The sequence below is a fragment of the Vipera berus genome, assembly GCF_964194415.1.
Source record: "Vipera berus genome assembly, chromosome: 3".
NCBI classification, from domain to species: domain Eukaryota; kingdom Metazoa; phylum Chordata; class Lepidosauria; order Squamata; family Viperidae; genus Vipera; species Vipera berus.
This window is the reverse complement of record NC_138204.1, coordinates 48,259,199-48,403,377: the sequence shown is the minus strand read 5'-3', so window position 1 is coordinate 48,403,377 and position 144,179 is coordinate 48,259,199. Positions and strand designations below refer to the sequence as shown.

Here is a 144,179-nt window from a genome sequence, read left to right as displayed (position 1 = left end):
TATAATTACTTTAGTTTTGTTATAAGGGAGTTAAAGGGTGGAAGGTTTGTTAACGTTGTAATAGATATTTAGCATATGTTTGCATAAGATTGCTATATGTAATACCCTGTATTCTGCTTTGGGAAGTCCAGGGGGGAGGGAAGGGGGAGGGTTGATGGGGAGGGGGGGTTATTAAAATTTTTGCAAAACTTTTCAATTAAAAAAAAAGAAATTTGCAAACCCCAGGAAACTTTGCAATTGCTTCTGTGTGCGGGGGGGTGCCCACTCTAATACTGCCCTGACCTTCTCAGGGTCCATTTCGATGCCCTCTGGAGATATGTGATATCCCAGGTAGTCGATTTTTTCCTGATGGAATTCACACTTTGATAATTTAGCATATAAGTGGGAAGCTCGCAACTTTTTCAGGACTGCTCTGACTAGTTTGATATGTTCCTCTTTGGTCTCCATGAAGATAAGAATGTCGTCCAGGTAAACCAGGACCCCCTTATATAGGTGCTTCCTTAGCACGTCATTAATTAATTGCATAAAGACTGCAGGGGCCCCTTGCAGTCCGAATGGCAATACTTTGAACTGTTAGCACCCCATTAGGCAGTTGAATGCAGTCTTCCATTCATCTCCTTCCTTAATCCTAATACAGTAATATGCTTCCCTCAGATCTAGTTTAGTAAAAATCCTTCCTTTCGATAGGTGGGATAGCATATCCTTCATTAGGGGTAGAGGGTACAGATTACATTCACTAATTGTGTTCAGATTTCTTTAATCTACACACAAACGGAAAGAACCATCTTTCTTCTCCCTGAACAGGACTGGGGCTGCCACTTTGGGTTTGGCAGGCTCAATGAACCTTCTTTCTAAGTTTTTCTTTATGAATCTTTCCATTTCTGCCATTTCCCTTGGGCTCATGGCATACATCCTGGGTTTTGGGAGTTTTGCCCCGGGTTTGAATTCTATGGTGCAGTCTATGGGGCGGTGGGGGGGAAGCTCATCTGCCCGCTCCTCACTGAAAACTTCAGCAAGGTCCCTGTATTCCTCCGGTATCTCTGGTAACCCCTTCTCTTTCCCCAGTGCTGCTGTCTCCTTCCTTTGGGTTGGGGGGGGGGTGCTTTGGGGGGTTATGTTTTCCTGCTCCCCTTTTGGGAAGTTGAGTTCTGCTGTCCTCCAGTTTATCCCGGGGTTCCATTTCTTCAGCCATTCCAGTCCTAAAAACATTGGGTATTCCATGCCTGGGGCCACTATAGACGTCATGTCTTTCTCATGAGACCCCAGGGACAGGTGAATTGGTAAGGTGGCTAGGGTAGCTGGTCCCCCCCACTATTGATCTATCTAATTGACTAAAGGAGATTGGTTGTTTTAGCCTCCTCACTGGGATGCTCAGTCTCTCCACCAGCGTTGGGCTGATGAGGCAGCGGATGCAGCCAGAGTCTATCAGAGTTTTTATTTCAAAGGCTTTAGGCATAGAGGAAGCTAATATAGTCACTGTCTTAAATATAGGTGGAAGGGGTCCACTTACCAATGGTTCTCCCTCTGAGCTGACTTCCAAGGTGTCCACCGCCCCTGCGGTGTAGGCTGGAGTCCAATCCCAGTTCCTGGCAGGAATTGTGGACTCTACAGCCCCTGTCCCCTTCATGAAAGATTCTTTTGGGTTGCCATGGGGTTTCCCTAGTTTCTTGGGGGGTGATGACTCTGTTTTACACTGGGGGGTTTTTGAGCGGCAGTCTGCGGAGCGGTGACCCTCTCTCCCGCATTTGAAACAGCCTGTTGATTTTTTAGCTGTGGGAGGTGGGTTCTCCCTCTCGCATGTTGGCTCGGTTGGCGGGCGGCCCCATGGTTTCCCCCGATGGTGTCTCTTCAGTAGGTCTATCTCTCCCTCCTCTGCCAGGACATACCAGTCGTTGAGATGGTATGGGTCTCCTCGAGGCAGGCAAGCGTCATACAGGTCATAGTTTAGCCCATCTTTGAAATGGCTAAGGAGGATGTCTTCTGGCCAGTTCAGCTTGCTGGCAATGGCTCGGAATTCTTGGGTGTATTCAGCCACCGGCTGTCTGCCCTGCCTGACTGTTTTGATTCTCTCCCAGGCTTTATGATCAGCCAAGGGATCTTCGAAACGCTGCCTCAAGGATGCCATGAACCGGTTGAAATCGTTGAGTTCTAGGGCATTGGAGTCATGTAGGTTCACCACCCAGTCTGCAGCCGGTCCGTCCAGGGCGGATTGCACAATTCGGATGCGGGTTTTGTCACTGGGGATGTCCCGTCCGTATTCTTCCATATAGCTAAGGACTTGGGTTAAGAAAAACCCCAATCGTGATGACTACCCCTTGAATTTTGTTTCCAGGGGCGGGAGTCTTTGACTGGAGCATTGTCTGTGCCACGCACGGTCTCTCTCCTCATCCTGCTCCCCATCTGTGGTTCTGGGGGGGGTGGGTACTGCTGAAGCAGTGACTCCCATTCCATTGGATGGCCCCAGGGTTTCAGGTGCTGGATCCCCTCCGTTACCTCTCCAGTTGTGGCCCCAGGCGCTGCCTCGGTTGCGGTTTTCAGCTCTCTCCTCCCTTAGTGAGCTCAGGGTTGCTTTCATCAGATCAATGGCTTTTTCCAGGATCCGCTCCTCCTCACTGGCGCGCAGGAAGCTCTCCATCTCTTGCCTCCATTCTGGTTGGTGGTTGCTCCGTCTCAGGGTCACTTCTCCTGATGCCTTTTCCCACTCACTTTTCCTTCCAATGCCCATCGGCCACCGGGGTTTTCGGTCGTGCTACTCCACTGCTTCTTCCCTGGGGAAATATGCCGCTTCAGCTTCCCATCGTCTCTGGGATTCCATTTGGGGGGAAGACTCTCTCTCCATGGGGCTTCCCTCCTCTCTTGCTTCGTCGCCAGACATTGTATTTGTTGCAAAATCCCCCGGTAAGGTTTCTCCCTTCCAGTTTGACTTTCAGTGCAAGTCCTGTCTACTGTCAGGACCCACCCCAAACCACGTCTTAGGAAGACAAAAACTCTTGGAGTCAGTTCTAGTCCAAAAGGAATCTTTACTAGGACATGCTTAGTTGTGGGAATACAAGACAGGACTTAGTATTGTTTTACAAATTGAAATTTTATAAAGGTTACCCGGTTCAACCCCCCGTTCCCTCAATCCCATTTGGTCAGCCCCCATCCTTCTACTTCGTGTCATCACTTTTGTGGGGAAAAAAAGGAACTTCAAATCTTTATGGTTATTGCCTTCTTCCTCTCCAGAATTAAAAGAAAACACAAGCCAGATACCTTCTTCTCTAACCCTCCCTTTTGATCCCCCCAGTTCAAAAGGTTTCCTTGGTCTTTGAAATAACCTAAGGCAGGCTGAATCCACATATGCTCCTCCTTCCTCGGGAGATGGCAGAATCCATATGGGGGGGTAATGTTTTAAACATACATTTATGAATGTGATATAAATGGATTCTGACATCATTCTTATATCCCAGTGAATCAGGGAAGAGCCTGCCTGTCTTGCTTTCCAGGTTTTAAATAATTTTCCAGCTTTCTTTCTTTATGTAATTGTTCTTGCATACATTTCCCTTGAAGGGGCACAGTGGCTCAGCGGCTGACACTGGGCTTGTTGGCTAGAAAGCCAGCAGCCCAGACCAACCACATGAATTGAGTGAGCTCCTGTCGCGTCGAGCGACCGATCAGGGTTCCGGCCTCAACTCTTAGAGCCCCGTAACAGGGGTGAGAATTTAGAGGGACCCTCGCAAGGGTGAACACCTTGAATATGGAAGGATTTTGCCCTTTGCCACCGACCCAGTGTGCTGGACGTTCTGACGGTCACACTTGGGAACTGCGATAGCGCAGGAACAGAATCCTAGGACAAACTGAGGCACCAACACAAGTTTGTTCAAGGTGAGAGAGCACAGAGTGCCCGGGGTGGATGGTGTTGCCCCCCGAGCAGCTTTGCACAGCACTCTTTTATTGAGCAGTTTCACCAGGGAGGGGGAAGTACACACATGAGGAAGTAACATATGGAAGGTCATAGGAAAACATAGCTCATTGCATACAACTGCTAATGAAGAGGGCAAAGGTCATCACAGGAAACAATAAAGCATAACTTATCGTATACAAATGCTAACAGAGAAGACAAGGGTTATCACAGGAAGGCATAACTTGAGGCAAGGACAATTACAGGAGACAGGAAGCCATATCTTGAGGCAAGGGCAATTACAGGAGACAAGTCTTGTTATATACAATTGTAAATGGAGGAGGCAGAGGTATCTGTTGTATACAATTGTAAATGGAGGAGGCAGAGGTTTATCACTAGAGACAGGAATGCAGAACTTTACAATTGTAAATGGAGGAGGCAGAGGTTTATCACTAGAGACAGGAATGCAGAACTTTATAATTGTAAATGGAGGAGGCAGAGGTTTATCACTAGAGACAGGAATGCAGAACTTTATAACTTTCAATATAGAAGGCAAAAAGGTCTTTGGGAGTCTAGGATAACTACAACTCCTCCTTTTCTGTTTTTTAAGGCCAATTACTGAGAAGGCCCCTCAATGTAGTCCAGAACTTTCTCTTCTAGGACACTTACGCGGGAAAAAGAGAAATCCTTCGATACCTCCTGTGCCGGCGCCAGTGTTCCTTTCAAAGAGTGTTGGTGTGAGGGTTCATCAGTCTCTGAGTCAGAGGTAAATTCTAAAAGAGGATGTTTGTATAGGCAAGACACAAGGTAAAATAATGCATCCTAATACAATCATACCAATTAAAGCTACAATAGCTTGTAAACCAGGTAATTTGGGAAACCAGGAGCCAAGTAATTCCTGAAAGTTGAAACCATTTCAAGTTTGGACAGGAACATGAGCTACAGAGTTCACATAGATGATGATGGTAGACTCGTTGTTAACAATAGGTTGTTCCTTCTGGGTCCATGCGATGGGCAAAAACAGTGTGAAAAGAGTCATTTTTGACTGGAACCAATGTCAAAGGTGTGAGCCATTGTAAAGAACGGGATGGGATAGCTGGTGAAGTGGAGGCACAATGAAATACTGCAGGCTGAGTAGACGGCAAAACTTGACATCTGGGGTAAGCTTTCAGATGGAATTGTGTTTTAGTGGCATCAGTCAGTGGTGTTAAAGCTGAAAAAAGTCACAAACCATGCTGTCGTTTTTAGCGGGTTCTGTAGTTTTTGTGGAAGCATGATATGGGCGAACATGACGACCGGGGATCCACAGCACTTTGTCTGGCAGTTGAACAGCTGCGTAGCCTCTGCCCCAGGTGATAAGGTCTGCGGGGCCATTATCTGTTTTGAGTTCTTTTGGACATCCCAGCACTGCAAAGGTCCGAATACAATGATTAATGACATGTTTGGTGGCTTCTCCCCTTTGGGGGGTAGCCATGATGAATCCTGAAAAGGTATCAATTGAAACATGCAAATACTTCCATGGGGCAAATGGTGCATATTGTGTAACATCCATTTGCCAAATTTGGCAAGGCTCCAATCCCCTTGGATTGACACCCATAGGGATTGCAGTGGCTTGTTGGCTGCAGGTTGGACACTGCTGGCGAATCGCAATAGCTTCTGCAGCGGTAATGCCAAACTGCTTTTGCAAAGCTTTGGAATTTTGATGAAAATATGAATGACTTTCCCAGGGGGTGAGGGGTTGCAAAGAACAGGCTGAAGGTCCGGAGGCAGCCTGATCTGCAACATTGTTTCCCTCTTGCAAAAAACCTGGAAAAGGCTGATGACTACGAATGTGAGCAATAAAAATAGGATGTTGGCGTTCAAAAAGCAAATTTTGCAAGGTAAAAAAAAAGTTGTAACAAATCTGGTTGAATGGATGGGGATAAATAAGATCCATAAATCACTTGAATTGTGTGATAAACATAAAAGCTATCCACAATAAGATTCAAAGGTTGAAATGAAAAAAATTGACAGGCCAAAATTGAAGCAGCCAGTTCAGCTTTTTGAGCTGACCGCTGGGGTGTTGTTTGCTTGGTTATCCAGTGACCATTTTCCAACCAGGCACAGGCGCCACACTCCTTGCTCCCATCTGCAAAAACTGTAACAGCGGAATGTAGGGGGTGAGGAGACAAGGGTGACAACCAGTCAATGGGTACAGTGCGAACAATTTGCAAACGATAATCGGGTGGTGGGTGGCAAGAAACCTTGCCATGCCAATCAGCTAAGGAAAATTGCAATTCACTGGAGGTTTGAAAAAATGATTCCCAAATTCGCAAAGACATAGGCACAAAAAGAGTGTCTATCTCCAGCCCAATCAAGGCTTTCGTTCGGTGACGAATTTTTAAAAATCAATTGAGCCAATTGTGCTTCTCTGGTTAAAACAGAAACTTTGGGCATATGGGATAAATGAATCCACTCCAAAATTTTCAATTGGTTAGCACATTGAACGATAGCAGCAGTAAATAGTCCAGGCGAACATCCGACTCCCATCATGCAACATCCACCTCTCACTTTCTTCTACTTCCCATGTTTCTCCCTTTCCATATTTCTATAGTACATTCTTGTTCCTTCAGCATTCTAAGGCTTGTGTTAAGGCATACAATTCATGTATGCAATTCACAAATCTGTGCAAACCAACTTAAAAACCACTTTTCTGTTTCTCCCTTCTATTATCCATTCATTCACTGCCCTTCTGCCACTCTGGCCTAACTTCTGTCTTTTCTGCTTCCACAGCTTCTATCAACTTTTGCATGAGCCAACTGTTTCCCTTAGCTATTAATCAATCCTCTACATTTCTCTTCTCCAAAAGTATTGAAGATTCCATAATCATATTTGGAGTCAGTGTATATGTTCCTCCTTTCCTGTATTAACAATCTCAGAGCCTGTTGTAAGGCATAAAATCCACAGGTTAGTGCTGATTAAGGGAGGGAAATTCTCCCAGATATCACCTTCCATCAATGTGTCCTGCACACAGACACAAAAACATCAAAAAGAAAAAAACAAAAACAAAAAACAACTCCACAAAAAGATCAGAGTAATTTCTTTTGGGTGATGTGTAACTAAAAACTCAAAAATTTCCAAAAACTTGTCCAACAATTAATCTCTCCTCTTACGAGTAAAAAAAATTGCAAGCTGAAACTGCAAGAGTGGGCATCAAGTTTCACATCCACCCCCCTTTCTCAGACTGGAATTCTAAGCAGAGAAAAAAAAATGGTTAAAAGGACCAGCCACCCCCCCTCTTCTGGCTGTCTCTCCCTTTCTCACTCTTAAAGTAACACAGCGGGGTTGGGGGGGGGTAAAAGAAACTTTACAAAAATCTCACCACCAAAAAAAAAATAGTTTGCTCTCCTTTACATGCATTTTCTCTCACACATCATCCATGGCTTTTACAACAATAAAATCTGCAGTTTACTGTTCCTTTCACAGCCTGGGACAGGGTGGGGGGTGGTAGGTGGGTTTGAGGGCTAACACACTCACATTTACATATCAGCAAATTAACTCATTCACTTCCATTCTGACTGCTTGCATAAACAATTTCACATACAAGAATTTCATTTCATACTTTCTCCAGACAAACCATACATTGTTAAATAAGGCCTTTTTGTTTGGTGTTATCAGAGAGGATTTTGACCCTCTTCCAAGTCTTGGAAATAACACAGAACAACACAGACAGACATATATACACAGATACTATTAAAACAACATTTATTTAGACATTTGGCTTGTCCTACAAGAGGTGAGAAAAATCATGAGGTGATTCCCACCGAACATGGTTTCTATAGGGCCCTTTAACCATCTCCTATTTTTCTCACCATTCCAAGTCCAAGCTTAATGTTCCAAATGTCCATATAAATATATATATGAAACAAAACAAAACACACATATCAATTTGGGGTTTAGGCCAAAACAATAGTCCAAAAAGCTAGATTAAAAGAAAAAGATAGAAGAAAAACTTGGTTTTATTTCTTTGATTTTTCTATACTTTAGGTTTACAACAACAACTACTTTCCTATTCTTTGATTTGGTAGAGCAGAATTGTCAATTTAGTTTGGCTCGGAGCCTGCAATGGGAAGCTAGATCTCAGACAACTCCAGGCAGTTGAAATCAACAGGCGCACCCCTGGACTTTACTGAGAACAGCTCGCCCCAAGAGGCTCTTTCAAGCCCCACATAAGCCAATTTTAACAGGAGTTCATTTCGGGCATATTCATTGTTTATTTGCCTTGTTATCGTATTTCTTCCTGCAGTCTAGCCACAAATTCTGAATAAGCCTGATTGGGATCTTGATAAACTTTTGCAAAAGACATTTTAGCTTTTCCGTGAGGATCATCTATCTTGCGGAAAGCTGCTAAAGCCCCTTCCTGTATCAAATTAAAAGCCTCCCTTGGGCTTTGAGCCTGTTGATCATTTATAACGAATTGTCCTGTGCCAAATAATTGATCCCTATTTACTCCTTGAGGTAATCCAGCAAGAATTTTTTTTTCTCTATTTCTTTTTTATGATGAATTGCAGGACCCCCTCCACCCGGGGCTAAATTTAAAGGATAAAGAGATGTTTCTTCAGGAGAATCCATCAGAAAAACAGATGAAGTAAGAAGATTTGTTAATTGGCCTCCTGGCAATAAGGTTGGAGAAGAGGAGGCTAGAAATTCAGATGACGATGAAGAATGTAAGGAAGGTTTGTCAGAAGATGTTGTAGATGGTGCGGAAGGATAGGGTGGGGGGGCTTCAGATGAAGGCGGAAGATCAGAAGAGTGATCAAGAGGTAGAAGATGTCAGATCTAAAGGAGATGGCAAAAGTTTTAATGCTGCCATCACTGCTTGCCATGCGGACAAAATGTCAGCAGGCGCCCTGGGATGATTGTGAAGATATTTACCTAGCTTTTCCCAGGTTATAACAGACAAAGTGCCTGATTCCGGATAAGCCGGACAATTTTTGTTAATATATTGTAAATGTTTTGTTAAAAGTCTCTTTCCTACAGGATGGACCATGGTGCCATTGTATTTTTGAACAAAATTAGCATTCTGCACTATATTTAAAAAGTTCGTCCCTATGACCTGACGAAACTTTGGAAAGTGGGGAGCCCATTACTCACGATTAGAAGCCTTCTCCGAGGTGCGTGGTAACAGGAGTGCAGGCAGTACACCCCTGGACAGGAGTCGTACTGTGGAGTTGAAGCCGCGATCCCGGACGAGCCCCCAGTTGTCACGTCGAGCGACCAATCAGGGTTCCGGCCTCCACTCTTAGAGCCCCGTAACAGGGGTGAGAATTTAGAGGGACCCTCGCAAGGGTGAACACCTTGAATATGGAAGGATTTTGCCCTTTGCCACCGACCCAGTGTGCCGGACGTTCCGACGGTCACACTTGGGAACTGCGATAGCGCAGGAACAGAATCCTAGGACAAACTGAGGCACCAACACAAGTTTGTTCAAGGTGAGAGAGCACAGAGTGCCCGGGGTGGATGGTGTTGCCCCCCGAGCAGCTTTGCACAGCACTCTTTTATTGAGCAGTTTCACCAGGGAGGGGGAAGTACACACATGAGGAAGTAACATATGGAAGGTCATAGGAAAACATAGCTCATTGTATACAACTGCTAATGAAGAGGGCAAAGGTCATCACAGGAAACAATAAAGCATAACTTATCGTATACAAATGCTAACAGAGAAGACAAGGGTTATCACAGGAAGGCATAACTTGAGGCAAGGACAATTACAGGAGACAGGAAGCCATATCTTGAGGCAAGGGCAATTACAGGAGACAAGTCTTGTTATATACAATTGTAAATGGAGGAGGCAGAGGTATCTGTTGTATACAATTGTAAATGGAGGAGGCAGAGGTTTATCACTAGAGACAGGAATGCAGAACTTTACAATTGTAAATGGAGGAGGCAGAGGTTTATCACTAGAGACAGGAATGCAGAACTTTATAATTGTAAATGGAGGAGGCAGAGGTTTATCACTAGAGACAGGAATGCAGAACTTTATAACTTTCAATATAGAAGGCAAAAAGGTCTTTGGGAGTCTAGGATAACTACAAGCTCCCATCCTCGTCCCAGCTCCTGCCAACCTAGCAGTTCAAAAGCATGCAAATATGAATAGATAAATAGATACCACTTCAGTGGGAAGGTAACAGCACTCCATGATGTCATGCTGACTATATGACACGGAAATGTCTTCGAAAGCATTGGTTCAATGGCCTTGAAATGGAGATGAGCACTGCCTCCATAGTCAGCAGTGACAAGTGGGATAAAATCCACAGGGGGTCCTTTTTTTTACTAATATTGCTAAAGATGTGTATCATATGCCTAAACAATTTTATGATTATACAGAGGTCATCAACTACTGTGATCGATGGCCTAAACCAGGGGTAGGCAACCTTGGCTCTTTCATGACTGATGAACAACTCCCAGAATTCCTGAGCCAGCATGAAAGAGCCAAGGTTGTCTACCCCTGGCCTAAACCATGGCTGAAATAGGTGTAAATATTTATTTTCTCCAGGATCCTCTGGAGTTGTAGCCCAATCTTACTTTTATTATGCAAGGAAGGAACCCTGCAAGATATTTGTTTAATTCACTGCAATCCCAAGTTTTTTTTTTATTTTTTGAAAAAGAAATACAATACATCTGTACAATATAAGGCCCTATCCATGGCACAAATGGACAAAGCCACCTTAACACATTGCTTCAAAAAAAGGAAGATTTATTTTTATTTTTCCCATTCTGCAAACAGGTCAAAGAAAGAAGGAATGAAGACTCAAACATTTCAGAATTATTTCATCAGTTGGGTCTTTGGACTGATTTAGCAAGGCATGGGTTGTTGTTGTTGTTTTTTAAAAAAACTTCTTTGATGTTCATTGTACAAAGACTCATTCAAAGACTCATTTGGTTAGCTGTGGCTGTAATGATAATTGAGTGTCAAAGCTTTTTAATAAAGCAGAATCCAGCTTCAAAAGGATCTCTGAAAGGAATCCTTGGTTTTATTTGATTTAAGTACGTACATGCATATAAATGCTCATATACAAATTCAATAGGAGGAATACATTAGCTGGCTAACGCTACCTCAAATACATAAAGGGAAGAAAAGAAAAAGAAAGGAAAACTACACAAAGATATTACCAACAACCAGGTTCATGGTTCAGCACTGGAGAACAGTTTCTTGTCCTCTGCAAGTACACCTAGATTGTAGATGAACATGGTCTATCTCTAAGCATCACCAATGCTGTAAGGAGAACAACAATTTAAATAAAAAAGCAGTCCTCCAAAGGAGGCTGGTTGGAATGGTCTGGCTGGGGGACGTGGTGGGTGGGTGGAGGATCAGGCATGATTGTTTTGGGCTTGCCTACACATTGAAAGAGAAGTAGCTGTTGACATTCTACAACTCAAATCATCCTCTTCTCCTACCTAGAGTGCAGCTAAATTTTAGGAAGCCCCCACCATTGTTGGATTCTATCCCAGCTTTCCTCCAATCTACCTTTCACTGTGAAAATATTTCTTCAGTCAAATATTTATTTGCTTAATTCCTTCCATTTCACTATTAACCTCATTTCTCTTCAAAGGCTCTTGACTGAGGACCAAAAAAAGCATCTATCAGCTCCCTGTAGCCAGCACATCTGCTTAATTCAGGATCCCCCCACAGATGGTTTATATATGACTATACTTCCAAGTTTCTACTGCCCTCTCTTGGGTTGTGGGGGAATGAGGGAGAGGCTTATTCTTCTAAACATATTCTTCTAGTTTTAATTGGAAACAAAAGAACAAAGGGCTGTTCCAACTAATTGCCAAACTTAATTCTCCATGGAGGCACTTTCTAACAAGGCTGAGACATGAAGAATGATGAGTAGATTTCTCCGTTCTCATTCCAGCTACAAATAGCAGTAGCCACAAGAGCTAGCAGCCAACAAGAAATGTAAGAAATTTGCCACTGATATTGGTGTAAGAGTTTCTGTCCAGTCACATTTTCCATTTCTCCTGTTGCACCTCTTTCTTAGACATTCCATCCATTTTTCGCTATCATTTCCAGTCTATACTAAATTAATGCTTTCCAGTCATTACAATACTGCACTATGTTTGCCTTAATTCAGCTATAGGTTATGTATTTCCATTTTATATACTGAAACCTAAAATTCTAAAAAAAATGTAGACTTTGGGAATAAAATCTTATACATACGTATGAGAAATGGACTAAATATTCCCTACTTACTTCCTAGTCAACTATGTTGACATCTGTAGGATGTTTTCTCCCAAACTTTTCTACCCATCCAATAAGAAATGAAGGAACTATCTGAGTTCTGTCTTTGAGGGATTGTTATCCTTAAAGACCATGAAGATGTGCCTTTTCTGATCTTGCCCATCTTCTTTAGAACAGTGATCCATCCAGGTGAGGCCAGGTCAGCACCAACCCAGTCAATATTCAGGAAAGCTGCCAAGAACAAACCTTGCTGTTTTGGAAATCTTTGGGGGAGTGCTGTCAGTAAGCAATCATTGTTATAAAAGTTTTTCATTGGTAAATTAATAGACAGGAAGACTTACTGCTGTTAATGGGTTTGGGGTTTTGTTCTGTTTTATTTGCTACCCTATTTTATTTTTGTGTTATTTCTAAGCCATTAGAAAGTGATTTGTATGATTACTAGGAGTCAAAAATTGACTTGGTGACACATAATCAATCAATCAATGCCAGATTTTCCAAAACTATAATTATTATTATTTTTTTCTCATGGGTGTTACTGTCTGATTCTTTGGTATATATTTGAAGACCACGTGCATGTGAAAGTATCTAAATGGGCAACACCCTCATTTTCAGGTTGGTCTATAGTTCTGTTAAAGCTCAGCTAAGTTAGTTCAGAATTTGCAAGAAGCTGAATCAACCAACTTCCTCTGCATTATTTTAGTGAGAAACATTTTATTTAAAAAGATCAGCCAAAGAAGCATTTTTGAAATTCATGTAGCAGGTTGAGGTGTTTTGTGTGTGTCTAAGAACAGGAATCTGATCTAAGCAAGAATTAATGAAGTAGGTTTTATAACTTATCAGAAAGACAATTTGTTTGCAAAAATGCATGATAGCAAGGAGAATCAAAGAGCATCTTGGAAAGAAAGACTTGGCCTCAGACTAGCATCTCTTAAACAGAACAAGTAGAATGAAAAAGGAAAAGGGAACAGGGAGTAAATCTTTTACTCTGTACCTACACCCTATTGTCTTCTTCTGGCCAGCAGTTCATGAGAAGCTGAAGAGTTAGTGCCATTGAATTAGTGACGGGGTGAGGACTCGGAGACCTTCTCAGTGTAAGGTCCTATATTTTGGAGTAGCTGATCCATTCATGTTTGCTCAGCCTTCTCCCAGTTCTGTATAAACAGCCTTGTTTGGAAGAGTGTTTGAGCCTTTTTGTTTGCTTTGCTGGATCTGGGATTTTGATTTTAACTTATATGTTTTAGGTTAACTGGGTGGTGAAATTTTATTGCAAAGATGTAAATATAAATGTGATGTTCTAATATTTTTATTGTTTTTTATCACTGTGACCCACTTGCGGTCTTGGACAAAAACTGCATAAATATATGAAGTAACCTTGGAATGTCAGTATACGTTCCATTTTTGCACTGCTGAAAATAAATATAAGCTTGAAATATCCGTTCTCATATCAACAATTTCTGTTCAAGCTGCCTCCCCCCTCAGCTTGCACTGAATTATTTTCTTCAGTAGGTTGAAATATACTATACCTTATATCCAATAATGTTTGACGCTACAAGGAGTCCTCAATGTTATGCTTTAATGTTTTGTTGTTGTTGTTGTTAGTTGCGAAGTCGTGTCCGACCCATCGCGACCCTATGGACAATGTTCCTCCAGGCTTTCATATCCTCTACCATCTTCTGGAGTCCATTTAAGCTCACGCCTACTGCTTCAGTGACTCCATCCAGCCACCTCATTCTCTGTCGTCCCCTTCTTCTATTGCCCTCAATCTTTCCCAGCATTAGGCTCTTCTCCAGTGAGTCCTTCCTCCTCATTAGGTGGCCAAAGTATTTGAGTTTTAGCTTCAGGATCTGGCCTTCTAAAGAGCAGTCAGGGTTGATCTCCTCTAGGACTGACCGGTTTGATCGCCTTGCAGTCCAAGGGACTCGCAGGAGTCTTCTCCAGCACCAGAGTTCAAAGGCCTCAATTCTTTTGCGCTCAGCCTTTCTTATGGTCCAACTTTCACTGCCATACATTGCAACTGGGAAGACCATAGCCTTGACTATACGCACTTTTGTTGACAGGGTGATGTCTCTGCTTTTTAGTGTGCTGTCTAGATTTGCCATGGCTTTCCTCCCGAGGAGCAAGCATCTTTTAATTTCTTGACTACAGTCCCCATCTGCAGTGATCTTGGAGCCCAGGAAAATAAAATCTGTCACTACCTCCATTTCTTCCCCATCTATTTGCCAGGAATTGAGAGGGCCGGATGCCACGATCTTGGTTTTCTTAATGTTTAGTTTCAACCCAACTTTTGCACTCTCCTTCTTCACTCGCAACAAGAGACTCTTCAGTTCCTCTTCACTTTCTGCCATTAGAGTGGTATCATCTGCATATCTTAGGTTGTTGATATTTCTTCCAGCAATCTTAATTCCAACTTTTGACTCCTCTAGCCCTGCCTTTCTCATGATGTGCTCTGCATATAAGTTAAATAGGCAAGGCGACAGTATACAGCCTTGCCGGACACCTTTCCCAATTTGGAACCAATCAGTGGTTCCGTGTCCAGTTCTCACTGTTGCTTCTTGGCCCGCATATAGGTTTCTCAAGAGACAAATAAGATGTTCTGGTACTCCCATCTCTTTAAGAACTTGCCACAGTTTGTTATGATCCACACAATCAAAGGCTTTAGCATAGTCAATGAAGCAGAAGTAGATGTTTTTCTGGAACTCTCTAGCTTTCTCCATGATCCAGCGTATGTTGGCTATTTGATCTCTAGTTCCTCTGCCTCTTCGAAATCCTGCCTGTACTTCTGGTAGTTCTCGATCCACATACTGCTGGAGTCTAGCTTGTAGGATTTTAAGCATAACTTTACTAGCATGAGAAATGAGTGCAATGGTGCGATAGTTTGAACATTCTTTGGCACTGCCTTTCTTTGGAATTGGAATGTAAACTGATCTTTTCCAATCCTGTGGCCACTGTTGAGTTTTCCAAATTTGCTGGCAAATTGAGTGTAGCACTTTTACTGCATCATCTTTTAAGATTTTGAATAGCTCAGCTGGAATACTGTCACCTCCACTAGCTTTGTTGTTGCTCAGCTTTTCTAAGGCCCACTTCACTTCACATTCTAGGATGTCTGGCTCGAGGTCAGTGACCACCTCATTGTGATTATCAGGGACGTTAAGCTCATTCTTGTATAGTTCTTCTGTGTAATTTTGCCATCTCTTCTTAATCTCTTCTGCCTCTGTTAGGTCCCTGCCATTTTGGTCCTTTATCATGCCCATTTTTGCATTAAACGTTCCCTTCATCTCTCCAATTTTCTTGAAAAGATCTCTGGTCCTCCCTATTCTATTGTTTTCTTCTATTTCTTTGCACTGTTCATTTAAGAAGGCATTCTTATCTCTTCTAGCTATTCTCTGGAATTCTGCATTCTATTGGGCGTATCTTTCTTTTTCTCCCTTGCCTTTTGCTTCCCTCCTTTCCTCAGCTATTTGCAAAGCTTCCTCAGACAGCCATTTTGCTTTCTTGCATTTCTTTTTCTTTGGGATGGTTTTGGTTGCTACCTCTTGTACAATGTTGCGAACCTCTGTCCATAGTTCTTCAGGCACCCTGTCTATCAGATCTAATTCCTTAAATCTATTTGTCACCTCTACTGTATATTCAACGGGGATATGATTTAATTCATACCTGACTGGCCTGGTGCTTTTCCCTACTTTCTTCAGTTTAAGCCTAAACTTTGCAACAAGAAGCTCATGGTCTGAGCCACAGTCAGCTCCTGGTCTTGTTTTTACTGATTGTATAGAGCTTCTCCATCTTTGGCTGCAGAGCATATAGTCAATCTGATTTCTGTGTTGACCGTCTGGTGATGTCCATGTGTAGAGCCGTCTCTTGGGTTGTTGGAAAAGAGTGTTTGCTATGACCATCGTATTCTCTTGACAAAATTCTATCAGCCTGTGCCCTGCTTCATTTTGTACTCCAAGGCCAAACTTGCCTGTTATTCCGGTTATCTTTTGGCTTCCTACTTTAGCATTCCAATCCCCCATGATGATAAGGACATCATTTTTTGGTGTTAGTTCTATAAGGTGCTGTAGGGCTTCATAGAACCGGTCAATTTCATCCTCTTCAGCACCGGTGGTTGGGGCATAGACTTGGACTACTGTGATATTGAATGGTTTGCCTTGGATTCGAACTGAGATCATTCTGTCATTTTGAGGATTGTATCCCAGTATTGCTTTTCCTACTCTTTTATTGACTATGAAGGCTACTCCATTTCTTCTGAGGGATTCTTGCCCGCAGTAGTATACCTGATGGTCATCTGAATTAAATTCACCCATTCCTGTCCATTTTAGTTCGCTGATACCTAAGATGTCGATGTTCAGTCTTGTCATCTCTTGTTTGACCACGTCCAGCTTTCCTTGATTCATGGATCTTACATTCCAGGTTCCTATGGAGAAAAAATCTTTACAGCATCGGACTTTCCTTTCACCACCAGACATATCCACAGCTGAGCGTCCTTTCGGCTTTGGCCCAGTCGCTTCATTCTTTCTGGCGCTACTAGTACTAGCCCTCTGCTCTTCCCCAGTAGCATACTGGACGCCTTCTGACCTGAGGGGCTCATCTTCCAGCGTCATATCGTTTTGCCTTTTGGTACTGTCCATAGGGTTTTCATGGCAAAGATACTGGAGTGGGTTGCCATTTCCTTCTCCAGTGGATCACGTTTTGTCAGAACTCTCGGCTATGACCTGTCCGTCTTGGGTGGCCCTGCACGGCATAGCTCATAGCTTCATTGAATTACGCAAGCCCCTTCGCCACGACAAGGCAGTAATCCATGAAGGGGTTAATGTTTATATTAAGTTATATAAATACTTGTAATTTCAGTGTATGTGCAGTGGAGACAAAAACTTGTTTCCATGTTTAGTTCCTGTATATGTTTAATCCAGAAAAAAAATAAAAATTCTAATCACTCATGCTTATTTTTATTTTTTTTTATTTTTTTTTAAAAAAAGGAGATCTTCCTCCAAAGGAAAGTATGGATTTGGCAGGGATAAATAATAACAAATATATAACATATATAATTATATTTATAATTACCTTCTGTTCTGTTTGTGTAAATGGGGCAGTCTTACTGAGAATTTTCAAGAGACAGACTTGCCACATGCACAACATCATTACCAAGAAGAAGAAAAAAGAAATGGAAAATAAAAATAAATGTTAAAAAGTGACAAGTTACATAAACATGTGCATGTGCTGGTATATACACTTTCATGGATCATGAAAATTAAGCAGAGCTGAATCAGGTTAATCCTTGAAGAGGAAAATGCCAAGGCTGTCAGGCTAGAATGTTGGGAGCTGGAGAAGACAAAGATAAATAATTTCTGTATTATTTCCCCCACCCCCCAAAAAATAATAATGTATGTATCCTTGAATGTACATGAATGTATCCCTATAGTCACTAGGAGCTAAACTTGACTCATGAGAAGCTTTACTCTGTGGATAGATGGATGGATGTCGGCCTCTGATACACTGCATCATTGGTGTTGGAAAGGGCTTGGATTGGAACAGCTGCAAATAATCTCCTGAAGCCAATACAATTTTCCTAGTTAAAGGATGGGGGGGTGTTGTTTTCATGCATGTAGTGCAGAATGCTGGTCCAATTTTGGGATGAAATGTCTTACTTTGCTTACATGGGAAATGTGTAAAAAAATGTTGCTTTGTAGCCAGCAGCTGGATTATATAACATTCCATAAACATGAGAATTTGGGAGTGGGGCAAATATTGTCCTTTTTCCAATTAGGCAGAGAGGGAAACCCGGCAAATGCAGTTTTGGCATCCATTTCCTCAACAACATTCTTACTATAATGCAGATTTTCTTGTGTTGATGTCTTCCAGATATGATGAACTACATTTCCCAGGACTTCCCCACCGTCTTCAGGCCATGCCTGTTGGTAATGCTGTGAAAGGTTGTTGAAAAGTTCACAGCAGTTTGTGTGTGTGTGTGTGTGTGTGTGTGTGTGCATGTGTGTAAACAAAATTGATATACAGCTATTCAGTATTCCCTTCCTTTAAAAAGTAAAGGTAAAGGTTCCCCCACACATGCGTGCTAGTCGTTTCCGACTCTAGGGGCCGGTGGTCATCTCCGTTTCAAAGCCGAAGAGCCAGCGCTTGTCCGAGGACGTCTCCGTGGTCATGTGGTCGGCATGACTAGACGCCAAAGGCGCACGGAACGCTGTTACCTTCCCACCGGAGTGGTCAGAGTGGGCGTGCCCCTTTGCTCCAGGTGTTTCGTATGTGACTTTGGGCATTCAATTTAATGCATATTATTTATCACCTGGATAACACATAGACTTGTTTTATTTCATTTTCATTTCTTTTTTTTACAGATTTGGATTAACAGTGTGATAACAAAAGCTTAGTGTGCACTTGCCCATTATTTTGAGATAAAAAAAAACATGAAAACTGTGTAAAGCTCTAAAATACCTTTTACACTTAAAAAAGAAGCTCCATAATGTTCTCTCACAAAACTGATGGGGGGGGAGAGAGAAGGAATGGAAAATCCAATTGCTCTCCTTGTGAATGATGTAACCATACTCCTTATGCACAATTGCCCTACCTACCACAGCCTTTGCCTCCAGAGAGTTATTTCTGTGTGAGAGCCAGTTTAGCTTAGTGGTTAAGGTCCCAGGCTAGGTCCCAGGAGATTGTGAGCTCTGCCTTAAGCACAAAGCCAGCTACGTGACCTTGGGCCAGTCATTCTGTCTCAGTCCTAGAAAGCAGGCAGTGGCAAACCACTTCGGAATTTTTGCCAAGAAAACTGGAGGGACTTGTTCAGGCATTCACTAGGAGTCAACACTGATTCAAAGATGCACAGACACACAAAAGGCAGGCAGAGATCTAGAATTCTACATTAGGTGTAGAGACAGCAAGAAAGAGACAATGTTGAAAAATATTGCTGTAGATTTTCTAGGGCATCCTGCTAGAATAAAGTTGGACAATATGTGGCCATTGAGATGTTATTGAAATGCAAATCCTATCTGTCCTAGCTTTCATAATCAAAGATGAACAATGGGAGGAACAATAAATTGTGTGATTAAGATTTAGAGAAGAAATCTTTTATTGTCATTTTTTACTGTGAGCACATTGGCACACATTAAAAGTAAATTTCTGTTGCCTGCTCCCAAAACAAAGTACCTATCTATCCATACACATACATAACACTCATATACACATATACATACACATACTTATACATACACACACATACACGTGTGTGTGTGTGTGTGTGTGTGTGTGTGTGTAGAGAGAGAGAGCTCAGTGGGTTAGGACGCTGAGCTTGTCGATCAGAAGGTCAGCAGTTTGGCAGGTTGAATCCCAAGTGCCGCATAACAGAGTGAGCGCCTGTTACTCGTCCCAGCTTCTGCTAACCTAGCAGTTCAAAAGCACATAAAAATGCAAGTAGAAAAATAGGGACCACTACAGTGGGAAGGTAACAGCGTTCCGTGCGCCTTTGGCGTCTAGTCATGCTGGCCACATGACCACGGAAATGTCCTCGGACAAGCGCTGGCTCTTTGGCTTTGAAATGGAGATGAGCCCCGGCCCCTAGAGTTGGAAATGACTAGCACACATGTGCAGGGGAACCTTTACTTTTTACCTTATAAATATATAAATCACTGTCCATTTTGAATAGATAGTGGAAAGAAGAAACTTGAGAGTTCACAAGGTTGATACTATATGGAACAAAACTGTGACTGAATCTAGAAGTTCTGCTTTGGATACCACGAAGCCTTCTCCCACAAGGTAAGAAGGAAAACAGGTCATGAAGAGGATGTGTAGCATCCCAGACAATGTGGTGGAGCCTGCTCAAGCATCACTTATATGTCCTGGATAGAAGGAAGTAAAAACTACCAATAATCTTTTCTGCCATCCTTACCACTCTCTGCACTGCCTTCCTGACCGAAGCATAATGATTCCAAATTAGACAGTAATGCCATATGACAGGATTCTCTGGATTGTCTCTCTATAGAAAGTGGTAAAGACAGGGGAAGGAAGATGTACTTTTCTCATGAGACCCAGTAAATGTAGATGCTGCTGTGCCTGCTTCACCAGTGACTCAATGTTGAGCAACCAAGCTAGCCTATTCATTAACTGCACATAAATGTCTTAGGTAAGGAAATTAAAGGGGAACTCATCAAATTTGCAGATTACACCAACTGACAGGAGTAGCCAACACCCCAGAAGACAAGCTCAGGATCCAAAAAGATCTTGACAAACTTGAACAATGGGCCCTGTCCAACAAAATGAGTTTCACTGTGGAGAAAAGCAAAGTCTTATATCTAGGCAGGAAAAACCAAAGGTACAAATACAGACTGGGCGAGATCTGGCTTAAAAACAGCAATTGTGAGAGGGACCTTGGAGTCCTGGTGGACGATCACTTGACTGAGCCAGCACTGTGCAGCAGCAATCAAAAAAGCTAGTACAATCCTGGGTTGCATAAACAGAGGCATAGGGTCAAGATCACACAAAGTATTAGTACCGCTTTATAAAACCCTAGTAAGACCAGACCTGGAATACTGCAGCCAATTTTAGTCAGCATATAAAAAAAAGATGTTGAGAGTTTGGAAAAAATTCAGAGAACTGCTACTAAGATGATCAAAAGCGTGGAGACTAAAACATATGAAGAATGGCTGCAGGACTTAGGTTTGGCTAGTCTAAAGAAAATAAGAAATAGGGGAGACATGATAGCAGTATTCCAGTATCTGAAGGGCTGCCACAAGGTAGAGGGGGACAGGTTGTTCACCAAAGCACCAGAGGGAAGGATGAGAAACAATGGTTGGAAACTGATCAAAGAGAGAAGCAATCTGAAATTAAGGAGAATCTTCCTCACCGTGAGGACAATCGACCAGTGGAACAGCTTATCCCCAGAAATCATGGGTGGTCCCTCACTGGAGATTTTCAAGAAGTGACTGGACATTCACCTGTCTGGGATGGTATAGGTTCTCCTGCTTGAGCAGGGGGCTAGACTAGAAGACCTCCAAGATACCTTCCAGCTCTACTCTATTGTAATATTCTAATTCTAATTAATATACAGAGTTGCCTGCCTTTTCTAAAATCGACAATGATCTCTTTAGTTTTTCCTATGTTTAAAATGAGGCTGTTCACCAAACCCTCCTTGCAGTAAGCACCCTCATTGTCATCCTGAATAAGGCCCACTGCTGTTGTTTCATCCACATACTTCACAATATGATTGGTGGCAAACCTTGCAGAACAATCGTAGGTCAACAGGGTAAAGAACAGAGATGAACTGAACTTTTGCAATTTTGAAAAGAAGAAAACATTCTAAAGTCTAATTTTTGCTCTTAATCTATATATTTTAATGACAACTTATATTTGATGATGTAAGTTTTCCACTACAGGAGATAACTGGATAGAATAAAGACCTATTTATTTGAACAAGCCGGCCTGGCCTGATGGGGGATGTGTTGGGGTTTTTTATTGTGGTTTTTTTTTACATTATTATTTATTGTTTTAGCTTGGGCTCTGTATTTAATTCTCTTTTTAACTTTTGTACCTTGTATTTTATATGTGCCCTGTTCACCGCCCTGAGTCCTTCGGGAGAAGGGCGGTATACAAATATAATAAACTAAACTAAACTATAGTGACTGAAGTCCAATAGCTGCAGCCCTTCTAATACTAACTATTAAAGAATAAATCCCTAAATATGAAGTCAAGTAAAATCTCAGATTGTGAGATTTGTAAAGGAAAAAATTGTGTACATTTCCAGAGTTAAGCAGCTCACATAGAAAAATAGTTCCATAAATTAAATATAAATGTAGAAAGGTGTGTCACTGATGCTATGGCATCTGGTCAATGATATACCCCAGTTAAGAAGCCTGGCATATTAAAGTAAAAGAGTAAAAGATAAATTCTTAATGGAACCAAATCTGAATCCAGAAGCATTACTATGGTTCTTCATTATCACCAACATCCTCATCTTGTTTTCTTCAGCTATGGTCTATGAAGGGCAAATTCTCCAGTTCCATCTTCAGCTTTAGCAAAAATAAGATTTCTTCATTGATCAATATTACCAGGGGCATTTAGTGTAATTTTTTCCCCTTTGAAAAAGATTAATGTTGAAGTCTGGGATTTTTGCTCCTTCGATATTTACGGTAACAGCTTTTGACTCATCAAATTATTTAGCCGCAAAATATAACACTGAGGTCATTCACTTGAAAACTGTAGTAGATTTTATCGTTCCCTTGAATCAAATTATTTGTGAAAGCTTTTTTAAAAAAGCAGTTTTGTATGTGTAGATATAAAAATGATAATAATTCTAGGCAGGTCAGAGAATTGGGGCAGCAACTCCATTCGCATGTTACTGTTAGGTTGCTAGAAACAAGGGGGATGTCTGGCACTGATCCAAGGAAGTTTTTTTAAAATAACATACATGCACAGGAATGTTCAAAAGCACATGCTACAGGCCTTGGGCTAAGGTCTGAAGGGTTTGCAAACCTTCATCCCAAACAATTGAAAGAGAATTGGTTTCTTGTGACTGATACATATAAATACAGGCACCTAACAGAATAATAGAACTGCTAAATCAAAGAGTTGGAAAAGACCTTAAAAGTTCTTCTAGCCCAACCCCGTGCTCAAGCAGGAAATCCTATATGATTTCAAACAAATCTGAGCTTGTTTACTCTAGCTTCTCTTGTGATAGAGGCAAATTTCACTAAAATCTCCTAAATAAATATAGCAATGCATCTAAATGAAAACACTGCAGGAGCACAACCAGGCAGCTTCTATCAATTTTCCAAAATATACCTAAAAGGTAAAGGTTCCCCTGCACGTGCGTGCTAGTCGTTTCCGACTCTAGGGGCCGGTGCTCATCTCCGTTTCAAAGCCGAAGAGCCAGCGCTTGTCCAAGGACGTCTCCGTGGTCATGTGGCTGGCATGACTAGATGCCAAAGGCGCACGGAACACTGTTACCTTCCCACCGTAGTGGTCCCTATTTTTCTACTTGCATTTTTACATGCTTTCGAACTGCTAGGTTGGCAGAAGCTGGGACGAGTAACAGGTGCTCACTCTGTTACGCAGCACTAGGGATTTGACCCGCCAAACTGCTGACCTTCTGATTGACAAGCTCAGCATCCTAACCCACTGAGCCCCGCGTCCCTCATCGCCTTAGTATCCATAGTTAAAATAATATTGTGCAGAGGGTGCATAAGAGTTCTGTTTTCTTAGGAAATCCATAGTGTCTCTTATGTAGTTAGGAATCCTCTTGGCATAAGGATTGAATCCGAGTCCATGAAACTTGATATTCCAATTGAGATAGTTCTAGTGCTCAAGACAATAGGACTGCCTAGGTATATTTTTTAAGGGACGCGGTGGCTCAGTGGGTTAGGACGGTGAGCTTGTCGATCTGGGTGCTACCCAGATAAACGCAAACAAGAAAACCTGGCCCACAATTTTCCTTGTTAAACATTCGAACTTCTGGCAATTAGCTCACTCTGAGGTAAGCTCAGAGTTGCACAGGAGTGGTCCCGTTTTCATGTATTTTCCTCTCAGTGACTGATTTATCCACTTCCACCCACTTAATACCTTTGCACTAATGTGGCAAAATGATATATTACGGACTCAGCAGGGACGACTTTTATGACAGGAAACTTATTGGGATGGCAGCAGCAAAGAAAGTGGCTCTTTTCACAGTCCAGCCTTCCATAATATTGATGGAAGTGTTCATACTTATGTTGGAGCCTGGCTCAAGCATGTAATACTGCACCATATTGTTGACATTGGTTCAGCTCATAACATGTTTGTGCACATGCACACCATTCTCCTAAAAAAGTGTAAGATATGCACTTTTCCTTGTCTACTTCTATTGCAGCTGGAGGGATCTTCCAAATTCTTCATTCTTTGATTATAGTGATGCTAAATTCCTCTCTGCTAGGACATGTTTCCTTACACACATTCTGTTTGTGTGTGTGTGTGTGTGTGTGTGTGTGTGTGTGTGTCGGTGTGACTGTGTGTCTCTGTGTGTGTTCATTCACAATAATGTGCCATAGATGCAATTAGTGTATGCATGTCAATACATACATTGAACAAAGAGCAAAAGGATTGGTTAAAGTATAACAACTGAATTACTCAAAGCCAGATTTTATTCAGATCAAATCAGAATGGTAAATAATTCTTGATGCAATCAAGAAATCAATTTAGAAAATTATGTAAATCTAGAATTTGTGGTGATTTTCTACTGTTTCTGACAATAAGGGACTTGCCTGCAGACACTTTTTCTCTCTTTTTATTATTTGGGTAGAAGGATGGCACTACTTTACTTACTTGAGTCCAAGACCATCTACATCCTATTCTGCGTGTTGCTAGTCACAAGGACAGAACTGGAATTGCTGCCAACTCTGTATTCCTTGGCAGTTCCAGTTAAGCAACCCACTCATTTCTCATCACCTCCTACTGCTTCACCCCTCATTCATTCTCTAAATTTGACATCTGTCAATTGGACCGGTTCTGAATATGGGCAACATTCTTTAGAGTGCTAAACTTGTGTTCAGGGATAGTCCAACTAATAGGTCAAAGACTTGAAGTACCTATATGCCTACAACCTGTAGGTTAGGCAGCTTGCCAAATGCCTAAACACACCATTCCAAGGGTCCACCAACCCTCCTCCTAACCCACCGACCCCACTCCACTCCATATTAGTCAGAGAGCTTACGATGCTTTCCTACCAGCAGGCAATTCTTGGCGCAGTTGAGGGAATCTATTAACTGTGTTGTCTAATTTGTCATGCATTACAACAGTAACGGCAGCATCAGCTACAGCAATTGAAGCAATAGTTTTTATGGTGACATACTTTCCTACCCCTCCATGGAACAGCATTTAACATACGGTAGTTCTCTGGCTATGCCCTGTAAACTGAGAAACGGACTTCAGGGTTACCTGTAGTAGCTCTTTAGAGGTACAGAATGTCATCTTTTATTCCTTTTGGAGTTTACAGTGCTTTACATGCAAAAGAAATATTCTGTAAATGACCTCCAACCCTCTTTCAATGAATAAAACACTTTATTTAAGTACTGATTGATTGACTGATTGATTTTAAAAGTGCCAACTCCAGAATAACATTTAGTGAAGAAAATATGGACAGTGTCCTGGGAAATCTCTGAAGCCAGAAAGGAGCTGATTGTGATATCTAGTTTCCAGAATGTATTATTGTTTAATCCAATCTTTTAATAGGAGAATTGGAATAAAGTGTGCATCCTCAGGAAACCTGGGCACTTTTGCTTACATTGTATATATTTTATACACACTATTTGAGCATTTCTTGGTAATTTCCAAAAGCAGTCATAGCTACAACAGATGGGTTTTTCAGGGGTTTAAAGTTAACCAGACACATTCCTTTAAAATGCTCTTTCTTGGAATCCAGGTAATTGAGCAATTACAAAACTATGTCAAGTATGTTTATTTCACAGCTGAAGTTTTCATTCACTGCCGGGTAAAGATGTATAGGCAGAGAATTGTAGGCCCTGGGTTGTGTGCATTTCTTGAAATTTCTGTGGGCAAAATCTAGAGTCTTTCTAAAAATGGGTATCAGCTTCTGATTTTTAATGGACACAAAAGGAAAATTGCTCCTTATAGTAATCATATAACTGTAATCATATGAATTATAATTAACTAATTTGGAATGATGATGATATGCACACATACCCATACACATCATGCTACTCTTTTGGAATGAGCAAACTGTTATGTCCGGAATGACGAGCGGAGACAGCGATGTCGCACAAGGAACGTTTATTGGAACTCACATGGGTCAACTGGCTAGCAGCCGTTGAACCCTGCCTTAAATACTAACTCCATTCAAACATAACCAATCCCCGGCTTAGAATCTCCCGCCGGGAAGTAGCAGCCAATGATTGCACTCAGGTTTCCCGCCGAAGGGAAACCACTCCCATAACTATGTACACAACACCCCTTCCCCCCTGGATGAAATTACTATTTGACATAGTCCTTCAGGTAGCTTGGGGGTTTATGTTGCCTGACTGGATATCTGCTGGCCATACTAACTGCTGGGGTTCCTTCGGTTCCACCGGTGACTACCTCCTCTGACCCTGTTGTGTGTGTGGACGGCCCAGGTGGTGTTTCCTTATTGGGCTGTTGTTGTGATTGCTGTTGTTGGGGTACATTGGGTTGACTGGATGCCCCTGGTGTGCTGTCAGGGGGCGCTATTTCTATCCTTGCGTTACAATTCTGGGGGTTTGCTTCAATTGCCCTGAAATGTATTCTCCTCCCTTTCCCCCCTGGTGCTTGGTTACCCTTGACTGGGGAAGGTTTAGAGTTCGTTGTAGAGTTGTCCCTCTCTTTGTTGGCTTGTACACCTTCAGGGGCCCTTTTCCTTAACTGATTGATGTGTCTCCTAATCAGCTGATTCCCTTCCCCCTCAATTAAATAAGATAAGGGACCGGTTTTCTCTATCACGACCCCTTGTGCCCATTTGTCCCCTTGTGCCCATTTGTCTGTAATTTCTAGCCCACACCATGTCCCCAATGTTCAGAGACCTGGTTGGGGTAACCGGGTCGTGTTCAGCAGGTAGTCTGTCAGGGTGTAGTCTGTCCAATTTTGTTATCAATCGCCTGCCCCACCTCATTTCACGGTGTGGTGTGTTGGGCCAGCAGGAACTGAGCCAGTCTCTGATGCCAGCCATTAGAGGAAGGGTGGAAGGGTGCTGAAGTCGTGTGTCTAATCCAGTTGGCCTTGAGGAAGTCCTGAAATTCATTAGATGTGAATTGTGGCCCATTGTCAGAGACAATTACGTCAGGTAACCCATGAGTGGCAAAGAGTCCCCTTAAGACCTGTATGGTTTTTGCTGATGTCATGGACTTAACGGGCACGACCTCCAACCACCGGGAGTAGCTATCCACTACTACAAGGAATGTGAGGCCCTGGAAAGGGCCTGCGAAGTCAATATGGATCCTAGACCACGGGTTCCTGGCCTCTTCCCACTTGTGTACCGTTGTGTGTGCTTGCTCCGGTCTAGAACGCTGACACTGGTAGCACCCTGCAACTTTATCCTCTATGGCTGTGTCTAACCCTGGCCACCATACGTGACTTCTAGCTAGGGCCTTCATACGCACAATTCCAGGGTGCCCATCATGTAATTCCCCAATTACTGTGTTTCTATGCCTCTCTGGCATGACAACCCTGTTGCCCCACAATAGACATCCAACATGTGATGATAGTTCGTCCTTCCTTCTAACATATGGTGTGAACTTGGGGTCAGGGCTTTTGCTAGGCCACCCACCTTGTATCCATGCTGCTATTCTGCTGAGTATGGGGTCCTTCCTGGTGGCAGCTGCAATGTCCCTGGCAGTTAGGGGACACTCAGAGAGTTCTTGTAGGGACATGATTTGTCCCACAGGTGCGGGGTCTGTACCTGTATCCTCTAGGGGTAACCTGCTGAGGGCGTCAGCGTGCCCCATCTCCTTGCCCGGCCTGTGTTTGATTGAAAATGTGTAAGCAGAAAGGAAAATTGACCATCTTAGCATCCTGGGAGACATTATTTGTGGAGTCTGTCTATCGGTAGTAAATAGCCCTAGCAGGGGTTTGTGGTCAGTGTAAATAGTAAAGTCCCTACCATACAGATAATCGTGGAACTTTTTCACGCCTGCCACTATGGCCAATGCTTCCCTGTCAATCTGTGCATAATTCCGTTCCGCCTTTGTTAAGGTCCTGGAATAGTATGCTATAGGCCTCTGTTGCCCTTGCTCATCCATGTGGCTAATAACTGCTCCCACTCCATAAGGGGAAGCATCACAAGCTAAGAATATGGGTTTGTTCTCTATAAAGTGAGTAACTGTAGAATTGCTAGACAGGATGTCCTTTAAAGTTTGGAAGCTGGTCCTGTGTTTTTGTTGCCACTGCCAGGGGGTCTTCCTATCTAAAAGTCTATGGAGGGGTTCAGCAATAGCTGCTTTGTGAGGCAGGAATGTGTGATAAAAATTAATTAAGCCAAGGAAAGCTTGTAGTTCCGCCTTATTCTGGGGTTCTGGAGCTAACTTTATGGCCCTAATTTTTCCTTCTGTAGGGTGGATGCCTGATGCATCAATTCTAAACCCCAAGAATTCAGTTGATTTTACCCCTATGCAACACTTATCCTTTTTTAATTTCAATCCTGCCTCCCTGAATTTCCCCAGTACCTGTTCTAGCCTTTCAGCTAGGATGTCCTCAGTTTTTCCAGCGATGAGGACATCGTCAAAGTAAGGGCATACACCTGGAATGCCCTTCAAGGTTCTCTCCATCACCTCCTGAAAGATGCCTGGAGCTGCAGCTATCCCGAACTGAAGTCTGTGAACGCGGAACGCCCCCTTGTGGGTAACTATTGTTTGAGCCTCGGCGGCTTCCTTAGACACGGTAAGTTGCAAATACGCCTGCGCCAAGTCGAGCTTGGCGAAAATGGCGCCGTCCTGGATCGTCGCGAGGACCTGCTTCACCGTCGGGACCGGGTAAGCATGTTTTTTCATTGCGAGGTTCAGGGTAGCTTTATAGTCGGCACAGATCCTCACATCCCCGTTCGGTTTCAGGGGTGTGACGATCGGTGTCTCCCACAGGCCCCCTTCTACCGGTTCTAAGACGCCCTGGCCTACTAGCTTATCTAGTTCGGCCTCGATTTTTTGTTTGAGGGCGAAAGGCACCCTCCGGGCCTTAAGCCTGATGGGCCTAACCTCGGGGTCTAAGTTAAAATTAATGGGGGGTCCCTTGTACCTCCCTAATGACCCGTTGAATACGTCTGCGAAATTATCGCAGACGGATTTTAGGGTTTTATTCTGAATGGTGTTAATTCCCCCCACCCAAATGCCTAGGGCCGAGAACCAATTAAGGCCTACAAGGCTAGTTCTCTGGCCCTCGGTGACTAAAATAGTTAATACTCCACTGAACCCCTTATATTTAACGTTGATGGTAGCCTCTCCCACTAGTTCTATGGGTGATTTCTGGAAGTCGGCTAATTGTAATTTGGTGGGTTTAAGGGGAATTTTCTGGCCGCTTCTGGTTTCGATGTATTTAAGGGTGTCCCTAGAAATTATAGATACTGAGGCCCCGGAGTCCACTTCCATTTTGCAAGGGACACTTTGCAATTGGACTTCGATTCTTAATTTAGGCCTCAAAATGTGGTTGACTCTAGGGGTGTATTTTTGTCTAGGGATCCCCACGTGGTTGACCCCCACCCCAGTCCCCGGGTTGGAAGTGCGTGCCTTGGGCCTAGGGGTCTCTCTGCCACTCCGTTCGGGGGTTACCTCACCTGAGGCCCAAGCGTCGAGCTCGTGGAGGCGGTTGTCGCGCGGTCGGCTTCTGCAGATGGCCTGGATGTGGCCCGTTTTTCCGCACCCTCGGCATTTGGCGTTTCGGAATTAGCAAGTCGATCGTTGGTGATTTCCGCCGCAGCTTCCGCACCGGGTCTCTGGGTCTCGAGGTCTGGCGGGGTTGTCCCTCTGGGGTCGTTGCGGCGCTGGTGGTGGTTGCCTTCTGTTCTGATCTGGGCCTTCGGCTCGTAGTGGTCTCGGCGCCATCTTCCCGAACCTTCTGGCTACTTCGGCAATCTCTGCTTCCCACTGGTAGTCCACCTCCCCACCGTCCACATGGCTCTCCAGGTTAATTTCGGCTGATGCTGCCATGCTGTTGTAGGGGGGTTCGCGTCTGCCTGTAGACTCGTACGTGAGTAGCTCGTCTAAGACTTCTTGGAGGTTGCCGGTGGGCTTAGAGATGATTCGGTTTTGCAAGTGTTCGTCTCGCAGCCCCAAAACCACTGGGTCCCTGATGCGAATCTCGAGATTGTCATATTTACAGCGCAAGGCTGCTTCTCGGACTGCCGCCACAAATTGTTGTATTGATTCACCCGGCCGCTGGTTCCTCTTCTCAAATATCCTCCGCCAGAACAGTTCTGACTGTTTAGGGGTGAAGTGGACCCTCAGTTTCGCCAACAGGTCGGCGTACGATACGCTGGAGACCGGCAGGGGTTGGCACAGGCTGACGGCCACCCGGTAAACCGGAATGCCGCTGATAGTTAGTAGCGCTGCCTCCTTCTTCCTGTCCTCTGTGATCCCATTGACCAGCATGTACCCCTCAACTTGTCCGACATATTCTTCCCAGTCTTCAGGGTAGTTAGGGTCAAACTCCTTCAGAGATCCGACTTGCGCCATTCTGTTGTTTTAATTTGCTTGCTGCTCGGTTGACTGTGGTTCAAATTTCCCGCTTTTCACTCTGTCGGCTTTCCGCGGTTCTCTCGCTGTTCTGCCGTCAATCCCACCTTCGTCGCCACTGTTACGTCCGGAATGACGAGCAGAGACAGCGATGTCGCACAAGGAACGTTTATTGGAACTCACATGGGTCAACTGGCTAGCAGCCGTTGAACCCTGCCTTAAATACTAACTCCATTCAAACATAACCAATCCCCGGCTTAGAATCTCCCGCCGGGAAGTAGCAGCCAATGATTGCACTCAGGTTTCCCGCCGAAGGGAAACCACTCCCATAACTATGTACACAACACAAACTATGCAAAAAGAGAAAACAAATACTGTAGGAAGTAAGAAACGCAAGAAATTAAAGGGAGGAGATACAATAACAAAAAAGAACTAAATTCTATTTTTACCAACACCATTTACAAAATTCACTCTGCCCTTCCCTATTTTCCTATCCTTGCTTTCATCAAATCCATGTGTTCTCCATACATTATTTTCTCCCCCTTTTTTTAGAATATCATTTTCCATCCAACTTGGACTTTCTCTTTATTTTGCAGTTCCATCCCCATTCTCTCTCTCTCTCTCTCTCTCTCTCTCTCTCTCTCTCTCTCTCTCTCTCTCTCTCTCTCTCTCTCTCTCTCTCTCTCTCTTCTCTCTCTCTCTCTCTCAACCACTTCAGTTTACTGATCATTTTCTTCTGCATTCAATCCACATTTATTCAGTACTCTTTCATTCTTGACCTTGTCTCTTCTTGTTTTACTACACATACTTAAGTAAGACACTCAACTTACTTTATTATTTCCCCTAGCAGACCTAATTCTCAGGTGAGCAGAAGTTCAAATTAAACTTATTGATTTTTACCCACTTTGGATAAATAGCCGTTCATTGCAATTGACTACATATTATCCACTGCCTTTCTCAGTATTTGCATGTTTTAAAATCTCTGTATCTATTTTCTGATTTTTATCAAGATATATATAAAGGTAAAGGTTCCCCCGCACATGTGTGCTAGTCGTAATTGTGTAAATATATATAATTCTACTTGCACTACTTTTGGGGGGATAGGGCATTTTTGTGTAATTTACAATCACTTTACTTCCCCTGTTAGTTTTCAATGTGCTAGTTTTGCAAGCCATACTGCTCAATACATCTTATAATCTAATCATATCAAGTTATTTGGGTTCTCATCCAACAACACAGTAAAATGTGCATACAAAAGTACGATTGCTTGACCAACCAACCAACTTCTACCATCAACACAAGCATTCTTTATACATTAAACCACCAAGGAAGTGTTGCTAATCGTTGTCTTATTCTTGCTCAGCACCGAACCATTTGCTAAGCATTCTATTTACCGTATTCTCACATGGCCTTTACTTTCATTACACACTGCTCTTACCACATTCAGCAATCCCTCTGCTTCTTTCAATTATAACATTTCCTTGCTCTCTGACCACTCTCTTTGCAATATTTTCTTTTCTTTATACTACCGGTATATGTTTTCTCACCTTCATCTTTTAAGCAATCTTTTTGGTTATATTTGTGTTTCTATCCACAGTCTCATTTATTTACTTATTCCTTTTTTGCTTCCCATTATTATAATCCCATACAATTTGTAGAGCTTTGAAATAGGTTTCCATATTGTTCCAAGCATTTTTGTATTTCCTCATGTCCACTTTCCACCCATAATTTTGTAAGTTTAAGTTTTTTCTACAGGACTCATACATTATCTTCCTGCCATCATTCTGCTTTTACTTCTTTCCTTCCATGTTCATTTCCCCCTAAGAGCCATTTTTGACTCTAGCAACAAATTATCTATCTATCTATCTATCTATCTATCTATCTATCTATCTATCTATCTATCTATCTATCTATCTATCTATCTTCCATTTATTTATTTATTTACTTATTTATTTATATTTTGCATTTCTGGACTGCTCATCTCCCTCAAAGAGAACACTAAGAATATTTCTTTGCCATCTACCCTTCTTCAGTTTACCAAATTTTCATCATAAGCAATCAAATCATTCATACTCCTAGATTTATATTCATTCTGTTGTCTTGTGTACACATACACTGATTTTGAATACTTCAGAAAAAAGTTTTAGATTGTTTTTTTTTAACACACCAAAATTTCTTCAAAACTGAAAAAGCTTCTTGGATGAGAAGTGAAATGTTTTCAAAGAAAAAATAAAAAATCCAGTTACCTTTTGGAAAACCATGATTTGGATTATTGAAAAGCTCCATAGTCACCCCAAAATTACTTTTCTCATTCATTTTTGGGTATCATAATTGCCTTCTTCTGAATTCTCAACCATCCATTCATGTCAGAACTGCTTTTTCGGGGAGGGGGATTCATTCATTTGAAATATTGCCCCATTATCTTCAAAACTCTCCTTTCCTTCTTTCATTATCACCATTACCTGCAGTGTAATATCAACAAATTTATTTTGAGAGTATTGTCTTATCATATCACTCAAAGAAGAATACTGTAGATAACTGAAATAATGTTATACTAGGACTTTTTCTAAAACTTAATTCTAACAGAAATCTATTTGAATCTTTATCAGGGGCTTCAAATATTGCACAAAACCAATTTCTTCCCAGATGATGATGATGATGATGATGATGATGATGATGATGATGATGATTATGATTATTATGATTATTATGATTATTATGATTATTATGATTATTATGATTATTATGATTATTATGATTATTATGATTATTATGATTATTATGATTATTATGATTATTATTAATTATTATTATTTGGTTTCTTTTCAAGAAAAAAAGGAGGGGCTTCTAAGGATCTAAAAAATTATATAAAAAATTATTGTAATAAATGTTTTCAAACTGTTTTTTCTAGCCTGGAATCACTCTCTTGAATACCTTCTAATTTTTAGTAGAATTCATTTGAAATATTGCCCCATTATCTTCAAAACTCTCCTTTTCTTCTTTCATTATCACCATTACCTGCAGTGTAATATCAACAAATTTATTTTGAGAGTATTGTCTTATCATATCACTCAAAGAAGAATACTGTAGATAACTGAAATAATTTTATACTAGGACTTTTTCTAAAACTTAATTCTAACAGAAATCTATTTGAATCTTTATCAGGGGCTTCAAATATTGCACAAAACCAATTTCTTCCCAGATGATGATGATGATGATGATGATGATGATGATGATGATGATGATGATGATGATGATTTGGTTTCTTTTCAAGAAAAAAAGGAGGGGCTTCTAAGGATCTAAAAAATTATATAAAAATTATTGTAATAAATGTTTTCAAACTGTTTTTTCTAGCCTGGAATCACTCTCTTGCATACCTTCTAATTTTTAGTAGAATGGTGGGAATCGATACAAATAAAACTAATGGAGGATGGTTCATGCATTGCTTTGGACATTCCAATTAGTCCTCTTGTGGTTTGTCTGGACTGGAATGGACTGATAAGCTATGCCACCACCACCACCACCCCTAAAAGAGCCAGCAGGTTTAAGTAATTATGGAAAGTGCTTCCTGAAATTCCTACAAGCAGAAGAGAAGGGAAGACTAGAACTTCTTGGTTCAAGACAAATAAGGAACTATGAAGTATGGGGGAGGATGGAAATTCTAGCTAATCATCTGCCTTTAAGTATGAAGCTTAGTAGAAGGAATGAAGGGGATGTGTTGGCATTTTATCATCAAAGCAGTTGCTTTAATTAATGGGGATCTGGGCTTCTCCTACAGCTACCAAAGGGCAGGCAATTTTCCCCTATGAGCCTGAGAAGATAAAGAAAGGAATTCAGTTCAAATATGTGATGTGAAGTCAATTCTTTCAAAAATTGCCTGCTCCAGCCAGCAGCACTAAAAAGGGGGAGAGGAAAGAACAGAAATGGGCATGTACCTTGAAAAATACATTAGTCACCCAGGGCTGACAAGTAAACCAACAAGAAAAAATAGCCAGAGTGGCTGCATTGACATGTTTGGAGGGTGATTCATAGCTCCTGCTGCCTAGCAGTCAGAAAATCCAAGGCACACCCACAAGGACATACTTGCAACTAGCTGGGTGTCACAATCAGATCAACTTCTTCATCAGTCAATGAACTCTTGACTCAAAAGAAGTGGCAGGATCTTTCTGATGGGTATCACAGGCTATAGTGCTATGCTTAATGAACATGGGCTCTGTCAGAACTTCCTTTGTCTGTTCAACCCTAAAAGAACCTGGTGGAGAACAATGCAGCATTCTTCCCAGTCCTGAGTCCTCCAAAACTGTGAAACTATAACGACAAAATTCCTAGTAAACCTGTCCAATTGTATGGCATCCAATTAAAGGAGGCATCTGTAGGGAGTTGACCTTGCCATTTGAGTTCTTTTGAGGCCTTTGAACACTCAAGGTACGTTTAATTGATTATATGGAATTATTGCTTACCATGACTTGAGAATTATACTTCTGAGGATTTTATTTATTTATTACATTTATTTTGATCCCAATGGATTCCAGTTGGCATGCAAAGACAAGACATTTTTTTAAAAAAATTTCTAACTGAAGAACTTGACATTGGTTTGTACGAAATTTCATTATGTTATTCTGAGTCTACTTTAACTGGTCATTCTGAAAGTTGTTTTGTCTTCTAGAGTATTAGTTTAGGGCTCTGCACTATCCATGTATGAGCATAGAATATATTCTACATTATTTTTGTTATTATTATTTGTTATTATTAAAGGTAAAGGTAAAGGTTCCCCCGCACATGCGTGCTAGTCGTTTCCAACTCTAGGGGCCGGTGCTCATCTCCGTTTCAAAGCCGAAGAGCCAGCGCTTGTCTGAGGACGTCTCCGTGGTCATGTGGCCGGCATGACTAGACGCCAAAGGCGCACGGAACGCTGTTACCTTCCCACCGTAGTGGTCCTTATTTTTCTACTTGCATTTTTACGTGCTTTTGAACTGCTACATTGGCAGAAGCTGGGACGAGTAACAGGTGCTCAGTCTGTTACGTGGCACTCGGAATTCGACCCACCAAACTGCCGACCTTCTGATCGACAAGCTCAGTGTCCTAACCCACTGAGCCACCGCGTCCCTCTTTGTTATTATTAGAGGTCCTGAATTAACAGTCCTGGTACATTGTTCATTAGTTGCATAGTGCACAGCAGCAAACATATAGACGTTTAAGTGAAGTTATGTACCTGTTAAAGAAGGAAAATAGGTTAGTTGGTTTGTTGGATGTATTAGTGAATTTTCTTTGGCAACAGTACAGAGCTGGTTTGCCACTGCTTTATTTTGAGATGCTTTTTCAGCTTCCCAGTATAGCCTACAGCCCTGGGATTTCTGGGATTTGTGGACTCCTTTCTAACCAGGTGTGGTCTCGCTTAGCTTTTTAAGATCAGCAGCATACTAAAAGCACAGCATGTTGACTTCAACTCTATAGATGCTGAATACAGTTCTGTGCCAGCATCATCAGCACCATCATTTGTTTTATTAATAATAATCGAAGGACCACTATGATACTGAAGGCAAATGGCATTCTGCACTGAAGTGGGCCCTTTTCACACAGCATGCAATCATTCTCCATGTTTATCAGAAGGCTACATTTAATCCCAATTACTATGAAATGTAAGATTAGTGCCATCACTGAGATGAAAGTTCCCATATGGTCATGGTCCAACTAGGTTTTCTCTGTAGCCAGTTGTAAATGTATCCATCTGAATGTAACTCAGCCTGTTTTTCAGTTTCAAAAGCACTATCCATAATGCAACATCCAGAAACAAAATATTAGCAACTGAAGATGTAATTCCAAAAACTTTGGGTGCCTTTTTAACAGTGTTTCTCATACTCGGCAATTTTAAAATCTGTGGACTTCAACTCCCCAAATTCCCCAGGCCCTGTAGCTGAGGAATTCTAGGAGTTGAAGTTTACATATCTTAATGTAGCCATGCTTGACAAACACTGGTAGTTAGTTCTTTATTTGGCAAGCATGAAATTTATTGCCTAGACATTTTTTAAAAAAAATCCTGTGATGTCAGAGTAAGGCACAGAAAGGATTTTGAAACACTTTCGTTTGAACTGGACAAATGTGAATATATCTGGGGTAACCTAAATTCAGTAAAGGGGCTTTTTCCCCCTTCCCTTGGAATATTATTTTCCAGTTAAATCAAGGTTGTTTTTTTAATTTAACTCCCAAATAATTCTGCAATCTAATATTCATATTGCTTTTTGAAAAATAAGATGTAAGCACCATGACACGCTGCTTTGATTTATTTTTTTAGTTTGGAGATGTCATTTTGGCTACTCTATTTTCTGAAGTATAAATTGCCTTCATACTGTCTTGTCCCTTTTCTTTTTAACTGCTGAAGCAGGTTTGTGTGTGTGGGGGGGGGGATAGGATGCTGTGAGCGCATTTGTTTACTTTTAGTGCTTCAAGAGAAAAAAGGAGAACCAATTTTGTGCCAAGCTACTTATTATGGGTTCTATGTACTTCAAATATCTCATGCTCGAAGGAAACTGAGTAATCAAGACTGGATGCAATTTCCTGTTTTAAAAAATAACCGATGGGAGGCAGAGCTTACAGGATAAGGGGGAAGAGGCTGAAACTTGCCCGTTTGCAACTAAACTTTCCAGAAAGAACAAGGCAGGCAACTCCAGTGGTTGAACGCGTTTTCCCAGTTCTCGCTTTCTTTACTTCGGAAAACTTCGAGAAGTGTACAGGGAGAAAAGTCACATCCCTTGCGAAGGACAGGAGGCATTCAAGGGTTTCGCACCTTTTGTTTTCGGGGCTCTGTTTCAAGAGGGGCGACGGTGGGAGCCGGGGAGCGGAGCAGCGGGAGAGAACCGCAGGTGGAGAAGGCGGCAAGATGACCGTCCGCTGCTGCAAGCGGGGCTGAAGACTCATCCCAAAGTAAGTCCCCTCCTCTTGCCCAGTGTTGGGGATTGTGTGTGTGTGTGTGTGTGTGTGTGTGTGTGTGTGTGTTTAGACGTCTGTTTTGGGAAGTGGGCTGGGGAGCGGTGGGCTGGCGGGATCTCACCGCGGCGAAGAGGTGGCCGGAGGCGGCGTTTGCGTCGGGTTGGGCTTCCTTCGCGAGGGGGACGATCTGGGGAGCGAGAGATTTAGGAAGCCTGGGCTGGCGCGGGGCGGTTTCTCCAGCGAAGCGTCTGATTCATCCCCAGGGGTGAGCGCGTCTTGTGGGCCGGCCGGAGAGGGAGCGTCTTCAATGAACTTCGCTCTGTCTGCCTCTGCGTCTCTGCGGGCGGCGGCGGCGGCGGCGGCGTCTCGCAGGGCTCCTTCCGATGTCCCAGGTGCGAAGCGACCTCCCGAGCCGTTCCACTGACTCGCCCGATGGAGACCCCCAAGGGGATTCGATGCTCTTCCCAGCTCCCAGTACAGGTAAGTGGCCTTCCTTCCTTCCTTCCTTCGAGGACATACCCCGTCTCTCTGGATCGGATTCTCAAATGTTTTCAAGCAAAACACTGCAGAGAGAGAGGGAAGTCTCGCTTCCCCCCCCCTCGCCAAACTTTGCGCGTAGGCAAGAAGTTTCACAAAGCTCCTTAATCCCGCGGCTCCTGGCTCCCTCGCGTTATGCTTTTTATACACATACCGACGCTCCCACCCTGCCTGGGGCTGCCGCTTCCCCCTCCCAAGACTCCATTTCCTAGGAAAGAAAGGGGGCTGGGGCCGCCCTGGACTTTCCCGAACCCCCCCCCCCTTCCACCACCACCCCGCCGCTCTCCCTCCTCTCAGCCTCAGCTTTGCTCCTGAAAGCCTGCGGGGCCACTTCTCTGGTCGAGCTCCGCCAGGGCTTGGTTCTGGGAGAGACCGACCCTTGGAGAGGCGATTGGGGGGGGGGGCAAAGCTCTCCTCGGGCGCCGTTGGCTTTGCAAGAAAAGTCCGGCTCCTGCGGGCGCTGGGCTTGGCCAGTTTCGGGAGGAGGGAATCCGATTTTTCTCCGGAGGTCTCCAGCCTTTAGACACCGTCTCTTGCTGATTCTGGGCCAGCGCCTTTGGGGCCCTGGCCTGATTCTCGCCCTGCCCCGCCTCCCAGTCCTGAGTTTTGCAAAGTTGCTTGCTTGCCTCCTCTCGCCCAAACTGGAGCCGGGGAAGAACGTCTCCCTTTGTTCCCTTTAATTCTTTCAACAGATCTGGCTTCGAAGTGGGGCGGGGAAATCGGCTCGGTGCTCCAAACGAGGAGGCTGCATTCCACCATCCATGCAGCAAGTTTCAGAGCCAAAATAGCTTTTGGGGTTTGGAAAGACACCACAGTGCAGAAGAAGCAAAACCCCATTACCGAATTAACCATTTTTCTCGGTTTGCATAAAAAAACACTGGAATAATCAAGTAGTAAGCTATCTATCTATGGAGCTTCTCAACCATCCAGGTCATAGTTGTCGTAAAGGTGCTTTTTCGAAAGGCAATTGGACTATGGTTTTTTCTTAAGGAGGAAGACCTTTCTCTTCGCATCCAAGAAGCTTCCTCAGTTCTGACTCTAATGAACTGATGAAGCCTCTTGGATGAGAAGCGTAAGATCTTCTTCCTCAAGAAAACAAACACACAAACAAACAAACATAGTCCAATTGAAAAAGCACTTTTGAGACAATCAAGTCAGCTAGGTTCAGACAACAAGCTAAGTCTGAAAAACTCTAACCAATATATAATTTGTTGCATGAATGCTTCTGCTGGGTCTACATGTGTCCTGGAAAGTGGAAAGGGCAGATTGAGAGAATGAAGGCTGAATTTCGGTTCTGAATGGACAGCTATTGTGCCATGCAACAATCAAGTCACAAGTCTTAGTGTGAATGATTTCCCAAATTTTAACACTCTGAACTATCTCCAATATAACTTTCTGAATATTTTTAAAAACACACCTGGGAATTCTTCCTCTGCCTAGTCTACGATGAAGTTGTAGCTTTCCAGAAGTGCCTGAACTGCAACTTCCTGTAGCTTAGAGAACTCCACATCCCTACATGAATCAAAACGTTATCGTTTATATTACTATGTAACTAAGAAATATTAGAAAATAGAAAAAGGAACTGGAGGCAGATTTAAACAAAGATTAGCTATGTTTGCACTGTAGGATGAGCTATAAACTTCAGCAAGCACACATAAATACCATTTTTATTCCATCAGTTACCATTCTTTAACTAAGGCTTTAGATTTACCATGCTATTTTAACTCTTATATTCTAAATTAGGACAAACCAAAAATACAGAAATTGAATTAAATAGATACAAGACTGAGACTATTTACAGTCTGAGCTGTCCGGTTAAACTAAAATTTTAGTTTTTTGCACAGATTGGAGTGTGCTGATACACAGGGTCCATGCATATATATATATGTATGTGTGAATAGATACTGTATTCACCTCTGAGTGGATGGGATACAGGCAGTAACATGTTGGCTTGCAAACGTTCTCCAGACTAGTGGTCTTAGCTTTCATACAGTAGTGTGGGCCTATTTGAGGGGAAAAACTGGGCTTTGGTTGTGCTTGTGACACTGGCCAAAATGTGCCAGAAGTGGCTAGTAGTGTCTTTACCATTAGCAGAGATTGTTGTAGTGGAGTTGTAATCTTAGTAACCTAGTCTTATCACGTCACTAACATATTTAAAAGAAATTATGTAAAAGTCTCTATTGATCAAAACCATGATGGGAAGATTAATATTGGTGGGCCCTTCTGGTGGACATGGCAGATGGAAGATTGCAACTTCAGGTGTAAGAGGAACTAAGTGGAAAAAAGAACATGAATTAACAATGAAAGGAATAAAAATATATTATGCTGTCTGGCTATGAAACTACAAGAAAGGGAAAAGATTTACTAGACCTGAATGGAGATAGTCTGATCTTAAGGCATGGGCTTGATGAATACCTGCTAGTGTAGGTTAATTATGCATAAAAGGGTCGAAATGTTGCAGGATTCAATCTGGGTCAGTTGCTGGGACCAGAGGTTTGGTTTTCTGAGCTTTTGCACTCATTTTGGAGACCATTCTCAGGGAACTTCTACAAGTTTTTGGTTTGTAAGAGAAATGTCTTTTTAAAAATATTTGTTTTTATTTTTTATTATCATGCCCTGTCATGCACAAGCAACACACCCACATTTTAGGGTTGGAATTTGCTCCTTTATTACATTCTTATTATATAGGAATATCACCAGATTGTCAGCCTCAGCCCGGGAACAGATAAATAAGGCTTTATCCAGCTTAGGGGTTCCTGAGGAGCACAGTATATTCCTGCAACACGGAAGTTATATTCAGCTAAGGCTCGCACACAATTACGCTTTGGTGCTCAGCTGGGACCTTACTCCTCTTTTACTCCTCTGCAAAAGGTGCAGTCCAAACTCCTAAGAGCCATATTTTAGGTAGCCCACTGCATCCCAAATGCAGTACTAAGGAGGGTGGGAGGACTAGCCTAAATCAAAACAGGTACATGGATTTATATTTTTCCCCATTGGATTAAAAGTACTCTTTTCCCCTACATGTTTGAGTTCTCTCCTTCTAGAAGACAGTTTCAGATCAGTATGGTTCAGGACCTTCTCACAAAAACTCCAGTATCTTGGTTTCCTCGGGGAAGTGCTTCTAATGATGGTATGAGTGTGCGCTTACCCACTTAACAGTGTAATAAAGATCTGGAAATCCAAGATCAGGCTTTTCCCAAGAATGCTTTTTTGAGCAGTCAAACTCCCCCCTTTAAAGCAGCAAGATATTTATATCAAATAACCGTCCCAAAAATTCGAAGGTCATTAACCTTAGCACACTGCAACGCACTTCCCCACAGCAGTTTTGGACGGGCAATACAAAAGAACACCGTATGAGCTGAGATTGTGGACAAAGGCCCATTGGAATTGTAGCTCACATCCTGCTGTACTGCATCTTCTATAAGGACTGACTGCCTCAATTTATAACACCTTACCTAATAAAATATACAGGAAATACTGATCTTTTTTTATGTGTAACTACTGATATAAGATCAGTATGAAGCAGCTTTGCTGAATGTGGCCAAATTCTGCTGTGCTGTATGTAAAATTAGGCAAACTTTAACTGCCCACTATTAATCTACCACCAACCACAATATATTATTCTATCTTTTATTTTTTTACTATTATTATTGTTTTAATGCTTTTATTTGCTGGCCTGTGACCATAATAGATTGATTGATGGATCTTATAGTATTGGGGGGGGTGGTCAGTTCTGCATTTCTTGCAGCTACGCAAGGATGGTGGCTACTTTTGAGTTTGCGGCCTCCCCACTGCTATGATTCCCAACATGCCTTTAATATTTTTCTAAATAACTCAAGGCATCAAATATGCGTAATACTCCTTATCCTATACTCCTCACAACCACCACCCTGTGAGGTGGGTTGAGTTGAGAGACAGTGACTGGCCCAAGGTCATCCAGCTGGCTATCATTTCTAAGGCAGAGCTAGAACTCACTGTCTCCTGGTTGCTGACTTATATTTACTGTTGACAATTTAAATAGATTGTGCAAGATTATGAATATTTACGTTTTTCAGTCTGACCCTAAGGCTTCAGTTGTAAGCACAGATGGTAGAGAATAAAATGTCAAGCATCAGGAAAACCAGAAGATTCAGCCAGTTCAAATGAGTATAAAGATTTATTGCAAGCTTATTGTCTCTACAGGAATCTGAATTACTAAAGGTTAAAGCAAATTGGTGGTAGATAAGAGTCAAAGGAATTCAAGGTGGGCTGGATTTAGATCACCTGTGGGCACAAAGAGACTCCCTCCCTTGGGCTCAGCCTAATATTGAAGAGGGAAGGATGAGAAACAATGGTTGGAAACTGATCAAAGAGAGAAGCAACCTGGAATTAAGGAGAAACTTTCTAACAGTGCAGACAATTAACCAGTGGAACAGCCTGCCTCCAGAAATCATGGACACTCCATCACTGGAGATTTTTAAGGAGAGACTGGACAGTCACTTGTCTGAGATGGTCTAGGTCAGTGGTGGTGAACTTATGGCATATGTGCTAGAGGCGGCACTCAGCCCTCTCTGTGGGCACGCCTGCTGCCACCAGCAGCTTCAGCAGGTCCATTAGGCTGCCGCTGCTGCCTGGAGCAGCAGCCCTGCCCAGCACAAAGAAGGCAAAGCAGCCAGCTAGCAAGCTTGAGTAGAGGTAGTAGATCACGCCCCCATGCACTCGCTGGCCTCTGTGTGCGGGGGCTGATGCTGTCAGGCAGCATCTGCCCCTGCCTTGCCTTGCCTTGCCCCACAGCAATGGTACCCCCACCCTACCCCCTGCCTCACCCTGCAGGACAAGCTTCCTGCCCACCACTTCACCACCAGAGACCCTCTGGATCTCCACCAATCCTGCCCAGCCCCCACAGGCATCCCCCCCATGAGCAGCATCAAAGTGGCCACACCTACCCAGTCTGCCGTGACCACTGCAGCCACGCCCACCTAGTGGGTCACACCCCCCATCCACCCTGAGGGCACCACAATGCTGATGCGGCCCCTGACACTTTGCTATAAATAAGTGGGTTTGGGGTTGCGGTTTGGGCACTCGGTCTCTAAAAGGTTCACCATCACTGGTATAGGTTCTCCTGTTTGAGCAGGGAGCTGGACTAGAAGACCACCAAGGTCCCTTCCAGCTCTACTCTATTCTATTCTCTATTCTCTATTTTTTTAAAAAAAATACTGTGAAGAGCTAGATATAGGATGAAGTGTACTATACATCTCTTTTAAAAAGTATGTGCTAGTGAATTTACTTGGGTTTATTTTGGAAAATATATTTAGAATTATATTATAAAAAATGTTGCTTGTAAATGCTCAAAGCCCTTTTCTGCAGTCCCTAGGGCCTCCCAAAATCATGTCTCCATAATTTGGCTAGAAACTCCTGGCAAACAGAGGGACAACTTCTTGCCTATTTTTACAGAAAATAAACTTTCGTCTGCAATTCTGCCAAAACAGATGAACACACACACACACACACACACACACACACACACACAAGTCACTATTTGCATGATGTCATGATATAATCAATTTGCCTCCTGTTATCCTCAACCTGGCTACCTCCCCCATTAAATGAAATGTAGATTCTGAGTTATCAAAAGAATGGCCAGCCCTACTGCAAGAATTCTTCTGGTTGATTTCTATATAATTTACACTTTTGTGAAATAGTATAGGGGATCCAATTCTTTATCCCCATGAGAAATTGAGCAATCAGATTTTTCTGCAAACTATTACTGTACCGTGAGTGCCACCTCACAGAAGCATGTGCTGGGTTCTCTCTACAGTAATTATCTCCTTCTGGGTGGACTTAATGCTGTAAGTATTGTCTTTCTGGATTATCCAAGGAATTAATCATCAGCATAATCTGAGAGATATTTATTAAGAAATAACTCTCTTTGAGTTCAATGGAACTTACTCCCTGATGCATTTAAGATAAAAATCAAAGGCTAGCATTTTATTTTAAAAGGTGGTTCATATTATGCCATAGGAAAAGTGAACATTAGGGAAAAAAATGGTTATACTCTGTTGTTTGTTACAAATCTCTGATAATGAAAGCATATTTCCTCTACGTATGGACAGTCTGTTTTGGCTGTCTCATGTTGCTTTGTGCATATAGAATAATGAATACAAGATAAAATCATGGAGATGTATTCAAGAATATTCAGTTTGCTAGTTCATGTATATTCCCTGTGTAGATTTATCTTAAGTTTTGGTGCTGCCTTTATAGATCCTACTTGCTTCAACATACAAAACTTATCTTCATCATCCATAAGGAATGAATGGAATAATTAAGCAGTGGAGTATATATACTGTAACGTATTTTGCATCAGTCTAACAAACTTAGCAGTGGTTAATTTTGCCTTAATTGCCAATAAAGAGTTCTTTAGAAAACTTCAGTGAAGAAATGCAGATTGTTTATGTTGTTTTATTTCAGACTCTATTGCAAATGTAAATCCTATACCAATCAGAAAACTGACTCCCACTTCTGCCACTGCATGAGTGCATGTTAACATAACCACTGCTAAGTTTGTTAGACTATTGCAAAAGACATTTTGCTGCTCACCTGTATTTGCATCATTCAAGAATTCTGATTTCAGAAAACAAAACAAGGATTGACTAGACCTGTAGGTACACTTTAGAAATGTTTAGCTGACTGAGGATCTAGAGTCTTCAAAGAGAACTGACAGCTAATTAAATACTAGTTCTTCTTAAGTAGAGATGTCTCAGAAAGTCATTGCTCTACTATCCAGACTATCAGAGAGGTATGTTATCCTGCCCTCTTAATCTTGAATCCCAATTCCCTGCTCTGCTTGTAAAATCAATACAAAGCTAGTATGTCTCTGCTCATATAGCAGGATGGTATCAAGCTCCTTATTTTGTTAGATATTTGAGGCCTTGTACCCTGTCATGATATGCATCCATCTTACAGAAATTACAGGAGCTGGGAGTTTTGGCAAGCCAGAAGTCCCTTCCAGGGACTTCACAGATGACATGCTACCACACAATGAAATGTTATTCTTTATGCAGTAAGCAGTCATGATTTGAAATGAAAGTTCCTTATTTGAAGGAAAGTTAAAGAATGCAACAAATAACCTGGAACTTAGCATGATGGTAAGCTTTGTCATGGCATCATTTTATCATTCAGAGGCTTAAACTGACCCATGAGCAAATCTTCAGAAGTGTGGGATTCTGGGAGAGAGGTTCATGGATGATTTATAACTCCTAGATCAAAAAACCTGACACTTTCAAGGTGATATGTCTATTGCAGTCTCAATGATATTTTTTTGAAATGCAGTTCTGACCCAGGCAATAATAAAGGTAAAGGTTCCCCCGCACATGTGTGCTAGTCATTTCCAACTCTAGGGGCCGGTGCTCATCTCCGTTTCAAAGCCGAAGAGCCAGCGTTTGTCTGAGGACATCTCCGTGGTCATGTGGCTGGACTAGACGCCAAAGGCACACGGAACGCTGTTACCTTCCCACCGTAGTGGTCCCTATTTTTCTACTTGCATTTTTATGTGCTTTCGAACTGCTAGGTTGGCAGAAGCTGGGACGAGTAACAGGCGCTCACTCTGTTATGCGGCACTCGGGATTTGACCCGCCAAACTGCCGACCATTTGATTAAAAGGTAGCCCTGCCAGCCTCCTGAACAACTAGTGACCCAAAATATTCAGGTAGTTCAGATATAAAGTTTAACCATATCAACAAAGGAGATTAGAAGCATTTGCTTTCCTATTTAAATAATCATCAGCAAGTATAAGCAGTGAGAGAATCAATACATAGGGCTGCAGTATAGGAAACAGAGCCACAGATTTAAGGTTAATGAGGCCGTGAATGATGTCCTCATTTTCTCTGGTCCTTCCACTTCATTATAAAAATCCTAGCTTCTCATAAGCTGGAGTTCTATATTACATCAAAACCAACAGACCTTAGATTAATACTTGTAATGGAATGTGTGGATGACCTTGGGGAATGAGGGAAAGAGATGTGGCCTAAGAAACAATTAGGAGAGAGAAGCAGGAGCCCTCAGTGGCTTAACAGAGAAAAAAAAAGTTTTAGGAAGAACTTGCCCTAACTGATCAGGTTAAAAGTAGTGGTGGGAAGTTTGCACCTTCTGACTTGCAAGATTCTGTTAATGTAGCCTTAGAATAAAGTAGAATTAGCTCATCTAGTCGTGTTTCCTATCTGGTTTACTTGAGAGGGCTGACTAGTATTGCCAGGAGTTTTGTCCTGAAGTGGAGAAGTGAAGAAAAGAGCAGTTCTTAGCACTTATTTTCCAAGCTATGATTAATGAAGTCATAAGCATGGATGCCAATCTGGGCCACTAATTAGAGAAGAATTGTTGGCTATTAGGCTCCTTAGAGGTTTGTTTTGTTTTTGATAACCATTGGCTTTCACAAAAGCAGAAAAAGTGGAGGGTCTCAACTAAGCTCAGTAGCAAATGAATACATTCTTGCCCTCCTCCTCCTCCTCGTCTCTGAAATAAGAAAAAATGCCATTTATTTTATGTGTTGACTTGGAGTAAAAATGAGAACACAGTCACTTAAAATAGATGCAGTAGAAGAAAGGGTTACTTCACAGGCAAATGTGAAAACAAAGCTCAACAAAAATGGTGGCAGTTCTGACATGAGTGTCCCTTGCTCTCCTTTTTTCCTTTATGTAATCAAAATTCTGTTTGGCTTTATGATTTATACAGAACTGCATGAGATGTACATGTATTCCTAGAATTTTATTTTTTTCTGCTCTCTTCCTGTTTTGCAGTTAGAACCAGTAACTCTGTGGTGTTTTTTTTCTGATTAGGAAAAAAACACAACAGCAGCACTAAGTTGTCACAGACATACAATGCAGCTTTCTAACCAAACCCAGCTAGTTTGCCCTGAGGTATAATGTGTTTCTTAAAAGCCATTCTTTATCCAGATCCTGGTTTAGCTGTGTTGTCCAGGCCCTCAAGTGCTTCCAAACAATGCATCTTTCACAAAATACTGGGGCTTTGCTCAGAGTTAAGCCTGTTGAGCCAAGCAGAGATTTATCTGGCTTCCAGTCCATCCATTGTTCTGCCTGAATATTAAGCCTTTTTAAAATGGCGACCTTCATGACATAAAAAAGCCATAATTTTACGTGTCAGTTTCTTTGCTTAAATCTGCCTAATATTTAGGGCCTCACAATCTGAATATTGCAGCAGGTAAAATGAGAACATTTAAGTATAGCAAACAAGAATCTGAGTTGATTCCTTTTCTCAGAGATCAGTTCTACTCTTGTTATAGTGTGATATGCTTTCTTTTCTTCTAAATATGGAACCTTCCAGAGAGCATCTGGCTGAAGGTGTTGTGCCAATGCATACAGGGTCTTTATCCCTTTGCTGGAAAAGATTTGTACTGCAACTATTGGCACCAGATGTGGACTGAGGAAGAGGCAGAAAACTATATCTATGCAAAAAGTTTGATTGTAGAACATTGCAAGAAAACCACAGTGGTGGAATAAGGAGAGTCTATATATAATTCTATAATAGAGCAGACAGGATGATCATCTGTGCTTTTGGGGGGAAACTGTTAAATAAAATAAAATATTTATTCATTTAAAACATTTACATATCTGCCCATTTTATATCAAACCAAGGGACGCGGTGGCTCAGTGGGTTAGGACGCTGAGCTTGTCGATCAGAAGGTCGGCAGTTTGGCGGGTCGAATCCCAAGTGCTGCATAACAGAGTGAGCGCCTGTTACTCGTCCCAGCTTCTGCCAACCTAGCAGTTCGAAAGCACGTAAAAATGCAAGTAGAAAAATAGGGACCACTACGGTGGAAAGGTAACAGCGTTCCGTGCGCCTTTGGCGTCTAGTCATGCCGGCCACATGACCACAGAGACGTCCTCGGACAAGCGCTGGCTCTTCAGCTTTGAAACGGAGATGAGCACCGGCCCCTAGAGTTGGAAACGACTAGCACGCATGTGCAGGGGAACCTTTACCTTTACCTTTTACCATTTTATATCAGACTCTGGATGTCTCCCAAAGAATGATTATTGATAGATGTAAATATCCTGCAATGTTTATCTTTTAAAGTTTTTGAAATATTATGTTAATTCTCTGCTTAACACACTTCTGATTTTAAGCGTTTATTGCTTTCAGTTTTTATTGCTTTATGAGATTTTTTTTATTTTAAAAGATCTTGGGAGTTGTCTTCAGAATCAAAAGTAGAGCGTGAGTTCTTTAAACTAAATATTTACCGTTCTGATTTTAGTTAAATCTATATGTGCTTTAATTGGAGACTTGCTTATTGAAGTTTGTGTTTTAAATCCTGGGGGAAAGATGTTTTAATCAGTAATGTACTAAACCAGGGGTCTTCAAACTTGGTCCTTTTCTGGCTTGTGGACTTCAACTCCCAGAATTCTGGGAGTTGAAGTCCACAAGTCACAAAAGGGCCAAGTTTGAAGATCCCTCTACTAAAGTATCTGAACATTTTAGGGAAGATTAAGCAATTGTAACACTTACATACTTGATGAATCTCTGCATGTCTTATGTATGCCAGGCAAATTAAATTCTATATAAAAACCTTAAATTTAATTGACTTACTAATGTGGACCAGAAGTTCCTGTTTTTCTGGACAGCTGCAGATTTAAGCATCCCAATAAAGTCTATAGCCTGGATTTGACTTATAGATTACACACATCCAAAGGAAACCATGAAAAACAACTCACAACCACTATTCAGCATAAAGTCACTTGTTTTCCTCCAATCTCATCACTAACAGCTTCTACACAAGGATTCTAAAACTGTTCTAGACCTTGGTAATCTCACACAGTCAAATACATTCAGGATGTGAGCTGGTTCATTTCTGACTCATCTGCAAAGACTTTGAGATCACATCCAAACTATTACTGTCCTTGGTGAGAACTCTTGTCACTTTCTGCCTCCCATTTCCTGGACTCAATTAATTGTCATTTCCCTGTCCCAGAATGGTTTATCTTTGGAGCAAATCTGCTAAATATTTATTTCAAGAGTCTTGATTGGAGATGGTGGGTGGGCGGTGGGAGCATCAGTTTGGCAGCAGCCAGCTGGTCTTCTATGAAGAGAAGATGAAAACAGACAGAATACTAGTCAGTTTCACTTCTTCTCCCTTTCCTCAAAAAGAAAACCAGAGAAACAGAATTGGTCAACATACAAGTTTAATAATAATAAATCCAATATAGGAAAATATATACCAGAAAAGATAAAGACCACAGGATGTCGCTGAGTTAGAGGAAATTCTTATGGACAGGTTAAGTTTATAACCTGTAAGTTGTCCAGGATCACCTTGCAGGGGGATGGGTGGCATAAAAATTTAATTAATAAATAAATAAGGATACAAGTTGCTCAAAAATCATTATAACAAAATTGTATAAAAATAGAAACAATAAGTTAAACAGTCAAATTAAAAGTAATCTTATGCAACAATTCTACCTAAATGTTTATCCTTTCAGTGATAGCAATTTATCCTGAAACAGATTTTCCTCTGTCTCAGTTTCTCCTTGATTCTTATCCAGATCCTTACAGTTTCCAGTCATTTAATTCTGAGGCTGCTGTGAAGATGGAAGATGTTTCTTTTCTCTTGTCGGCCCAGTTCCATCTGGGTTTCAGAAAGACACCAGTTTTCTCTCTAATAACAAGGGAGGGTTTGGGGTGATATGATGTTGCATGTGACCCAAAGGGTACACAACTGCCCTTTATGCAGATGAAAATTCCATTTCTGAAATGAATTTATATGTGGATTGAAACTCACCCATCTGTCTGTCGATGAACAAGTAGAGGAGTGCTTGCCTGTTCATTCACTACACACCTCACCTCATTTTGTCTGGGCTATGTTGCACATATCAATGGCTGTTTTTTCTTATTATTATTATTATTATTATTATTATTATTATTATTATTATTATTATTATTATTATTATTATTATTATTATTATTGCTTTCTAAATGTATAACTTGCATATTCAGTTTACTGATGTTTCCAGAGTGGCTTACCCAGAAATAAGACATAGGCTGATATAACTGGATATCACCAAAAGCAACACAAAAACATTGTGAAAGAAACACAAACTTTTCTGCATTTAAATGATTGCAGCAACTTTAGAATAAAAGCAGTGGAACAATGTTTAAATAGGCAAACCCCTCAGGGAGCAGAGTTTTAAAGATGCAGAGTGCTATCCCCTTCCCTCGAGCCTATGATTAAATTTCATTAAACTTGGGGCTTATTCAAGAGATTTTGCTGTCCGAGCGAATGAGCAAGATGGCTTCTTCATTATCCATTTCTGGCTGGATTAACATCTGATTTTTAAAAAAAAAACATTCTGCAGATGAGATAGCTTATTCCACTCACCCAATAGTAACAGGATAGTTAATGAAAGTTAGTAAGAAAGAAACCAAGTCCACCACATTCAAACACAATCCAAGGGAGGGATTTATACCCAGGTTTCCTTAAAAAGCCAATTGTTAATGCCCATGTCCCAAATTATAATATAGCAGAAGTCAGGATTTGGCAAGAATTACTTGGAGTGGCCTCAATCACGTATCCATTAATTGTTTTGTATCAATATATCACTCCAGAGTAGACAAACAGTTGTAGGAAGGCTAAAAAACAAACCTGGATGTATCATATCTATCAGTTCCATCTCAAGCCGATTTTCAGGAGGCAGTGATCTCATATTCTAGCTTCATTGCCACTTGTGAAATATCTACATATGTTTAAAATAATAATACACTGAGGAAAGGGGAAAAAGAACAATAAGCTGCCTTTTGCCTTTTTCAAAGGTTCCAATTTTAAAGCAAAACAAACAAATCCCTCTTCTGGGATCTGCTCTCTACTGCTTAAGCATTGCATTCTTGCACTTATTCTTAATTGGATTTCCTTTGAAATTGCCTAACTAGATTCTATTAGTTGCAGAAACCAAACAGTATTCCATTTGGGTATTCTTGAGTTTCATATTCTCATTTCTCATTCTTTCCCAGAATTGTAAAATCGCATGCATGCCAAGCTTCAGGCTGTACCCTTTCCATCCATAGACTCCCTCACCTGATCTAGTTTGATCAGTCTGAACCAAATATTATGTATGAGATGCTATAAAATGGATGACGCAAAAAGCAAGTAAAGAAACCTTTTACAAAACATTAAAGGTACAATCCCTAAAATGAGATTAAGCAATCAAACATACTGTCGACAGTAGCTAGCCAAAGACCATCTAGTGCATGGGTGTCAAACTCGCCACATCATGTGACATGTCACAACGTATCGTGACTCTTTTTGCATTGCCGGCAATGGGGTGGGCGTTGCTTCAATATGATGAAACCGGCCCGCGGGCCAGCAGTTTGACACCCCTGATCTAGTGACTTACAGAATACAGAATAATAAAGTTGGAGGGGATCTTGGAGGTCTTCTAGTCCAACCTCCTCCTTGAGCAGGAGACCCTATGGCTGTCCAATCTCTTCTTAAAAACCTCTGGTGATGGAGCACCAACTTCTGGAGGAAAGTTGTTCCACAGATTAATTGTTCTTACCAATAGGAAATTTCTCCTTAATTCTAGATATTGTGTGTGTGTGTGAACATGACTTGAGCCTGCTTAACGAACCTAGGCTGGGGATGAAAGGCAAAAGTGATTATAATAGTAGAACTGCAATATAGCAGTTGAAAACATGCACACACACACATACACACACACACACACACACACATATATATATATACACATATACATATGCATATACATATACACACACACGTTTCCATCTTTACTTTTTGTCCTGCCTCAGCTGCTTTGGAGAATAGGGTGACCCCCTCTTCTCTATGACAAATATTGGAAAGACTGCTATCATGTCGCCCCTAGTCTTTCTCTTCATGGGACTAGACATTCCCAGTTCCCACAACTGTTCATTGTACATTTTAGCCTTCAGCCCCCTAATCATCTTCATTGCTCTTTTCCGCACTCTTTCTAGAGTCTCAACTTATTTTTTGAATTGTGATAACCAAAACTGATCTTACCAGTGAAGATCCTATTTAAGATAGGAAATTTCCAGATTTGCAGCTCTGCAGTACAGTTGTCGCTATGTTGAATATTTTTTCATTGGCTGAAATAAAATTAATAAAACATGCAATGCAGAATTTTGAGATCAGGACTTGTCTTTACAAAATATAGCATGGGGAGATCTCTTGAACAAATTAATTATTCTTGAGCCTAAATTATGCCATCTTGAAGCAAGGCTATATATCTATTCCATCTTCTTAACCATTTATGATCTCTGATTGATCCATTCCCTTCTAAGAATGGAAACAATACAATTAGGTATAATAAGACAAGAGTTTTCACAATGTTTGCTTGATATAATTTTAGATAGTCTAATACAAATCTATAATAGATATCTAATTATATCTGTATCCATATAATCCTATTAGATATATCTATATCCATATAAGCCTATTATTGCCTCTCAAATGGTCAGAAAGATGAGATATTTATATTAAAATTATTTTAACATTTTTCCAAAGAAAAAATTCTGAACTTCTAAATGTTAGAATAAAAAAAAGACTAATTGATTACAATAGTTCTTAGATTTTTGACCTTGTATTTGTAGGGTTGGAAAAGAACAAATAGGTGCCTTCATGATCTTTTCAGATAATACATTCAGTTATCTGTGGCAGCATGCTGACTAGGGATATAATGGGAGCTGCAGCTGAAATAGCTACCATCCCAAATACAGTGTCCCTCACTCCAGCCAATGTAGTCATGCTATATTCGTTAATGGGAGTGACAGTCTAGCTAGCACATCTGGGAAAAGCCAGATCAAGGAGGGCTGCGATAGAAACTGATTATGCAGATGATGCTGATGCCCTGAAAGTATGGGTAGTGGGAGAGGAGAATGGTGCTGATTTCAAAGCAAAACTATTTTCTCCTCTTGGAAGATGTAAGAAATTGCAGAAGAATTTAAAAGCAGTTGCACTTTATCCATTATTACAAAAGAAGAAAATGGAAGCACTGTTGACCCTTGACCAGTTCTTTACTACCTACTCTTGGGTAATATGACTTTTTCTTCATAATCCTTAAGGATTTCTCAAAGCACCTGGAACATGTTTTTACCAACCCAGTTTGACTTAAGCAGTTTTATTGCACTTTTGCACACAGAAAAACCATATGTCCACATCAGCCAGTCTTGTAAATTCCAAGCAAGCTGTGATGGACAGTACACAGAGGGCAAAGTTTAAAGGCAATGTGACAGCATCTGGAATGTATTTTGCGAGATATCATCAACTCTCTTAGTCTTTAAAGGCACACAGTTAATGGATTTTATGTGTCTGTTTGCCCTGCTTATATCTAGGGTCCATATGCTCAAGGTTTTCTTCTGAGGTTTTCTTGTTGGCATGCCACAGTTTGTTTCCTCTTTAAGGCACTTTTGAAGTAACATTAGAATATCTATTACAGTGGTGATAGGGGACACTTTTGGAAGGGCTACAGGACCAGATTAGGAACAGATCACCATGGAGAAAAATTATCTATGAGGTCACTAAGAGCTGACAATGATTTGATGGCATATAATCAATCAATAATTAACCATGAACCACATATCTGTATTTAAGATCCTGTGGATTCATTTTTTAAAATCTGACACATTTCCATGCTGTAGTTGAAACATCTGTGAGTTTAAGCCCACCTGTCCCATACTTGGTGCTTTGCCTGGCTTCACTATTAAACAAAGCGAGGTAGATGCCTCAGGGAACAGATGGAAAGGGGGAGCAGTAGAAGCTCCTTATACATATTTCCTTTGAAACCTTCCAGCTTGTTCTTTTTATTCAAGTTCTAGAATAGTGGGAGGAGATTATCAGGAAACAACAAGTATGGTAGGTAAAACTGGTAATTGGGGGCGGGTGGGGGGGAATCTTCCCAGAAAACAGCATTGTTGTTGTGTTCTAAGAGCACCACATGAAATCACCAAAAATCAAGGTAGACTTAAAGAAGACTTTAGAATTAGATTATACAGCCTATTGTGATTTGAGGTGTGCATTTGTGAGAGTGTTTGTATTGTGTGTGTGTGTGTGTGTGTGTGTGTGTGTGAGAGAGAGAGAGAGAGAGAGAGAGAGAGAGAGAGAGAGAGAGAGAGAGAGAGAGAGAGAGAGAGAGAGAGAGAGAGAGAGAGAGAGAGAGAGAGAGAGAGATCTGTATGGTGAGTTGTCAGATAGTCTCTAGATATGGCAAAGATATGATGCAAAGAAGGCAATACCATGTCACTTCCTTGAATATTCTTTATCTCCTCCTACAACTTAAGAGAGTAGGGAATATGGAGGTACAGTATTTTTCTAACAAGATTAGGTTTATGCAGGGTTTAAAATTTTGTTTTTGTTTGATTGCTCAAAATGTTGTTGCAAGATAATGTTTCCAATTTTTAATAATTGGGGATGAGGAGAACTTGCTTGTCTCAGAGTCATTGTAATGCTCTGGATGTTTCAGGAGGCCTTGATCCTGTGTAACTGAGTCCTCTCCCCAGTTGTTCATTTTGTATATGTGAATCAAAGCTTAGGGTCAAGACATTATAGTTGACATGTTAGGCTGAAGAAAAGTTTATACTGAAGATTTGCTTCTAACATTTTAAACACTGGTTGGCACTAGTAGCTTGCCCTATTCAAGTTTTCAAACAATACTGTCATACATTTTCCATTACGTGTATTTATGAAAAATAACAATTTTGTTGTTTCCAATCTAGCCTTGTCTTGTGTTAATTGAAAAAATGTGGAATTACTGCAACAGTACAGAGTCTCCAAATCTATTTTTTAAAGTAATGCCTGCAGTAGCAATTACTCTGGAGAATTGATTTTGTTGGTAAACATTCTATTTTCTTCATAATTCTATTGTGTAGATACTTTGCACAGGTAAATTCCTAACTGGGATTGCACATCAAACTCTTTGATCTTTTGTCCAGCATTATGGGTCCCAAATGATATAAAGTATGAGGGTTTGAAAATTTGAAAGAAAAATGTTGTTCATAGAGAAGAGGGGAGCAAAGGAACTAAAGCAATTCATGGCAGTTGCTTGTATATTACATAGAGAAATGTACGGTATATCTACAATTATCTATGTCCTCATAAGCTGTGCTGCCATTATCAATTTTATACATCCTCAGCTGATGAATAGAGTCCAGTTCTTGCAATAGTGCCCTTGGGATCTTTTTTGATGTTATTTTGTGCATAGTGCAAATTGCAGATGGACTTTGCACATACATTTGGGATGTTTTTTAAGGATCAGAGTTCAGTCTATCTGCACCTTCTTTCTCTCACTTGGCTAGGTAAGCACACTGCTGTCTCCTGGATTTCCTGGTCTTCCTCAGGGCAACTACCCAGCTTTGAAACAACCTGTCATCTAATGATTGAGGGAATTGTTTATGGAGCTCAATCTGGGTTTTCTGCTCTGTGTGGCTCTTTTATGTTCTCAATAAAAGGGCCTCTTGACTGCATTGCTAGGTACCAGTGCTACTTACAGATAGCTTACAGCTTGCTCCAATGATCACTTGCAGATGAAATACTTCTGTTTCCTCTGAAGTTTCTGACTACAATGCTGGTGACTACAGCTGCTCCTGTTTACAGGAAGATAATGACAAAAATCAACCCTACAACCTGTATGGAAACAGAGATTAGAGCCTGCATGGTTTATAATTTGCTTTCTCTACAGGCTTTGTGACTGGTTGATTGATTCCATCTACAATTTTGTTTATTCATAGTTGTGGCTATTGATTGCCCAATTTGCACATTTAGTATGAAGCTCAATCACTACATAGTGACTCAGGAGCAAGCTATGTTGTTATCTGGCTTTCTTTGATTTGCAACTCAGTACAGAGTAGGGCTTCATTTGTTCCTTGTTCTTCTCAGGATATGTAAAGAAAAATGGTGATGGGAAAAATAAGTTATCAGTAGAGTGTTACAAGACATAAACTGTACTTTGGATTGAAGCAAAAGATGAACGTGTAAGTAGGTATTGATACAAAACCTGTGTATCTGTATCAGTGCGAAAGTCCAAATCTTAAGACAGTTGCAAAGTTGATCAAGATACTCTAGGCAGATTTCAGAAGTGGTGGGGAAGATGCCTAGTGCAGAGAAACTAAGCAGAATCTCTAACATTATGGTGCATTCCACAGTTACAGGATTAAAATAAATTAATTCTAATTATAAAATTGAGTATCTGAAGAACATGGGGGGGAATTACTCTTATTTTGAAATATATTTCTGGTAAAAATATGCTTCAAAGTATAGGAAATAAATACTGAAATCCCAGAAGCCACTAGGAGGATATGCACATTTCAGGCCACACAATATTCTACATGATATACTATGTGACTAGAAAAAATGCAAAATGTTACCATTACATTACGACTGATAAAGAATTTTTTACTTATATGAGGTATATAAAACTTTTATTTATTCTACAAATAAATAGACTAAATTACCATTAAGGAACCAGTTCCACTAAATCATCTCCTAGTGCATCGTAATAGGAAATGTTGGAATTTTTCTCAAGTTGACATTTTTGTTCTCTTCCACAGCTATGATCTTTATCAATGAAGTTTGAATCCCATGCAATTTAAATTTCATACACAAAATAAGTAGAATTGGAGTTATTTGGGAACTAAAATAAGGGGAAAAGAGGACAATATTATACATTTTTGCAATATCTCTAGGGCCGTATTCAGAGACCAAGTATTTTGAAATTTCTACAGATGAGCATTCACGTATATAATTTCATTTAAAATCAAATGTGTTGTCAAACCAATCAAACTTGTCACTGTATGATATTTTATTATCTAGACTGAGGGATTAGTATGACTTACAATAAAAAGAGTTGGATAAATTCAAATTATAATTCTCATTAATAATAATGTCTACTAGCTCCCATATATCTAATCTTCAATTAACTTCTCCAAAGATCTCTTAATGGGTTAGAGAAGCACAATTTGCCCTTGAAGAACCTGTGCTGGTTTAACCTGAGAAGGTTAGACAATTACTGTACCAGCATGTCCTTGATTAGACTTGCCATAATTTTTGTTAGCATGATGTTCTGTGTAAAAGGTCTACAGTTATCCAAACCTGTTCCACATGTGCTTTCCCCCAGCCTTTAATATCATGTGTGCATTAATACAGAAACAAAACAAAATATAGAATGCACTACTTTTATTTTTATTTATTAAACAACTTTATATATTGCCATTTCACTTCCTTCCTTAAAGAAGTAACTTCCAATAGGAGCTGCCAGTTTGTCTTAAAATGAAAGCATTATGCTGTCCTGTAACGATCTTTCCTAAATATTACCAACTAAAATGGGGAAAATCTTAAAAAATATCAGAATTTATTTAATGGCTTCTATAGTAAATGCAATTTTTCATACTTTGGTGGTAAAAGAAATATCTGGGAGCTGCATTCTCTACCAATCCTATAAGGTGCCCCCACCCTGTGTGAACTGCTTAAAGTACTCTTATAATAAAACATTTACAGCACATTGAATTGACCTGAGTGGTGATGGGGCCCGTTAAACCATATTGTTTATATTCATTGTCGACATCTGAAAGATAGTATAGTTAGTATGCTGTCCTCATAGGAAAGGATAAATAAGAAGGACACTCAGACAGGTTTATCAAAAATGGTCCAATGTCATATTGTAAATCACACTGATTTTGCCTCTCTTTGTCTTGCCTTTGAACCATAGTAGGCCAAAGATATGGAAGCCATGGTTTTGCTTTAATTCAGGATTGCCAGTGCTTTGCTGGGAATCTGTGTGTACTGTAGTTGTGTGGATGCCTAATAAATCTATTTTGCATCTTCAAAGTGGTTTGGTTGACTTAGGTGAGCCAGGTTTTGGCCAGAACACATGGCAATGACTCCTTAGCCATTGCTGCCCCTTTTCTAAATATTTTGTAAACTATACTAACCTGATGATTTCAGATTGAATGTAAATGATTTAGTTGAAGAACCAATTACTTCAGTGCTATGGAATTCAATGAACACTTGGGAGAAACTTTAATGTGTATAAGTAACAATCTTGCTTAAATTCATGTGTTTAATTTCATTCCCCATATTAATAAAAACTTAATGTTATACAACCTGCTTAGGCACATGTATAATAAAGGCCTTTTCACATAAAAATGAAAGATGGATATAACTGTGACAAAATGATGCCATATGCAATAAGTCTCTGCCCTTATATTTATAGTACATTGGATGCATTTTGTTTTAAAATTACAGTATTTACCCAAAAGGAAGACAACTATTAATCTGACATCCATCTCGAAAGGAAGAGTAAACAGAAAAAAAATTAAACAAGACAAAGAAACTTAATGCCTCAGCTTTCCTTAACTTTGTAGGACTGGTATTCTTACTTTTCACCAGGGAAACACTATTTTGTAGAAAAACCTTCATTTTGCTTGCTTCTGTTCCTAGATGTTTTCACTTTAGACATTTGATTCTCATTCTTGGGCCTCACATCCTAAAATCCTCACCCTGAAATTCCTGGAAGGCTACGTGATAGCCTTATCAAACAACATGTACCATCCTGAATGAGGACAGCAGTGGAAACAAAGCTGCCCCTCTTCCTGTTGTAAACAGATTAGTTAGAATGTGCTAACTACCCTTTTCTTGTTGCAGATAAATTAGCTAAAAAGTTTTGTACACTTAATTACTAACCTTATCAGTTAGATACAGAAGGGCCCAAGGGCTGTAATATTTTAGTAAGGAACCCACCTGCTGGGACAGCCATCCTCTACATGGGTGTGACTATTTTATTGATTGTCGTCTATTGCTTGCTAAGGATCATTTATTTTATTTTATTTTATTTTATTTTATTTTATTTTATTTTATTATTTTATTTTATTTTATTTTATTTTATTTTATTTTATTATTTTATTTTATTTTATTTTATTTTATTTTATTTTATTTTATTATTTTATTTTATTTATTTTATTCGATTTATATACTGCCCTTTTCCCGAAGGACTCAGGGTGGTGTACAGGGCAAATTAAAAAATACAATATACAGATTAAAATACGATTAAATTAATAGCCCCAACACATTAAAATTGGATTTAAAACCTTAAAAACCCCTCAGTCCAGGCCGGCCAACTCGAATAGCCAGGTTTTTAGGTCCCGGTGAAACGAACGAAGGTCGGGGGTGATCCGGAGTTCCACCGGCAGCTGATTCCATAGGGCAGGCACGCCCACCAAGAATGCTCTCCCCTTGGGAATCACCCGCCGGCACTCCTTGACCGGCGGGACCCTGAGGAGGCCTTCCCTGTGGGAGCGCACGGGACGATGGGAAGTTGACGCTGGCAGCAGGTGCTCCCTAAGATAATCTGGACCCATGCCATTTAGGGCTTTATAGGTCATCATCAGCACCTTGAATCTCACCTGGAGGGCAACTGGAAGCCAAATGCAGCTCGCGGAGAAGAGGCGTTACTTGGGAGTAATCGGGAGACCCCCATCACATGTGCCTCTGTTTTCCAAAAGTGTGTAAAAGCTATGCTAACTTATGTATTGGGGGGCTCTCAATTTGTGATTTAGTCCAGAGAGCACACCTGTTTGTGCTGTACAGAATAAACAGGCCTGCAATTTCCTGTCTTGTGTGATAAGTGATTACTTTGCACCAGGGAAAAACAAATTCAGCATTTGGCTGGGCTAATCAACAGTTTGGCAAAAATTACCAACCTTACATTGGTTTTCAATGTAAGATTGTGTATCGTCCGACCCATCCACCGCGATCATTAAGTTCGCAGGTGATACCACCGTAGTGGGTCTTATTACAGGTGGAGATGAAACATCGTACAGGGGGGAGGTACAAAAACTATCCATATGGTGTTTAGAGAACAACTTGCACCTGAACATCGGCAAGACAAAGGAGATGGTGCTAGACTTCCAGAGGAAAAGAGAGGAACCTGCCCCACTTTACATGGGGGGGAGGGCTGTGTGGAGACAGTTTCCTCCTTTAAATTCCTGGGAGTCTACCTCTGTGAAGATCTTACCTGGAAAGTCAATACAACCCAGATGGCCAGAAAGGCTCAACAGAGACTCCACTTCCTCAGGGTCTTGCAGAAGAACAGGGTAGAACAACAGCTAATGACCTTCTTTTACTGGTCTACTATAGAGAGTGTCCTCTCGCACTGTATTGTGGTTTAGTATGCTGGCCTGAGAGCCGCAGATAGGAAAGGGTGGTGGATAGGATAGGGTGGTGAGCACAGCACAAAACATTGTGGGCTGTCCCCTGACACCACTGGATGACATCATCAGGGCTCACTGCCTTGGAAGAGTGAAGAAAATTCTCAGGGATGACTCACACCCTGGTCGGGACCTCTTTACTCTGCTACCATCAGGTAGGAGATACAGGAGTATAGCCAGCCAGACCAACAGGCTGAAGAACAGCTTCTATCCATGGGCTGTCAGGCTCTTGAACGGGAAATAACTTTATGTATGATTGACTTGCAAGGCCGGTGTGTTGTGCAATTAGTTCACATGGTGTAACAAGATGGTGGGTTTGTTGTCACTGTGAGTTGTGCTGGGGGAGACATGAAGGGAGGCTCAGCCAATCTCAATGTATACATGGTTGTAGTTGGATAATAAAGGTTTATTCATTCATTCTGGGGATTCTGTTTTCTCCTAAATATCTACCCATCTCCTGTGTATGCATACCTATGTAATGGTGTGCATATATACTTGCCAAAAATCATGCTCCAAAAATGAAAGAGAGGATATTTGGAATTCATATCTATTAATTAAAATGTCTTTCCTTTAAAAATGGTTTATAAAACTGATTCCCAAATCATTTTCTTGAGTCACTTTCTCTCACACATAATGTAGAGGGGAGGAGTGGCCTTGAAGGACAGTTGGAAAAGACACTACCAAGGCAAATGTCAAATAAGTGGAACTTATTATACCCTGCAAAAATATTAAGCCTCCTCTCTTTTAGGAAAAGCAGCCATAATGATGGAGAGATCTGGAGAGCTTAACTTTGGGAAAGGAACAGAAGTAAAAGTTGACAAAGTTGAGGCAATGAGAAGAAATAACTGGACAGAGAAGGAATGAAAAGAGCAAAACTTTATTTAGATATCATAAAAAGGTTTAAAATTTAGTATGCAAAGAGCAATAGCAATTAGCAATAGCACTTAGACTTATATACCATTTCATAGTGTTTTTTATAGCATTCTCTAAGCAGCTTACAGAGTCAGCATATTGTCCCCAACAATCTGGGTCCTCATTTTACCAACCTCAGAAAGATGGAAAGCTGAGTCAACCCTGAGCCAGTCAAGATCGAACTCCTGGCAGTGGGCAGTGTCAGCTTGCAATATTGCATTCTAACCACTGTGCAACCATGACTCTTCTTAAAAGCTAATTTTCAGCTAATTTTCAAAGTCATACAAGATTTTCAGCAAAATTAAATTAAATTATTGAACCAATCATTTGAAATTCCTGACCATTTTTTTCTTTGTTTTCTTACCTGCTTATCAAAATTGACCCATTTGGAGGGGGGGTGGTGAATCCCTAATCTTCATATTAAGAAATATAGTTATTGTTCTACAGGAAATAAGATACTGATGTCACGATGTCACAGAAATGGCAGGATTATTTTTTCCAATATTTTGTTCTGTGGTCTTCTAAACATTTTCTCATTTCTTTGTTGTTCAATTTAGTTTCACTAAGCCTATTGGAAAATTTTGTCCACGTTATTTGCTGTTGTTATAAAATAATAAAAATCACACTATTGGTTTTTAGTGATAGTAAAAATTGGCAACATAAACTTTGGTTCTAGAAAGTGCAGTATAGATTTTGGGATCATATGCAGCCTATAGTTGTGAGCTATACATTCCTGCTTTATTACAGTATGAACTGATGTTTCCTTGCGTTCAGATATGTGTGTGCATATGTGGTCTATTTCTTATATCAGGAAGACTTTATGGACAAAAGTACAATACTTAGTTTTCTTTTCATTGCATTCACTTAAGAATAAGTGCATGCAGAATTAGTTATAAAACTCATGAAACTACAGCTCCAGTTTCCCTATTATAAGATCCAAGTGTCTGTCTACAAATATTCAGCTCTGAAGATAATTCAGAGAACCCAGCTGTTGCTACTGCAAAAAAAACCCAACAACCATGTCCTTTCCTTTGGGGAATTATTTTTAACCAATTTCACTAAAGACAAATACAAAATCTCAATAAATTTGGGGAAATTTCATTGTTGATACAAAGAAAGTGCTAAGCTTACAGTTTCAATTGCTCCTCCCTTCTTTTATGCAACTTTTTGCCACCTCCTCATTTAAGAGCTTGAATCCAGAAATTATATTAAATTGTTCATCACTAATGTTAAATGTTTCTATTACAACATTGCCTAGAGGCATCTGATACATTGGCAGCCTTTTGTGTTATGTATCACATACATTGGAAATAGATGACAAGTTCTGTACTGTATTACGATTATAACACTGCAAGTCTAAACACATCTACTAGACAGTGTGTTTAACTGAACACAGATTTATTATACCTTGGGGGATTTGCATTTCTATCCATATATTTTTTTGTTAAATGGATTGTTTCCATTAGGAGATATACAAAAAGGAAGCTAAAACACGAGCTGATGAATAAAAGAAAATGGTGATGCCTAGATGCCCCATAAAATGACTATAATGAGCTACTGGCAGTGCACATTTGAAGATCCATCCAGAAACAGGTGGGGTTAAATGCTAAGCAGGAATCCTTTTGCCTCATTAGTCTTTTTCTGATTCTTTCAAGGGATAGAGACAGAGATAGTTTTGATACTGCAAAATGATAGCTATAAAAACCTATCAGATTGTTTAGCACTGCTAATACATTTGGCTAAAGAAAGTACCACTTCATCCAACTTTTCATCCTATCAATTTCTCTACCAGATTTTAGCATTCTGTGTATTTTGAAAACACACCTCAGAGACCAAGATGTAAGATGATGATGATGATGATAACTTTATTGTCACTTTGAATGTACACCAATCGGCATACATCAAAATGAAATTTCGTTGCATACAGCTTTCAAAGGGTCACCACCTCCGATATATACTCCTTGTTCGGGGCCCGCTCAAATTTCACATTATCCATTTTAGTCTCTAGGGAGTGAACGATGGCAAACAGGACAGATGGAAATGGGGCTCCATGTGGATTAGCCCTCAAATTCGCTTGTATTCTGACAACCTCGCCTTCTTTCCTTTTTCTGATCCTGACTCTTCCACCTTTTCCTTTAAGAGGCCTTGCTTCTTTTCGCCCCTGGAGCATGCTGCTGCCGCTGCCACCAACTCCTCCAAAAGCCTCTCTCTCTTCCTCTGGGCCTGCCGACAGCCTCATCCAGTTCCTTCGCTCCATAAGCTCCAGGTCCTCTCCTCCTCTGCCTCCTCTGGAAACAGCCCTGATTTGCAGTAGAATCCATCACTGGGCCAGAAGTCAGATCTTGCTGCTGGTAGAACAAATTCAAACAGCGCCAACGACTTTTAACGGTCTCACCAACAGTTCCAAAACAACTAGAAACTCGCCAGGCCAGCAAAGATTGTCGGTCATATGTCGTATGTTACCTTAGTAATAATACCTTAGTAATAATCAGCATGTGGTCAAAATGGATCAGATTTTTGAACAATGCTATTAATTCTGGGCATTTTTCTGAACCTTCTAGCTCTGAAACTTTTGTACTGCAAGCATCAATTGACTAGGCCAGGGGTAGGCAACCCTGGCTCTTTTATGACTTGTGGACTTCAACTCCTAGAATTCCTGAGCCAGCATAGCTGGCATAGCTGGCTCAGGAATTCTGGGAGTTGAAATCTATGAGTCATAAAAGATCCAAGGTTGCCTACCTCTGGTTTACACTCTCCTTTCATAAAATAACTGCATCTTAAACAGTAATACTTTTAAAAATGGAAGATAATTATATCTTGGCTCCTGTGAATTTCTGTTACCTAAGAATATCCTATTCTTTTTTTATAGTACTTTTACTTAAAAATACAGTTGCAACAATAAAAGCTAATACAGCCTAAAAAGAAAAATGAAAAGGTAAAAATAGATAGGAAAAAGAATGAAAAATAGCAAAGAAGAAATAACAATGCAGTAAAGAATAAAAAAGAAATGTATAAAGAAATGTATACTGCTCAAAAAAATAAAGGGAACACTTAAACAACACAATGTACTGTATTTAATAGTAGGATGTCTTATTCTGTGTTCCCTTTATTTTTTTGAGCAGTATATATTCCTCATTACAAGTATAAAGAAATCTTATTTATCACCACCTTTTAAAATGCAACAAATGATTTCTTATTCCCATATCCCAGGGATAGGCAACCTTGGCTCTTTTATGACTCGTGGACTTCAACTCCCAGAATTCCTGAGCCACCCATGCTGAGGGAAAAGGGAGTTTCCAAGCTGAGTCATGCTGGCTCAGGAAATCTGGGAGTTGAGGTCCACGAGTCATAAAAGAGCCAAGGTTGCCTACCCCTGCCATATCCTATCTCTTATCTATAACTAAATCCTTAAAGCTTCTTCACTGCAGTCCTGATGTCAGCAAAAGACCATTAAGGGTATCAAAGATAACACATTTATTTTAACCTTGATCAAATAAACCAACGTTATATTTCTTTTAACATTCCTGATCTTTAGTCTCTTCAAATAATGCTCTAGAACTTGATTTCTTTTCATTTTTTTTCTTTGTCCCTTCTCACAAATTTCTTCAAAACGTTAACTCACCTCTTGTAAATCCAGTATAAGAAAATTATGCAGGTAATCTTCTTGGTTTGTTATCTGTATATTCCTTTTAACTGTTAAGAAGGCTGGTATCTTTTGTATGTTCAGTGTAGCATTTTTTCCATGTCATTGTTATAACCTGCCATTCTTAACTCATCTTTCAGATCAGTCTCAATCTTATCAGATAAAACTTGTTTCTCTTCCATATGGTCTTTTAAACATAGTCTATCTAGAGAGGCCAACACTCATAAAATAAACTGATGGTTGATTGTTCAAAAATATTCTTCAATATGCCCAATGTTAACATATTTTCTTTCATCCTGTATTTTCATGTTGAGTTTAACTGTTCTCCTTTAATTGTAATCTTTAGCTCTTTCTGGTTCCCTCTAATATCCAGCCTTTAAAACTCTTATCGTATCACATATAATTTGAAAAAGAATTCAGAATGAAACCATTTCCCATGGAAAGGATTCTTTGTGATTAATTCCAAAATCTTATTTCAAATTTACTGGATTCTTAGTCCATTTATAGTTTTGCAAAATAAAGTTTTTAATCACCCTTTTGCTGTTCCAGAAAAAAGTCATTAAACTTATATTTAAAACTTCTTTAAGTAAGGATTGAAGGAAACTCACCCAGTGTTTACAGACTTGTCAAACCAAAGCTGAAAATAGCTGAAATGTAGCTGAAAATGTAATTGTATGTGGGAATGACGTTAGAAAATAGTGGGAGGGGGGGAGGGAGCTGTTTTTCGGTAACTAATATTCTACTTTATTATAAGGCTATATTAACAGAACCTTAGAAATCTCCCGTTGTCCCTTTTATAGCCTGAGACGTTAGGGAGGTTCTTTCTGAGTTTCTTTCTCTGCCCATTATGTAGCTGTGGGCTTATGAGAGAGTGAAGTTGGGGTTGTGCAAATAACTGAATAACAGAGTTGGAAGGGACCTTGGAGGTCTTGTAGGCCAATCCTTTCTTCAAGCAGAAGCAGATTCAGAATCAGAATAGAGCTGGAAGGGACCTTTGAAGTCTTCTAGTCCAACTCCCTGCTCAAGAAGGAGACCCTGTACCATTCCAGACAAGTGGCTGTCCAGTCTCTTCTTAAAAACCTCCAAGCACCTACAACTTCTGACAGCAAGCTGTTCCGTTGGTTAATTGTCCTCACTGTTAGGAAGTGTCTCCTTAGTTCCAGGTTGCTTCTCTCCTTGATTTGCTTCCATCCATTCTTATCCTGCCCTCTGGTGCTTTGGAAAATAAGTTCACTCTCCTCCTCTTTGTGGCAACCTGTCAGATACTGTAATATTGCTATCATGTCCCCCCTAGTCCTTTTCTCTAGACTAAAGGTAAAGGTAAAGGTTCCCCCGCACGTGTGTGCTAGTCGTTTCCGACTCTAGGGGCCGGTGCTCATCTCCGTTTCAAAGCCGAAGAGCCAGCGCTTGTCCAAGGACGTCTCTGTGGTCATGTGGCCGGCATGACTAGACGCCAAAGGCGCACGGAACGCTGTTACCTTCCCACCGTAGTGGTCCCTATTTTTCTACTTGCATTTTTACGTGCTTTCGAACTGCTAGGTTGGCAGAAGCTGGGACGAGTAACAGGTGCTCACTCTGCCACGCGGCACTTGGGATTCGACCCGCCAAACTGCCAACCTTCTGATACAAGCTCAGTGTCCTAACCCACTGAGCCACCGCGTCCCGTTTTCTCTAGACTAGCCAAACCCAAACCCTGCAACCATTCTTCATATGTTTTTGTCTCCAGGCCTTTAATCATGTTAGTTGCTCTTCTTTGCACTTTGTCCAAAGTCTCAAAATCTTTTGGGTAATGTGGTGACCAAAACTGGACGCAGTATTCCACGTGTGCCCTTAACAAGGCTTTGCTTTCTGTGCTTTTGAAAAGCAACTGCAGCCAGGTAGAAACATTTCCCACCTCCAGTTCCCTCCTTTTATACATTCACTTTACTTAACAAGCATTCAGGCCAGTGTTGCAGCTGCCTACGATAACTTAACCACACACTGGTGTTTTCAGGGATGTGCAGATATCCAGCCTCTGCTTGCCTAGGCCTTTAGTCCACCTGTGCTCTCGTCTTACAAAATCAAATGCTGTGACAAAGTGGGGGAAGGGATGTAGGATGAAAGGTATTAAGGAAGTGGAGGCAATGTCTGATGTTCAGCAGCTATTACAAGCAGGCAAGAGGATTATCATTCAATCGTGAAGACTACAAAATTTGGTTTATCAGCATATCAAGGTGGGAGTCCTTTCTGGAGCTTAGAGCTTTGCTGGGAACTTGATAGAAACTAGAAGAGGTTTGTTAAGGAATTTGTTGTGCAGAGGTCTCCTTGTGCTACCAAAGAGTTGCACAGACAAGGAAGGGTACTGAGAGTAGTAAAAAGTCACACAAGAATACACTGAGTTATAAAACAAAAAGTAGTTTACTTTGAGGTGGTGTAAGAACAAAAAATGCACAGTCAAAAAATAAACAGTCCAAGAAGTAATCCAAACACAAAGTCTTCTTACCAGTCCAGAGGTCAATACACAGTTTAGGTTACAACAGTAGTAAACCAACAGCAGAGCAAAAAACAGTAACAGTAGAGATCAGTGAATTCAGAGAGAGAGAGAAGCTACGTTCCTAGCTTCCTCTTATGGCCATGAGAACACTTACACACCCATTGGCCAATTAACAACTTAAAGACATAGCATTATGGTTAATATATTTTCAACCCAACATTGTAGGCTAGCACCATATGCCTAACATTCTCCCCTTTGGGTAGAATAATATATAACTCTTACAATCTTATGCACATTCTTTCACAATTAGCATTGTGTTTCACAGCACTTTGTACCTTCGTAAAATGGTCTGCAATATTTACATCAGATGGACAATACTCTAACTGTATTAATTTATCTTTGACACATTGTCTGACATTTAAATAACGAAGATCAGTATGTTTAGATCTTGTTCTTACTGCAGCATTATTAGCCATCTTTATCGCAGCTTGATTGTCCTCATACACAATGAATGGATCATTTACATTTAAACTCATATCTAACAATAATTGTTTGTACACTAGCAGTTCTGTACATAACACTGATAGACATGAAAATTCAGCCTCCATTGTAGATAAGCTTATGTGTTTTTGTCTAATAGACTTCCATCCAATCAAAGAATCACCCAACATTACAGCCAACCCTGAGGTAGATTTACGACTGTTTGAATCAGAGGCAAAACTCGCATCTGCATATGCAGTAAGGATTAACTCACGATTTGGCTCTAGATATAACGAGTAGTGAATAGTCTGCTTCAAATACCTTAATACTCGTTTAGCTGATTGCCAGTGTCTAACAGTAGGATTATTGTTGTACCTAGCTAATTGATTTACACAGTAAGAAATATCAGGTCTAGTCCAATTACTCAGATACATAAGACTTCCTATCAAAGATTGGTACATAGTCTTATCAAATACAGGACTCTCAACATTAGTGTCCTTAAAATCCATAGCCATCGGAGTTTTTGCTGGTTTACACATTTCCATATTGTATCTCTTTAATAACTGAGATATTTTACTGGCTTGCGACACCTTAAAACCCCTATTCGTTTTCACAATATCTAACCCCAAATAGTGGCTTATTTTCCCAAGATTTCTAATTGTGAATTTATTTTGCAATCTTGAAATGATAGTTTGTGCTTCTAACTCAGTTTTTGTTATTATTGCAATATCATCTGTGAATAATAAAATAAAAGATAATGCTCCGTTGTGTTCTCTTCTAAACAAACAAGGATCAGCATTACTGGCTACAAAACCTAATGCACTTAACTCATTAACTAAACATGTATTACACTCATAGCCTGATTGTTTCAATCCATAGAGGCTTTTCTTTAATTCCCAACAATCATGGTTTCTATCATTGGTCAATCCTGGTGGTATTCTTCAATAAATAGTATGTTGCAATGGAGCATGTAAATATGCAGTTTCAACATCTACATGGTTAACCATATATTGGTTTTTAGCCGCCCATACTAAAGCTGCTCTTAAAGTAGTTGCCCTTAGACTGGGTGCAAACACCTCGTCATAATCCTCAGTAGTTTGGGCAAAACCTTGTGCAACCAAACGTGCCTTATGGGTTATAGTTCCATCTACTCCCTTCTTTATTTTATATATCCATTTACAACCTATAGCTTGCTCACCAGGTGGCAGTTTTGCTTTCTGATAAACCTTAAGATTCTGCAAAGACTTCAACTCCCTGTTCATTGCAGCTTTCCATGATGCCTGTTCCTTTTCAGGATACATCCTGATCTCATCATAGTTAGAAGGTACTGAACTAACTTGACATATTACACTGGCTTCATAGCGATCAGGTGGATGTCTGATGCGCGTTGAACGCCAAGGAATTACAGGGTTTTGAGTTTCTGACTCCTTTCCTTCCTCTGATTCATCTATTATCTCCCCTATCTCCTCTTCATCTTTTATATTTACAGGAGATGTATTATCATTACTAGTTACGTTATCAGAGGAGTCCTCAAACACTAGAGGATCAGTATTAACAGTTACTTGCTCTAACCTATCCCAACCAACGTGCTCAAGGAATTTTGCACTAGCACTGTTATATACATTAGTTGTGCCTCGTTCCCAGAAACGATAGGATCTATGGTTAGCTTCATAACCTACGAAGTATAATTGCCTAGCCCTATGTTGGCCTTTACTCCTGAGTTGTGCAGGAATGTGGACCCAAGCTGGGGTGCCAAATGTGTGCAGGTAATCAAGGTTTGGTTTTTTACCATGCCATATTGTATATGGTATTTTACCAGTAGAAGTATTAACAACTATATTCAGAACATGGTTTGCACATTTTGCTGCCTCCCCCCACAGTCTATCTGTTAAGCCTGAATCTCTTAACATAGTTCTCATCATGGCTTGTAATGTTTGCCCACGTCTCTCAACAAAAGCATTATGTTGAGGCCTATAAGGGGCTGAATGTTTATGCTCAATGCCAGCTGATTCTAGCATATCAACAAAACGCTTATTTGTAAATTCAGTACCATTATCAGTAATTATGCACTGAACCTTTCTCTTTGTTTTTCTCTCCACGAACTTCAGCCAGTTTGCAAATTGTTGGAAAGTATCTGCCTTTGACTTAAGCAGATAACAAAATCCATAACGAGAGTAGTGGTCCAATATACTTAAAATATAACATGACCCTCCTAAACTTGGTTTCATGGGTCCAATTAACTCAGCAAACACAACTTCCAAAGGTACAGTTGTTTTGAAGCTGTTTATCCTGTTTGCCGGACTTGCCTTACTCTTTTCCTGATTACAGGCATTGCAATTCAAATACTTACTACATGGCTTCAGTTTAATTCCTTCTACTAACTCAACTGTTTTACGTAGTGAGTTAAAGTTTACATGCCCTAACCGCCTATGCAATAAATGTATACATTCATCATGTGGCTTCTTGTTCTCACATATCGAGTTAGCTTTAACTGTACTAACCTGGTTACTTGTGAGAACGAATAAACCATTTTTCAAATTAGCAGTTACACAGGTTCCATTCCTCTCAATAGTGCATTGCTCCCCTCTGAATGTTACCACAAACCCAACTTTAACCAATTCCCTTACAGATAACAGGTTGAATCTTAGTTTAGGTATGTATAACATAGGTAACTGTTCATCAATGCATGGACAATAGGAATTACCTTCACCAGAGGCCTTGATCTTCCAACCGTTGGCCAGTGAAACATATTGGTTGCTGTTTTTCATATTAACAAACCTCTTTTTCACTTTAGTAATGCATTGTGAAGCCCCACTATCAACAACCCACAATTCATTATTTCTGGATGTTGATTCACCAGAAATAGCCAAACCAATGCCCTTCTTAGCCTTCCCACTGCTATTCACATTCTGTTTTTTACCCTTTCTACAGAATTTGGCTATATGCCCTGTAGCCCCACAAGAAAAACATTTCTTGACGTTGTAAGCAGTGGTGAATTGCTGCTCCTCTCGTGGCTGTGTCTCTCTCAGCTGGTCTCTGTCACGCCTTCTTCTGGACTCTTCCAGCAATCTCCCAGTAATGTTAGTCAATGTCAGTTCCTCTCTGGTCAGGACTTCCAAAGAAGAAACATATCCATCATAACTCTCATCCAAAGATGACAGAATAATGTAGACCTGATGCAACTCTGAAAAAATCAGCTCCTTTTCATGAAGCTCTTGAAAAGTTGCCTTCATGTAATTTAAATGGGTCAGCATATCTCCATTCTTCTGCAGACGAGCCCTAAACAGCTTACGTGTAAGGTGTATATGTGCACCCACACTGTCACGAACATAAAGCCTTAGCAAAACGCCCCAACACCTAGCAGCAGACTCCTCACCACGAATATGGACAAGCTGCTGGTCATTCAGTGTTAGTCCAATAATGCAAAGAGCTTTCTCATTGCTACGTTTAAAGTTGTCTAACTTCTTTACATCCTCTTCGTCATCTGGATCCCAAGCAGTAGTATCTGGTGGGTTATTTACAACAGCCCATAGTCCTTCCTTGCGCAAAAGCAAGCAGCATTTTGTGGACCAGGATACATAGTTTGTCCCATCCAACCGGGTTATCCAGGAGATACCTGACAACAGTTCCTGTGCCATTTTACACCAAATACAAACTCAGCTAGGAATACTGTGTGTACTTACTCTCAGTACAGGCCTGGGCCCATAACCAGTGTTAAGGAATTTGTTGTGCAGAGGTCTCCTTGTGCTACCAAAGAGTTGCACAGACAAGGAAGGGTACTGAGAGTAGTAAAAAGTCACACAAGAATACACTGAGTTATAAAACAAAAAGTAGTTTACTTTGAGGTGGTGTAAGAACAAAAAATGCACAGTCAAAAAATAAACAGTCCAAGAAGTAATCCAAACACAAAGTCTTCTTACCAGTCCAGAGGTCAATACACAGTTTAGGTTACAACAGTAGTAAACCAACAGCAGAGCAAAAAACAGTAACAGTAGAGATCAGTGAATTCAGAGAGAGAGAGAAGCTACGTTCCTAGCTTCCTCTTATGGCCATGAGAACACTTACACACCCATTGGCCAATTAACAACTTAAAGACATAGCATTATGGTTAATATATTTTCAACCCAACATTGTAGGCTAGCACCATATGCCTAACAAGGTTGAAACAGCACCTCATCCCAACTAGTCCAAGAACCTTTGGAAAAAGACAAGTTTTATGCTATTTTATAGACTTTGGGATTTTTGTTTGAACTGAGTATTAAAAGACTGAATATAAAGGAGTAGTAATGACATGTGTAGGTGGCAGGAGATATGTGGCCCAGGATAGAAGAGTGGAGTTGACCCAGAACAATAGTTCATAGCACATACCTGGGGAAGGTATGTGCTGCAATAAAGCATTGTTTACAGATTACCTACATTGCGGTGTGTCCAGTCCTTGAAAAGAACCCTCATATGGCTATACTGTTTTTTTACTGATCATTCCCTAGGTAGCATCTCTTCCCCAATACCCCCTTCTCCAAGGTCATTCCTATATACCATTACAGAAAAGCAGTTGACAAGCAATGTCCAAAAAGTAATTATAAAAGGAAGTATGCAAACTTGGTATCCTTTTAAGACACCGAGTGTGGCTTGAGAAGATGATTATTCCCTCATCTTCCAGAGCTCTAAACCCACCAGAAACTGCTGTCTTATGGTCTATTTGCAAGAAGCAATTGTCTGGAGCACTTGTGGGTGATCCAGCAAGGAATTATGAAACAGTGGCTTCACTTGCTGGCTCTTCTTTCCGCTGTGGTTGTTGTGTTTGTCTTGAGTGGAGCCATCTTTAGTTCACCATTTCTTGCTGTCATAGAAATCCATTGAGGTCTACATAGGAATATTGAATCCTATGTAGAATGTTAATCATGTGCCTAGGAACTTTGAAGCGACAACCAGTATTCGCTCCTTCCGGCGCGATCTAAAGACCTAGCTGTTCGAACAAGCCGGCCTGGCCTGATGGGTGATGGGTTTGGGTTTTATTGTTTTTTATGTATTTTAACTTATTGTTATAGTTTTTGGGCATCTTGTTTAATCTCTTTTAACTTTTGTATTCTTGTTTTTTAACATGTATTGCCCTGTTCACCACCCTGAGTCCTTCGGGAGAAGGGCGGTATACAAATAAAATTATTATTATTATTATTATTATTATTATTATTATTATTATTATTATTATTATTATTATTATTATTATTATTATTATTATTATTATTGTTGTTGTTTTGTTGTTGTTGTTGTTGTTGTTGTTGTTGTTGTTATTATTATTATTATTATTATTATTATTATTATTATTATTATTATTATTATTATTATTTTGAATTGTACCCAGAAACACACTGGCAACTAATGCAGCTCATAGGCTAAAGGTGTTACACATGCTGAATAACTGGCAACAATTACCACCCATGCTGCCACATTCTGCAGCAGTTGAAGCTTCCAAACACTGTTCAAGGATAGCCCAAGTTAACATTAGAATGACTTACATTCCAAAAATAGCTCAGTTTTTAAAGTATGATTATTCTGAGACAGAAAGAAAGAAAGAAAGAAAGAAAGAAAGAAAGAAAGAAAGAAAGAAAGAAAGAAAGAAAGAAAGAAAGAAAGAAAGAAAGAAAGAAAGAAAGAAAGAAAGAAAGAAAGGGAGGGAGGGAGGGAGGGAGGGAGGAAGAAAGAAAGAAAGAAAGAAAGAAAGAAAGAAAGAAAGAAAGAAAGAAAGAAAGAAAGAAAGAAAGAGTCAACATTTTGAAATATCTGTTCAATCTTTCACACATACAGATGTTAGGGAGGTTTGTTTTAGAATAATCCCAGTATTGAAGAGGGAGGAAATGGTAGGCCAAACCAATATTTGTCTTCCTCTTTTTAGAAACCAACCTGCATGTTAAGTCTTTCAGAGAGCTCCTTCTTGAAATATGATTGAGTGTATTGCTTTAAGCACAGTTGAACCAGATCAGGAAAACTAGAAGGTATTTTAATGCAAGACCTGGTCTTTTTCTCTTCCACAAAGCTGTAGGTTTCTTGGTGTTTCGGTTATTGTGGAGAGTGGGGCCTATTCTTTAAGAGATAGGTAAAGGTTAAGGTTCCGCCGCGCATGCATGCTAGTCGTTTCCGACTCTAGGGGCCGGTGCTCATCTCTGTTTGAAAGCCAAAGAGCCAGCGCTTGTCCGAGGACGTCTCCATGGTCATGTGGCCAGCATGACTAGACGCCAAAGGCACACGGAACGCTGTTACCTTCCCACCTTAGTGGTCCCTATTTTTCTACTTGTATTTTTACGTGCTTTCGAACTGCTAGGTTAGCAGAAGCTGGGACGAGTAACAGGCACTCACTCTATTACACGGCACTCGGGATTCGACCCGCCAAACTGCTGACCTTCTGATCAACAAGCTCAGCGTCCTAATCCACTGCAGTATAGGTAATACATCTGTGTGATCTGTGATATTCTTTTTTTTTATCTGTGATATTCTTTAATAACAGTTCAGTTCTCTTAGATGGACTTGTTCCATCTTGGTGTGTGTGTGTGTGTGTGTGTGTGTGTGTGTGTGTGTGTGTTTGTGTGTGTGTGTGTGAAGACTGCATGAGGCACTCTGCTTAGCTACACTCTGCTCCTGATAAAATCAAAGCAGTTTATATAGTTATCTGGGGCAGAAAAGCCCAGCTACATAATCCACTTTTTTGAGTCAGAGACAGAAGGAATATGGAACACCTGATGTTACTATTACCATGAATTCTCAGAAGATTCAGAATTCTTGATAATAGAATAAATAAATAATAAATCTTATTAAATAACATGAAACAGGACTGGGAAATCTGTGGCTCTCCAAGTTTTGCCAAATACCGGTAGCAGTTCCAACCCTCTCCCTCTCGTTTGGCTAATAAGGGGATTTGACGGTATAGGTTTTTCAACTTCTGACCACAGGTTCTCCATCTTGGATGGTAATCCATAATTCTTACTGTATTTAGGTAGTTACTGCTAACCAGTTTGCTTCCAACTCAGAATTAGAAAAGTACTAAAAAGTGTAGTTTCTAATTACAGAGGCAAGCTGTGTTTAGCAGGTAATACAAATTGAAGCCTATTTCTGGGTCTGCTTTTTGGCTCAAAAGAGCTCTGCAGCAGCTTGTAAACTTCAACACCAATGCAGAAGTCGAAGTACAATAAAATAAAGGCAAGGTAAACAGCAGCTTACTTAAACTGAGCACACAATATCCAAATTAACATAATTAAAATAAAAATACCCAAACCCCAACATATCCTTCCTCTTACCTTAAAGAAAAACAAAACTGTTCTCCTCCCCAAATGTTAAAGGAATAGGAGTAAAAAAAAAACCACACACACAAAAATCCAAGTGGTTTCTTGTGTCTTAGCAATAAATATCTGCCTGATTCAAGCTTTATGGCAATCTGTAATTGTTGGAAAACCACGAACTGCAGGGGGGAATCAGATGGTACTGGGAAAAGCAAATAAGCCAAAGCTTGAGTTGCTTGTGACATCTGAGTAGCATCAATGTGATACTGATTCAGTCAATAAAATCTTGCAGGGAAGATTGCAACATCTGCAAATTTCTGATCAATTGTAAAATAAAATATTGGGATTAGAAAGTATATTATTTCTTTTTTTATCCTAGATACAAAAGAAAGCAGATGCAATACTGTGGTTATTCCACTCTTTGATTCTAAACTGAAAAAAGTATAACAGCAATAAAAAGAATTTTGAACATGAGCAAAACACTTAATCCTTTGCAACTGGGTGTTAAAATTGGTAGGAAATGTTTTACTAACTCATTCTGCCTTCTTCCTATTTTAATGGAGCACACCTTTACACAGTATTGGAGATTTAGTCCCTCTCTTACAGGAAGTTAAAGGGAGGGAAAGGAAGCACATTCAGATGTGCAAGATTTTGTCATTGTAATTTTTACAATTAAAGTAGTACTGATCTGTATGGCATTGATTTTCTAGTCTGGTCTACTTGTTGAAGTTACTGGAAGCAACTTTTGATAATAGCTGTGTAGAACACTTTAGCACTAATCTTTACTACTGAAAATCTATTAGCCATGCAAGTTTTAAAGGTACTATATTTAAACATATGATTTTAAAATCATAGGGGACTGGAGGGGGCTGCAGGCTAAAACATATAAGGAATGGTTGCTGGAATTGGGTATGTCTAGTTTAATGAAGAGAAGGACTAGGGGTGACATGACAGCAGTGTTCCAATATCTCAGGGGCTGCCACAAAGAAGAGGGAGTCAGGCTATTTTCCAAAGTGCCTGAAGGCAGGACAAGAAGCAGCGGATGGAAACTAATCAAGGAGAGAAGCAACCTGGAACTAAGGAGAAACTTCTTGACTGTTAGAACAATTATCCAGTGGAACAACCTGCCTCCAGAAGTGGTGAATGCTCCAACACTGGAAGTTTTTAAGAAGAGACTGGACAGCCATTTGTCTGAAATGGTGTAGGGTTTCCTGCCTGAGCAGGGGGTTGGACTAGATGACCTCCAAGGTCCCTTCCAATATTGTTGTTGTTGTTAAATGATGGAAGTTTATTAAATCATTTTTTTTATTTTTTTAAAATCACACATTTAATATTGTATTTCAGTTAATAATTCAGGATTTACAGAGTACAGTAAATAGCACAAGTATCACCTCCAATATCTCTTAGTTAAGTACTGGATCCATATAGCACGGTGTCCACAAATATGACAGGACTAAGGAATATGCTTGGCCTTTGCATAGCAAGTTAAAACCATACTCTAAAAATAAGGTGTAATAATAACAACAGAATTGTTTTGTATCTCAAAGGAAAGGCCAGCTTTTCATTCTTAAAGTAAATGTTCTGGGAGGGAAGAGCATACACTAAATTACAAAGTGATGGCTTCTGTTTGATGAAGATTGCCAATTGCTAGGGCACTCTGATACTGGACAAAACAATCATTTCTGGGAAAGCTTCTACAGTGTTGCTGTATGAGTCACTTCAAATCATTTGTTTATGCAGATGTTTCTGAATCACATAGAAAATAGCTTGTAAGCTATAGTAGCCCAAGACTTTGTCCCTCAGTCTTCATACTGGGCTCTGTGTTAACAATGACTAAAAATTATGTGTGTGCGGTCTGCCTCCTTTCCTCCCTGACTGCCTGCATGTAGGACCACTTGTTCTATTCAGTATAATGATGGGTCCAAAGCCTCTTGCTTCCTGCCTTCAGCCCCCTGCCTGTCTGCCAGGAGGCCTTGTTGTTATCGGCAGAGTAATTATGGGTGTTTGGTCTTACTCTCTTCACCTAAGGTGTAATTTACTTTATATAAAATGTGCCTCACCCCTCCAAAGCTGGTGCATCCAGCTGCTCATCCTGTGTGCAAATTGTTGCTATTCTGAGTGCCCAGCAGGAGCAGGAAGAAGCCCAGAGAGTAGGAAGGAACAGTGCTATGTGTGAAACTAAATATGTTTTAGGGGTGAAGAGAGAGATTTGTCAGCCTGCCATCTCAGGGTCTCCATGGGAGTTTGGCCAGTGAATCTCCAGTTTTCTTCTCAGGCTTTGATATTCCTCTTTCAACAGGTTCCATTTCTACCCAATAAAATTCAACAATTGCACCAAGGCATCTCCCAATTATACACTGTTGTTGCTTTATAGATGACCTCAATGCCTCTTTAGTCGGTGTGTGTTTTGCAAGAAAGAAAAAGGGAGCAATTGCTCTGAAACACATACATAGGTGGAATAGTTCAATAATTAAAAGAAGGCCCCCTTTGTTTCACAATTTTGAGACTTCTGTGGACTGAAAACAACAGATAAAAAAATGACCAACTTGAGTAGGTTTCAGCAGAGAAATGACAAATAGTACTGTAGTACCAAAATCAAAACACAATGAGATTAAAATTAATTATAGGAATGTTGGGACATATGTAAAATGTTAATAATCCACTTTTAAAGTATGTTTCTTGGTATATGCAATATTTGTACACAATCCAGCTGTGCACAAATCCTTCCCTTTTCTCTTTTTGACATTGTGCCATAATTCCTCATGATGTGTGAAGTACATGATATTATAACCTGATTCATCATTAGTCTAAACCCAGCAGTGCCCTAAAAGGGGAAACATTATGAGAGGGGAGGGTGGAGGATGGTTTTCTCTATTAGTTTCCATTCATTGCTTCTTGTCCTCCTTCAGAGAATACGTTGATCCCATTTTCTTTGTGGCAGCCTCTTAGATATTGGAACACAGCTATCATATCACCCTAGTCCTTCTTTTCATTCTACTAGACATGCCCAATTCCTGCAACTGTTCTTCATATGTAAGGCTTACATACCAGCCTAACAAATCCTTCAGTCTATAGAAATTGGAAGGCTGGGTTATAGAGGCCCAGAAAAAAAATCACAAAAAAGGGATACTTGAATACAGAATACAGACTCAAAATAAGGATGCAATAAAGCATTTGTCCTACACTTTCAAAACTGCAGGACTGTTTTCTGTACTACACAGTTTCTCATTTTCACTGTGGAAGGCAGCCAATATAAAATCAGGACACCGCAGATCAGTGGAAGAAGCTGGGGAAAGGGGGGGGGCAGTTTTGCTTATGAACAAAATGGCAGATCAACTGTTTGCCAAATAACAGAGGATTACAAACCCATTTACTCTTTATTCAGCCACTGCTGATACATGATAATAAATAATATCTATTGAAGTCCACTTTTCTATTTCTATTTATGGATGTATGTGTATGTAAGAGAGAGAGAAACAGTTCTGTAATGATATTTCCACTTTTATCAGCCTGGATTTTCTGAAGCCGCCTTCTGTGCATAATATAAGTAAGCTATATTCATGCTGAAACTCTCTTTTCCCTTGCAGGCCAAGATACAAACTCATGCCCTTCCTCCAGGCCAACTTCAGAGGTAGCATCAGCAACTTCAGACTTCATAACCTCTACCCCTAGTTCTCAAAATCAGACCACAGTTGTGAAAGAAGAAGTCTCACTGGAAGAACGTTCAACATCTCATAGATCCCTGATGAATGGAAATTCTTCATCCAACATAGAATCCGAGGGCCGTCTCAGCGTAACAGAAGCAGTGACGTGTATGTTTTTTTTCCTTCCATTCACACCATCTTTTTCCTTTATTTTTTAAAAACTGAGAAACAAAATATCCAGATAAAATGAAACAAAGTTACAACATGAAAAATAAATTGTGGCAAAAGAACTTTTTTTAAAAAAATAAAAGCAAGTGTAGGTGAAACAGTGAGTGCATGGAAGTGTCCTAAACATTCTAAGCACCAATATTCAATATTTCTATCTAGAATAAATATTCTACAGACAAGGTATTTTTTTAGAGAATACAGTTTTAACATAGCTAATAAATGCCATAATCAAGTTTGGGAGGAAAATTCCCTTACAGTAGATTTTTTCAAGACCCTTTGTCATTATTTGAACTTTTTCAACCAAAGCAATTTCCCACATATTTAAATACCTCTGATTGACAGAAAGATTTATTTCAATTTTACATTTCAGGTGTGTGTGTGATAACAACAAAGTTCAAAAACTGAATCAATAATTTTTATTTATTTAAATATTTTTATTTATTAGTATTTATTTCTTAATTTTTATAGAAAGAAATAGAAGAATATCATATGACAGGAAATTTGGTCAATAATTCAAAAGCAGGATTTATTATGAAAGGTATTTTCTCAATTTCTTAAAAAGCTTGTGACCAAAAAGTTATGCGAATGCAGGTGCTCCAATCCTGATCAGATTCATGGTGTTCTTTTATGTCAATTTCAGTTAATGACTAATTGCCTAGGTATACTCAAACATATGGCAGCCTATGTCTTTAGTTTGGCAACTTTTAAATCAGGCTTGCTTTGGATATGTTGTATTAATATGTTTAATTATTAAAACTGAATTTTGACTCACAACATGCAACAAAAGTGGAAACGTGAGCTTTTCAGAAGGTAGAAGCATTGAGGTGAGCTTGTTCGGGCCTGGAAGCTTGTTTTGGCTTGAAGCAAGAACAAACTTGGTTTGTACTCAGATAGGAGACTAACAGTAATGCTAAATAGCAATGTCAGGGCTGTATGATAAATTGGGAAATAAAAAAACCAAACTAGAAGCAAACAATAGTAAACTTTTCCTCCCCTTTTACTAAGAAAACTGTCTGCTAGTGTACATGTAGCTGACAGCTGAGCTCAGATAAAGAGCTGAGTTGAGTACTAAAATCATAGTATCTCTGCAACTTAATATAGGAACCAATTCTCTTTACTTGGTTGCTAGTATAGTTTAGGAATAAAACAACCTTTATATAAAGTATGTAGTCCAACTTACATTAAAGCAGTATGGATGTAGTTGAAGCTAAGTCAAAGGAATGGTCATATTGCTATTTCAAATATCAAAATATGACATTTTTATCAGTGGCTGAGCCTTGGAGTTAAAACTTTTTGCTGCAAAATCTATTTTCCCCTAAATAAAAAAAAATCATATTTTTTACATTTTCTATTTATAAATGTGGCACACACATTTCCTTGGTTTATTATTATTTTTTTCAGATAACAAAACAATAACAATAATTTATTAGTTTGAGTGCAACTTTCACTGTTTTTGATGGGCTTGTTTAAGAGAAGCTCCCTGATGACCACATAACTCTGAATCAGATAGACCAGGGATAGGCAACCTCGGCTCTTTTATGACTCATGGACTTCAACTCCCAGAATTCCTGAGTCAGCATAGCTGACTCAGGAATTCTGGGAGTTGAAGTCCATGAGTCATAAAAGAGCCGAGATTGCCTACCCTTGAGATAGACCTTTAGAAATAATTGAGATTGCTAGTGGAGCACAGGGTGTTGGTCTGATTGGAAAAGGGAGACTGTTGGAGGGCCAAGAAAAATTGTAATAATGTGCTGGGGACAAAATTCTTTATCGTCAGCAAAATTCCCACCTGTAATTATCTGATTAGGGGAGTCCCCACTCTATAATTTTATCCGTAAAATAATGATGATTAGAATAGTTCACTCTGGCCACTGCAGTTAAAGTCATGTCAGTGTGGGAACCCATATTCTCATGGGCTCCATTGAACTCAGCCAACAAAAGTCATTCTTAAATTTTCCTCTCAGAAAGCATTTACCGTATATACTTGAGTATAAGCCGACTCGAGTATAAGCCGAGACCCCCAATTTCACCCCCAAAAACTGGAAAAAGTTATTGACTCGAGTATAAGCCGATCCGCCATTCTGCAAGCCTGAATACACAGGAATACCCTGTGTGGCCGCGGCTCGTCGGCAGGTCTCCGTTCCTCCTGCCGACCTTTGGGGAGGTTTGGGCGCCTCCCCAAACCTCCCCAAACGTCGGCAGGTCTCCGTTCCTCCTGCCGACCTTTGGGGAGGTTTGGGCGCCTCCCCAAACCTCCCCAAACCTCGGCAGGTCTCCGTTCCTCCTGCCGACCTTTGGGGAGGTTTGGGCGCCTCCCCAAACCTCGGCAGGTCTCCGTTCCTCCGCGCAGACCTGCCGACCTTTGGGGAGGTTTGGGCGCCTCCCCAAACGTCCCCAAACCTCGGCAGGTCTCCGTTCCTGTTTGGGGAGGTTTGGGCGCCTCCCCAAACCTCCCCAAACCTCGGCAGGTCTCCGTTCCTCCGCGCAGACCTGCCGACGTTTGGGGAGGTTTGGGCGCCTCCCCAAACCTCCCCAAACCTCGGCAGGTCTCCGTTCCTGTTTGGGGAGGTTTGGGCGCCTCCCCAAACCTCCCCAAACCTCGGCAGGTCTCCGTTCCTCCGCGCAGACCTGCCGACCTTTGGGGAGGTTTGGGCGCCTCCCCAAACGTCCCCAAACCTCGGCAGGTCTCCGTTCCTGTTTGGGGAGGTTTGGGCGCCTCCCCAAACCTCCCCAAACCTCGGCAGGTCTCCGTTCCTCTGCGCGGAGGAACGGAGACCTGCCGAGGTGTGGGGACGTTTGGGGAGGCGCCCAAACCTCCCCAAACAGGAACGGAGACCTGCCGAGGTTTGGGGACGTTTGGGGAGGCGCCCAAACCTCCCCAAAGGTCGGCAGGTCTGCGCGGAGGAACGGAGACCTGCCGAGGTTTGGGGAGGTTTGGGGAGGCGCCCAAACCTCCCCAAACAGGAACGGAGACCTGCCGAGGTTTGGGGAGGTTTGGGGAGGCGCCCAAACCTCCCCAAAGGTCAGCAGGAGGAACGGAGACCTGCCGAGGTTTGGGGAGGCGCCCAAACCTCCCCAAACGTCGGCAGGTCTGCGCGGAGGAACGGAGACCTGCCGAGGTTTGGGGAGGCGCCCAAACCTCCCCAAAGGTTGGCAGGAGGAACGGAGACCTGGGGAGGTTTGGGGAGGCGCCCAAACCTCCCCAAAGGTCGGCAGGAGGAACGGAGACCTGCCGAGGTTTGGGGAGGCGCCCAAACCTCCCCAAAGGTCGGCAGGAGGAACGGAGACCTGGGGAGGTTTGGGGAGGCGCCCAAACCTCCCCAAAGGTCGGCAGGAGGAACGGAGACCTGCCGAGGTTTGGGGAGGCGCCCAAACCTCCCCAAAGGTCGGCAGGAGGAACGGAGACCTGCCGAGGTTTGGGGAGGCGCCCAAACCTCCCCAAAGGTCGGCAGGAGGAACGGAGACCTGCCGAGGTTTGGGGAGGCGCCCAAACCTCCCCAAAGGTCGGCAGGAGGAACGGAGACCTGGGGAGGTTTGGGGAGGCGCCCAAACCTCCCCAAAGGTCGGCAGGAGGAACGGAGACCTGCCGAGGTTTGGGGAGGCGCCCAAACCTCCCCAAAGGTCGGCAGGAGGAACGGAGACCTGCCGAGGTTTGGGGAGGTTTGGGGAGGCGCCCAAACCTCCCCAAAGGTCGGCAGGAGGAACGGAGACCTGCCGAGGTTTGGGGAGGTTTGGGGAGGCGCCCAAACCTCCCCAAACGTCGGCAGGTCTGCGCGGAGGAACGGAGACCTGCCGAGGTTTGGGGAGGCGCCCAAACCTCCCCAAACGTCGGCAAGTCTCCGTTCCTCCGCGCCCTGCCTGCCTGCTTCTTTCCGCTGCGGAAAGAAGCAGGCAGGCAAGGCGCGGAGTTTGGGGAGGTGCGCGCGCACCTCCCCAAACCTCCCCAAACTTCGGCAGGTCTCGGACGGCGGTGGCTTGGGAGAGGTGCGGGCGATCCCGGAAGCACCAAAGCCTCGGCCGCGCACAAGTCCTCGGTAAGTTTTTTTTGTTGACTGGAGTATAAGCCGAAGTGGAATTTTTCAGCCCAAAAAGTGGGCTGAAAAATTCGGCTTATACTCAAGTATATACGGTACATACAAAGATAGAATTTGCTCTTCTTATTCTGCAGATGTAATTGTAGATATAGTTGAATCTTGGCAACCATTATTAGTAACCAGGTTTCATGAAAAATTGTTATTAGCATGCTAATGCAACCTTTCCAAAGTCACAAAAAGGCAGAAAGAAAACCACAGTGCAGACTGATTTCAGAATGATGTTTGCATACCTGGATCATGGATGGGTCAAAAAACATATTGTATTTTAAGAAGCAATTTCTTTCACACAAAAAAGAGGAAACTGTGCATCTAACGAGTAGCCTAAGCTTGATTCAATTTCTATTGTAATACAATATACATAGGGTATATGTGATATATGTGATATGCAGCAGTACATACCTTTTCTTAGTTCATATATCCTCCTAGTTATGAAGTACAGAGTAGCTGTGGCTAAGAGGTTAAGAACAATGTTATAAAATGCAGGCAAACTTTGATTTGGGATCCTTTGAGATCGCCAACTGAAAAGTGTTCCAGAAGTTTTTAAATTAAATTTTAAAATTGCTAAAGATGGATGTTTCATAATCATGATAAGTACTCACAGGCCAGAAATTGTTTCTATCTCTTCTCCAGGAAAATAATCCTTATAGAAAGCCAAATTATTCTTCCATTCTGTTCTGTTCTTCAGAGAAATTTTTTTCCCCAGAAAGCTTTCATGCTTATTTCATGCAATTATTATTGATCATTAACAGTTCTGGCTTGTAGCTAAAAAAAATTCTTTTGATGTTTTATCTTAGCATTCTGTGTGTGTCTGCTGCTGAGTTTGTAATGAAATTCTGCTTATAAATGATTCCTGTAGAAGGAGAGTAGTTCAGTTTTGTTGCTTGCACAGAGTGTTTTTGCAGGACCAAGCATCCATTTTTATTGATCAAACCAAAATCAAAGCAACTAGATCTTTTTTGTATTCACCTAAGGATGTATACTTAAGTGAAAACCACAATAGTTATGTGTCTTCACGCATTCTGTTCTACTTGTTTTCTCTTTGATTCCAGTATTCACAATAGAGATTTGAATAGGAGTAACACCCTTTTGATAGGTTACCCGTAACTAAAGAAACTAGGATTGTACAGCCAGGCATCCGCTGTGCATTTCCTGGCTCCTCAGTATTGTGATACAAGGAGCATCTTGTGCTTGAAGGCCATGTATGGTGCTCTCAATGTGGCCTTTTTCATCTGAGAAGTCCAGGAGCCCTGTCCAGCTGACGTCCCAGAAAGAATATAGCTTCTGTTTCTTGAATTGGCTCATGGTGCCTTTAACTTTCAATACTTTCTGCTAAATCACTGCTGCTTTACAAATCAGAGAGAAGAAATGTAAAATCTACCCCCATCCCCCCCACCCTGCAAAAAATACAAGATCTACTGGGAGTGGGTGGAGAGCTGGTTCATTCCTTTTTAGCCAACCTGCCCTTTAGCTTGGTTCTGATCTGACCAGATTGTGTTATCTATCTATCTATCTATCTATCTATCTATCTATCTATCTATCTATCTATCTATCTATCTATCTATCATCATCATCATCTATCTATCATATTTATATACTGTAGCTGCCCATCTCACATGAAAGTGACTCTGGGTGGTGTACAGCACAATTAAAAAACTATAAAAACAGTCACAGTTAAAAAAACATTAAAAGGGGGGAAAATATTAATTGCAGTAAGGGAGGCCACATCTCTCAAGCTAGATAACATAGCAAAGTCTTGAGGGACTTTTAGAACGTTGAGAAGGATGGAGATAATCTCACATACATACACATATAATTCATATGTATTTATAGTTCATAATCAGTTTAAATTATGCTTTGTTTCCTTCAAATATCTTTCCTGGCCAAGATAATTTAAATTTTTCCATGGATCTGTCCATTGTCTATTAAATCAACAATTTTAAAACTGCTTCAACACATTCTGTATATCCAAGGATCATTCTGTACTGTTCTGATTACAAGAACATTGGGACACTGCTTAATTATACTCTTCAGAAAGTTAAACATTTGGCTAACACTGGAAAAGTTGGGATGGATTTTTAAAAAGTGTACAAAGTGCTCCTTTACCTTTCCTCAATTGAGTAGCACTTCTTAAAAAGCTCATTCAATGTGTTCTGGATTCACATATTGTACTAAAGCGACAATGTGTTTTTGGTGGACTTTGGTTTAGTGTATTATGTGAACCCAGCTAATTATGACTTACTGTTGTTGGTGGTGGTGGTTGCGAAGTTGTGTCCGACCCATCGCGATCCCATTCCACCAGGCTTTCCTGTCCTCTACCATCTTCTGGAGTCCATTTAGGCTCATGCCTACTGCTTCAGTGACTCCATCCAGCCACCTCATTCTTTGTCGTCCCCTTCTCTTGCCCTCAACCTTTCCCAGCATTAGGCTCTTCTCCAGTGAGTCCTTCCTTCTCATTAGGTGGCCAAAGTATTTGAGTTTCAACTTCAGGATCTGGCCTTCTAAAGAGCAGTCAGGGTTGATCTCCTCTAGGACTGACTGGTTTGATCGCCTTGCAGTCCAAGGGACTCGCAGGAGTCTTCTCCAGCACCATAATTCAAAGGCCTCAATTCTTTGGTGCTCAGCCTTTCTTATGGTCCAACTTTCTTATGGTCCAACTATGACTTACTACACTTGGCAAAAGTCCATGATGTAGATGTGTGAACCAGGCCATTTTCTGTATATATACTGTTCGTTTCAGATATAATATACTGTAGACTGTAGAAAATGTATACACCAAAATTACAACTTCATCTGCGTGAACTACTACATGAAACCCATGATTTGAAAATACATGGCAGAATTGAAACATGGACTTCAAAATATCATGCCCTAAAAGAGTGTACTTAAAGCACCTCCATTATTTTTCTCTCTTTACATTAGAATTTTTCTGAATTTATGCTTAAAGGACTCTTGAGCATTCACAGCCAAATCACAGTTAGTTAATGTTGCCTCCAACAGAGTGGTTGCCATTTTGATCTGATTGTTTTTTGTTCCTCAAGGGGCTGGTATATATCATTTGAAATCTGGCGTGCTGGTGAGGTAGCAAAGTAGTTGTGTATACATATGATCTCTTAGCCATAAATACTTAGTAAGTTCCATTGAAGAAAATGCAGCCACACAGTTATAGCTAGACAACAGTTTATAATCAGAATTGTTCTTTTATTGTTGCATGGTTTGTAGTGGAGAAGAGCTGAATAACAGGTCAGCAAGCACTGGGCTTGTCTAATAGTGCTCAGCAAAGACAATGAAGCTCCTTATCACAGAAAAGGCCGCTCCTCCAAGGCATAACATACAGCCAAGGAGTTCTGCTGTCACGACCACCACCGCCACCACGAAGAGAGACTTAAAATCAGTATAATGTTTGTATTTTTCAAGCAGTTTTTCCCAGATAACTCAATTTCCTGAAGAGCTTTCTATTTGTTTGTTTTGGACTTCTGCTGTGATCCTGAGTATAGTTACTAGTATATAAATGCAATTAAAGTTGAATAAAAATATTTCCAAATATGTATTTCCTTTTTTTAAAAAAATAACTGGCACAGAATGAGTACTTTTCATGCCAAAACATGTTGCATTACATAGATTCAGTTTTGGCATGCGGTCAATAAAATTTTCTGAGTTTTAAAACTCATAAATCATTCTTAACAACTCTGAATATGATTGTTTATTACTATTTATTATCAATATACTTCTATTCTAACTTTCTGCCTGATAGCAGGCCCCAATGAGACTGAAGGTAAGGGATAATGAACACTTTAATGCTCTTTAAAAGCCCTGTTGATGTACAGATATTCACTTTCTTAGAAATTATTGAAATGCAGAAAAAATCATTGGTTAAATCTCCTAATACCATACCTTAATCTACATGCTTGGTTTAGTTAGCTTTTTTGTCATACATACTCTAAAACCTATTTTAAAAGACCATACTATTTTAACTTTTGGAGAACAATTATTTCCAGACAGTAAATTTCTATGCATATCTAGCATATGGGAACATTGTCCTGCATTTGAAGGCCTTTTTAGTTGTCTCAAACTTCAAGGGTGATTATTGTTAAGGGAAAAGGAACAACTACATCTTTTAGCTAGTTTTTTCTTCTTTTTCTTTTTTGCAGCTCCTCATAGGAACAGCTGCTGTCCTACCTGACAAATAATTATCTTTGATTACTACATCATGCTTGTTTGCATCTATCATGAAAGAAATTTATCTCTGCTAACCTGTGACCAACCTTTGTTGCTCATAATTGAAGCTGATATTAAACGAAGCTACTTCTCTGGGTGTTGACTCATGATGGGACAATTCATTGCTAATCCCTTAGCTGCCCTGAAACAGAAGCAATAACACGAGGAGACTTTTAATCATTGTTATAAAGAAGCTTTACTTCATCTATGAGTTAAAATTCAAAAAGATCTTAGTCACAGGAAAGGATATTACTATAGACCAGACATGTCAAACACAAGGCCCGGGGGCCGGATCCGGCCCGCGAAGTGGTTTCATGCGGCCCGCGAAGCCATCCTGGAAACAGTGAGGGAACGGCCCCCACTGCCTTGACCCTCAGATCTGTCCCACTCCTGCCCAGGCCCCCATAGGCACCCTTGATGCGAATGATGTAGAGCTGGCCATGCCCACCCAGTAGGCCACACGCACTCTAGCCACGCCCACCCAGTAGGCCACGCCCACCCTGGCCATACCCACCCGGCCCCCTGAGGGCAACCGCAATGCTGATGCGGCCCTCAATGAAATTGAGTTTGACACCCCTGCTATAGACCATAGGACTAAATTAAGTGTTTTGGTGTCTCAATTTCAGTTACATGTCTAGCTGCTAGATTTAATTGCACTAAGGACTGTAGAGGAAAGCAGACTTTAAAAATAACTAGAGTTATTTTTCGGAATGTTTTCTGAGAAATTAAAGCCAATAAAATGATTGCTCCAGGAGCAAGTTATGCATAGAAGAAACAATAAGAAGAAATAGATATAATTCCAAGAAATAGAAATAAGTTCAAAAAATCTATTCTCTTTTTGCCCAATAATAAAATGCCATTATCAAAATTGACATCAAAAATTCAAAATAAGATAAATCTCATGTGCACATCCACTCCCAACTTAATCTTGTGGAAGCTACAGTTACAATTTTATGCTGTCCTATTTGTATGTCTGTTTTTATCCAGGTTCATTTCAAAAGATCATTCCTGGTTTTGAAACTAAGGGTTAAAAAATTAGCCACAGATCCTAATGGGTATTCTGCTTCTCTCCAACTTTGCAGAAAAACAGATACTAATATGATATATGATTTTATTTGTTTTATTATTGCTTTATTGTATACTTACCTTGCTCTGTACACCGCCCTGAGTCCTCCGGGAGAAGGGCGGTATATAATATATATATATATATATATATATATATATATATATATATATATATATATATATATATATATATATATATATATATATATATATATATATATATATATATATATATATATATATATATATATATATATATATATATATATATCATATATATATATATATATATATACATATATATATATATATACATACATATATATATATATACATACATATATATATATATATACATACATATATATATATATATACATATATATATATATATACATATATATATATATATATATACATATATATACATATATATATATATATATATATATATACATATATATATATATATATATATACATATATATATATATATATATATATATATATATATATATATATATATATATATATATATATAAAAATATAAAATATGATATAAAGTTTGGCTAGAATTTTGTTTTTTCATTTTTTTAAAAAAAATGATACATCAACTGGTGAGTTAATTTAAAATTCTATATAAAATAGTGATAATAACTGAAAAAGAAATACATCCAGGAAATTTAAAGAAATCCAGATGGGGAGCATTTCCTTGACACCGAATAAAAGCAAGATGATTTGCTGTTTAAAGTTTATTTATTTTTCTTCTTTTTCAAACAGTTTACATTATCTATCAAATCAATGAGAAGATGTATACAAAGCTTGGTACATTGACTTAAACAATTAGGATCTTTTTTTAAAAAGAAAACATTGTCTTTCCTCCTCCAACAGGTCAGCCTCAAAGCCGAGTCACTGTCCAGATTCCTTCAGACTTGACTTCTGTCCCATTACTACAAAATGGTGCTGGATATATATCAGATGACCTCAGCAATTCTAAGGGAGAGGCTGGCAATGGGATCTTATACTCCGAACTTAGATCACTGTCAAGTTCCCAGAAGCCTCATCGGAAACTGCAGTCGCATCACTCCATCAACAGCCATATCAGCAAAAAAAGCAAGAGCAGCTCCAAATCAGCATCCTCTCAGATCCCTACCGAAGCACAGGAAGGTATCTCTCTGTTTGCATGACTATTTTCCCTTACCTGGTCCTCTAAATGAAAGAGAGGGAGGGAGGGAGGGAGAGACCATGTTTCTACTTGGTCTTTTCATTCTGACACAATCCAAGAACAGCCTTCACAGGACTGTCAAATAGGTTAGACTTTGACCCCCATCCCCTTTGACCAGGTTTTTCTTTTAACCTTAGTAACTTTAATATGCATGGACTTCAACTCCCAGGATTTCTCCAGTCAGCCAAGTGCAGTGAAGGGATTCTGGGAGTTGAGGTCCGCGCATCTTAAAGTTGCCAAGTTTGAAAGGGAACTGGGGGTGGGGAGAAATCAGATGACTGCAGAGACTTCAGACAGGAGGAATAGAGGCAGAAGAGGGTTCAGTAATGAGGACAGCAACTTTCATAGGAATATAGTTTCAACCAACCGAGGATAGGTGGAGAAAAATTCAATAGTAGGGAAAAGTGAAAAGAGGAAAAGAATTGCTCATGTCTCCAATTGTCAATCAGTCTACACTGACTTTGGATCACAACTTCATGGAGCAACTGAATGCATATTCACCTTGTCCATAGTAGATACTGTCTTCTAGTTTCTAGTCCATGATGTAATTTAGCCCTTGGTCAAGGTTAAAACTCTCAGCCTGTCAATAACATAGACTATGGTTGAGATAAAGAAGAAGTGGGGAAGAACAGGTATAATGAAGGCATATAGGATGGGAAAGAGAAAAGCATAGTTCTCATCCAACCTCAAAGACTGAAGGGCTTTTCATTTACTTTAGTTTTGGACCTGTGTATTTCCCTCCCCTTTCAGAATTCAGTTAATTAAGGGAATTACTGATATGTCCACTTTCCTCAAAAGCATTAATTAAAAATAGGAAATTTCTGGGTAGTGATGCCTTTATTCGTTTATCTTTAATTATTATTGTGCCCCTATATGGGAATAGCATTTCAGGAATTACAAAAGAGCAACTTTGCTGTGTATAAACATATGTTTGGGGAAAGTTTTCTGCTTTTGAAACTAGGCAGGTCAGGAGTTTGAATTCCATTGCTCCTTTCTGGGTTTTGTCTACACATTTGCATTTTGTTTTTCAATATAAATGCCAAAGTCCTGCTTCACTGTGTATTTTCCTCACCCTTGCAAATTGCATTCCTGAATGTATTATTTTTTAAAAAAACAACATGGTTTTAACTATCTAGAAGACACTGTACAATAGGGGAAGACAATTAATAAGAGAGTAAGTACTGCAAGCAAATATTCATTTATTTATGAGGCAATTTAGGAGAATTGCAGTCGAAGCTCCTCAACTATTCGCAATTCCTTTCTTTCTTTTTTGCAGCCTTTCTCTCCTATCCCATAACTCCCAAAAATTAAGTGAATGCTTTCCTGCATTTTAATGTGGGAAATACAGATGGGTTACAACCACTCATGCAGCAATCATTGAAACTTGCAACAGTGCTGAGTAGGGGAGACTCATGACCAGTCCTTGGAGTTCTAGTCATCACAGTGTCCCCACAGACATGTGAATATGATCTGGAGGTTAGGCAGGTACTTCACAATTATGGTATCACAGTGAGCTGCAGCCCCACAATCAAAATTTCCAGTATTCCCTATTAGGTTCCACAAGTGAAGTCAGCAGGAAGTCATGGTCACGTGAGATCCTCACTTAACAGCAAGCAGGACTTTGAACTGCTGTTGCTGAGTGGCTCAGTCACATAATATCATGATTTAAGACTATGTTGCTTAGCGACAGCAATTCTGGTCCCAACTGCCAAGTCCAAGGACTACCTATACAATGAAACTGTTATGAAAATCTTAATATAGGCATAATCTCTACTCAAGGGTTCCAAAAACCAAAGCACCTGGAGAACTCCAAGGTCCTGACCTCATGTGATATTAGCCAATAGAGTGAGTTTTATATTGATTTTGAGTCAGCGTGGATTCTTCCTGCAGGAGATAAGTGTTATGTGAGCAATAACATTGAAGAACAAAACTTATCTGGCACCTCCTATACAGATTTTACAGCCACTTGTCCTCAAAACTCTCTCAAAATCAAGAAAGAAAGAAACAAACAAGTCCATTCTGCACAAGGAACCCATCCAAGTCTGTTCACTTTTCAATATCACACCATCCATTGTAGTCAGTACTCCCCAAAATTTTCTCCCAATCTTTTTTTTAAAAAGTACTGGTTTTAGACCTTAATGTTGTTTTAAAGTATTTTAAAGACACACTTTCACTCTTGAATTTATTGGGCGCTAGTTGTTATTCTGCCAGAGAAGCCCAATGGCAATTGTTTCCAAGAAGTTGAGAGCTCAGAAGGCATTGTCTTCTATTTGGTACTCTCCTGCATTTTCTCAGTATTTCTCCCCCTCCCCCGTTTACCTTTCAAAGAAAATCTGTTAAGTATAGAAAGATGGACTAGCTACATTGTTGATTGATAATATTATGAACTGTATATCTGGAAGTACTCCAGACTTGCAATCAAAACTGCCAAAAGATCATTAGTTTTATTTTTGCTGTAGCCTCCCAGATAATCACTCATACATTCAGCCCCTTCAAAGGCCACTAGTTTCTACTCTGATCCATGGAAGCAAGAATTTTGTATTATGAGGTCCATCTAACCATTCACCTGCATCTGCAGGGTATTTATAAAATCTCCTAAGGCTGGTCCTAGGAACTTTCAGGTGCTGGTATGCAGTTGGTTGGTTTGAACATTAGTGCTCTTCTTGGCATCCTTAGAGCTTTAGAGTGATGCCTTTGCAGCATCCTGCTGTGCTCTAGCTGTGCAAAATGTTGTCTTTCATTTCTTCTTCCTTCTCATTTTGATCCAGCCTTCCTGCCCTATTTCAGCCTCTTGTGCCTGGCTATCTGTGGCCTGCTTTTGATAGTCTTGTCTCTTTCTGATTGCAGACTGCTGCGTCCACTGTATTCTCTCCTGCCTCTTCTGTGAGTTCCTGACCCTCTGCAACATCATGCTGGACTGTGCCACTTGTGGCTCCTGCAGCTCTGAGGATTCTTGCATCTGTTGCTGCTGCTGTGGCTCTGGGGAATGTGCTGAATGTGACCTACCCTGTGACATGGATTGTGGCATCATTGATGCCTGCTGTGAGTCAGCTGATTGTCTGGAGATCTGCATGGAGTGCTGTGGCCTTTGTTTTTCTTCCTGAAGTCAAATCTTGAACAGGAGCTCCGAATGGGATCCTTGGGGGAAAATTGTGCTAAATAAGTCTCTGTTGTTCTTCTTTAGTTATCAGATGGCAGAGGTTTGAGAAGTTCCCAGTTTGAATCCAGAGACCAGAATAGAAGAGTTGACAGAGTTAATTCTATTGGATACATTTCTGGGCTCAGAAACTGTTTAGAAGATGTGGTTCTTTTTTCCCCAGACTGCAACAAAACGTTTGAAGAAGTAGCAGTATATCTCCATGTAGTCATTGTCTTTATTCTTTCTCTTTGCCCTCACATCAGAACTTTCCACATGGAGGCTGGGGAATAGCAGTGTTCCTGCTGCCTGAGCCAAATATCAGAGAAGAATAGTTGCACGGCTAGCTATGCTGGTTGGTTGAGATCTGAAGCAGTTACACAAAGCCAAAGATCACAGCAGACATGCCCAGGCTATGTTTAGTGTGACAGGGAGTTGTTCCCTCTACTGGTCCAGCTGCAGGGGTTGTTCTAACTCTGGCAGTTACTGCTGCCTTATCTGATACCCACTAGTTGGTAACTATGCTGCCTCCTGGGCATCCAAAGCAATGGCAGCTCGTCTAATGTTTTCATGCAATTGTTCTGGGTTTATCCCTGGCACACCAGCTAAATTCTTCCAGTAACAAGATTCAGAGAACAGCCCTTAATTCATCCTTACTAATGTGGATCCACTTGGTACCTGTCAGCAGTTAGGAGCTGATCTTTCTTGTGAATTCAGGGACGGGACTCATATCTCATTCCTGCTGCTTCATCTTCCATTTGTCCATGTCAGTGTTGGGATTGTATCATTCCATGTGACCAGAACATGCTGCTCTTCATTTTCAAAGCACAAAGTCAAGGGTCTTTTTTACCACCACTGGCATCTGTCAAGAAAAACCTTTTGAACAGATTGGGAGAGATTATTGGTATAAAAGAAGACAAGGGAAACTGCTGTCCTTTGCTTTTTCCCACAGCAGGAAAACACTAAACCCAACTCAAAGACACCGGATATGAGTCACTTAACTATTAGGGGGGGGAAAAATCATATCCTCTTAGAAAGAACATTGACAACACTGACATCCAGTATCTTGGGGAGAGTGGATGAGACAATTTGTAGCATGTAAGAGCAGTCCTCTGCCTCTTTGTAGTATGGGAAAAGTTTAATATTATGTCTGTTTTTGTTATTGTAAATAAAAATATTTTTCACTTTTGACTCTTAAAATTGTTCAGTGTTGTGTACTGGCTTGGAAATTAAAAGTACTATACATTTCAGTTGAAATGTTTCTATACATAAATATAATACCAATATAAAATATACACACAGCATGCATCTTGTTGAAATTTGAAATGTACAAACGTCAACAATTTACTTTTATTATAGTGAAAGCATGCAGATCTGTGAGGGGAATTTACACACACTTACCTTGTATGATCAGTATATGAAATTGCTTAAAAAATATTTTAATTTGCTTCCAGTTGCAGTTATCCATCAATAATGGGTCTTGAAAATGTGTTCCAAAATATTGTTTTAGTAATCACATTGTGCAAGAATCAGAAATGTATCTAAACAGTGAACCAGTCATCTAGCATATGAGTAGGAATGCTAACACAAAAATACACATAAACTCCAAACTTTGAAAATAAAATCATGTTAAATGGCAAGCAGTAATTCAGATATCGAATTCTTTCAAGAACAGAACATTTTCCTTATCTTTTGGAGTGATATGAATAAAGGATAGACCCAACATCTATCTTTTCACAGCCACCTTATTATTCACCACTCAAAAGGATATTTCATGTGAAAAGTATCTGTTGGAATTCTCCTTAAATCCCTTAAGAAGACTTTTTATCTTCTGTTTCTTTTAATTACTTAATTTTTTTCCCCAATATAATTTTGCTACCCACCTGAACTATAGGCATGTCCTAAGCTTGGCCGTCTGGCTGGGAGAATTGCTGGCTTGGAATCCTGCAGACATGAGTAAGGGAAGAGTTAACCAGGCTTTGGGGAATTAATTAACAACAGATGTCTTTGGTTTCAATTAATTAATCTCTTGCCACAATTGGTTTTTACAGTTCCCTGGGAAGCCATTCTGCAATGACCAGCTGTTCAGATGCCAAGGTAAGCTCAGTGCTCATAGGGTTGGTGGCTCATGTAGTAACTGGGCAGGGAGTAAATGGGTTTGTTGTTCTTCTATTTGTGTTGCACCAACTAGCAGACAAGCAGACTTCCCCTGATGTTAGCAGAAATGACGCATTGCACATCAGGCTTCTCAGACAATTTCCCAAGAATTTATGGGTCAGTGGCCAGGAATAACTGCCACCTGGTACTGTGTTCTTGTAGATGTTAAAACTCGGTCCACATTAGGGAAAAAAATGTACTGTTTTGATCAGTTGCAAAGGAAAGGAGGGCACATATTCATACATTTATAGGGAAATTATTTAAAAAAAATCAGATGAGGTGATTTATCTTCAACTGATGGTTCACATGTACAGCAAATATTTGCTGAGTTGCAAATTGATATGCTGAGTAAGCATTAGTCTCCTCACGGGGAATATGCTTTTAAAAAGGGAATGGACATCCAATAACTCTGGAACATATAGACTCATAAAGCAACAGAGGATTAGGCACAACCACTTCCTAAGCTAGGAGATGCAAACAGGGGAAAGGTGTAAACCCTTTAGATCACAGGTTTTCTTTCCAAAGGATTCTGATGTACAAATAAAGACAAGAGCTGGTTATTCAGAAGCAAGGTGGTACCATTTCTGCTCTATGTCATTCTACTCTTATTAAAACACAAAGCCTTTAGAAACAGTGCAGTCTACAGTGAATTGAACCACTCTCTGTGCCCCTTGGTTAATCCCCAGTGCCCTACTGAGACTTGAATTAGGATCTCCTTCCAGAGCTTCCTGGATAAGAATGTGCCACCTAAGATACTGAAACTAAAGTGGAAATCATTCTTTGGTTCAGCTTATACAGATAACTCAACTCTTCATTCTTTCTGGGGCCTTATTCAGGCACCGTAAGTGATGGCTTTGGAGAAAGCTACATCTAACACAAATAATGCAGTCTTGATTTCACGGTCGAAGGTAACAGACCTACTTCAAATTATACCTCAGACAACTTTTATCACATCTTCATTTTTCAAACTAAAGATATTTGTCCCCCAAACAAAAAGGCACTTACATTAGCCAACTTTAACATCCTGATCTTAAATCTAGTGCAGAGACAGGTCAGTAACATTCCTTATCTAGACTGCCTATGTTCAGATGCAGCCATTGAAAGAACATCTCACATTTTCCAGAACTGCCCACTATATCAGGTTTGGCAATTTATATTACAGTATTGTATTGCATCCAGTCTGTGTTTGTGCAGAAGTTAAACAGTCCAAGACTGTACAGTTTTTATTAGCAGATATTTCCATAGAAACATCCAAGAAAGTCACTAGATTCTGCACCATGGCAGTTGCCATCAGAATTCAGTGGGTTCAGCCCCACCCAGGTGTAGATTGGCCAAGTGTCATTTATGGGACTAAAATGTACTTTTCCAATGTCAGCTACTGCCTTATTGCTTATTAGTATTTTATGATTTTACTTTTTGTATATATGCATAAATCTGATTCATTTCTATGCGTCTTTAATTTATTCTACTTGCTTAGTTATGCATTTTTAATTTAATCTTTGACAAAATAAAATAAAGTTAAACTATATGAGACTACAAATTCTCTGAAATCGTGTAGCTGTAATTTAACGTGTATTATAAAAATAGACTACAATTTCATACTAATTTTGATTGAAAACAAACTGGTTAAAAACAGCCTTAGAAAAGTTTACCATATCTATGCAGTAGCAATAAATCCCACCCAGTCCATATGCATTCCCTGAATTCCTTGGGCTGTTTAAGATTTATAGTAATGTTATTGTCATCTTAAACACTATAATTTTATAAAAAGTGTGCCTCCCTGACTTTTCAAAGTATTACTGTTTAAGATGCAGTTATTTTATGAAAGGAGAGTGTAAACCAAGGGTAGGCAACCTTGGCTCTTTTATGACTCGTGGACTTCAACTCCCAGAATTCTGGGAGTTGAAGTCCACGAGTCATAAAAGAGCCAAGGTTGCCTACCCCTGGAATTGTAAACAAATATGACAATTAAGGGTGAACCGCAGACTTATTGGTGTTTTTAGAGTTTACAGGTTGCAGCATCTGTTTGACCTTACCTGAATTTGGAAGGTAAGCAGGATCAGGTCTGGATAATTCTTGGCAAATTGCCATCTTATCGTTATTAAGAAAGCTGCATGAAGTCAGCAGTGGTCAAAAGAATTTTATTAAAAACAGAGATTTTTTTCTCACACAATACAACAGCACAATATGTTCACAATATATGATGAATAGTTTTTTTGTGTGAATTTCCTGTCCGGGGTCCAACATTTGACTTAGCTGTGTGAAAACTTAATTAAGTCACACATCTCTACCAGAAAGTAGAGACGGCCTTGATATTGTCATTCTCTTGTTGCATGAACTGAATTTCTTTCAAATAAAATGGGAAAAACTATCAACTATAGTTATTGTGAGGGTGAAAGGAAACAAAATTGCTGAATGAAGAATAAAAACGAGGAGACAGAAGCCTTTGAATACATATAAAAAGAGTGGTTGAATTTATTGTGCAAATATGTTTACTGTGCATCACTTTCTGTACAAAATTTCCCTCTGTGTGGTATTCCTTTTCTTTCTTTCCCAGGAGAAATGTTTTTAATAGTAAAATTCTGTTGCTATTTCAAGTGTAACTTGATGAGCCAAGATCAGATCAAGACCTAAATCCTGATTCTAATTTTTATCCCATCCAAACTAAAGGGATTACTGTAGAAGCAATTATTATATTTGTCAAAAGATCTGCTCTTTACTGAGATTATGGTCTGATTTCCTCTTTGATCCACTCTTATAAAATAGCAATAGAGAGACTCAACAAACAGACAGAAATATTGCTATCATGGGCTCTCCTAGTACTGTAGTAAATACATATACATTCACATGTAAATGCTCTTAGGGAAAGCTTTTCCAGTGAACTGCCCCATGTAATAATAATAATAATTAATAATAATAATAATAATAATAATAATAATAATAATAATAATAATAATAATAATAATATAACAACAACTTTATTGTCACTTTGAATGTACACCAATCGGCATACATCAAAATGAAATTTCATTGCATACAACTCTCAAAGACAAGACAATCACATGGACTATCTATTTATTGTCTTGGTCAGCATCATAGGCAAACAAGAGACCATAACTACAGGAAAACAAATATCCCCAGAGCGTGGAAATGCCCTAAATTATTTTTATGTCACTCTAAGCACATAAGAAGTAGAGATCTAAAGGGCCAGTATATTTACAACAATGCTTTAATTTTGGCAAAGCTAAATTGCCCAGGGACCATCAAAACAGTAAATGTGATGGCAGCTACAGTACATTCAAATATAGTGGGAATCAAACTTTGGGGTACTTGCAAAAAATGTTTTATTAAGAAGAAAAGGGACAGATATAACTTCAAATCAATTATGCCTTCAAAGGAGGATGACCCCTAGTACTAGCCATGCAGTCACAATGTTGGGGGGGGGGCTAATAAGCACTAGGCCTTTTGAATATTCAATGGACTGCCTAAGGATGACAACATGCTTGTGAAAAGGTAAGTTGCAATCAGATTGTGCTTCTAAATTGCTACCTGCAATGATGTGGGAGGGATGTGAATGGCCATTGCAATGGCCTATATCAGGGGTCTTCAAACTTGGTCCTTTTATGACTTGTGGGCTTCAACTCCCAGCATGGCTGGCTGAGGAATTCTGGGAGTTGAAGTCCACAAGTCATAAAAGGGCCAGGTTTGAAGACCCCTGGCCTATACATTATTTAGAGAAAAAGCCAGTTGTCCTATCTTTTCTAGATCAGGAGTAGGCAGTCTTAGAGGCATTGGAGCATTGTGACTTTCTGAAGGAGGGTAGCGCATGGCCAAAAGTGACTCTTGTTCCTTTTTTTTTTTTTGCCCGCCAGTGATTTTGGCTATGTATTTCAGCTGTCTCAAATCCCTTCTACATGATATATCTGTGCAATGTTTGTGTAACAGAGCTGATTATTAAAAGTTTACAGGACCTGCCTGTGCGATTTTATCTGCTGTTAGGCAAAAACCTTTTATACATGAGATTTTATTATTAGTGGCAGGCAGAAGAAAATAGAACGAGAGCCCCCCTTTCCCAATTTCTGAAGAAAGCAATTCAAACTGTCTGGCTTCTTTGTGGCTTTTAAAACTTGAATTAAATTGTGGGAGCAGGGTAAAATCGGGGAGGGAGTAGAATGTCAACTGTTTCCATTCCAATCCCATTCTTAAAGTCACCTGGAATTTTCAAACACCTCTGAATTTCAAAGGCAGAGTCTTGGAATCCTTAGGCGGATGCAAATAAAATGTTGGGTGGGTCAGTGCTATCAGCAGTGGTTTTTTTGTAAAAGAAAAAGGTGCCGGAACTCACACAGGTCATACAACCCGCCTTGCCTACACTACAAGGTTCCATTCAAAAAAGGTGCCGGAACTCCATTCTGAGCGTTCTATGAGAAAAAAAAAGCCCTGGCTATCAGTGGTGGGATTCAAATAATTCAACAATCAGTTCTCTGTTCTCATGACCATTTTAAGTACTAAAAACGATATACCAAAAGGTAGTTTAATTTTTCATGCATTTAATACTTAAATAAGAACTATAAAAGAGGTACACAAAACTAGATTATAAGAAAGAGTTTTAAAATATTAATGAAAAAATATTAAATACCTGACAAAAAACAATAAAACTATTATTTAAGATATTTCCATATTGCTACTTGATTGGCGTCCTCACTTGCAATTTTCTTTGCTTTTATCCGAGCATCATCAGCTGTGTGATTTATCCTTAATCATCTTTTCACTGTAGGAGTAGGATCCCATTCCTTTAGAGGTAGGCTGATTAGACTAATAGACATTGTGTTTGATACATTAGAAACAGGCGACTTCTCTTCTCTGAACATGTTATGTTCATCCTTGAAAAACCCCTTTCTGCTTCTGCTGAACTTACAGCAATTGTTCTGACAATATTTTTAGCTCTTTGAACACTTTCAGGATTTGAATATTCTGGGAATTTTTAAAAACATTTTCCGCGAAACCTCGATAATCATTAAAATCAATTTGGTAATCCGGACAGAAGCCTGCCACTGCCACCGCCATGACCAGTCTGGAAGGCCAGGCACCACCCAGGCCTTGAAGGCTTCCCCTAGAAATAGGCCACTGGCCCTAGAGATGGGGGGCGGTCTCCTCATGCTGCCTGCTTCTCAGCACACAATCAGTGGCTGAGGCGGCCCTAGGGGATTTATTTTATTTATTTATTTATTTATTTTAATTCCATTTATATCCCGCCCTTCTCCGAAGACTCAGGGCGGCTTACAAGCTTAGCAGTAGCCTTCATTCTATGTATATGCCTGCTTATTAGGGCTTTCACGCACCCCCCAAGCGGCATTATTACAAAGTCAGCTTAATTGCCCCCAACAATCTGGGTCCTCATTTTACCTACCTTGGAAGGATGGAAGGCTGAGTCAACCTTGAGCCTGGTGGGATGCGAACCTGCACTAATTGCAGGCAGCTGGATAGGGCTTCCTGGCCAGCAGGCCTTCCCATTGGGAGGCACAAGCCTCCGTCAACTTCATGTCCTTTGCTCTGTTGGCTTTGTGATTCGAGCCAGCCGGGAGGCATGAAAGGCAGAGTCTGCCTCGCCACAGGACTGGGAATTAGGAGGCTTGGACACTAAAGCCCATAACTGTTTCACCAAACTCAACAAAAAATTAGGTATCGATGATACATATGTCCCATAGATTTCACACTCCTGCTCCAGAGGCCTACAGTGGCTTCTACATAGTCATAATGGCAGAGGCAGCTTCTGTGGTCTCAGATGTAGGCTTGTCTGGGCAACTGGGTGCCAAGAAAAAAGGGAACAAAAAGAGCAGACTACACTGCAATGCCTGGAGCCCAACCTGTTCTCAACAAATGGAAAAAAAGTGAAGTCGTAGGCAAGATGTAATTGAATAGAATAGAGCTGCAAGGGACCTTGGAGGTCTTCTAGTCCATCCCCCTGCTGAAGCAGGAGAACCTTTACCATCTCAGACAAGTGACTGCCTAGTCTCTTCTTAAAAATATCCAGTGATGAAGCCCCCATGATTTCTGGGGGCAATAGTCCAAAGAAAATGGTCCTAACAAAGTCAAGAGTGTTTTTCTGAATTACATTTGGAAGCTGGGAACAAGGAAGCATTGACTGGATCAGCATTGGCAGGGATGGGCATCCTCTGCATGGTCTGACACCCATTATTTTTCAGGTCAGAGACATCACCTGGCTGATCTGGAATTGCATTTCTTCCCAGTTTCTCAGGGAGGAATGGTCTTCTGACAAATAACCCAAGTGGTGATTGCTCTGTGATAGAATGTGGCTAGCACTGCTATACTATCCTCTTGTGGATAACAGCCAAAATCTTTTCTGCTCTAGTTCAGTCTGGCACTTTCTTTTACTTAAAGCAATCCCTGCTTTCTGCCTCCAATGCTATTCTGAGTTTTCAAACAGAAAAGCAATAAAACCCACCTTTTTCTTCTCCACTGCATAGCCTTTCTCCTGGTTGGCCAGGGACCAGATTGGCGCCTGCCGCGGAGTGCAATGAAATGGCCTCCGAGGCCGGTCACTTGACTTGCTTTTCATCTCCAAGGGCCTCTGTTGGTCACCGCCCCTTAGCAAAAAATGGCTTCCTCCCCTATAACAAGCTGTACATTGAAAAAGCATGGAAACACATGGCACTGAAACAAGCCAAGCCAAAAAGAAAAATAAATTCATGGGAGATGAAGACTTTTGTTTAATCACCAGGCTGCACTGGGCTGCCTCTGTTAAAGCAGGGCCAGCGAAGAGAAGGCTGCAGTCTATTAAACTTCCTTTGAGAGCCTGCCAGACTGACAACAGCTGGAAGAAATTAACATTTCAGATCCATCAGCCAACTTTGCTGCTTTTCCCTCCAGAAAACAAATAGCTTGACAGCTATAGTCTTGGCAGCTTCACCTTGTCCTGCTCACTTCAGACAATTGCTGGCGTGATTTTGCATTTCTAAGATTCTCCTAACTTCTATCACCTTCTCAACCTGCAAAGAGAACAAATAACCAGCAAAATAAGAAACAATCTAGTAAAGGAGGCTGTGGGTTGAAAAGTCCTTATAGCTCTGCTTTCATAGAAGGCATGCTCCTGTGAAATCTGCACTGACATGGATAAACAGGTACCAAGAGAGATTTATAGCCTAGGCGAAGAAGCAAACAAAACATTAACAAAATTTCCATAGTACTTCAAGCACAATGAAATATCAACTACTGTTCTCTTCAATAACTCAAAAAAAAGTTAAGAGAATTGATAGTGACATTGTATTTATTACTTTAAAAATATTTGTTTCAGTTGTTTCTCTGTGTTGGCTCCAAGAATTTCTTACAGATGAAGCACAATATAGTGGAAATTCATTTAAAAATAAACATGTTGAACCAATTGTTGTACACAAATTGAAACACAGTGTTAAAAAATTAAGAAACTCGGAAAAAAGGAAAAGAAAATATCTTTATCCAATGTCAAAGAGAAAATTATAGTGCCACTGAATGAATTTCTTAAGGAATAAATTCTAGAACATTTTGACTTGGATCAGCTCAGGTTTCTTGCCTTCACCTCTTTTGAAGAAGTTAATATTTGAGGTAGCACGAAAAGAAAATCACTAAAAGAGCATTCTTCTTTACCACTTCCTGCCAAACAATTGCAGACAACAATTGTTCTTTTCTTAGCTGTGTAGCCTTATATCCAACAAAAAAACTGAAAGGTATTTAATTGTATAGCAGTAGAGTGGAATCATGGGGGATGATATCCTCAAAGCTTTCCACTGATCAGCACAAAAGGGTACAGTTGCATATGGACTTCTGACCTTAAATTCTTACATTCTACAGGTAGTCCTTAACTTACGACAAGTTATTTAGTGACCATATGAAGTTACAATGGACCCCAAAAATGGAACTTACTATCCAGATTTGAAGTTCCAACATCCATGGACTCCTGCAGCAACATGAATACATTTTTGATGCTCATCAACAGACTGTATTCACAGCTGTTTTCAGTATTCGGTGGTCACGTGACCATGAATTACATTTCCCCCCAAAAAAACAGTATTTATATCCAGTTTCTGGGGGAAAAATGCCCCATAGTAAACAATGGGTTTTCTCAATGACTTCTGGATTCAGTTAATGACCACCACAAAAAAGGTCATGAAATTGAGTGTGGTCACATGTGATCTGCTTTATGACTGCCATGAAATATGATCAAAATTGCACACTCAATTACAGTCATAAGTTGAGGACTACCAGAATCCATTGTTTCATTCTGGGTCTCTCGGGCTTTTGATCATAAGAGTATATTCACCTTCAGCTTCTCCCCAGTTGAAGACTTTTGTTCTGTCTTGAAACCCTTTGCATTTTTATTGACTAGGAGTGGAAGAATTCCAAATCTGATCTGCATTGCTATCTTATAACATCTTGTGGGAACAGAAGCACTTTGGATCCTATAATATTTAACACAAGGCCAAATTGGCAGACTGACATCAAGGTTGTGCCAAACTACAATCTGTTTGGAAACTTTAGCCTCTCAGCACAGCGTTGAGAGAAAACAAACCATAGTTTTATAAATTCTGTTTTGTTATTAGACTTGAGGAGAAAAAATGCAAGTTATTTGAAGTTAAGTCTGGTGGAGGCAAAATTGAACATTCTGGGGGTTCTCCAGAACTTTTAGACTTCAACTCTCATCAGCCCAAGCCAGAAATGACAAGAATTTATGGAAGGTATAGTTTGAAACTTCTGAGTGATGCCAACTTTTCTATCCCTGTAGGTGAAAAGAAGTCTGAAATATAGTGAGAATAGTACAGGCCAAGAAAATGAGTACTTCTGAGAATGTTACGGGAAATTTTATCCAAAGACATATGTAAGAATTTGTTCTCACTCCAGAAACAGATCAGTTCCTAAGTGTGACTGCCTTTGGCCATAATCTTCAATAGCAAACTGGCAGACAAAACTATTGTTTTGGTGAATTTTCCCAGGAATTTAGCTCCCATGTCTCTATAACACTGAATTCCTCTGAAAATCTAACCCAGCGGATAAAATGCTACCAGTACATGTCTGGCTATTTGGTCCATAGGGCCATATAAAATGTAAGGGACCGATAACTCTCTCTAACCTGTGGTGGCACAGTGGTTAGAATGCAGTATTGCAAACTAATTCTGCTGACTGCCAGGAGTTCGATTCTGACCAACTCAAGGTTGTCTCAGCCTTCCATCCTTCCGAGGTTGTTAAAATGAGGACCCAAATTGTTGAGGCAATATGCTGACTCTGTAAACTGCTTAGTGTGGACTGTAAAGCCCTATGAAGCGGTATACAGTATAAGTCTAAGTGTTAAGTGCTATTGCTAACCCAGGGCCTGGGGGAAAATCCAGGTTTTAAGGCCTCTTTTAAATAAAGTCGATGTGGGGGCAAGCAAATCTCTGATTCATTCCAGAGAGCAGGTGCTATGATACAGAAGGCACGTGCCCTGGGTCCTAACAGTGACATTGTTTACCTGATCATACAAGATGAGCAGAAACTACAAAAAGCAGATGCTCTGTCAAATAAGAACTTATTATTTATTTATTTATTTATTTATTTATTTATTTATTTATTTATTTATTTATTTATTTATTTATTTATTTATTATTTATATACTGCCCTATTCCCGTAGGACTCAGGGCGGTTTACAGGGAAAATTAAAATACATAACATACAAAATTAAAATCAGTTAAAACTATGATTAAATTACAGTCCCTGAAGTTAAACTAAAACCCAATTAAATTAAGTTAGTTAAAACCCCTCAGTCTGCGCCAGACAGCTCGAAGAACCAGGTTTTCAAGTCCCGGCGAAATGAGCGAAGGTCGGGGGCAGTCCTGAGTTCCGTGGGAAGTTGGTTCCATAAGGCCGGCACGCCCACAGAGAACGCCCTTCCCCTGGGAATAACCTGCCAGCATTCCTTAACCAGCGGTACCCTGAGAAGGCCCTCCCTGTGGTAGCGCACAGGACGATGGGAAGTTGATGCCGGCAGCAGGTGTTCCCTTATGCTGTGAAAGACTTCAAAAGAGCATCTTGAATTGCATCTGGAAGCTTACTAGTAACCAAATAAAGCAGAAATGTTGCACAAGAATGCTGTGGCCTTCCTATGGCTTCCTGTGCCACTGTATTCTGGACTAGCTGCTGCTTCTGAGTATCACATCTCAGCCTTTTGCTGAAGAATAATAAATGTAATATATTCCAAGGTTCAACACTGCTTAGTCTTTCTATTCAAGATCAGCTAGGTGCTGCTCCCTTCCAGTCATGACCCTAGAGCTTTCCCAACTGCCTAGAATTGGTTCCAATACTTTGGGAGTTTGAGGAAAGTTGTTCTTAATAAACAACAAGGAAATGATTTAAATTTCTCGGGCAGCTTAGTGATATTGCAAGCTTGTTTGAATAATGATTGTGTTTAATTGTTGAAGTTATAAAAATCAACTGGTATAATAAATAACATAATTCTCCCCAGGGCTTTTTTCCTCATAGAACGCTCAGAACGGAGTTCCGGCACCTTTTTTGGATGGAACCTTGTAGGGTAAGCAAGGTGGGTTGTATGACATGTGTGAGTTCCGGCACCTTTTTCTTTTACAAAAAAAGCACTGATTCTCCCCATCCCAAAGTTAAAAGTTAGTTGTTGTAGCTTAGTTCACATTGATTCTCCTGAACTTTTGTACACCAAATTGGCATTTGCTTCCTGTTATAAAACTTATCATTGCATTGTGACATGACTAGCAACAGATGTTTCCTACCTTTATCATTGTACTTATTTGCTTTTTCACTGATGAAAAGCTATGTGACCTCTGCTCATGTCTCACATAAACTTTAATCCCACCCTCTAAATTTATTAATCCTACCCTCAATTTTCATATAATTAAATTTCACCCTAAATGGATAGTTAGACCCTGATTTATAAATATGAGAGAAGAAAATGTCTTTGTTTTGATATATATCCAAGTTTAGAATTCCAGATTTGTCTGATGATATAATAGTTGATAGCTCAAATGCTGTTTCTTTGGTTCCTATATGTAAAGAATAGTTAGGATAGCAGAGTGAAGGAAGATAAAGTAGATAAAAAAGGTAGGAGGTAGAATGCATATCCTGACTGTCTCAGTTCCCTCAGATTTATCCATTGCTGCTTACAGTTGCTTGTAATAAGCCGGAATGAAGTAGCCATGAAAAATACACTTCATTGATCTCATGGGATTCCTACCTACAACATGTCAAATCAAATCCGTACTTACAGACCAACATAAACCTATAAGACAGAAGCAGGAAAAAAGCCATACAGGGAATTTCATATGGAGATACCAATTATTTCCACCTATTCCTTCATACAGAACCAGAACTTTCATCAGAATATGTGACATTCATTCTATTACAATTTAAACTCAGATCCCACAATTCCAGATTATCAGATTACTGAGAGGGAATGTAGGGTTGGTTATATGATATCTCATATTTAAATATTGTCATATTCCTTCCACTTTGGCAAAAGGCATTCCCTCGTGTGATAATGTGACAGTGTAAATCTCCATTCTGCTTTTACTAGTTTAAGTAACTTCTGAAGGCAAGCTGTTCCACTGGTTAATTGTTCTCACTGTTAGGAAGTTTCTCCTTGATTCCAGGTTGCTTCTCTCCTTGATTAGTTTCCATCCATTGTTTCTTGTCCTGCCCTCTGGTGCTTTTGAAAATAAGTTGACCCCCTCCTCTTTGTGGTAGCCTCTCAAATACTGGAACACTCCTATCGTGTCACACACACACACACACACACACACACACACACACACACACACACACAGTTCTTTTCATTGAACTAGACATACCCAGTTCCTGCAACCATTCTTCATATGTTTTAGTCTCCAGGAGGTGCCGAGGAGGTGCCGAGACTGTTATTCTAACAAACTGACCCTCACTTGACCACAGAAAGAAGTGAAATAAAAAAGCAGCATAGCACATCCTTGAATCAACAACATCTACTAAAGCCATAAATTCTGTAGGTATTTAAATCATTCCCAGCATATTATTAGTGCAGTTATAAAATTCCATATTTAAAAAAACAACCAGAGACATGCAACTAAAAGTAGTCCTCAGCTTACGACCACAATGAAGCCCAAAATTTATGTTGCTGAGACATATGTTAAGTGAGTTTTGCCCAATTTTACAACCTGTCTTGCCACAGTTGTTAAGTGAATCAGTGCAGTTGTTAAGTTAGCAACACAGTTCTTAAGTGAATCTGGCTTCTTCATTGACTTTGCTTGTCAGAAGGTCGCAAAAGGGGATCACATGATGCTGGGACACTGCAACTGTCATAAGCATAAGCCAGCTGCCAACGGTCTGAATTTTGGTCAAGTGACCATGGGGATGCTGTAATGGTTGTAAGTGTGAAAAATGGTCATAAGTCACTTTTTTCAGTAATGTTGTAATTTTGAACAGTTACTAAATGAACTGTTATAAGTTGAGGACTACCTGTTATAACTAATATATTTAAAATAATTATAGAGAAGCACAATCAAATCATTTTTAAAAATTTCAGTTGTCCCCAGTCAGAATTATAAGAATATCAACCTTAAAGTTCTTTTAGTTACAATGCCTCCGTTCAGGATTAATTCATACAGTATCTGGACATGTCTTCATTTCCAATAAACATTCTTAATCCAATGGCAAGGGGTGCCATCTTCCTCCTTCCTTCCCTCCAGCACAACTTCTATGCTGGGAAGTCTTTCCTATTGGTTTTGTTTTCTTTCTTTCTTTCTTTTTCTCTTTGGTAAGAGATGGGAAACCTTTATCTCTGGAAATGCCTAAGAAACTTTTTTCTTAAATGGATTCTCATTTGAGAAATGAGCAGCCTCCAGATATATTGCATTTTTCCTGGCTCACTAAGTAAATGTTGGGGTTTATTTGGATGTTTTGTTCCTCCACAAGTACAATATGTGTTTACTTAATTGGGTACTTCAGTTATACAATAGTTTATCTCTGCCATTTGTCAAATCCATATTTTCTGATCCCTGATTCTCCAGTTGAACAAGGGCCTTCTTTTCCCATCCAATTTCATTTCAGGGCACTCAGGGCAAAACCTGAGAGAGTGGAGGGTCCCCTGCCCAAGAAAATGCCCCATTCCAGACCCACTACTTGCCTTTTCTACAAAGGGTCGTGATGAGAATGGGGAAAAAACTGTGCTGACTGTAAAATACAGACCCTGTAATTCTAGCAAAAGCTTTTCAGCAAAGACTGTCAGGAAGAGGTGCCTCATAAAACCAAATAGTGATTTCCTGCTGCAGCTGGCAGGGGTTGTTTTCTTTATAACACACTGCTGAAATTGGAGAGGAGATGGTGTTTAAACATCTCGCTCCTGGAAGCATTACTGTTTGCCTGAGACAGAGCCAGCAGTCAAAGTGCACAAGGAAAGGACAGATGCCAACATTCGAAAGCCATTAACTGGGAATATTTGGGAGGATAATTAAAGAACATACCTTTAACCCTTTGAAAATATACTAAAAGGGTGTATATCTTGGACCTTTGGAGAGAAAATAGGGCAATTTTTACTTTTTTTAATGCATACCTTTTATTAAAAAAAACCTCCTATCCTAACACAAATAATCTATCTGCATAGTTTCATAAAGCTGAGGCAATTTGATCACACACATGATTGATTTCTAAAAATTGCTTCTAAGGTTCAGGGCCTGTGGAGAAGTGTTACTTGGCACTTGGACTGCATTTGTTGTCCAACGCCCAATCATGGCCAGCAGTGTTAAAGGACATATAGCAAAGGAAATACTATTTGAATCCACCCTGGAATCAGACTCAAGCCCTATCTACTCCTGCATACTCTTTCTCTCTTGGGAATTCACTAGGGAGAGCCAGTCAGATGAGCTGCTGTTTTGTTACCTCTAACATTTAACACACTTGTATTCAACTGTTCCTGCGAACAACATACTGGTCTCCATTGCAGCTCTCCAGATCAGATGGACTGCAATTTCCATGATCCCCCTGTTGGCCAGTGATTGTCAGGCTTAGTTTGACTCATCTGGAGAGCATCTGATTGTGATAATAGTAGATCTGGGAAGGCAGCCATCACCTTATCACGAGAACTCAATGGTTATCTCTAATGTCAGACAAAAAATAAGTAATGTTATGGGCAAGCAAGGACTTGCTTCTGTTTTATAGGATAAAAGAGACTATTTGATGAAAAACTCAGACACACTAGTGAGTCAATGGAAAAATAAACAAACAGATTGTAAACCAGTGTTTTTCAAACTTGGCAGCTTTATGATGTGTGTTTTCAACTCTCAGAATTCCCATGCTGGTAAACAATACACATTTTAAGAAGGAACTAGGAGTTTCTGGTGCTGCTTTGCTTTTTATTTTTTTTAAAAATAAAGCAAGAAAGAATTATTAGAAAGAAACCCCTCATCTTAAGAAAATCAGATGAGAAAGGAGAAAGAGCATCAGTCACTCTCATAATCATGCTGAAGAGGACTTCATCACTGGAGATACATGCAAAGTGACAAAAGTTCATCTTTTCTTCCACACAACTCCCTGTTTATGTTTGCATTGCATGGCACAGTGGTTAAGGTACAGACATTACTCTAATAATGAATGGTTGAGTTGAAAACGTTTGCCAATAGCAAACTTTTGCCAATACAAACAAACAAGTTGGGAGAAGATGGGAAAGAGCCAGATTCCTGTGTGCAGCATATATATGCAGTGCGTCAGAAAGCAACCACCTTCCGCCCTCTACCTACCATATTATCGTGACCCTCTAGGTTCAAATTGCAAACAGGTGCAGTACAGTTCTCACCTCACATAAGTGGCAGCATTGTGGCAAAACCTAACGGGTCCAGTGAATCCTGGAAAATGGCAGGAAAAGGTGAGAAATGAAGTTGGGAGAAGGCAAGAAAAGGTGGCTGCATACACGTGGTATGGTAGGATCTGCAAAGCAAACATGCAAAGTTTTGTCTGAGCTTTGGGAAAGCATGTTGAGGGCTACATTCAGGTGATTGATTGATTGATTGATTGATTGATTGATTGATTGATGCATGCTTTCAAGTCAGTGTTGACTTCTCAACTATCTAGACTACTCTCTGCAGCTTTTCTTGGCAAGATTTTGGAAGTGGTTTTCCATTTCCTCCTTCCTAGGGCTAACAGAGAGACTGACTGGTCCAAGGTCACCCAATTGACTTTGTGCCTAAGGTGGTACTAGAACTCCCAGTCTTCCAGTTTCTAGCCTGGTGCCTTAACTATTATACCAAAATGGCTCACATTTAGGATGAGGCCAAGATGAAAACTAAATTTCAATTTTGTTTCAACTGCTTTGGAAATTAATCAAAACCAAATATTGTTATGATCACTCTTTCCCCTTCTATCACATTAAAGAAAATATTTTGATACATTTTAGAGATTTAAAAAGCTGCACTTCAGGTTCTGAAATGCTGAGGATGGTCCTACAGCTTTTTGTATCATAGAGTGAAGCTGTAAGTATACCCTTCTCTCCTTTCTTCCTTGATGTGAGATGATAAAACTTGAGAACTAAGGCATTCAGGTAAGAAGAAAAAGCATAAAAAAGACTTAGGAATATTTTTGCTGGTCACATTTAGATGAAATGAAAATTTTGATAATACAGACCGATGTTCATCATTCTTTGCTTGAGGATATCGAAGAAAAGCTCAGATGTTGCCTGAAATTCTGCCAAGTCAATGAGCCTGGGCAATTTTTGTTTGTCATTGGATGGCCTACTAAAGGCCATTTTGCTCTTTAAATAATTGATTGTTCTCCTTATCTCTTCAGTTAACATTTGTCAATGGGATTACTCCAAGAAGCTAGATTATTTACAAACCACCCTCTCCTCCAAAATGGATTTTAATACTATCCCAGCACAGATACCATCCCAAAACAAACATGGCATCAGATTATCTTCCTCTGCCACGCTGGCTTTGGTCCCAGTAAAAGGTGAGCTTTATTGTTGCAGAAAGATTTAATATAGCAGTTTTATAGTTAGCCTGCTCCTCCTGGCTGTGACTGATAGGATTCAGACTTCTGTTACATTACATTTATTTCACAGATGTTAGATATTTCCCAGGATCTAGAATAATGCTATTTTAATTTAGACTGCAGCGCTTTGGACTGTTCCACATAGCCATTGGTTTCACTGCCCACTCTGTTGCACTTCCCAGCAGATGTGGAAGTTCTTCATTGCTGTCATCCTCACAATCGCAAGAACTTCTCTTGAGGAGATACACTCCTTCCTGCTGAGCAATAAGGAAGCACTGAAATCACAGTTGTACAGCATCCGTATCTCCCTTTAACCATTGCTTCCTTGCAAACCTTTTTCACGGCAAGGTAAAACTAACCTGTTCTGCCGGCACAAAGTTGCTATGCTGCAAGAACATGACACATGAAGGCTTTGCCACAAGTCTGAGGTAAGAACTGATAGGAAACTTCACTTCTCACCAGTGGAACCCCTGTACATTTGCAGTTGCAAAATGAAAGCTTTGAGAAAGGAATTGCTTTGTTGCTAAGCTGCAATAAAACTGGCCTAGGTGGCCAAGGATGAAGATGTGCAAATAGTGGGGTATACTGTGACTCCAACAGGTGCATTTTTGTAGGACATGCTGAAATCCCCTAGCATATTTAGGATTCTTGCAATCAAAATCTGCAAGAGGCAAAATGGGGTGCCACAGCTTCTATGGGATTAGGTTCACTTTGCTGTGATGTGGAAGATGTTCAGATGTCCCATAATGGACTTTGTTAAAGGAAAAACATCTTTATTTTGGATAGATAAGATATCTACTACAGCTTATTTTGGACGGGTATTCCTTGTGGAATCTTAACTGCTCTAGCTTATAGACAGCATGGAAGAATAATTTGTTTCAAGAATTTACCCCTTTCTCCCTACTCCTCTCAAAAAGCATCATGACTACCAAGCATCTGTCTCAGCATATCTGGAAAAGAAAACAGAGAAGAGAGGGAGAAACATGTGGCCAAAAAGCAGAAGTGGGGGATATAACATTTGATGGCAGAAAATACTTCCAAACTTCCTTTCTTTCTTTCTGTCAAGTTTATCAGTGTCTGCAGTGAAACTGGGCTTCTAGAAATGAATGCTGCATTTCCAAAATTTTAGGCTTGTTTCTTCTTTGTCAAGTTTTGCTCCAATCACATTGATCCAACTTAAATCATAACTGGTCTTTTCAACAATAGTATAAAGCTGTGGATAAGTGTTGGGTTACAATCCCCTCTACTTGCACCCAGGGAAAGATGAGAATTATAGTACAAAATACTTGATGTTTTTAGAGAAGTATGGCCTAAGTACATAATTGTTCTCCTAGTTTGTTTTGTTTTGTTGGCTATGTTTCTCTTGACCTGTTTTTTTTCAATCATAAAAGGAACTTGAATGCTTTGGTTGGGAATGGATGTTTCTAAGTATGAAGGTGATCCAATTCTTTGTCCAGCAGCCTAGGTACCACCAATGTATAAACCATTAGTGCTTTGCCAAAGAGTTTGTATTTCTTTTTTCCTTATGGACTTGCATAATTTCCTTTCCTGTTTCCCCCATCCCCCATATGGGGATATGTAAACGCCTTTTCTCTTAAATCAGATATGTCAAACTAGCAACGTCACGTGACATTGTGCAACGTATCAGGATGGTTTTGCCACTGCTGGCGATGGGGTGGGCATGGCTTCCACGTGACGCATCCAGCCCGTGGGCCAGCAGTTTGACACCCCTGTCTTAAATGCTCTCCATAAAAGTTTTTTATGGCCACTTCAAATGTGACCAACCATGTCTATTTAAAGAGACTTATGAACTTAGTCCTGTCGCATAAGATATTAGGGCTGGGATTTATTAGGGGAAGAAGGATACTGAGGACTGAATGTATACACTGCTTCTGAGGTATGGAAGGATTTGGAAATTAAATTAGATTATAGTTTACTGATTCAAGGCAACTGGCCCAAAACAGCCTTTAACTACTTTACAATAATCGTAGTAACTCAAACGTTTACAGGGCTGTAAGTGAGAGGAAGAGTAAGCATCTATGTGATATTTATATCTGCACCAGCTATTTTATGAGGGCTTTTTCCTATCATGGTTTCTTCTGTTTTGAAGAAAAAAATTGCATACCAGAGAGAGACACTACTGCCCTCTGCTGAGGAGAATGAAAACACCTGCAGAAAGAGGTTTGGGATTTGGAATCTTTAAAAGAAACTTTTAGACCATTCCCATTTCTTGCTTTGCCACAGATTTACTATGGAAAATCATGAGAATGTCTTTGAGATCTGTGTTTAGAATTCAGTGGGGAAAAATATTGTGATAGTATTGTGCTCTTTGATACAACACTATGAATCCATTCAGGGTGAATGGTTGCAAAAGTTGATGGAATTAGCAGTGATGGCCAAATTGACTGCTTTGATTAAAGAAAAAAATATATAATTACTTTTGTTTCTACTCGGAAACCACTACTGGACTTCGTGCTTGAGGTGGAAAAAAATGGAACTTTGATTTTGGGGTTCGCCAGTTAATAGGTTTGTTGTTATAAAAATGATTAGTTTATATTATTATGTAAAAGTAAAAAGTTGAGGTTTGTTGCTATCTTATTCTACTGCACCAAAGTCAATGCCTTTTCTTTTCTTTTCTTTCTTTTTTCCCCTTGCCCCACACTTTTCCCTTCCCTTTTTCCTCCCCTATTTTCATATTATTTTCCTTTGTACTTTTGTAGTATATGTAGTATATATACTGCTCAAAAAATAAAGGGAACAGAAAATAAGACATCCTACTATTAAATACAGTACATTGTGTTGTTTAAGTGTTCACTTTATTTTTTTTGAGCAGTATATTATAAACTAATAAAAATTATAAATTAAAAAAAAATTAAAACACATGAATCCATTCAGATGGAAAGACAGCCTGGCCTCTACAGTATTACCAATGTCTAAGCCTGTTTTTACTAACTTGTTGCCTTCAGAGTGTGTTGGGCTGCACCCCCTTATTCCCAGCATAGTAAAAAGTCATATATATTTAAAAGTCCATAGTTAGATAGCCCTGTGTTAGAAACAGTCAAAATGGCATAAAGGAAGGTGCATAGAAATGGTGGCTTTTCAAAATAGGCCTATTCAAGATGGGAGAGTGATTATGAATCGGAGTCTGCTATTTCATATTTGTGGCTGTCATCTACCACTTTTTCTCTTTAATAGCAGCATTAGGTGTACTGTTAATGCCAGGCACCAAGTGGGTATTTTTTTTTTGTCAAGACGTTTGCTGCCTAGTCCCCCAAAGTTCTATGTGAAGTCCAAATTTTCCTCCCTAGCTAAGGGCATTCAGTATTTTCTTTCTGTTAAAAGTTCCTGCTTTAAGGATGAAACTGGCTTTCTTTTGTTAGTTTCTTGGAGTTGTGTGCACCATGGGATGGATTCTTTTCTCACAACTTTCTCACAATGTTCCCTTTCTTTCTACCACTGAATGGTTTTTGCAAGAACAGGTTGAGGCCTAAGGTAATTATAAATTAAGAAGTCTTGGGGGCTTCTTGGGGCTTGCTCATATAACATGCATTTGCTGCTTACTGATGCCCTTTTGTGGAAAAAAGAAACCCTCAAAGGGGAAATTTTATAGTAGCCTCATTCAAAACCTCATATTGTGGAGAACTATAGAAAAGCAGCACTCAGCCAAATGTTATATACTACATTTTTATGGAGCTCCTATAAGACATATTTTATGGTACAATTAAAAGATTGGACTGGATCATGATTTCCTTTGTCATTCAAGTTCTCACTTTAATACACCATAGCATTTGATATAAATTCTCCTTTATCGGGTCTCAACAGGCATTCAGCTGCTGGCACATGAGGAATTCTTCCCCAGTTCATGCATGATGGTTTCCTTGCAAAAAAATGGGGAAAGTGGTATCACGGGGACAACACCTGCCTTGCAAAGGGCCAGGCCAGAAACACACCTCGTCAACAACAGAAACAAAAAGACAATGAAAATTAACTGGGGTGTGCAGGATAGCAGAGATCTGGGAGCGGTGGTTGGTGACAGTGAATGTAACTGGGACTGGGCTGAAACGGCTGTGGCTTACTAGGGCAGCAAGAAGCCCCTTTGTGCTTCAACCACCTGGCCTGGGCTTTGCACCATGCTGCAGCTGAGAAGCTTCTTCCAACCCCAGAGCTGCAGAACACCAAGAAGTCCCCTTGTGCTTCTCTGGGCCCAACACCTTTGCATCATGCTACTGAGTGGGCTGGAGCAGCTGAGGCTTGTAGGGGTGGCTGTGGCTTTGCGTTGCATTGCACAGTAACCCAGGGGTTCCTTGCAGTGAGGGATCTTTGGTGTTCTGTGAGTTGGGTTGTTGTTGATGATGTAACCTAGTTTCAGTAATGAAATGGCTGCAAGAAAACAACCAAGCTTGGAGAGCACCAAGGACCCCTGATTTCAACCCTGAGCTACAAATATTCTCCTTCATTGTTTCTTGAAACCCCAGAGCTGTGTACACCAAGAAACCCTTGAACCACAGCATATTCTTTCTCTGACCTCTCTGCATTCACACAAAATGCACACACTCACTTCACATGTTCTTTCCCGGATCTCCCAGAACTAGCACCATGGTGCAGCATCCTCAACTAGTGTGTAATCAATAACATTTCTGCTCACTCTTTCTGCAGGACACATCTGTTCTTCCCAACATTCACACAATGTTTCACAGCTGATTATTAATTCAATCCTCCTTCATATAGAGAACAAATTATTGACCCTGCCATTTGAAACATGACCTTCAGTTCTTGACCACAGCTCCTGCATGTAGCCAGAAAGGAATCAAATCACAAAGCCAAGAGATGAACTGACCCCTGTGCTGATTGATAGATAGAATTTGGGTTCTTCTTGCAAAAACAGGAGTCATCTGATCTTAATTCTCTAGAATGATTTCAATTTACAGAGCTGTAGATCTAGTTAGTACTCTGTGACCAGAGAGACAGAACTAGTTTAATTTAAAAGCTGTGTACCCAATGTATTCACAAGAACTTTTATTCTATATCCATTGTCCAGGGTATTATTACAATTTCCCAGTTATATCCTGCTCTTTTCCTTTTACCTTGGCAATGATAGAGAGCAGGATCACATGTTGTTGTTAGTTGCGAAGTCGTGTCCGACCCATCGCGACCCTATGGACAATGTTCCTCCAGGCCTTCCTGTCCTCTACCATCTTCTGGAGTCCATCTAAGCTCATGCCTACTGCTTCAGTGACTCCATCCAGCCACCTCATTCTCTGTCGTCCCCTTCTTCTCTTGCCCTCAATTTTTCCCAGCATTAGGCTCTTCTCCAGTGAGTCCTTCCTTCTCATTAGGTGGCCAAAGTATTTGAGTTTTAGCTTCAGGATCTGGCCTTCTAAAGAGCAGTCAGGGTTGATCTCCTCTAGGACTGACCGGTTTGATCGCCTTGCAGTCCAAGGAACTCGCAGGAGTCTTCTCCAGCACCATAGTTCAAAGGCTTCAATTCTTTGGCGCTCAGCCTTTCTTATGGTCCAACTTTCACTGCCATACATTGCAACTGGGAAGACCATAGCCTTGACTATACACACTTTTGTTGACAGGGTGATGTCTCTGCTTTTTAGTGTGCTGTCTAGATTTGCCATGGCTTTCCTCCCGAGGAGCAAGCGTCTTTTAATTTCTTGACTACAGTCCCCATCTGGAGCCCAGGAAAATAAAATCTGTCACTACCTCCATTTCTTCCCCATCTATTTGCCAGGAATTGAGAGGGCCAGATGCCATGATCTTGGTTTTCTTAATGTTTAGTTTCAACCCAAGTTTTGCACTCTCCTTCTTCACCCGCAACAAGAGGCTCTTTAGTTCTTCTTCACTTTCTGCCATTAGAGTGGTATCATCTGCCAGGATCACATAAACAGAGCCAATTATGCTACATCTAACCTTTCATCCTTTAAGACACATTGCTGTTATAACAACAATACTGCATATTGCCCAGAACAATGAGGCAAGTAAATTAATTCATTTCAACTTATGCATGAGCATAAGGAAACAGGGTGGGATAATTTCTGTGGCAAAAAAATTTCACAAGATTTTTCAAACCTATATTTACCTTTTCTTCCACAAGAAAAGCATAGATTTTTTTAAAAAAGCATTATGAGCTAATTGACTCCAATTTAGGCAGAATAAAAAGTGCCAAATCTGACCTAAAGCTCTGTTGAAAGAAAAATATTCAACTCCAGTTCCAACCTGGGAGTAAAATGGAGGCTAAGACACTGGAAATAAAAATGGAGGCTGTTTGGAAAGAAGGTTTGTTTATTGAAGAGCAGAACAGCGACAGCATACAGTTCTAGGACAACTGACAAAATGGAGTTGGGAGTGGGTGTATTTGAGGCTGTTCCTGTTCCTGTGCAATGTACTTTGACCTGAGCTTGAGTAGGCCCTTTTGGTATTCTAATGATGGTGGGTTAATCCTATTATGTCCTAAAGGTCATGTTCCTGTCCTTGGAGTATTTGTTTTTCTAATTCCCTCAGCTCCGGCCTTCCTGCCCCAGTTTCCATGAATGAATTACCAAATCTGTATTTCTAAAAGCTGGTTTCTGCATAAAATTTTTCTCCATTATTCCTTTGGGGAAATATAATATTCTGCCTTTTTTTAATATCCCCCAAAATATTTCCTTCTCTAGGTGGGTGGGTGGGTGCTGACTTCCAACAGCACTATTTCAAAGAAAAAAAAGTTCACACTCAATAATTTTGGCTAAAGCTGGCAGAGTTGATCAGGATGACACTTTCATGTAACAGAAATTTGGCAGCCTTGGCCAGAAGTACTTTTTTTTTAACTGAAGAAAAAAGTTTTTTCCAAAGAAGCAGCAGTGTATTTTCACATGAAAATACTTTTTTAAAAAAATTGGGAGCTGTCTTTGTTTTATATGTTCTTAAGTAATATTTGCCCTACAATAAATAAATAGCTTTTCTTGTTTGTGAGTTTGTTGTTTTTTAAATAATTTTATTGATTTGAAAAATAACAAGCAATACAAACTAAACTTGTCTAATAGAATAATAAGAGAGAATTGAAAAGTGCAAGAGAAAAGAAAAAAAGAAAGAAATAAAAAAAGAGAAAAGAAATTGTTAAAGAAGTGACTTCGGATCTTCATCACAAGTACAAACAAGCTTACTAATTTTTCACCTGCACAAGGTTACATGCTGGTACCTCTTCTTCCATAACCTATCCCTTATCCATACCCAAATCCATAAATCATGGTGTGAGCAAAAAGTCCCAGAATTGTATAGGAATACGTTTTTTAGATTAGCCTTGATAAAGCAAACCAACTTTCTACTCCTTCCTTTTGCTTCTAGCAATTGTGATCTTTAATTTATTTAGATATTGTCATAAGCTTGATCTCTCTTCAGTTTATCTTTTTCCCGTTTCATGGGCTTGATGGTGATATTTGGCTAACTCATCTAAGGCAATGACAGACTCTTACACACTTACCATAAGGCAATAACAGGTGCAGTTAGATATTTGCATTTAAAAGGGAGTTGTTGGGAATATGGTTTGTGTTGTCTGTAAAAGATAATACTTTATGACTAGAAAGTGCATGTACAAACAGACCACAAACCACTAATTGCTCTTTCTGACAAATCTCTGAATCAATGTACCATTCATATTCAAATGTTGATGTATATACTACAGAAATATGAATTACATGCTTTTTATATACAAACTAAATTCATGCTCCCTGCATGTTAATTATTCATGTTCATTCATGTTCAGTATGACTCCTCATGAGCCATACTGAAATGAGGAAATGTTAATCTATAACATGATTCTATAGTTCCTTCCTATTGCAAATGGAATGCAACAAATTAAGAGCAAGACAATTTAAAAAAAAATACAGAAAAAGAGATTGTCAAGGGCTAGCCTGAGACTCATGGAGAGTATGTTATTACCACTGGAGTCTACAAACATGAAGAGGTTGTTTTTAAGAGTAGCAGATTGAGATTTCACAAAGCTTTCAAAAAGATATGAAGGCAAGTCATGGATTGAAGAGTGAAAAAAACAAGTATAAGATGTCATTTCAAGTTGCTACAAGTACAATCCAATGTTGTTTAAAATGTCTACACCCAGTCTGAGCCCATCCATATACAGTTATATATAAAGGGGGATGTGTATAAAAGTCAGCATTGCTCTTTTTACCTGTATTTATGTTTTAAGGTAAGCATTGTTTAGATGAGAAGGGGGACACAACTCAACAGAAAAGAGAATCAATTAATTCTGCATAATTAAAGATCTCCCTTCCAAAAATTTAGCTGAGGGATAGGATGACTTGACAGAGGAATATTTTTGGATTAAATAATAAAAAGGCACCATATTGTATCCCCCAAAAAGTTCTGACAAATCCAAAATGTAATGTCTAATTTTCTCCAATTAAAAATTGTCCATTTTCTTCCATTCTTTTCAAACAATTGTCTTCCATGCTGAACTGACAAGTAAACAAATTCATTCTTTGTGGATGAAATTAGCATTTTCATGTTTCAATAGAGATAATTGAATCAAAGCCTCACAAAAGGTAATAGCTGGGCCAGTTATTCTGGTAATGGATTAGATTCCATTTTTCAGAAATCATCTACCATTTGTCACATGGGCCACATAGACATGAAATATGGTACCCAAACCTCCCCAGCATTATGGGGAAGAAACACAGTTTATGTAGCCTAGTTCACAGAAATTGGACTCCATCTGTGAATCCTGAGTGGCTCACAAAGCAGCACTCTGTTGACAGTTACTACAAGAAATATTAAGATCTGCCTAGTAGCTTTTATGATAGTTGGATTACCCTAAACTGCATCTATGGTATTTAAGCTATTTCTAAATTCTAGAGTCCTAGTCTTTAATTGAATTAATTTACACTGAACATTTTCTGGAAAGGTATATTGTCTAAGAGCTTTCATAGTCTGAGGTAATTTAGGAGACAAAAGCAAGAACTTGGCTTCCTGATAACTTACTCTGAATAGGATAAATTGTGTAATGATTAATTTATTATTAATCATTAAGTGTTTAATAATTTAAAGATTCATTCTTACCTTCACCTGGAATACGCATTGAATTTCAAAGGATCTAAAAATTTGGGGATAGGTGGGGGAATCTTAAGCCATGGCTTCCATATTTTTAAAATTGGATTCCTGAAATGATTTTTAAATTGTGCTGAGAAATGAATTGGAAAAGGATGGTGACTCTCAAGGCCAGGTACTCTCACTAATATCACCACACAGACAGCTAAGGGAACAATGAGGCCTGCCACACTGTCAGTCCTCCCATTCACAACAAATTTTAAAATCCACTCGCAATGTCAATACATTGGCTTAATGCAATCTATATGCTTGTAGAAAGGGAACATGAAAACCACTTCAGCTAGTTGCAGCTCAGAGTAAAGTAAATATTCTTGCTGTTATGAGATATAGAGAAACCGGGGTGTGGCAGAGGGACGGACTATAGCCCTGGCAGGCCTTCCAATGGGAAAATAGATATTCCAAGCATATGATAGCCTCATTGAAATGCAGGTTTCAACCCTACCTGAAGCAAGAGAGAAAAAAATGCAAATAATTTTTCAGAGCATGATGAGAAAATGGAGCTTTTGTAAATTTGCTATATAAACTTTAAAAATTTCAAATTGATAATGATCATTGGAGATAAATGCCACCCAGGAGGTAGGGAACATCACCATATCATCCAGGACTTTAGATTTTTTTTTTCTTTAGATTTATCATTTGATAACAATTTGCATTTTTAATTTTTTTTTAATTTGGAATCAAGTAGTCACACCTTTTCATCTGTCCCAGAGTAGGAAACAGGATGCACAGCATTCACTCAGCTTCTTTTTTGAGTTATTTGGTTGTTGGGTCCAAGCTAAATGCAGTGCAAACTAATGGACTGACCCAAATATTTTACCATATGCAAATGTGGTGACTGAAACATGAAGCTTTGTTCTCTGGTTTCTTAAAGTTGAAATGGTCGAGACATTGCTTTTCTGGCCTTCAAAGCAATGCCTCTTAGAAAGCAAAAATTTGCCTCTAAACGGTCTTGACATGCACACAACATTTATTAAAACAGCAGTGGTTTTTGTTTTGGTTGCAACAAACCTATTCTTCGGAATCAAAGTGTATATTTAAATTGTCCAAGGTCAATATTCCTGCACAATATCTGTAACCCTTGCATTCATTTTTTCTTAATATGCTAGTGAACTGATCATTTCCTAACATTATTCACAAGCAGTGGAGGGAGAAGGGAAAGGGGATCAGGAAATTCCAAGGAATCCCCTTCCCATTGGAAGTGTGACTTGAATTGCACTTAACACAAGCTGCAGGCCACAAGTTGTAGAGGGATGTAGAGAAACAGCTGAAAATGCCTTCTATGTTCCCGGTTCATCTCTCACTCTGATGTTTCTTTTGCTAATCTCAGGATTCTTCCTTCCTTCTGACTTTGTTCCTGTTAAGAAGACCTAGCTAAGAGCTAGGCTTTGCTGATTCCCACCCCCTATATTTCCTGTAATCAACTTACTTTCTGCTGAAGTTTTAAAGACCTGCTTCAGTAGTTGCTCAGGTTAGAGTTCTGTTCTCTAAAAACAGGCATTGCCTAACATTCTGCTGAGTCAGGGTTAATAGGAACGGATGAAGGAGATGGTCCCACAATCCAGTCAACTGAAGGATGATTATTAGAGTGTAAAAAATCCCTGCATTAATTTAGATGTGTGCAAAATAAAAAGTGAGCAAGATTGCATTTGGAAGATGCTTCACAAGAACCCAATGAATTGTTAAGATCTTCTTTGATCACCTCTATTACCCACTCTTCAACGCTTCATGTGTTGCATTACAAAAACATCTGCTGTTCAAGTCTTGACAACCCATACTTCATTTTCAGTAGCTGTTAATGACTAAAATTCAAGAAGAGGAGAATTGCCTGAAACTTCATAATTGTCCACTAAGCCAGGTGTCCAATCTAGTAACACCAGGGCTTTTTTTCTCATAGAACGCTCAGAATGGAGTTCCAGCACCTTTTTTGGATGGAACCTTGTAGGGTAGGCAAGGTGAGTTGTATGACATGTGTGAGTTCCGGCACCTTTTTCTTTTACAAAAAAAGCACTGAGTAACACTATGAAGAAAAACGCTGTTGTGGGCTATAGTCACAGTGATGAAAGCCTTTCATATAAGAGCAGTAGCTTCACTAAATCAAAGCAAACTACTCTTCCAAATGTACTGAGAGATAGACAGACAGGTGCTAGAAAATGTTGGACTAGGATTAGGGACACACAGATTAAAGTCCAGCCTCAGCCATAGAAGTTCATTAGATGTCTTTGGACAATTCACCTTCTGTCTCAGCCTAAGCAAGCTTACAGAGATGTTGTACTTAGAGAACTGTACTGGTGTGATAAGGTGCAAATTATAACATAGCTAGCCATTCTCAATCCTACTGTCAGTCAGTTAAATAAAACTAAACCTTCTAATTGTGTGAAACCCATTTAGGTATCGTTATATGAACTGTATTTATCTTGAGTGGGGCCGGTGCACTGTTCTTGTGATGCCACTGCTAGTGGGTATTATTATGAAAAGAAGTTGCATTTTAAAATGAGCCATCCTGGGCAACCATACCAATGTTAAACCCAATCTCGCCAGATCATTTCTAACTGTAGTTGGCAGTGGGGAAAAGTAGGTTATGTGTGAATGCATAGGCTTACCTCTAAAGACATGCAGGAAAACCAGCCAAGCCTGACTTAGTCTGTGTGCTGAACGTGCCAGGTTGGTTTGAAATGACCACAGCTTGCGGTACTTAGAAAAGTAGTGGTACTCTTTTGTAATTATATGCTTAAAATTCTTCACAAACATAAATGGTTAAACAAGTGGATTTCTAGCCAGTGATCTCCCCTCCAAGGAAACTGCCATGAAGGCTCCCATCTTAAAAAAACAAGAAAAAAAGAAAACAGAAGGAGATCCTTGCTATCTCCCAAAGGCGCTTTTTCAAAAGGCAACTGGGCATTCTTTGTTTTTCTTTTTGCTTCTCATCCAAGAAGCTTCTTCAGTTCTGAACAGTTCTGAACAGAACTGAAGAAGCTTCTTGGATGAGAAGCGAAACATCTTCAAGGAAAAACAAAGAAAGTCCAGTTGCCTTTTGAAAAAGTACCCTTGGGACAACCATGACCAGGATGACTGAGAATCTCCATAGACATCCTTGGCATCTCTAAACAATTCTGCAGGTAAGAAACTATGGGTGCAACTAGCTAGCTGATCGGTCCTTTTGATGCATATAACGTCAGGGTGATATCTGAATGGGAAGTGAGTCCTTGAAAAGTAATCCTGAACCTTTTTGATTCTCTGTTCCAGAAGGTTCCAGGATGAGCCCTGGTCCCTGATTCAAACAGGCACCCAGAGGAGAAGTTTATATTCCTGAATAGAAACAGAAGAAAGAGATTTAGCAGTTGGGGGGGGGGAGGTGCCCGCATTTTGAATTCTTCTTTTTGCCAGCATTGCTGAGTATGAAACGAAAACTCTTGTCCTTTTGTCCCCATACTCGCCCTCTACAGATGCACATGTAAAATCTAATTAAAATTTAGCAGAAGAGGGGGGGGAGAAACTGACATGGTTTTTTTTTTTAGGTTAAAAAAAAAGCAGTGAGAGAGAAAGAGAGAGATCTTTAACAAAGGCCATAATATTAACAGGGCCGATTTGTCAGCCACTACCTGATAATATAGAGTCGGAAAAAGCTTTATTAACATTGGAAGCCTGGGTTCTTTGTTAATTACGGGCTTGCTAATGATTTGGAATATTGGCCAGTTCCGGGGGATGTTGATGAATAGAGACCTCGCTAAGATTTATTCCTAATTATCTCATTTGTCTCCCTCCATTACTTTTTATGGCTGAAATTTATGGAGCTATTACTGGGGACATCGCTGCGGCTCAGAGATTATTTGGGAAAGGAGAGATGTTTAATAATAATAATAACAATAATAATAATGCCAGATTAATAGGAAACCGATTATGCTACAATGAGCAATGAGCAGAAGGGTATTTTATACTCTCCCCTCATCCAGCTTTCCCCCCCAATTCCCTTTTAGTGTCTCTTGGCTCATATTTAAGATGAAGTCATGTCCTTCCTAAGAAAGCTGAAGGAAGGTTGAAAGAACAGTTGGGAAATTCCTTTTCGTAGTTTTTGAAGTCTTTTTCTGGGACCCTTTGGCTCACTCATTCAAAAAAAAATTCAAAAGGGCATCCATCATGCACGCAATATTGCCTGTCCTATCCCAACCGTTGTCCATCTTTTTCATGTATGCTCCCCACGAACCTCATTACCCAGCATCAACGTGCCACAATTTGGGAGAAAGATGCCGTTTAGAACAGAAGCATTAATTTCTCAGTGATGTTACTGAAGTTATGCATATGAACATGTCATAGAAATAATTAGTAAATTATCATCTCTCTATCATATTGTGGCATATTTTCACAATCTTATTAGTGGGCTCTCCAGCACTTTTAAGGCTTAAAGCAAAGTAAGGCACAAGAAAGAGATATTCTAAGACTTGGACAGTTCATACTTGTAGTATGATAACTATGTCTTAATTTCTGGCTACCTTGAGTCCTAGTCAAAGTACAGAGAAATATAGAAGTAAATCGAAAACAGAAACTACACAGAAACACTCCTACAGAAAAAGGGCATTCTTGTGCACAGACAGCAAAAACTATTGTGTTGTGACCAAACTCTAATTTGGTAAAATCCTATCAGGAGAAACAGTTTCAGTCCTACATTCTATGGACAGGCATAGATATTCTATTTGAGACCAATGAATGTAATCTTAATTGTCATTGAATCTAGTTCTGTGTATATATACACAGCCCCCATTCAAAACACACTCCCACCCAATCAGAACACAGCTAAGCCCCCACCCAATCAGAGCACACCTCCACCCCATCAGAACGCAGCCAAGCCTCCACCCACAGAACACACCCCCTCTGGCAGTTTAAAAAAGAAAAAACAGCCACTATCACACACTTCTCCCAGAAGAAGGAAGCTGAAATGAACAGCCTGAGGATGACAGATGAGATTTCATCGAAACGTTGCCCTGATACCTCCAATTTTACGTGGGGAAAAACCCGAATGACCAAAGATCTACATACAAACACCCGCGAAAACCTCAGAAAATATATATATATATATATATATATATATATATATATATATATATATATATATATATATATATATATATATATATATATATATATATATATATATATATATATATATATATATATATATATATATATATATATATATATATATATATATATATATATATATATATATATATATATATATAAGGTAAAGGTAAAGGTTCCCCCGCACATGTGTGCTAGTCGTTTCCAACTCTAGGGGCCGGTGCTCATCTCCGTTTCAAAGCCGAAGAGCCAGCGCTTGTCCGAGGACGTCTCCATGGTCATGTGGCCGGCATGACTAGACGCCAAAGGCGCACGGAACGCTGTTACCTTCCCACCGTAGTGGTCCCTATTTTTCTACTTGCATTTTTACGTGCTTTCGAACTGCTAGGTGGGCAGAAGCTGGGACGAGTAACAGGCGCTCACTCTGTTACGCGGCACTCGGGATTCGACCCGCCAAACTGCCGACCTTCCGATCGACAAGCTCAGCGTCCTAACTCACTGAGCCACCGCGTATATATATATATATATATATATATATATATATATATATATATATATATATATATATGTGTGTGTGTGTGTGTGTGTGTGTGTGTGTGTGTGTGTGTGTGTGTGCGTGCATAAATTTTTGGATTGCTAACAAAGAATTAAAGGGAGACTGATATAGCCATTTCAAACTTATTTGTTCTCATCACTCAGCCACACCTTTCTGAGATTCGAATATGGGCTGATTGCACATTAGGCAGTTGTTTTAACCTCTAGGCCACAGGCTCTTTCTCGCTTTGCCAGCTGCATCGGGGAGGAAAGAAGCAGGGGAGATATGTCTTGAGTGTTTTGAACACCTTGCCAACAGCAAAAATGACAGATTAATTTCTCCGCATTCTTACAGTTGCTTGACATGTCATCAAATCTTTCAACTGCATTCTGCTCAAGAAAATCATACCAAAATATACTCTGTCCCAAACAACACTGAATTCATGTTTTCTCATAACCACAAAGATCCTTTCAGTTCCATGGCAGATACTTTGGGTATGCAGTTATAGTTAGGGCTGAATATTTGAAGTACCAACATTATCATATCAATGGAACATATAATGCTTCACTACTCTATACAATTTGTCTATACAATTTGTCATCATACAAGTCTATGAGCATTCTTTAAAAAGATAAATTACTAGTGGAGTAAAAAACCTGAGCCAGAAAGAATATAATTGTTAGAGAATGAAACTGACTAGTCAAGAATCATAATGGGAGGGAGCTCATTGAGATGAGAAAAGACTATTCATTCTGGTTACCCGATATCTAAATGTAAATGTTAACAGTTGTTTTAGACCCTATTGTTTCATTTTCCCTGAGCATCACCTACCAAGCCTCCATGCAGTCAGAAACATATTATTGCAATGATTGCTTTTGGAAACTGAGTTGATTTTCCCAGAACAAAGCTGAAATGACACAAATCGGAGTTTTTCTAAAGATCACAAGAGAATCAAAGCACATACCAAGAATAAAAAGTCTCAGATTTTCTCAAAAGTCAGCAGTCATTATAAATATTGTACCTCAGCCATGGCTAGAGCAAATTTCATTCAAGGCTTGTTGAGACTAGCTCATCATGCAGATCAAGTTTCTACCTGTTAAACTCATAGCAAGAATAGCCTTTTTTTTCCAGCAGTCCAAACACCTCCAGGGAAACAAATACTATTTATGTTATTTATATCCTATTTCAGGGTCTCAGTGGCGTTTTCTTTCTGTGACATCAGAATGAAAGGCTAATGAGCCCCTTTAAGAGAGGATAAGAGGAACATGAAATTGTTGCTCTGCCTCACTGCAGGGCCTGGCCTGAAAAGTTATTTCAAGCAACCAGGCAGCTAACATGTAGGATCCTATCCCAGCACTAGCATGGGGATTGGGGTTTTGCTAATGAAACTTGCCTGGGGTAATTATTTTAATCTGGGTTATTGAGATGGAAAGCAGCTCTTCGGTGTCTGCAAATTTATAATAGCATGAGGGGGGGACAGAGAGACCCCCTCCTCTCCACAAGAGCCTTGCTTTCCTTTGATCCTTTGTGTAAGGCCTCTTATCAGCAGGCGAGTAGGTTTACATAGTGAAAGATAGAGGAATAATACTCAGCCAAGATAAGCCACAGCCCAGTCTTGCCTTTGTGTAGCAAATTTGATAGCACTGGGAAAATGTTTACGGGGAGACTTTGGGAGGGAATTAGTCCCCAATGCAGCTGAGAAAAATAATTGACTTGAATTATAATTAGAAGGGTGTTGGGTGGGATTTCTATTGCCATGGTTGGATCTGTATGCTCATCTTGGTTAGCTGTTAACACTTCTAGATTTTTAGAATCAAATACCATAATTTTAGAATGATTTTGTTTCAGGAACTTTCTACAGTTGATAGGTGAATACAGTATTTCACAGAAGAAAACAGATCAATGATGTTTAGCTTTACATAGATTCTTCACTGTATGATTTAGTGGATTTCTCTGCTAAATCTGTACTCTTTAAGAAATACAGGGTAGCTCTTCTAAGATACATCTGAAGATACATTAGTTTTGAAAAGACCTGCATCACAAGAGTTGAAACATCTGGTATTATTGCAGGTAACCAATCACTCAGAACCTTTGAAGTAGGGATTAAAGGAATTCCACCAGAAATCCCATTAATTTCCCTGGGAATAGAAGTAAAAAGATGCACAAAAATGGAGTCACTTGCTGTACACAATGTAGTACTGAAAGCTAGCACTTCTCTTTATCAACTCAAAAACCTGCAGGGAAAAAAATGGTTGTCTTGGGAGAAGCTCATACATTTCTGTAAACTGTGAAGAAAAGAGGTAATTCTATTTTAAAACTTAGTTGGGATTACAAAATCTTCTTTGAGAAATTTATTTAACAAGGAATAGGTTTGGGAAAAATTGTATTTTAAAAAAAAATCCAAGAAAAATGTGTTTCAGCTGCCTAGTCCATGTGAAAAAGTTATATACAAACATTCAGTACTTTCATAAAGACAAATGCGTAAATCTTTTACAATTTTTTTAATCTATGAATAAAAATGGTCTAGAATTTTATCCTCTACCATGGGTAGTATAAAAAAGAAGAAGGAGTAAAATTATCTGCACATTCAATTGTATGCATTTGGCATATCTGTACAGTAAGACATTTCATTTTGGGGGTTTATTTAAAGTTCTTGTATCTCATCCCTCTGATTCATATCCATCACGTGTGACTTAAGAAATAATTTTTCAGTTTACGTTGGCAATGTTTTAATGCACAGGGTGGATGCTTTCAGGAGAAAAAAAGAAGACAAGTTCTCCTGTTCTTATTTTCCATTTTTTCCCTATTGAAGGAAGAATAGCAAGTTGAGCATGGGGAAGCTAAGGAGGTTACAGAGTTACAGCAATCTCCTCATCTGCATTTTCCAAAGCTTACAGTTTATAATAATAATAATAATAATAATAATAATAATAATAATAATAATAATAATAATAATAATAATAAGAAGAAGAAGAAGAAGAAGAAGAAGAAGAAGAAGAAGAAGAAGAAGAAGAAGAAGAAGAAGAAGAAGAAGAAGAAGAAGAAGTAGTAGTTGGAAGGGACCTTGGAGGTCATCTAGTCCAACCCCCTGCTCAGGCAGGAAACCTTATACCATTTCAGGCAAATGGCTGGCCAATCTCTTCTTAAAAACCTCCAGTGTTGGAGCATTCACCACTTCTGGAGGCAGGTTGTTCCACTGGTTAGTTGTTCTAACTGTCAGGGAGTTTCTCCTTAGTTCTAGGTTGCTTCTTTCCTTGACTAATTTCCATCCGTTGCTTTTTGTCCTGCTTTCAGGTGCTTTGGAGAATAGCTTGGCTCCCTCTTCTTTGTGGCAGCCCCTGAGATATTGGAACACTGCTATCATGTCACCCCTCACTCTTCTCTTCGTTAAACTACACATACCCAATTCCAGCAACCGTTCCCTATATGTTTTGGCCTCCAGCCCCCTAATCATCTTTGTTGCTCTAAGCACCACTATGTTTAAAAGACAACATAGCGGTGCTTAGTCCTTACAAAATATCTGATAAAAATAAAGAAAGGAAATACAATTTTCTAGGAAATTACATTCCTAGATTATGTCAATCCTAAATAGATAGCTACCCTGTTCTATAGTCAACTGTGAACTCGCCATTCTTTTTTCAGATCAATTCAATTCTGAATTTGGAAGTATCTTCAGACAATGAATCAGGCATAATCATCACACACTATCAGTTGTCCTAGGAGAATGACTGGTTCCAAAGCAGCCTAAATCAAAGCTTTTGTTTCATATTCTGGTCTCCATAACCTCACAACTCTGTGTTCTAGTTAGAAAACCAGACTAAAACACTATCCCCTCTACAGAGAGCACAGTCAAAAGTTCAGCTCCAAACATGAGGGCACTGAAGAAGTTAGCCAACTGCCCCATGAAAAATTGCCATCTTCAGGGGCACGGCTGTATTCATAAGCAGTATATATTTTTTTCTTCTTTTTTTAAGAAAAAAAATCATACCAACATACATGATTTTAAAAAATACTTTTAACAGCTTCGTTGTAGCACTTAAAAACAAACCCAGTTCAGCTGGGGTGGGAGATGTTAATTTTATTTTTAAAAGCACAGTGGAGTATGCTACTCTTCTATTATAATTAAAAACAGATAAATGATGGGATGAATCTGCAATTATTATAACAGCTATTTTGCTCATCTGGTTTGCCTCTTGTGAGCTTTCTGTTGCTTTCATTGTATAGCATGGAATTCTCATTACCTTATCCCATAATTAAGGAATACTGGTGGCGTTTACATTTTATATGCCTCAATGGCAAATACACTTTTTATTAGATAAGTGAAAATAAGGCTATGTTAGTAATATTAGCAGCTGTTCTTTTTCAAGTACATCAACTGACATGAGCCTACTTATAAGATGATTACTGACAATAAAAACTACTTCATAGCAAGGCTAATTCTTATAAAGGCAAACTAACTGATTCTCTCAGAATTGGCACTTATACATCTAATAGTAAAAGGTACACAATCCCCACATTTTATTGGGTCAATAAAGTACTCATGCAAACATCACTGTAAAATCTAAGCACAAGCCAACACCCATCTGGTTTTTCATCTCCATCAAACAGACACTTCACTTTTACAACTCATCCAGGTTAGGGGCTATTTATTAAAAAGTAAAACATTCCTTCATGGATCTGTCCATTTAAGAAGAGGGGGAAAGAGATTGGAAGATCTTGGACAAATGCTATATCATATGTAATAACTGCACCTTTAATTGACTTGCTTCTTCCACCTCCTAGTAGACTATTAAAAAACTATGGTATATTGAACACCTCACCAAAGTACCCTGACTATTCAGAGGACAGAGCTCAAAAAGAAATAATATGCCTGATTTTGCCAAAAAGACTGTAACCTCTTAAAAGGAGAAAGGAGCTAAAGAACCTGAAGTAAAGGAAAAACTACCTAAGTGAAGAAAATAAAACCAAACCATCAATAACAAACATGACTCAAAGTCCTTGGTGTTAGATAATCTTGATTCTGAAGTGTTTCAAGACAGTTTTATATTGTAATATCTATCCAACTCTCCCAGAGGAACAATATGGAAGAGCAGATTCCATATCTCAATGATTTATCTCTACAGGTCATTGATGGCCACCTCCTGGAATCTAGCTGGATGGGAGAATAAAAGCAGTGACACCTCATTTATGAATTACATCAGAAGGTTTTACCTTTTTTATTACAGGAAACCTGGCTTTCTGAGGACTCAAGAACTTGAATCCTGGTAGCCTAACTTGCTTATTTCTTTTGCACTTCACTTTGAAATTCTTCATGGCTGTTTCTTGGAGTGCTATGTAATAGCTGTATGCAACAGTTTTTACATTTAAAAATGTCATATATTTATTAATGTTTACATCACGCTACTGTAATTAGAGCTGTATATTGGTAACATACAAATGAATTTCCTATATGCCTTTATAATTCTCACAGGTGATTTTAACGCAAGGGGAAGTTTCCCTAACTGCTTTGTGCTACATGTCATTATTGTCCTCTAATATAAGTATCATTCTACCACTTCTCAGATGACAATTAGCAAATAGGTTGGGGGACTTTAAAGGGTCTTACCTACTTCAAACTTTCAACAAATTTAATCTAAACTTTTTAAATGGTTCTATGCCTAATGATTATTCAATAGAATATTCTGTTAAGCTGGGCCTAGTCCCCTTCTAGCAAACTACGGTACATAGCAATTTCCTAAAATGTTCCTTTTCATTCAGATATTCTTCATCAAAGTGTTCCTGATAGTGACCAATTTCCAGGAATTGTAATCATCCAGGTTACTACCATAACTTTTTGTGCCCCATGATATGTTATTACAGAGGAAGATAAATTCTGTCCCAGCCATATTAAACAGTAAACAGAACAGGAAGGCATTTTACTAAAGTACTAAATCGGATTCAGCTAACCATGCTGAAAATGATATTGTTACTACAATAGGCAGACAAGTCAATTCTAAGTCATTTCTCCAACTAAGTGGAGTTATTAAAGAAAAAATCCATGTCATATTTTGTACAGTCATGATTATGGTCCTGCAAGAAAGCAATGTCTCTATAGTTGAATAATATATGTTTAATCTTGTGGAGTGTTGTTAACCCAGGTTTAACATCCATGTTAATTTAGATGTAGCTCTAGAGTTGCCAATTACCCTATAGAAAACCTGAGGAAAATCAATACTTTGAGCCAAGTACAAGAGCGTGACTTTTCCACATTCAAAAGACTTAGCATCTGTTTTCTATGGCTGCAGAAAGATTGCTTTTCACACAAGCCCCAGGTCTCTCTGAGCATATCTGCCAGTCAAGAAAAAAGCCCCAATGGAGAAGTTCCACATTCCTGTCCCTGCCACAGCTCATCAGCACAGATGGCAAAAGCTAAATGTTATGATAAGGTATTTCTCCCAAATTTCCCTCCTAATAGAATTACCAGACTGCAATTATCCTGCAAGCCTGAAAAACTGCCAGAATCCCAATTAGGAATCTGAGGATATAATTGCCTCCTAATTAGAAAGATTTGTCAAATGCAAATAATTTCCTTAGCTCCTGATTTCTGCTCTTCTTTCTACTTAAAATCTAGCTTTCCTTTTTCTCTGTCCCCCCCCCCCTATTCCTTGCAAAGCAGGCCTGACTTTTCCCACTTGCATTTTTCTTCCGGAGTTCCATTACTTCAGTTATTGTGACAGCTGAACTGCATGACAGGTGTTAAGCCACTTTTATATTTCATGGAAAAATACGCTTTAAAGAAAGAGAGGAGTCAAACAAGGATCCGAAGAGAAAGAAAATGCAAATATGGCAGTAAGGCATTTGATAAAGTAGATCACAACCTGCTACTTGATAAGATAGAAAAATGTGGGTTAGGAAGCCTCACCACCAGATGGATTCGTAGCTGGCTGACAGGCCGTACTCAGCGTGTGGTTCTCAATGGAACTGCATCTACATGGAAGGAAGTGTGTAGTGGGGTGCCCCAGGGCTCTGTTCTGGGCCCAGTGCTCTTCAACATCTTCATCAACGATTTGGATGAGGGGATAGATGGGGAACTCATCAAATTTGCAGATGACACCAAGCCAATACTCCAGAAGATAGGCTTAAAATACAGGAGGATCTGGACAGACTCGAACACTGGGTGCTATCTAACAAAATGAAATTCAGTGGTGAAAAAAGTAAGGTTCTACATTTAGGCAGGAAAAATCAAAAGCACAGGTATAGTATAGGAGGTACCTTGCTCAATAGTAGTAACTGTGAGAGGGATCTCAGAGTCCTAGTAGACAATCACTTCAGTATGAGCCAGCAGTGTGCTGCAGCTGCCAAAAAAGCCAACACAGTGCTAGGCTGCATTAACAGAGGGATAGAATCAAGATCACGTGAAGTACTAATAACACTTTACAATGCCTTGGTAAGGCCACACCTGGAATACTGCATCCAGTTTTGGTCACCACGATGTAAAAAAAGATGTTGAGACTCTAGAAAGGGTACAGAGAAGAGCAACAAAGATGATTGGGGGACTGAAGGCTAAAACATATAGGGAATGGTTGCTGGAATTGGGTATGTATAGTTTAACGAAGAGAAGGGTGAGGGGTGACATAATAGCAGTGTTCCAATATCTCAGGGGCTGCCACAAAGAAGAGGGAGTCAAGCTATTCTCCAAAGCACCTGAAAGCAGGACAAGAAGCAACGGATGGAAATTAGTCAAGGAGAGAAGCAACCTAGAACTAAGGAGAAACTTCCTGACAGAACAATTAACCAGTGGAACAACCTGCCTCCAGAAGTGGTGAATGCTCCAACACTGGAAATTTTAAAGAAGAGACTGGACAGCCATTTGCCTGAAATGGTATAGGGTTTCCTGCCTGAGCAGGGGATTGGACTAGATGACCTCCAAGGTCCCTTCCAACTTATTATTATTATTAAATGTTCTCCTGATTGCTTACATAAAATATAGTACTTTGAACATGTAAGGGGTATCAATGACACTCCAGTCCCTCCATTCTCAAACTGGTGCTGTCCAGGTGTGTTGGATAATTCCCACACACCTCAGTCACATAGGGATCCAAACATCTGAACAGTATGGAGAAGAGTGATTTAGTATAATCTAAAATTAAGGATTCTCTAGTTTTTAATCATTAAATTGCTCATCAAAATACTTGATGAAGATTCTATATTTTTTTCTTATTCTGTTATTGGCCAATAGGTTTTCATCAATGACTAGACAGAATATGAATCTTAATATTAGCCTCATCAAAATTTATCAATGCATTTTACGAAACATTAATTTAAACTGGATTTCAGTTTAAAACTCTCCTATTGAAAAAGTTGGGACTTGGCTGCAAATTTGACAGCCATATCAAAGGTTTAAAAAAATAAATAAGCTATTTTTTCATGTATTTGTGACCTCTGAATTTATTTTTGTAAATCCAGATGGCAGTTTCCATGACTGATAATAAACTAAAGTAAGAGTGGCAGAAAGAAAAGGTAAACCTCTTTGGGGATAACTGGCCAGTTTAACCAAAATACTAATGAAATTTGTGTGATGTATATGTATGTGTGCGTGTATATATATGTGTATGTTTGTGTGTGTGTGTGTGTTTGTATACTATATGTGTGTGTTTATATACTATATTATATATAGTATAATATAATAAATATATATAGTAATATAGTAAAACAGTCAAAGGTCATGAAAATTAATTAATGGATTACGCTGATACAGGCAGCATATTTTGCCTTCATAAAAATTCCATTTCAAAATTTATTTGAATATATATGTTTTCCATGTCCTTTAAGGAAGATGCAAGATTCAGTTGACATATCAGTAACAACCACTGCCTTCTTTTCAAAAGTGAACATATATGTTCTTCTGCACTGAATTATCTAATTTTCTTTCTGAGTCTTAGGGGGTTCATCAATGCTCTTTTGAAAATATTGTTAGATCAGAATAGTATTTCTTAAGCACAGAAAATCTGTGCTCCTAAAACAATCTGAGGGTATGAAACTACCCTCTATTTCAACTGATCTTTCTGAAAAGGGGACTTTCAGCATGCACAGTAATCTTGACCAAACATCAAAATAAGCAAACTGTTCTAGAAACAATAGAATAGAATAGAATAGAATAGAATAGAATAGAATAGAATAGAATAGAATAGAATAGAATAGAATAGAATAGAATAGAATAGAATAGAATAGAATAGAATAGAATAGAATAGAATAGAATAGAATCTGGAAGGGACCTTGGAGGTCTTCTAGTCCAGCCCCCTGTTCAAGCAGGAGAACCTATACTATCTCAGACAGGTGATTGTCTAGTCTACTGACAGACTACAGATTCTAACATTTTATTTGACAAATCTGTCCCCAAACATTAGAATAATTGGATCATAGATTTGGAAGGCTGTTGAATCCAACCTTTTTCTTCCATGCTGGAATCCATATCAAAGGATTTCTCACTGTCTAAGCTCTGCTGAACACATCTAGTAAAGAAGAGCTTACCAACCTTCTAGCTAATTGGTTGTACTGTCAAACTACTCTTACAAAGCTTTTTCTAACTTTTCAGCAGAATCTGATTTTTTCTTAATGTCATTGTTTTCTACTGGGCATATTGGAATAATGAAGAACAGGTACTGACTTTCTATGTGTAATCTTTTCAAATATCTAAAGAATACCGCCAGTCTTCTCAAATTAAGCATTCTCAGTTCTTGTGATCTTTCTTCCTAAGAGTTAATTTCTAGTTCTCTGATGATCCTCATTGCTCTTCTCATAAGATCTTCTTTAAATGAATCTTTTTTTAAATATACAAGGTGGATTCTATCTAGTACAAAATAAAAAGGAATAATTATTTCCTGTAATTAGGAAAGTTTTCTCCTGTCAACACAGCTTAATCTTACAGTATGTTGTCTTTTTTGCAGCTGTTTTATGCTGCTGATACATATTCAATATGTAATCAATTATTTTTCCAAGAACTTTCCCCAAAAGTACTATTATCAAGACAAGAGTACTTGTATTATATATTATGTCTATAACATTCCCACAATTTGCCAAGGAAAATACCTAATTAACAAATTAAAATGTTTGCAAAACTTTTTTCCACCTCCTCCTGATTCTTGCATTAAAGTCCCCCTTCTAAAGAAAATTATTTCTGATATTTGAAGAATATTATTAGTCTTCTCTTCTCAAATGAAAAAAATTCCACCTTTTTAAATCTTTCTTCACTTAGAAGATAAAGTATAATGATTACTGTAGTAGAGAAAACACATTTTAAAGCCAGAACTTTATCATTGGAAGGTTATGGGAAAGTTCTAGTTTAATTTGTGTAGATTTCAAATTCTATTTCCAGGGTATTAAAATAGACAAGTCACTTTGTGGATGTCCTATAGAAGATGTCCTGAATGCTGGAATAGGCCAACTAAACCTGATTATATTTGTTATTGAGTTCAAGTGCCCATCCTGTATTTCTGGGCACAATTTCCTGCTACGAAACAAATTCTACTGTTAGAGAAGACATAAGCCAAAGTAGGAATTAAGTAGCTCTGCCTTTTCTTTGTCACTTGGAAGCATTTTGGTTTTCACTGAGAAGATGGCATAATGTTTCTTTCCTTTTTGTTTTATTTTCAACATACATAAAGAAGGTTTTCTAATATTCTTCTCCTTTGATAAATTAAGCTCATTCTGAGTATTAGCTTACCTGTGTGCACTCCTCCTCGGTGAACTATACTGCTTCTCTGTGTGTCTATTTTCTTGTCTTCCAATTTGTATTAAGACTTTTGTGCAGCCAGTGGCTTCTTCTGTGATCCTCTATTTTTGCAATTTTGCTTTCAGCATTTCTTATTTTAGAAACTCTGACCTATTTTGAAGTTTGATTCCCGTTAACTTTTCTTTCCATGCAATTTTATCCATGAGAGATTGATTTTAATAAAACTTTTAATGCATTTGTTAAAATCTACTTTTTTTGAAATCCAAGATACACATTCATTTTCCATAAAATCAAGAAGTCCAGTAGTATATGGTCACTTTCACCCAAGGGCCATAACACTCCTACTTCTTTGTCTGAGTCTTTGTTAAATTCCAACAGAAGAGAATATATGTAGCTCAGGCTTAGACTGCGGGGTCCTTGGTCCTTATTTTCTTTCAGACATTTCATTATCAGACTAGATAACATCATAAGTGCATCTTTTGGTGAAGGACAAGTAATATTTTTGCACTTTCCTCTACCCTCTGAGAAGAAAATAATCAGAAGTCTAAATCAGAAACTCCTTTGCAAACTTTGTCTCTCAACATTTGTCAGAATAATTAAAGTCCCCCTTGACTACTACTTCATATCATTTTGAAAAATCTGAACATTGCTTCTGAAAAGCATTATCCATGTTTTCTCCTTGATTGGGCAATAATAGATGCCAGCAACTGTAAACCAGATGTAAAGTTTATTCATTTGCATTTCTGAACATGTGTAGATATTTTGAACATAGAGTGCTATTCTTCCTCCATTTCTGTTACTTCATTTTGAATTATGTATGTCCTTCAATTCTTATATTTCAGTCATGGGGACAACCCACGAGATGTTCATTATTCTTATTAAATCATGATTAATCTTTATTTCTTGCACTTGAACATTACGGTATATGTAGATAAAGAAGTCAGTTGTGAATGTTATTTCTGATTTTTCACAGAGGGGTATAACTGATCTCATCACAACAATATGATCACTTTCTCTTACAATGTACAGGTCTTGATCTGAAGTTTGATCTTCAGAAATCAGTTTAGATTTTCTTGATCAAATATGCAGTGCTTTGAGAAACACATACTTGTGGGATACAACCAATTCTATGCCAGTAGTCCATTATTCAGAACATTTATATTAGGCCCTCAGAAATTAATTCTCCTTTATCATGGATAAAGATGACCATTTCTACCACCAGAATGAATGAGAACAGCCATCACGTCTTGAACTTCCTTCCAAAATAAGGTAATATGGTTAAAGTTGTTATTTGCAATTTCACTTGTGCCTCCATGGATTAGCAGTGAACTTTAGAAGCATTATTAAAACACTTATTTAAATATTCTTTTTATTCTTCCCCCTCCTTTTTAGAGGATCACTTCTAAAACTAGAATAGAATAGAATAGAATAGAATAGAATAGAATAGAATAGAATAGAATAGAATAGAATAGAATAGAATAGAATAGAATAGAATAGAATAGAATAGAATAGAATAGAATAGAATAGAATAGAATAGGACTTTGGAGGTCTTCTAGTCCAGCCCCCTGCTCAAGCAAGAGAACCTGTACCATCTCAGACAAGTGACTGTCTAGCCTCTTCTTAAAAATCTCCAGTGATGGAGTGCCCACAATTTCTAGAAGCAAGCTGTTCCACTGGTTAATTGTCCTCACTATCAGGAAGTTTCTCCTTAATTCCAGGTTGCTTTTCTCTTTGATCAGTTTCCAACCATTGTTTCTTGTCTGCCCCATGGTGCTTTGGTGAATAACTCTTCCTTGTGGCAGCCCCTCAAATACTGAAATACTGCTATCATGTCTTCTCTATTTCTTCTTTTCTTTAGAGTAGCCATACCCAAGTCCTGCAGCCTTTCTTCATATGTTTTAGTCTCCAGGCCTTAGTTACTCTTCTCTGAATTTTTCCCAAACTCTCAATATCTTTTTTGTGATATGGTGACCAAAACTGGCTGCAGTGTTCCAGGTGTGATCTTACTAGGGTTTTATAAAGTGGTACTAATACCTCACGTGATCTTGATTCTATGCCTCTGTTTATGCAACCCAGGATTGTATTAGATTTTTTGGCTGCTGCTGCACACTGCCGGTTCATGGTTAAGTGATCATTAACTAGTACTCCAAGGTCCCTCTCACAGTTACTGTTTTTAAGCCAGATCTTGCCCAATCTGTACTTGTACCTTTGGTTTTTCCTGCCTAAATGTAAAACTGCTTTTCTCTACACTGAAACTCATTTTGTTGGATAGGGCCCATTGTTCAAGTTTGTCAAGATCTTTTTGGATCCTGAGTTTGTCTTGTGGGTTGTTGGCTACTCCTGCCAGTTTTAATCTTCTTAATTTTGTTTTTAAAAAACGCTTGTCTGTGTGTTTTATTCTAAACAAGCTTAATATTGGATCACAGAATTATCACTTTGGATTCTTTAGTCTGTGGAAATTTTAATGAAGCAGTTCCAAAATATTCTCTTTTACAGCAAAGTTAATGTAGCAAGAAAGTTTGTATTCTTATTAATAAAGGAATCACAATGCTGTTATCCTGAATACATTTGCCTTACTGCTATGTATTGCAGTTCATGGGCATTTGGTTCTATTCTCTATAAACTTTATTTTTTTCTTTATATATATGTACCTGCCCAACTGCAGGTAAATAGTTCATGCATCTATCAGAATAGGTTGCAGTCTATGAAAAAATATTCTTTTATGACATAGATAGTCATTAAGTTGATGTAGGATTTCTTTTGCTACCATAGACCATTATGGCTGCTTTTCTGGAATTAAAAAATAATGCTTTGGATCTATTGATATATTGCTAGCTTATATAAGATCAGGAATTTCAGACAAAGATCAACCTTTTTCTAGTGGTTCTTCCAAACAATTTTAATTTCATTTTCTTTTCTTTTTTTCTAGTCCAGCATTTTTTATAATATATTTTGTATATGCATTAAATATAGAAATGGACAGTATGTCTACTTAATGCACTCATTTCCAAATTTGAACCATTTGGTTGGCCCATTTTTTAAAAAAAATATTGCTTCCTGGTTATTCTAAAAATTGTTCACTAGACAGATGAGGTGCCTGGTACACCTATTTTTCCACCATTTATGGTGACCTATATAGTCAAAAGCCTTAAGTAAGCAAGCACAGACTTCTTCAACTTGCCTCTTACATTATTTATGAAAAGTTACCAATATGATCTTGAGAACTCCTGCCTCTTATGGATTTAGCTTGTATTTTTGGAAGTTCTCATTCTATGCAAAGTTAAAGTCTAGATTGCACATGAAACACAAGTGCACTTGTTCATTGGCTTTAGAACTTTTAACACAGTATAGTCCCTTTTTGGAGGGATGCGGTGGCTCAGTGGGTTAGAATGCTGAGCTTGTCAATCAGAAGGTCAGCAGTTTGGCAGGTCGAATCCCGAGTGCCGCGTAACAGAGTGAGCGCCTGTTACTCGTCCCAGCTTCTGCCAACCTATCAGTTCGAAAGCATGTAAAAATGCAAGTAGAAAAATAGGGACCACTACAGTGGGAAGGTAACAGCGTTCTGTGCGCCTTTGGTGTCTAGTCATGCCGGCCACGTGACCACAGAGACATCCTCGGACAAGAGCTGGCTCTTTGGCTTTGAAACGGAGATGAGCACCGGCCCCTAGAGTTGGAAACGACTAGCACGCATGTGCGGGGGAAACTTTACCTTACCTAGTCCCTTTTTAGTTTTAAAATGAAATCTGACTTTTCCAGTTCTTTGATGACTGCCATATTTTGCATACCTGCTTACAAAATCGCATGTAGCATTTCACTGCTTCACTGAAGCGCTCACAATCAACCTATAAGATTCTAAACAATTCTTGTAGCTTTGTTCAGCAATATTTTCTAGAATGCACTTACTTCGTTCCCTAGAATGATGAAAGGTTTGTAAATATTACTGATTATGGGACTTGTTTATTTACAGTTCTTTCATATATTTGTACAACTTTCATATTTCACCTTCAGGATCAAAAGTGCCCATCTTTGCATAATAAGTTCACTTGATTTTCCTTTCTATATAATTTGTTGTTCTTAATTTCTTTCAAACTGCGTTATTTAGATAGTAGTCCTTGTCTATATTTGCTCTTCTGGAATTCAGTTTTTAGTTGAATACATTTTCTTCTCTCTGTAGTTTTTTATATGCCATTCTTCAGCTATTTTCAACATGTCACAAATCACCATTTGTGTGCGGGAGGGTTGGTTTTTATTTGTTTTGTTTCTGTTTGATAACTGGAGGTATTATAGTTTACTTCAGTGCTTTTTTGTAAAAGAAAAAGGTGCCGGAACTCACACATGTCATACAACCTGCCTTGCCTACCCTACAAGGTTCCATTCAAAAAAGGTGCCGGAACTCCGTTCTGAGCGTTCTATGACAAAAAAAGCCCTGGTTTACTTCATCTTTAATGATGTCACAAATCTCAGTCCAGAAACTTCAGGCACTCTAATTATCAAATCTAATCCTTTAAATCTATACTTTATAAAGATACCTAAGTCCTGTTGGTGTAATTTGTTTTTACTAGTTTTAACTGTACATTACAAAATGGAAATTTTGCCACTTGACATTTCAGGCAGTTGAGGCAGACAATAGTCCACTTGCTGCTCTGCTGAGGTCTAGGATGGGGACCTAGGAAGAGAATGGACCCACTGCAGGAATGGTGATGTGGAAGTGTCCTATCTCATAGAAAAGTGTAGCTTAATCCTCTCTCATCTTGCTATGGTTCTCCACCTCCAATATCAGCTGCCAGAGTTGGTTCCAACCTTCCTGGCTCAAAGCTTTAAATGCAGCTTTGTGAAAAATAAAAATCCATTGCATACAAGGAGTTACCTGCTATAAAACACATGTATGCAGGCACTGCACATGAAAACATGGCATAGGTATGAGTAACAAAAAGACACAAATAAAAAAAATTAATCAATCAATCATCATCATTCTGAGTTTCATCAAACAGTTAATCCTACCCCAGATCAGAAAGGCAAAGAAAGCGTAAAATCAGGAAGATAGTAGCTGAGGTCTGTGGATTTTAGAAAGAGTTAATTAAAAAGGGATAGTATCCCGGCTGGATGGAGAACACCTCAGGAGGGGTTAATTGGCCAGCTTGCCAAATGATGAACTTACTTTGTTATGTTGCTAAATCATAATCCTGTAGCAATTAATTAGCAGCTGGAAAGTGTTCTAAACACCTTCTTCTGGTAGGCTGCCAACAGCTCTATAGAATGAGAAGTCTCCTGAGCTAGAGCTGATCTTTCTGAATGCAAACCTTCAAACCAGCAGTAGCCGGGCTAAGGAGCAGTTGATGGAGAGAGGAGGAGTAGTAACAGCCAGGGTAGGGCCTTTCTAAAGAGGGATTTACCAGTCCTATTGTTCTGAGAGCCTCTCTGCTACAAGAGGCCCTTCAGTTAAAAAGGCAACAGGAGGAGCGGGGCGGGAGAAGCGTGGTTTTCCTAATTAACAATTAGCACAGAGTGTGCTGCTAATTATGTGGTTCCATGTAATTAAGAAGCTAATTAGTGCAGTGTCAATTAAGATTTAATTAGCACCCTTGTCAAAAATACTTGAAAGAGCAGTTTATATACAAGTACTTCAATATTTCAATGGCCATGATCTCCCTGGCGCAGGGAAACAATCTACTGGCTAACCTCCGATTTGAGTATATGAGCAGCTCTCCAGAGTTTATTGATATTGTCCTCTAAAACTGCTGCTTGTATCTCCGTAACAGACACTTTTATTGATTCTGCAAGAAGCTGGCTCTCTGATCTGCTGAATATTCTAGGCATAATTCCACTGACACATTCGTTTTCCCACGACAGATGGCATTAGTAGAAAGAGGTTTTCATGGGGTAATTGTTCTGATACAGTCTTGGTTTGCAGAGCCTTGAGGTGGGGCAGGGAAAACAGAGGGTTGTCCAAATTTTGCTTCTCAGAAAGCTCTGGCTGACAACATGCCAAGACAATTGGAGGGATGCCCAACACTGACATCAAGAGAGTGTGTAGCAGCTAAAGGGATGGTGCTGCATAAGTTGAGGCGGGCTCTGCTGTAGCTCATGTTGACAGGAGTCCCTGTATGACTGCATTCCTGTTTCTGTAATAGAAAAGGCTGGGAGCTTTGTTGTTGTTGTAGTAGAGCTGCAGGAGGAGGAAGGGAGAAAAGAAAGATCAATGTACTGATTCAGCACTTAGTCCATATCTTGAGATTCCCTAATAAGCCAATTTGTCACTTTCTGAAAAAGCAAGTGTTTATGTTCAAGCTCTTTGTCTGTAGAAAATTCTTTAAAGAAAAAGAGAAGTACAATCTCTGAAGATAGAGATAGCACATTCAGTTCTAGTATATCCTGAAAGGGATGATTGCCTTGCGCTGGAGAAATTAAGCCTGCAGTTTCCAATCTGGTACTGAACCAAACTAGATGACTTTGATTTCATTAATTCTGGTTGTGAAGTGGACTAAGTTTAAAGATTGGATTTTCTTGGGTAAAAAGTATTGGGGCTCATAAGTAAACACAGAACAAAAACTGGACTAAAAATAAAGTAACCTCAGAATTTATTTAGATATTTTTGGTTACTGGAGTTTACTAAGAACTAACTTTATCTTCAGTTTCCCTGCTTGATAGTGCAGAAACTCTTATTGAAGCTGTACAACTTTAAAAACCACGATGACATGCAGATACAAAGCAAGCTGTTAAAATGATGCCTGGGAATCACCGCTTTCTAAATGTTGGGATAAAGATATTTGTTATGATCAATCACAGATGAACATACCTTCACTTTTATGTCATGCTCTCCTCACTTTTATGTCATGCCCTCCGCATAAAACATAGTAGGATCCCCTCATCCTCCTAAAAGGCAGGACCTTTGAAGCGTGGACGTTCAATTGCAACTCAATCAAAAATTCGGTCAGTAACCGGTAGCAATGGGGAGCACTTAGAGCAGCATCTGTTGTCACCATGTGCTGCAGAGTCTCAAAAGTGAAAGTGACGTTTTAGCAGGTCATCTTTTTTGCAAACGTGCATGTTCTGAATGTTTCAGACCTGTAGATCTTATCTTAAAGGCACAGATGCCGGAAATAACCTTTTTCAGCTTGCTAAAGCTTGCTAATCTAAAATTAGCTTGATTGTTTTAGTTTAGTGCCAGTGTTTGCAAGAAGACCCTCTGGCCCCAAAAGCATTGGGCCTTAAATGCATTTTAAGTAGCTTGAGAACCACTCCTCTTTCTTAGATTATATGTCTATATAGTCATATTTAACACCATATGATAAGTACACAAATGGGGGGGAAATGATATTCTCTTTATTTTATCAATACTTGCATTAGATCAGTGGTGGCGAACCTATGGCACGCATGCCAGAGGTGGCACTCAGAGCCCTCTCTGTTGGCATTTGTGTCACTGCTGCCAGCAGCAGGTCCATCAGGCCGCCACTGCCTCCCAGAGCAGGAGCCCCGCCCAGCCTTGTATCTGCACCTCGTGGCACGGTAGTAGCCGTTTTTGTGCCTTGCAGCACGGTGACTCATTTTTGCACCCCCGGTTTTTGCGTGCCAGAGGTGGCACTCAGAAGCGCCTCCCTGCCCCCCCAAGAGCACCACAATGCTGATGTGGCCCTGGCACTTTGCGATAAATAAGTGGGTTTTGGGTTGTGGTTTGGGCACTCAGTCTCTAAAACATTCACCATCACTGCCCTAGATGTTGTGCACCACCTATCTCAGCTAAATTTGTTACCTGAAAGACATTGAAGGTAGGGAAGTTGTAACCTATCTAGAAATTGTTATTTAAAGCTTGTTTCACTTTTTTCTGTTAAAATTAGTTTTGATTTATATTGTCCCTGCTTGGATGTCCATAGCAAGCCATAGTGATGTCAAAATTGTAACATCTGTGTTATGGTTTCATTGTGACAGTAATTATGTACTTCTCTCATGATGTCTAACGTAAGTCGGTAAATAGTCATATCATTTCCCTCAAGACACATTTATTGTCATGCCATCCACCTTTCAATAGTGACTTCTGAGCATTAAGGAACAGCAATATATTCCTTCCAACCCCTAGTACTTAAGCCATCTCCAGCTCTGCTTTTTCTCCCAATAAATATGCAAGCCTTCATTTATGGGAAATATTCTGGAAAAGACATTAAAAAATGAAAGTATGATTGGGAATTACTAGTTAATGCAAGACAAAGCAAAGCAATTAAAAGAAAACAATAAGCATTTTTAAATATATTAGAAGCGTGAAACTCAT

The 144,179-nt window shown here is 39.7% G+C and overlaps 1 protein-coding gene across 2 annotated transcripts; it reads left to right on the top strand.

Moving 5' to 3' along the window:
- Positions 1 to 36,946: 36,946 nt before the first annotated feature.
- Positions 36,947 to 93,510, top strand: MDFI (MyoD family inhibitor). 2 transcript variants are annotated; one of them, XM_081325428.1, is made up of 5 exons: positions 36,947 to 37,186; positions 37,456 to 37,672; positions 78,305 to 78,529; positions 88,855 to 89,130; positions 92,036 to 93,510. In XM_081325428.1, exons 2-5 carry the CDS (start codon positions 37,576 to 37,578, stop codon positions 92,290 to 92,292), a joined length of 855 nt encoding a protein of 284 aa, XP_081181554.1. In that variant the 5' UTR covers positions 36,947 to 37,186; positions 37,456 to 37,575; the 3' UTR covers positions 92,293 to 93,510. The 2 variants fall into 2 exon arrangements, with proteins under 2 accessions (XP_081181554.1, XP_081181555.1); XM_081325429.1 differs by lacking the exon at positions 36,947 to 37,186 and having other exon boundaries at positions 37,380 to 37,672.
- The last annotated feature ends 50,669 nt before the right edge of the window (positions 93,511 to 144,179 follow it).

Bases quoted from the DNA above. Each gene is read 5' to 3' on its own strand.
- MDFI (XM_081325428.1), top strand. From the start codon at position 37,576: ATGTCCCAGGTGCGAAGCGACCTCCCGAGCCGTTCCACTGACTCGCCC. The intron at 78,530-88,854 runs GTATGTTTTTTT...CTCCTCCAACAG, and splicing joins CGTAACAGAAGCAGTGACGT to GTCAGCCTCAAAGCCGAGTC. The intron at 89,131-92,035 runs GTATCTCTCTGT...TTCTGATTGCAG, and splicing joins CCCTACCGAAGCACAGGAAG to ACTGCTGCGTCCACTGTATT.